At 44.1% G+C, this 121,579-nt stretch overlaps 6 protein-coding genes across 6 annotated transcripts; all 6 read right to left on the bottom strand.

The window, feature by feature from the left end:
- Positions 1–872: 872 nt before the first annotated feature.
- LOC308155627 (tubulin alpha chain-like) lies at positions 873–2,540 on the bottom strand. The gene is made up of 3 exons (XM_080528993.1): positions 2,318–2,540; positions 1,992–2,140; positions 873–1,878 (listed from the first exon to the last, which is right to left on the bottom strand). The coding sequence occupies exons 1-3, from the start codon at positions 2,499–2,501 to the stop codon at positions 901–903; spliced, it is 1,311 nt and encodes a 436-aa protein (XP_080385119.1). The 5' UTR covers positions 2,502–2,540; the 3' UTR covers positions 873–900.
- A 2,780-nt stretch (positions 2,541–5,320) lies between these two features.
- Positions 5,321–6,988, bottom strand: LOC308154717 (tubulin alpha chain-like). The gene is made up of 3 exons (XM_080527901.1): positions 6,766–6,988; positions 6,440–6,588; positions 5,321–6,326 (listed from the first exon to the last, which is right to left on the bottom strand). The coding sequence occupies exons 1-3, from the start codon at positions 6,947–6,949 to the stop codon at positions 5,349–5,351; spliced, it is 1,311 nt and encodes a 436-aa protein (XP_080384027.1). The 5' UTR covers positions 6,950–6,988; the 3' UTR covers positions 5,321–5,348.
- Positions 6,989–40,666: 33,678 nt separating this feature from the next.
- On the bottom strand, positions 40,667–42,334 carry LOC308155199 (tubulin alpha chain-like). Its single transcript, XM_080528458.1, has 3 exons — positions 42,112–42,334; positions 41,786–41,934; positions 40,667–41,672 (listed from the first exon to the last, which is right to left on the bottom strand). The coding sequence occupies exons 1-3, from the start codon at positions 42,293–42,295 to the stop codon at positions 40,695–40,697; spliced, it is 1,311 nt and encodes a 436-aa protein (XP_080384584.1). The 5' UTR covers positions 42,296–42,334; the 3' UTR covers positions 40,667–40,694.
- Positions 42,335–44,745: 2,411 nt separating this feature from the next.
- On the bottom strand, positions 44,746–48,382 carry LOC308155041 (tubulin alpha chain-like). Its single transcript, XM_080528274.1, has 5 exons — positions 48,260–48,382; positions 47,777–47,973; positions 46,191–46,416; positions 45,865–46,013; positions 44,746–45,751 (listed from the first exon to the last, which is right to left on the bottom strand). The coding sequence occupies exons 2-5, from the start codon at positions 47,777–47,779 to the stop codon at positions 44,774–44,776; spliced, it is 1,356 nt and encodes a 451-aa protein (XP_080384400.1). The 5' UTR covers positions 47,780–47,973; positions 48,260–48,382; the 3' UTR covers positions 44,746–44,773.
- A 1,332-nt stretch (positions 48,383–49,714) lies between these two features.
- LOC308156838 (tubulin alpha-4A chain-like) lies at positions 49,715–51,351 on the bottom strand (the record flags this gene model as incomplete). The annotated part of the gene is made up of 3 exons (XM_080530286.1): positions 51,129–51,351; positions 50,803–50,951; positions 49,715–50,689 (listed from the first exon to the last, which is right to left on the bottom strand). Exons 1-3 carry the CDS (start codon positions 51,310–51,312, stop codon positions 49,715–49,717), a joined length of 1,308 nt encoding a protein of 435 aa, XP_080386412.1. The 5' UTR covers positions 51,313–51,351.
- Positions 51,352–53,190: 1,839 nt separating this feature from the next.
- Positions 53,191–101,254, bottom strand: ptpn13 (protein tyrosine phosphatase non-receptor type 13; the record flags this gene model as incomplete). Its single annotated transcript, XM_080528359.1, has 48 exons — positions 53,191–53,859; positions 54,214–54,276; positions 54,414–54,629; positions 54,823–55,160; positions 55,677–55,767; positions 55,967–56,115; positions 56,626–56,723; positions 56,847–56,902; positions 57,351–57,457; positions 57,940–58,026; positions 58,316–58,481; positions 58,905–59,060; positions 59,337–59,398; positions 59,595–59,680; positions 60,071–60,281; positions 61,030–61,201; positions 61,515–61,676; positions 62,084–62,243; positions 62,925–63,364; positions 63,896–63,994; positions 64,216–64,430; positions 65,246–65,429; positions 65,747–65,832; positions 66,102–66,195; positions 67,029–67,172; positions 67,825–68,291; positions 68,491–68,622; positions 69,914–70,021; positions 71,100–71,189; positions 72,789–72,848; positions 73,283–73,386; positions 74,285–74,717; positions 74,909–75,071; positions 76,965–77,147; positions 77,536–77,688; positions 77,931–78,069; positions 78,316–78,466; positions 78,989–79,163; positions 79,579–79,653; positions 80,162–80,381; positions 81,942–82,041; positions 82,360–82,452; positions 89,775–90,428; positions 94,049–94,142; positions 94,940–95,125; positions 95,340–95,405; positions 96,695–96,861; positions 101,140–101,254. 48 exons carry the CDS (start codon positions 101,252–101,254, stop codon positions 53,782–53,784), a joined length of 7,848 nt encoding a protein of 2,615 aa, XP_080384485.1. The 3' UTR covers positions 53,191–53,781.
- Positions 101,255–121,579: the final 20,325 nt, after the last annotated feature.

Here is a 121,579-nt window from a genome sequence, read left to right as displayed (position 1 = left end):
CCTTGTATGTAATATGTACTTTCATGTACCTACTTCTGCAAATCTTCTAATAAAGTTTTCAATCAATCAATCAAACAAGTCCAACTCACTATCCACTAGAGTCGACCACCACTACCCCAGACATAATTTACGCAATTTTCTTCAAGGCCATTACCAATATAACTGCATTGATCTGTGTTTGTCAATCTTTGTGATTTACTTGACAAACTGTTCCACTGTTTTGTTTGCAAGCCCTCAATACAGAGAACCCATCTACTCCCAACTGCTGAACTATGATAAATATAATGAACAAAATCGATCAATCTTTGTTTAAAAAGATATGGTAGTGGCCTAGTACCACGGTCTACAGTGCACACATGCCATGGGTTCGAATGCTAATGTCCTCTTACTTTCCTGTCCGTCACTATATCTGTCCAATAAAATGAAAAACATGAGTCTCAGAAAAAATAAAATAATGTATGTTGCATTTCTAGCACATCTGATGTTCTGCTAGTGAGTTGGTGTTTATTTATTTATTTTATTTTTATTTAGGGTGTTTCCACCCCTTAGTAGCTGCTTTCTGAAAAGGACTTGCCCAGTCTTTCCAAACAAAGAAAGCCATGTCTCAACAAGGTTAGATGCACCCTACTTGCAGTCATGCTAGTCTGGTTGTCATGTCAATACCTCCACCTGTCTTGTGCTACAGTACATGTCATTGTCAATCCCCAAAACCAAGTAGCTACGCAATCTTAATTAAGCGGTGCTTAGCTTTAATTTAAAATAAAAGGCAAACTTGGACAGATGCAACCAAACATTTGTATGCTTTGAATGAATGAACAAACCAATGAAGTGCAAATTATTTTGGATTTATTAAAGGTTTCTACAAGGGGTTGCTGACAAGTATAAAACACTGACACCGGTTTAATATTCTTCCTCCTCATCTTCACGGCCATCATCAGAATCCAGGCCCACCTCCTCATAGTCCTTCTCCAGGGCAGCCATGTCTTCTCTGGCCTCAGAGAACTCCCCCTCCTCCATGCCCTCACCCACATACCAGTGTACGAAGGCCCTCTTGGCATACATCAGGTCGAACTTATGGTCCAGTCTTGCCCAAGCCTCCGCTATGGCGGTGGTGTTGCTCAACATGCACACAGCCCTCTGCACCTTGGCCAGGTCTCCCCCTGGCACCACTGTGGGCGGCTGGTAGTTGATGCCCACCTTGAACCCAGTGGGGCACCAATCCACAAACTGGATGGATCGGCGGTTCTTGATGGCAGCGATGGAGGCATTGACATCCTTGGGCACGACATCACCGCGGTAGAGCAGGCAGCATGCCATGTACTTGCCCCGCCTAGGGTCGCACTTCACCATCTGGTTGTCTGGCTCGAAGCAGGCGTTGGTGATCTCAGGGACAGACAGCTGCTCATGGTAGGCCTTTTCTGCCGAGATGATGGGAGCGTAAGTTACCAAGGGGAAGTGGATACGGGGATAAGGCACCAGGTTAGTCTGGAATTCAGTCAGGTCTACGTTCAGCGCTCCGTCAAAACGCAGGGAGGCGGTGATTGAGGAGACAACCTGGGCGATGAGGCGGTTGAGGTTTCCATAAGATGGTCGGTCCACACCAAGGTGACGCTTGCAGATGTCAAAGATGGCCTCATTGTCCACCATGAAGGAACAGTCAGAGTGCTCCAGGGTGGTGTGGGTGGTCAGGATAGAGTTGTAAGGCTCCACTACTGCTGTGGACACCTGGGGAGCCGGATAGATTGAGAATTCCAGCTTGGACTTCTTCCCAAAGTCCACAGACAGGCGCTCCATTAGCAGAGCAGCGAATCCTGAACCTGTCCCACCGCCAAAGCTGCGGAAGATGAGGAACCCTTGGAGTCCAGTGCACTGGTCAGCCTGAAAACAAGAGTCACACCCAATTCAACATTGAGACTTACTTCCTTGCAGAGATGGCAAAGAAATGGCCAAAGAACATGCATTAGTACCACATCACTTTTGTAGAGCCTTACCATTTTACGTATTCTGTCCAGCACAGGGTCCACAATTTCCTTACCGATGGTGTAATGGCCACGGGCGTAGTTGTTGGCAGCATCCTCCTTGCCATTGATGAGCTGTTCAGGGTGATACAGCTGACGGTAGGGTCCATTCCGGATCTCATCTAGAAAAGCAGTCACATTGAAATATATGCAGAAAATAAATCAAGGCAACTAGTCATTGGAGTACCACACAAGAGAAGTTAGGCTTCACATGCTACAAACACAGACTACATGTAATGCAGTCTCATTTCAGTTCTATGAACCATCTACCAGAGTAGGGCAAGCTTGCACATCCTTACCAATAACTGTAGGCTCCAGATCAATGAAAATAGACCTGGGCACATACTTCCCACTCCCAGTCTCATTGAAGAAAGTTCCAAATGATGAGTCAACCAATGCAACAGCACCCGAGTCTGCCTGGACTGTCCCATCTTTCTGGATACCATGTTCCAGGCAATACAACTCCCAGCATGCATTGCCCATCTGGACACCTGCTTGGCCGATGTGTATGGAGATGCACTCCCTCTGTTAAGAAAAACCCTTAATCTTAGACTTAAGTCAAATCGTTGTCATTCTGTACCAGCTACCATTTATCCACATTGTGTACCAACAAAATTAAGTATGTGATAGGAATGGTGGGGCTCACCATGTCAAACTGAATTAACTGAGTATTCCAAATACTGTGTTAGTGTGCAAGCACTACAACTTCAGAAGTGCTAGAAATGCACCTCACATTTCGAACAAAGATGAATCAGTTCAAGGAGGTACACTTACCATAGTTCAGCAGGAACGTTCTTCTTTTAAATGAATGCTTGATAAACAACACCCTGAAACAAATATGTCACGCAAATCACATGAGGTCAACTACTTTTAAGAGTAATTCAGTTGTGTTAGTGATAGCAGCATGGCCTACTTGCTTGTATTACTCTACAGCACAACACAGACATTCTAGCTTACTCACCTTGAACACAATGCCTTCTGAGTAAATTCTGCTGATTATATAGGGCACTCACCTGCCCTCAATGCTGCAGTAGGCGTGGCATTCATAACCTCAACAATCAAGTGCAGTGGGAGTGGTATTCAATTGAACTTCATTTAAAGGAATAGTGAGTCCAGATGAGTGCTGAGCAAATTGCACATCACTTTGTAGTTACAATTGATTCTCGCTGTGACTCTTTCAATTTATGAAATTGGTTATTCCAAATCCTTTTCTGTATCTCTAAGTAAATGACACTTCACATGCTAAACATATCTCATAGAATAAATCTAATGTATTTCACCACTATAGAGCAAACTTTCACATCACTACCGACAACTGTAGACTCCAGATTAATAGCTCTAACCATATTCAGGATGGAATTTATGGATTTGGGGCTTTGGCTAGCTGGGCTAATAGACAGGAATTGCTAGTAGCCTGGCTATGATGATACTAGCCCAGTTCATGTAGTTGTACAAGCGAGCGTATATAGGTCTATGGGCTGCTTTCACAGACAAGGCTTAAGCTTAGTCCTGGACTAAATCATAATGTCAAATCTCCATTGAAGATGCTTTTTAGTCTAGGATTAAGTTTTCAGCCTTATCAGTGAAACCGGCCCTGATAGGTGAGTGCAAAGCAGAAATAGACCTATATTTGCATTAAAATGGGAAAGAGATTGGGAATAAATCAAGTCAGAGAAAGGCTTAAATTCTTTGGGGGGCAAACCTCTTTTTTGATAATTTATGTAGATACCTACTTATTTATTTCGCTAGTACAGAGTGCAATGTTCCAGGAATGTTTTACAATGTTTAAATTAGGTTGTAACAAAAACAGTGTAACAGGTTTGGCAAATAACAAGTTGATAAAATAACAACACACGTATTATTGCTTTAAAGAGCAAAAGCTATTCCTTTCCCCCCAGTTTTTGGGGAAGATGCTTTACAAGAAGACCACATCACATTTGTTGGGTGTTTGGTGAACTTCAGTGATTTGTACATATTACAATTCTCAACAACCTTAAAAGTCGAACTTCTGCTATGGGGTGGAAGGGCTAGTTGTGGCTACTGGGCTGGCCACTGGCCACAGTGTTCATGATGACATACAGTACATAGCTAGTTGATTGACATGCGGAGTAGACCATTAGCCTCGCTCCTCTGTGGCAGCCGGCAAGCTTAGTTTGGTTGTCAAGGGAACGTTTTTACTCACCTCTCCTGAAAAACAGTCGCCTCGGGGGAGTTTAATTTCCATCCCTGACATACTCATACAAATATTAAATAAAATGATCAAATACAGCAGTAAAAGCATCTGCATAGAAATAGACCCCCACAACAATGTTTGACACTTTTATTTACAAATTGCAAATGATCCTGTATGTAACATTTTAAAACATATCCACAATTTTCAAGAGATGAATATGTACACTTTAATTTCATTGATTACCACTGGCAGTCAGCAATTACGTAAGAATAGATTTACAATGCAAATACTGTCGTCGTATTCTGTCGAGGCAATTTCCAGCATCAAAATAGCTTTAAAATACACATGTATGATTTTGTTCCACATAAAATATGAATTCATTCATCACTTTCATAGTTCTCTCATAATAAAGATTCTATAAAAAGGGAAAACATAGTGTAACAGAGAACAGGCGTTAATTAACAGAGTATACATGGGTTATCTTTGTAGAGGATAGCAATAACACTGTACAGACATTGATAATTATATCAACTTTATTCAAATAACAAACCTACAAAATCAATCAATCTTTGTTTAAAAATATATGGTAGTGGCCTAGTACCACGGTCTACAGTGCACACATGCCATGGGTTCGAATGCTCATGTCCTCTCACTTTCCTGTCAGTCACTATATCTGTCCAATAAAATGAAAAACATGAGTCTCAGAAAAAATAAAATAATGTATGGTGCATTTCTAGCACATCTGATGTTCTGCTAGTGAGTTAGTGTTTTTTATTTTATTTATTTAGGGTGTTTCCACCCCTTAGTAGCTGCTTTCTGCAAAGGACTTGCCCAGTCTTTCCAAACAAAGAAAGCCATGTCTCAACAAGGTTAGATGCACCCTACTTGCAGTCATGCTAGTCTGGTTGTCATGTCAATACCTCCACCTGTCTTGTGCTACAGTACATGTCATTGTCAATCCCCAAAACCAAGTAGCTACACAATCTTAATTAAGCAGTGCTTAGCTTTAATTTAAAATAAAAGGCAAACTTGGACAGATGCAACCAAACATTTGTATGCTTTGAATGAATGAACAAACCAATGAAGTGCAAATTATTTTGGATTTATTAAAGGTTTCTACAAGGGGTTGCTGACAAGTATAAAACACTGACACCGGTTTAATATTCTTCCTCCTCATCTTCACGGCCATCATCAGAATCCAGGCCCACCTCCTCATAGTCCTTCTCCAGGGCAGCCATGTCTTCTCTGGCCTCAGAGAACTCCCCCTCCTCCATGCCCTCACCCACATACCAGTGTACGAAGGCCCTCTTGGCATACATCAGGTCGAACTTATGGTCCAGTCTTGCCCAAGCCTCCGCTATGGCGGTGGTGTTGCTCAACATGCACACAGCCCTCTGCACCTTGGCTAGGTCTCCCCCTGGCACCACTGTGGGCGGCTGGTAGTTGATGCCCACCTTGAACCCAGTGGGGCACCAGTCCACAAACTGGATGGATCGGCGGTTCTTGATGGCAGCGATGGAGGCATTGACATCCTTGGGCACGACATCACCGCGGTAGAGCAGGCAGCATGCCATGTACTTGCCTCGCCTAGGGTCGCACTTCACCATCTGGTTGTCTGGCTCGAAGCAGGCGTTGGTGATCTCAGGGACGGACAGCTGCTCATGGTAGGCCTTTTCTGCCGAGATGATGGGAGCGTAAGTTACCAAGGGGAAGTGGATACGGGGATAAGGCACCAGGTTAGTCTGGAATTCAGTCAGGTCTACGTTCAGCGCTCCGTCAAAACGCAGGGAGGCGGTGATTGAGGAGACAACCTGGGCGATGAGGCGGTTGAGGTTTCCATAAGATGGTCGTTCCACATCAAGGTGACGCTTGCAGATGTCAAAGATGGCCTCATTGTCCACCATGAAGGCACAGTCAGAGTGCTCCAGGGTGGTGTGGGTGGTCAGGATAGAGTTGTAGGGCTCCACTACGGCTGTGGACACCTGGGGAGCCGGATAGATTGAGAATTCCAGCTTGGCCTTCTTCCCAAAGTCCACAGACAGGCGCTCCATTAGCAGAGCAGCGAATCCTGAACCTGTCCCACCGCCAAAGCTGCGGAAGATGAGGAACCCTTGGAGTCCAGTGCACTGGTCAGCCTGAAAACAAGAGTCACACCCAATTCAACATTGAGACTTACTTCCTTGCAGAGATGGCAAAGAAATGGCCAAAGAACATGGATTAGTACCACATCACTTTTGTAGAGCCTTACCATTTTACGTATTCTGTCCAGCACAGGGTCCACAATTTCCTTACCGATGGTGTAATGGCCACGGGCGTAGTTGTTGGCAGCATCCTCCTTGCCATTGATGAGCTGTTCAGGGTGATATAGCTGACGGTAGGGTCCATTCCGGATCTCATCTAGAAAAGCAGTCACATTGAAATATATGCAGAAAATAAATCAAGGCAACTAGTCATTGGAGTACCACACAAGAGAAGTTAGGCTTCACATGCTACAAACACAGACTACATGTAATGCAGTCTCATTTCAGTTCTATGAACCATCTACCAGTGTAGGGCAAGCTTGCACATCCTTACCAATAACTGTAGGCTCCAGATCAATGAAAACAGACCTGGGCACATACTTCCCACTCCCAGTCTCATTGAAGAAAGTTCCAAATGATGAGTCAACCAATGCAACAGCACCCGAGTCTGCCTGAACTGTCCCATCTTTCTGGATACCATGTTCCAGGCAATACAACTCCCAGCATGCATTGCCCATCTGGACACCTGCTTGGCCGATGTGTATGGAGATGCACTCCCTCTGTTAAGAAAAACCCTTAATCTTAGACTTAAGTCAAATCGTTGTCATTCTGTACCAGCTACCATTTATCCACATTGTGTACCAACAAAATTAAGTCTGTGATAGGAATGGTGGGGCTCACCATGTCAAACTGAATTAACTGAGTATTCCAAATACTGTGTTAGTGTGCAAGCACTACAACTTCAGAAGTGCTAGAAATGCACCTTACATTTCGAACAAAGATGAATCAGTTCAAGGAGGTACACTTACCATAGTTCAGCAGGGACGTTCTTCTTTTAAATGAATGCTTGATAAACAATACCCTGAAACAAATATGTCACGCAAATCACATGAGGTCAACTACTTTTAAGAGTAATTCAGTTGTGTTAGTGATAGCAGCATGGCCTACTTGCTTGTATTACTCTACAGCACAACACAGACATTCTAGCTTACTCACCTTGAACACAATGCCTTCTGAGTAAATTCTGCTGATTATATAGGGCACTCACCTGCCCTCAATGCTGCAGTAGGCGTGGCATTCATAACCTCAACAATTAAGTGCAGTGGGAGTGGTATTCAATTGAACTTCATTTAAAGGAATAGTGAGTCCAGATGAGTGCTGAGCAAATTGCACATCACTTTGTAGTTACAATTGATTCTCGCTGTGACTCTTTCAATTTATGAAATTGGTTATTCCAAATCCTTTTCTGTATCTCTAAGTAAATGACACTTCACATGCTAAACATATCTCATAGAATAAATCTAATGTATTTCACCACTATAGAGCAAACTTTCACATCACTACCGACAACTGTAGACTCCAGATTAATAGCTCTAACCATATTCAGGGATGGAATTTATGGATTTGGGGCTTTGGCTAGCTGGGCTAATAGACAGGAATTGCTAGTAGCCTGGCTATGATGATACTAGCCCAGTTCATGTAGTTGTACAAGCGAGCGTATATAGGTCTATGGGCTGCTTTCACAGACAAGGCTTAAGCTTAGTCCTGGACTAAATCATAATGTCAAATCTCCATTGAAGATGCTTTTTAGTCTAGGATTAAGTTTTCAGCCTTATCAGTGAAACCGGCCCTGATAGGTGAGTGCAAAGCAGAAATAGACCTATATTTGCATTAAAATGGGAAAGAGATTGGGAATAAATCAAGTCAGAGAAAGGCTTAAATTCTTTGGGGGGCAAACCTCTTTTTTGATAATTTATGTAGATACCTACTTATTTATTTAGCTAGTACAGAGTGCAATGTTCCAGGAATGTTTTACAATGTTTAAATTAGGTTGTAACAAAAACAGTGTAACAGGTTTGGCAAATAACAAGTTGATAAAATAACAACACACGTATTATTGCTTTAAAGAGCAAAAGCTATTCCTTTCCCCCCAGTTTTTGGGGAAGATGCTTTACAAGAAGACCACATCACATTTGTTGGGTGTTTGGTGAACTTCAGTGATTTGTACATATTACAATTCTCAACAACCTTAAAAGTCGAACTTCTGCTATGATGTCTGACTCATCAGACCCTGGAGTACGGATTCCTAGATGATTTGGGCTATAAGGTCAGGTTTCCAAGCTGATATTCACTCTAAAAGCTGTTGTTTTTTTAGGCGGAGATTGAATTTGAGATTTTTCACAATGTTCTAGCTCTATTTACTCTGACACAGTAACATATATTTGGATTCTGACACTTCTACAGTCACCCCACAGGTATCATTTGATACCAAGATCATTATGAAGGCCCTTGTGATTGTGGAGATATTCTATATTCACTGTGGGCATGTGATTTCGAGCAGAAAACCTGAAAAATAGCATCGATAAGAAAGCAGCCAGCTAGAGGTCCCGCTTCGATACTTGATTTAATTTAATGATTTTATTTTTTTACATTTAACCGAAGCCTTCATGCAAATCGATTTACTATATATATATATATATATATATATATATATATATATATATATATATCTGTCTAAGTGAATCATCTATCCATCAGTAATCATAAGAAAAAATAATCTATGCCAAATCCAGGGTCCAGTTAGAAGAACATAATTTACTACTCAGAAAGGCTTCAAACACCATTGTAATCGTGTCAGTTCTTGTAAATTAGCAGACACCATCATTTTATAGCCTACATACTTTTTTAGATGAGATTTTAGATTAGATTCAGACAACGAAATGCAGTAAAAAGTGTGTCAGAAGAGGGATTTGAACCACCGTCTTAAAATGACGAATTAATACTATGGCAGCGGTCAATACCAATATGCCATCGTGACAATATGACTGTATTTGGCTGCTGCTGATATCACTGCTGCTGCTGGGACAGTACAGGGGGGTAGTAGATGTCTCAGGAGAAACAGTACAGGGGGGTAGTAGATGTCTCAGGAGAAACAGTACAGGGGGGTAGTAGATGTCTCAGGAGGAAATCACAGCCTTATTCCCAATGGGTCTGAGACTGATGGCTGAATCTCAAAAGTCGGTATAAGTTATTTTACCACCCGGTATAAAGCAGGCACTAATCTTGCCCACAGCTCTCTCTCTCTCTCTCTCTCTCTCTCTCTCTCTCTCTCTCTCTCTCTCTCTCTCTCTCTCTCTCTCTCTCTCTTCTGTACTCTCTCTCTTCTGTTCTCTCTCTCTTCTGTTCTCTCTCTCTCTTCTGTTCTCTCTCTCTCTTCTGTTCTCTCTCTCTTCTGTTACCGTGTAGACCTAATGAACTTATTCAGCATAGTCTTGTGTTTCTACTCCCTTCATAGCCAGTGTTATACTTCCCGTAGTGTGACTCTTACCGGGGTTAATAAAATCTATCTATCTGATGTTCATGTGTCACAGTATCCTGGGTGGAAGTGATAGAATCAATCACACTGTCACACAGCTACTTCTTTGAAAGAAAACCATTTATTGCTTTGAGTGAAAAGTACATATTTGTTGTACTTCATACGTAGGTCTGTTGTACTTCATACGTAGGTCGGTTGTAGCAGACCTAGGAGTTGTTGTAGCAGACCTAGGAGTTGTTGTAGCAGACCTAGGAGCTGTTGTAACAGACCTAGGAGTTGTTGTAGCAGACCTAGGAGCTGTTGTAACAGACCTAGGAGCGGTTGTAGCAGACCTAGGAGCTGTTGTAGCAGACCTAGGAGCTGTTGTAGCAGACCTAGGAGCTGTTGTAGCAGACCTAGGAGCTGTTGTAGCAGACCTAGGAGCTGTTGTAGCAGACCTAGGTGCTGTTGTAACAGACCTAGGAGCTGTTGTAGCAGACCTAGGAGCTGTTGTAGCAGACCTAGGAGCTGTTGTAGCAGACCTAGGAGCTGTTGTAGCAGACCTAGGAGCAGTTGTAGCAGACCTCGGAGCTGTTGTAGCAGACCTAGGAGCTGTTGTAGGCGCTGTTGTAGCAGACCGAGGAGCTGTTGTAGCAGACCGAGGAGCTGTTGTAGCAGACCTAGGAGCTGTTGTAGCAGACCGGGGAGCTGTTGTAGCAGACCGAGGAGCTGTTGTAGCAGACCTATTAGGAGCTGTTGTAACAGACCTAGGAGCTGTTGTAGCAGACCGAGGAGCTGTTGTAGCAGACCTATTGGGAGCTGTTGTAACAGACCTAGGAGCTTAGGCTATTTTTGCGACTGGTCACGTTATCTGTACATATGCAAAATATATATGCAAAATATAATATAAACAACCACAACATACATCCTTTGGTGGCATACCTCTGCTGTTTCTACCTGACTGGAGACATTAGTGTACCGGTACATCAACGACTTTAGATAGTGTAGCATAGTTACTCTTGATATTATATGATATTCTATATTAATGACACTCACAACTGTGTCAAATTTATTGAGGTAATGACCAGAAAGTACCCCTTGTTACAACATTGTTACCACATAAATTCATAGTAAATACTGGCTGAACAAAGCTCTATAAAGGGTAACCCAATGGTCTTTCCTAGACACAAAGGTCAGATATAAGACAGTCCTTGTCCAGTTGCACGCATCTTCACATGTCAAGGAAATGTATTCGCCTTCTTGCTGTTACAGTTTTGAGAGACACATTTCAACTACTGTGTAGAGGTTAGTAGAGAGAGTGTATAGGAATCGACTTTTGAGATTCAGCCACATTTTGCGTTTCAAGCAGTGACAGGAAGTGGGAAGGGTCAGACTTCTCACCTCTGAGACAGGTATCTGCTTATCCTTCAGAATGTCAATCTCTCTCAGTATGTTATTGGTGTTGTCTTCCAGAGCTGCATTTATGACAGCAGTAACATCCTGTAGAAAGAGATTGGAGATTTAAAGGAGTGGTTTGTGTGGTTTTGAGACTACACATGAGTGGTTTGTGTACAAGTCTTCGAGTACTACAATAGCTAACTTGCATCTCGAAATCAAGTACCCAGACCACTGAGATAAGATCCCGACATGTCAAGTGAACAGGTCATAATAAACATTTGCTTGAAAATAATTGTATTGAAAATAATAAATAATAAATAATAACAATTTATAAAACAAGAAAAAAATTCAGACAATATATCATATTTATGAAATCTTAATAAACAAATACAGTAGCCTACAGACTCTAAAAGAAAAATTGGCCCCATCAACAGGACTCAGCCCCTTGGTCAGCAGCAGAAAGACCCGTGGTCATCATCTTATATACAGTGCATTGTGCATTGCATTGGTAGTAGATGTCTCAGGAGGGACAGTACAGGGGGGTAGTAGATGTCTCAGGAGAAACAGTACAGGGGGGTAGATGTCTCAGGAGGGACAGTACAGGGGGGTAGTAGATGTCTCAGGAGGGACAGTACAGGGGGGTAGTAGATGTCTCAGGAGAAACAGTACAGGGGGGTAGTAGATGTCTCAGGAGGGACAGTACAGGGGGGTAGTAGATGTCTCAGGAGGAAATCACAGCCTTATTCCCGATGGGTCTGAGACTGATGGCTGAATCTCAAAAGTCGGTATAAGTTATTTTACCACCCGGTATAAAGCAGGCACTAATCTTGCCCACAGCTCTCTCTCTCTCTCTCTCTCTCTCTCTCTCTCTCTCTCTCTCTCTCTCTCTCTCTCTCTCTCTCTCTCTCTCTCTCTCTGTCGAGCTGTCTGTTTTCAAAACAACTCAGAATTGGACTCGACTTGAAGCCTATGGCAGGAAGAGATTTAATTGGCTGACCTCTCAGTCCATCACCATCTGGCGCAACCCTAACAACCTACAACAAGGTTTGCAGCTCTGTCACACTGACATGATCATGTTGATATTTGGCTGCCAAACCTGCTCTCATCTTCTCCACAATCCTAAAAATTGAGACACTCATAAAAAGCATAAAAAATAATCGGTTTTAGGCTATTTTTGCGACTGGTCACGTTATCTGTACATATGCAAAATAAAATATAATATAAACAACCACAACATACATCCTTTGGTGGCATACCTCTGCTGTTTCTACCTGACTGGAGACATTAGAACTCTCTCCCTCAACCACTCAGAGACTCACCCTCACTCCTCACTTTTAAATCCCACCTCAAAACCTACCTGTTCTCCCACGCCTACAGCCTCCCCTACCCCTAGCCATCTCCCCCATCCCTGCCACCCCCGCCCCCCCCCTGGACATGCATACAACCGTTCGTTAACTCTGTGTTCTATGTGCTCATGTTATCTGTTGCTTGTTGTTTCTGTGTTTTCCGTTCTTCCCATATTGTCAGCGTCTTTGAGCCTCGGAAAAGCGCTATATAAATCCAATGAATTATTATTATTATTATTAGTGTACATCAACGACTTTAGATAGTGTAGCATAGTTACTCTTGATATTTATTATATGATATTCTATATTAATGACACTCACAACTGTGTCAAATGTATTGAGGTAATGACCAGAAAGTACCCTTTGTTACAACATTGTTACCACATAAATTCGTAGTAAATACTGGCTGAACAAAGCTCTATAAAGGGTAACCCAATGGTCTTTCCGAGACACAGTGGTCAGATATAAGACAGTCCTTGTCCAGTTGCACGCATCTTCACATGTCAAGGAAATGTATTCGCCTTCTTGCTGTTACAGTTTTGAGAGACACATTTCAACTACTGTGTAGAGGTTAGTAGAGAGAGTGTATAGGAATCGACTTTTGAGATTCAGCCACATTTTGCGTTTCAAGCAGTGACAGGAAGTGGGAAGGGTCAGACTTCTCACCTCTGAGACAGGTATCTGCTTATCCTTCAGAATGTCAATCTCTCTCAGTATGTTATTGGTGTTGTCTTCCAGAGCTGCATTTATGACAGCAGTAACATCCTGTAGAAAGAGATTGGAGATTTAAAGGAGTGGTTTGTGTGGTTTTGAGACTACACATGAGTGGTTTGTGTACAAGTCTTCGAGTACTACAATAGCTAACTTGCATCTCGAAATCAAGTACCCAGACCACTGAGATAAGATCCCGACATGTCAAGTGAACAGGTCATAATAAATATTTGCTTGGACACAACAATAGTTTTTATTTGCCTACTTTCTGTAAAGAGTTACGATTTGACAACAAAGTGGCCGTACCTTTATATGTTGTATGTAACATACAATGAACATTTTATGTGTAGCTCTTTTGACACACCTTTATGGCAGAGAACCAATATATCACACAAATGAAGACAAAAAGTTAAGAGGTAGATGGCAAAGGGAGGAATGTTCTACCCTCATCTATTTTCTCTACCACATGAACCAGGAAAACCTGGAGGGCCCAGCGATACACTACAATTATGCCTTATGCTGTACAAACTTCAGTAATGGTTTAACAGATGCCCTGTGTCACTTAGAAAAATGGCACAAAGCATGGGATGAAGTAGGCGATAGCATATGGCCCCCAAATTAAATTATGTATTTTCTAGGTTCAGCGCAAGCAGTAGGTGCAATTAGCAGCACAGCAGCTGAAACATTAAAGCTGACAGCGGAGCAAGAGAGAGAACTCCAAGTTAGGATTCTCAGTTACTTCAGATTTGTATATAAAGCCTGGTACACACATAAAGGTAATCTGGACGATTTTGGCCCGATTTCTCCCCTTCTGACCAAGGACAGCAAACGCCTGATTATCGGATGGCTCTAAAGATTATCCTACAAGATTATCCTGTTGTGTGAGGTGTGTTAAGAGTAAATTTCTCCTGACAATCTGCTCGGAAAATGGTCGGGCCGACGATCTTAAATATTAAACGTGTTCAATATTTACGATCAAAAGTCCTCTTGTGTGTGGGCAACTCCCGAGTCCCAACAACTCTCGAGCAGGGTTGCCAGATGGGCAGTTTTTTTGGTGGAATTAGCGGTTTTTAGACTGTGGTTAGGCTGGAAAGTGTCAATCCCATCTGGCAACCCTGCTCCCGAGTCCGATTGTGACGTGGATGGAATGTAGCCAATCAAGAAGCGAGCTGACTTCTTTCGAGATTTTCGAGATTTCTGGCTTGAGTGACGAGACTCTACTGTCGTAGGACAGATCTTTATGTATGTTGTGTGCTGTATTGAGAATATCGGAACACACCACACACAATACGATCAAAACTGTTCAATCCATGATTTTTTATCTTCATGTGTGGGGTCTCTCTCAGATAAAAAATCTGTTAAGATTTAGAAAATCTTTATGTGTGTACCAGGCTTTAGGCAAGACCTGATTAACAAAACGAGAAGATTTCTACTACAGATTTCATATTACAGCTGTGTTTAGTGCTATTCAATGCACGATAGACACACTGGCTGGCTGAGGTCTGACTGAGGTCTTAAAACAGCTGTTATTTCATCATTCATTCATTAGGCTACAATTGAATATGCTTTATAGGTTTTAGGTCAAACATGGCCAATAATCACAACATTCTCAATAAAGCTCAAACATTACAAATAATGTATACTGTATACCCCTCCCCCTGGATTTGGATAAATATTACTTGACTTAATTACAACTGTTTCACCTTTCTATAACCAAAACACCAATAACTTAAGATAAGATCAAGCCTACAGACACCAAATGCATTAATGTTAATGTGTTTAATAATCGTGTAGCATAATATTTCTCATACTTTTCCATCTAAGCTGGATCTTCGTACACTCTACATTCTGATAGTTTTTTCTTTATTTTTTTCTTCCCTCGCTCGCCTCACTTTTCTGACAATTAAATCTGTTAAACAATGAATGAAGTTTGCCTTACCGTTTCCTTGGAAGGCAGGGTGACGACAAACGTGCTGGGGTACAAGTACCAAACGCCTGAGAGCCAGAGGGAGAAGGGAGAATCAGAGAATCGAAAATAGGACTGAATACGTTATCAAGTGGTATGCTCCACTATCCTCAACAAATCTGCAACATGCTCCATGCTGTCGGTTGATTGAAACAACACCCAAGCTGCTAGTGACAAAGCTACAATGTCTGTCTCTGAAATTCATGATATTAGCTTGCCATGTTAACTGGTGAAATAAATTATTGGTAGGGATGGGAATCGAGAACTGGTTCCAGTTGAGAACCGGTTTCAAATTGTTCGATCAATCGGAATCGTACGCCTCCAAGGATATCGATTCCTTTTATTGATGCTGTCATATTTTTCTTACAGTTTTGCGTTGCAAAAACTAATGAGTCATGACGTCAAACTCTGTAATAATCACAATACTATAACCGTGATTTATAGAAACTTCTCTTTTAATAACGTCCATGGAAAGAGGGCAATCAGATATGCAAATTGAAATTAAACAACGTGGAAATCTGTTGCTAGCAGCACAATCGCGGGTCTGTAGTTTAAACACATTTTTTATTCATTTGTTTGTCAAGTCTATTTATGTCTTGGAAATGTCTTTAGGATAACCTAACCCTACATGTTAATGATGTGGTAGGTCAGGTGGTCAGAACATATGTACTTCAAAAGGCACTAAAAATCTTTTGTGGAAAATGTACTAATAGGGCCAAAGAGGTCACATCATATATATCACTGTGAATAGCTTGCTGGTGGGCTAGTAACACCACACAAGTAGGACTTATGAATCTAGAATGAAATGGATGTGAAGTGACACTCACCGAAAGTCAAGAGGAGAAGAAGCAGGATGGCCTTCCTCACATCAATGTTGAACAATGCACCAGCTACAGGGAGAGAGAAAAAGGCTAATGTCAACAAACAAACAAGTAATGCTAACAAATGATCTACAGGAGAGAGATAATGCGAATTGTTAAGTATACATTACTTGATTAAACACATGCACGCACGCACGCAAACACACACACACACATGCACAGACACACATACACACACACGACCAACGTGCGCATACACACCGCAACGCAACACATCTCCATACACACCACAACATGCACATGCACACTGCAATAAACACGCACGTACACACACACACACACACACACACACACACACGTACACACACACACGCACACACAAACAATGGGATCAACGTTTGCGGAAGTGTTTGTGAAATGGTTTGCGGAAGCAAGATTTTGTGCTAATTGTAAGATTGTTGGTAAAAACAGACATTGTACATTTGTTTAATTATTATAATTTTTTTAAATATATTTTGGGTGTATTCAGCAATGGCATGTTCAGGTCAGAAAGAGGCATACAAATGAAAAAAGATCCATCCATCTATCCATCCATCCATCCATCCATCCATCCATCATTTACCATAAGAGCAGATCACATCCATTGTGCCCCTCTGTGTTGCTGCCTGAGATAAGGAAGTACAAAAAACTGTGGGCCAATGTCCTGTGTACGAATACTCATACTGCCTACCATTAAGTAGGCATTTTGTGTATGCAGGAATAAGAAAGTTCTGAAAGTATGCACAATTCAGTCTAAACTAATTTAAACTAAATTCAATGTGTCACTGTACTTACCACAGCTGGCAGTGGTAGTCCTGGCACTCTGGGAGCCATCAGAGGAAGAGTCCCCAGAGGTGTCAGTGCTACTCTGGCTTACCTGACTGGAGAGGCCCTCACTGGACGTGTGCAGGCTTGGGGGAGGAATACTCACCCTGGGGGGCACGGCTGGGGCCAGACTCACCCTGGGGGGCACGGCCGGGGCTGGGGCCAGAACAGTAGCAGGTGCTGGGGAAGCTGCCTTATGCGCACCTGTTCTCCTCTTATTGTATCTAAGAGAGAGAGAGAGAGAGAGAGAGAGAGAGAGAGAGAGAGAGAGAGAGAGAGAGAGAGAGAGAGAGAGAGAGAGAGAGAGAGAGAGAGAGAGAGAGGGAGAGAGAGTGGATGGGGGGACAGAGAACATTAGTACACAAGGATTTGCATACCTTGCTAATGCCTCTACATCAAGTGTGACTTGATGGCTTGCCCCTTCCATGTAGTCAAGCAGAATTTTGCACCAAGAGACGACCAAAATTGTTCACTCCCAACTCAATACTTCAAATAAGACAATTCTAGGTGCGTTTTATTTTTATTTTGAAGTAAAGAATGCTGTGTTCGTAAATTTGCTCACAGTGGTTCAACGTCATAGAGCGACCAAGTAATTTGCTTGGACTAGTCATAGGGTCTTGCTCATGTTCTTGGTCTTGAGGGCAAACTTGAAGAGGTTTGACACAAATCAACATTTTGTTTCCACTCACATAATAGCCTTCTCACAATATGCTTTTGATGCAGATGGGTTGGCTGTCAAGCAATGATTCGTTGGTATTACACATGGTTATTTCTCCATTGTGTCAACAGTCCAGATGGAAAGGCATAGTTGTGGCGCCATTAATTGTACTCTTTATCTTAGACAGTTCCAAAAAGGTTTTGTAGGTCTGCACATCCAGTTGTCCTGGTCTTCAACATGAGATGGTTCAGTAGTGACTTTGACATAGTCTAAAAAGATCCAACAGCTTAGTGAGATCCAGACGAAAAACCAAATGGTTCAGACCTCTTTTCCTCCGACATGACTATGACCTTTCTAACTATGGTTAAACACTATATTAATGTGTTTGACTGTTTTATTACGGTTGTAAGTACAATGTAAAACATATTGTCATTACTCCTTTGCCACATTGTAATTACAGCAGTGTAACAACAAGTAATAACAGTATTTGTTACACTGTACTTAGATGTTATAACGTGGTAAATAAACACATGTCAAAACAAACTGTTGTTTTTGAACTAAATCCCAAAGTCAGAATTTGAACCGTGACCTTTGGGTAACACTATATTACAGAGTTTGAATGACTGTGTAATAACTATTGTAAGTGCAATGTAACATGTTATCATTACTCTTTACACTATACTTACAACGGTGTAACCATGAGTAATAATACTATTGTCATTACTCCTTTGCTACACTGTACTTACAGCAGTGTAGCAACAAGTAATAACGGTATTTGTTACACTGTACTTAGATGTTATAACGCGGTAAATAAACACATGTCAAACCAAACTGCTGTTTTTGAACTAAATCCCAAAGTCAGAATTTGACTCGTGACCTTTCTAAGTTGGGGTAACACTATATTACAGTGGTTGAATGACCGTGTACTGTAATTACTATTGTAAGTGCAATGTAACACGTTATCATTACTCTTTTACTACACTATACTTACAACAGTGTAACAATGAGTAATAACAGTTACAGTTTTACAGTTACAGCCAGTGAGTTTACAGTTACAGCCAGTGAGTTTACAGTTACTGTGTTACAGTTACAGCCAGTGAGTTTACAGTTACAGCCAGTGAGTTTACAGTTGCAGTGTTACAGCTACAGCCAGTGAGTTTACAGTTAGTTACAGTTACAGACACTGAGTTTACAGTTACAGTGTAACTGTTACAGTCAGTGAGTTTACATTTACAGTGTTACAGTTACAGCTAGTGAGTTTACAGTTACAGTGTTACAGTTACAGCCATTGAGTTCACAGTTGGTGATACAACTGAAAGCTCAATCCACCTTGTCATTTAAGGCTCATAAAGTATATATACATTATGATGTAGTCTTTAAAGCCTTGTGGAAATGGATAGAAAACATTATTTAAGTGAAATCTGTAAGTATATGCTAATTAGTGGCGGCGACATCATGCGACTCAAAATGTCACATTTTAATTTAATATAAAATATTTCTGTTGGTTTAATTATATGTGTCCTATAATTATATGTGTTCTATACCTCTACCTCAATCAGTTCAGCTGAGAAGATCAGTGAAGATTCTCCCTTCTTATTCATTCAACAGATTACTGTCTCTGCTTCTCCGACTAAAAACATGTGGAAGAAAATGTATTAAATGCCATTCTGGTGCAGACCAGTGAGGAATAATGCCCTTTCATACAGTGCTCCATAGCTCAAAATTGTAATTTTACAGGATAAAATGAATATAATAGAAAAACAAATAGATAAATAAACATTCAAACCAATAGAATAATGACAACATTGATTAGGATATGTTGTAAAACATGTAAAAAAAAAAAAAATACCACATTGATAATTTGCCTAATTAAATAATGTTTATTACTCAGAATAATGGAAATAGCTGCAATTCATGGTCTTGGGTTTGGCTACAAATGATTTAAACTGGACGGAGTCGCCAGACTATCTTTTTTTAACTTACCGAATGAAGACGACTCTGTCTGCGAGCCAGATGTCCAGATTGCCATTGTCCGGCTGTAATTACTTGATATCACAGGGGACTTTCACCAAATCTCACTGTTCCGTTTTAGTTGACCGTCTTAACCATAGGTCTCACCGCTTTCCAGCAGTAAAGTAACTGAGGATTTGTACAATTATTCTATTGTTGTTTTAACGTTCTGTCAAAAAACGTCATAGATCAACTGTTTCCATGGAGCCGCCGTGCTGATGCCGTGCGTAATAATGAGTCACGCGCACCAATTTAGTTGATAAGTTGAAAGTCATGGTGAATTTCCAGCCATTCAAGAGCAATATACAGGAGTAGGAAGTGCCTATATTATTCATTTGTCACCAAATCACCAATCAGCCTACCCATGCACCATTTCTGGTCCTAGCTGAAGAGAATGTCATTACTTTGTTGTCACAACTTTCACATTACCCAGTAAGCACCGAGTCTTACTCTAAAATCACTGCCAGATAAACATTATTTTCCAACAAAACATTTTTTATTATAAAAAAAGTACATATGAATGAATGAATGAATGGTCTTTATTGTCATTAATACAGTACAGGTACCATACAACGACATTTGGGAGGGGGGGCTCCCCTGGTGCTAGGAAGAAAAAAAAATATAGGCCTACTAAAAACAAGAAGGGAAAAGAGCTGGTTTACATAAATAAAGGCTATATACACTATCCACTATACTATACTATACAAATAAAACACTGTGCTGTACTCTATGCTATGCTATAAATATCCTAACATTTCCTATCTCTGAACCTTATGTGCACGAGGGTTGTCACACACAGTATTATTGCACATTCATTTAAAGTGTCATTTGAAATGTTAGTAAATATGCTACGTTACGCTGTCTGCATGTTTCTCCCGCTATCTGAGTCGCAGCACGCACTTGCCTCAAGAAAATTCCGGTGCAGGTTAAGCGGCAGCAAGCAGCTGGAGCTATGCCTGGCAAATGTACATTTCAGGATGTGTGGCTCACTAAAGACATTTACAAGCAATGGATTTTCGGGTGCGCCGTCACCATAATGTAGGGTGCCCAGGGGCGGATTAACGCATAGGCTTACTAGGCTGCAGCCTAGGGCCACCACCACTAGGGGACCACCTAACATTGGATAAAAAAAATAAAAAAAATAAAATAAAATATAATAATAATAAAATAACATATTATTTTCTATCCTGAGGCGGCGAGGCCCCCCTATATTTTCTATCCTGAGGCCCCCCTATATTTTCTATCCGCTTGTTAAGTCTGAAGTTCAAAAGTGACGTTTAGCCATTTCCGTTTTGGAAACCAAACCAAACCAGAAATTCAAAAGTTGCAAAAATGAAGCGGACGCACATGAGTGGGGCCAAAAAACGAAAAGAACTAATGAAAAAAGAACTAAATATAGCAAAGTTGCCCAAGATTTCAACATTTTTTTCTAATAATGCTGCTGCGCCTGAAACGACCAATGTTGTCGAGAGTGAGAGCCACGAAACTGTTAGCTCTGGGTCGGGTGTCGCTAGCACAAGCAGCGCTGAGGCGAACATGGCCATGGGGGGAGAGATGCAGGCTGTCGAGGCTGAGCGCGGAGAAGAGGCACTAACTTTACCAGTACCACCACCAGCTGACAGTGACACTGATACCGAGCAGGACAATCAAGAAGAGGAGGCAACACGTGGACCACCAAGTCCAGACACAAATCCTACCACCACTTACAGCTCGGATCCTGGATTGTGGGATACAGTTGGTGAAGACATGAGAACATATTGGATTAAGATGGGGCCACAATGTTGTCAAAATGAAGATGCTAATGTCGCCGCTTCAGAAACACAGCACAAGCATCAGAAGAGGTATTTTTCAAAAACACTATTTAAAAGAAAAAAGTCAAATGGCGAAACCGTGCCTCGAGAATGGTTAATTTATTCACCTGCAAAAGGAAAAGTATTTTGTTTCGCATGTAAATTATTTGGTGACGGTGCTCATAAATTCAAAACAGGCTACAATGACTGGAAAAACGCAGCAGTGTGTCTGGCTGAGCATGAAGGTTCCGAAAGCCACAGGAAAGCTATGCTTTCCTATGTGATGCGCAGCGCTGCTGCTGGCTGTATTGACTCAGAACTGAAAAAGCAGTTTAACAACGAGTGTGCTTATTGGACAGATGTGTTAAAGCGAGTGGTTGTAGTAGTGAAGTTTCTTGCAGAGCGAGGATTACCATTGAGGGGACACTCTGAAACCTTTGGCCAGCCTGATAATGGGAATTTTATGGGTGTTTTGGAAGCGATCAGTGTGTTTGATCCATTCTTGAAAGCGCACATAGACAAATATGGAAATGCTGGCAAGGGAACCACATCTTACCTCTCATCAACAACATGCTTAGAATTTATTGAATTGATGGGAGAGCATGTCCTAGCTGAGATAATCAGTCAGGTAAAAATAGCAAAGTATTTTTCAATCAGCGTCGACTCTATACCAGATGTTGCACACACAGACCAGCTCACATTCATCATACGATATGTGTCACCAGATGGATGCGTGGAGGAGCGTTTTCTTAAGTTTTTGCCAATTCAGAGTCATTCAGGGGAGTCACTTTCTCAGTCTGTTCTTGGCGTTTTGGAAGAAATGGGCATTGACATCAATAACTGCCGAGGCCAATGTTATGACAATGCAGCCAACATGTCCGGCATTTACAGTGGTTTGCAAGCACGCATTAAGGAGATAAATAATTTGGCCGAGTGGGTACCCTGCGCAGCGCACACACTCAATTTAGTGGGAGTTGCCGGTGTAGATTGTTGCCCTGTGACAAGGGAATTTTTTAATTTTGTACAGACACTTTATAATTTTTGTTCCAAATCCACGGCGCGTTGGCAGATAATAACTGCGGGGCTAAATGTTATTGACAACAAGAGGCTGGAGACATTGAAAAGTTTGTCAGATACTAGATGGTCAGCACATGCGCAAGCAACAAAAGCACTACACCAGAACTATGCCAACATCCTAGAGTCACTGAAGAAGTTGAGCGATGACCCGATCCAAACTGGCGCTACTCGGGATGATGCCACGACACTTTACACAAAGATGGAAAAATTAGAGAACGCCTTTCTGTGTTCTATGTGGAACACCATACTGCAGCGCTTTCACAAAACTAGCGAAGCTCTACAGGCAGTAGAGCTGGATTTATGTAATGCTGTTGATTTAGTCTACTCATTGAGGGATTACGTGGCCAGTCTTCGGGACGATTTTGACAAGTTTGAGAGTGCTGCAAAAAACATGTCCCCGTTGTCCCAATACTACAAAGCAGACACACAGAGGCAGAGAAGACGAACAAAACAGGCAGATGAATCCACTGAACCTGACTGTGAGCGATCAGGCCGAGACAACTTTAAAGTAACGGTTTATATCACTGTCATAGATCGACTCGTCATGGAACTAGAGAGGAGGTATCACTCATACAAAGATATTCAGCAGACATTTGGTTTTTTGAACAATATTCCATCCATCTCCATGCTAGATCTTCGCACAAGAGCGGCTAATCTGCAGAAGAAATATGCAGGTGATCTGGAGGAAGATTTTTTGGAGGAAATCAGACAATTCAGGGAATTCATTAAAGAAAATGAGGACACCTCAGCGAGGTCACTGCTGAAACTTATAAGAGGAAGGAAAATACAGGCAGTGTTTCCCAATGTTGATGTTGCACTCCGACTGTTTATGACTCTGCCTGTAACGAATGCCAGCGGGGAGCGGTCTTTTTCTAAACTGGCACTTGTCAAAAACAAACTAAGATCCACAATGGGCCAAGAGAGGCTAAATCACCTGTGCCTGATGTCAATTGAGTCTGACATTCTGCGCACATTGGATTACACCAGCCTCATTAAGGACTTTGCTGCCAGAAAATCAAGGAAAAAGACCTTCTAAGGGTAGGACCATTTATGATTGTGTTGCCTTAATCTGGGCATCTATCTCTTATTTTGTGGATGTAATTTGGACTGTTGCTGTATTGATTTTGTGTGTGTGTCTCTCTCTCTCTCTCTCTCTCAGACAACAGGAGAGCAACAGAGAGACAGACAGCAGGAGAGGACAGCAACAGAGAGACAGACAACAGGACAGCAACAAAGAGACAGACAACAGGACAGCAACAAAGAGACAGACAACAGGACAGCAACAGAGAGACAGACAACAGGAGAAGAGAGCAAAAGAGAGACAGACAACAGGAGAGGAGAGCAACAGAGAGACAGACAACAGGACAGCAACAGAGAGACAGACAACAGGAGAAGAGAGTAACAGAGAGACAGACAACAGGACAGCAACAGAGAGACAGACAACAGGAGAGGAGAGCAATAGAGACAGAACTGAGGTGAGGTGAGCAACAGAGATAGTTCAGGATGATAACAACCTTTTCAGTGCATTTTTTATTGTTTGCATTATGTTATTAAAGCACAATGTGTTTTATGGTAAAGCATTATGAGTGGTCTGTGTGTGCAGGGTGCTCGTGAGTTGTGTATTTTGGGGAGGGGGAGGCTCGTGTATGAATGAATGAATGAATGAATGGACTTTATTGTCATTGCTACAGTACAGGTACCAAACAACGACATTTAGGAGGGGTGGCTCCCCTGGTGTTAGGAAAGGAAAAAAAAAAAAAAAAAGGGGGGGGGGGGGGGCCTCACACAAAGGAGTAGCCTAGGGCCACTGACCACCTTAATCCGCCACTGAGGGTGCCTGCCCACCCACTGGTAATAGAACGTGCGAAAACGGGCTTCTGCCAGGGTTGCTCGACTTAATCACCATTTAAAAATACATTTTGGGAAGATTTTGTCTTACATGTGTCAACATACATGTCCCATATGTATTATAGTTAATGTTTGTGTTGCTGCGCTCTGTGTAGAGCGCGTTATAGGTGATACAACCATCCAACCTATATTGTAGGCTAGTCTGCAAAGTTTTGCTACGTTTCCGTGCGTACTATGAAATCTAATCCTGCCGGCGCCACTGGATCCTACTATAAGAGCCATTTATGAACAGCACACACACATCTGGCAGAGGTACTGAAGGAGGTAGTGTCAGAATGGAAGTTGGAGAGGCCAGGAAGCACAATTCCAGACACAACAGATAATGCTAGAAATATTGTCAATGAAATCAGTGAAGCTGGACTGGGCCCCCAAATTGGATGTTTGCACACAAAATAAATTTAGCAGCACAAAAAGCAACAGGAATCAACCAGGTGTCCAGGGTGCTAGGCGGTCATAAATGTTGTGTCTTTCTTCCACCATAGCACAACAGCTGCACATATTGCAGAGAAAATACAATGAATATCAATACAAGCTGGCATGTCCTAATTGAATGAATTGATTTAATTGAATTGAATTGAATGGTCTTTATTGTCATTGATATAGTACAGGTACCAAACAACGACATTTGGGAGGGGGGGCTCCCCTGGTGCTAGGAAAAAAAAAAAGAAGGGAAAAGAGCTGGTTTACATAAATAAAGGCTATGTACACTATCCACTATACTATACTATACAAATAAAACACTGTGCTGTACTCTATGCTATGCTATACCTATTCTAACATTTCCTATCTCTGAACCTTATGTACCAGAGGGTTGTCATATTGCACATAGTGTTATTGCACATTCATTTAAAGTGTCGCAGTTTGCAGGTTTGAAATGTACACAGTTGTGTTTCAGTATTACACTTGATTTCAATCTAGTAGCTGCCATCAATTTGTCTAGATTGTCCAGGGCCTAGAACCTAGGTCTTTGCTGTGTTCAGGGCCTGAATGGCCCTGGGGTAGAAGCTGAGCTTCAGTCTGTTTGTCCTTGCGAACATGGTCCTGAACCGCCTGTTCGAGGGCAGCCGAGCAAAGTGTTCGTACCCAGGGTGGGATGGGTCTCTGGAGATCTTGGAGGCCTTCCTGAGGCAGCGTGTGTTGTACAGCTCTTCCAGAGAGGGGAGGGGGGCGCCGGTGATCTTCTGGGCCGATCTCACGGCTCTCTGTAGCGCATTCCTCTCTGCGGCTGTGCAGCTGGAGAACCAGATGCAGATGCAGTAGGTGAGGATGCTCTCCACTGCGCAGCGGTAGAAGGCCACCAGCATCTCCTGTCCGATGTGGTCTTTCCTGAGGACTCTCAGGAAGAAGAGCCGCTGTTGTGCCTTCTTGATGATGGCTGCTGTGTTGTTCTTCCAGGACAGGTCATCCTGTATGTGCACCCCCAGGAATCGGAGGGTTGAGACTCTCTCCACGCTCCCCCCATCGACGAGCAGGGGCTGGACCTCAGATTTTTTCCTCCTGAAGTCCACGATGATTTCCTGGGTCTTTGACTGGTTCAGCAGCAGGTTGTTAACCTTGCACAGCTTGCTCAGCTGCTCTACCTCATCCCTGTACGCCGCCTCGTCCCCCCCCGAGATGCAGCCCACCACGGTGGTGTCGTCTGCAAACTTTACGATGGAGTTGCTGGGGTGGACGGGGGTGAAGTCGTAGGTGTAGAGGTTGTAGAGGATGGGGCTTAGCACGCAGCCCTGGGGGGACCCAGTGCTGAGTCTGAGGGCTGTGGAGGTGTGGGAGCCCACCCGCACTCTCTGGGGGCGGTCAGACAGGAAGTCCTTGATCCATGCACATATAGAGTGTGATAGTCCCAGGTCTAGTAGTTTGGTCACTAGCCTGTCTGGAAGGATGGTGTTGAAGGCAGAGCTGAAGTCCACAAAGAGCAGTCTCGCGTAGCTGTTTCCCCTCTCCAGGTGGGATAGAGTGGAGTGGAGAGTCGTCGCGATGGCGTCCTCTGTGGACCTGTGGGCTCTGTTGGCGAACTGGTATGGATCCAGGTTGGGCGGGAGGCGTGTGACTATGTGGGCCCGGACTAGTTTCTCGAAGCACTTCATGATGATTGGTGTGAGTGCCACCGGGCGGTAGTCGTTTAGGCAGCTCACCGTGCTTTTCTTCGGGACTGGGATGATAGTTGAGGTTTTCAGGCAGGGTGGGATGGTGGCCTGGGATGTTAAAGTTGTTAAAGTTTAAGATGTTAAAGTTGTATTTATACTTTCTACCTTTTTGTACATAAAATAGTGATATGATTGGAACATGTACGTTTTTTTTAAATATTGGTCATTAATTATGTTAATTTATAGAACAGATGATATTTAATGAATATGTTTGTTAGAAAAATGAAATAGTGTACATAATACAGCTGAATATCCACCCCTTCATCTGTCAGTGGAACACTGACTTCCTCAGCAACAGAAGGCAGGATGTCAGGATGGGCCCTCACCTGTCTCAGCCCCGCACAGTTAACACCGGTGCTCCTCAGGGCTGTGTGCTCTCCCCCCTGCTCTACTCCCTGTACACCAACGACTGTACCTCTGTCCCCGTGTTGCCCCCCAGCGATGCCTACAGAGACTTCGCTAATAGGAAAGGATGGCCCAGTTTAGTGCTTCAAGGAGTCGTGGACGATAAATACTGGTAAGTTCTACAAAGATTACATGTCAAATCAAATTCATATCACCCCCCATCATGACACTTTTGGCTTTTGAAAAGAGAACTAATATCAGACACTTTGGATTACAATACAATTTATCTATGTATTCAACTCCGCCTTGTGTAAATCCGATAAGGTAGTAGTATAGAGCCCCCCCCCCCCCCCCCCTGGAGACTGTGGATGAAGGTACGAAGCCATGTTTGAGATCTCTCCACAGATTTTAAATAATATTCAAGTCTTTTTTAAAGCAAGATTCATTTTTATTTGTAACCTTTTACAGCTAGATATTTGATTTTTTGATTTTTACAGTTTCAAACTAATAAAACAAAGAAAGGCCACTCTAACAAGCCGACCAAGCCTATTCTTATTGGCCAATAGAACAGAGTCATCATTTTGGTGCACACATTAAAATAATTCAGAATTCAATAACTCAGTAAGAAAAGACGTTGTTTTACCTTCTCAGAAACGGCATCTGCATTAGCCTGAAAACACAACCTATTATCAGACACAGTACCCAAATCAATCTCAGTTCCCTCAATTCCTGGTCATGTGACTAGAAATGATTGTATATAAGGAGCAGCTGAGTAGAGAGGGGTATTATCTTGCCACTTGAAGGAGTCTGTTTGCTGTATGTTGAGAAGAGCAACACTGAATAACCAGGAGCACAATAAGGTCTACTAGAGTTGTGAGTACTGAGGATTGTTTATTTCTTGCTACTTCTGTAGTAGTGAACTGCTGTTGACCTACACTTACAAAAAAGGTTCCAAAATGGGCTACATGAAGAAACTTCTGTGGAAAGGCTTCCACATGGAACCAAAATAATCCACATGTAGCAATCTCTAAACTACTGTGGCTATCCATGACTCTTGGATGTGATGTCAAATTGACATTTATCCAATAGTTTTAGCAAATGTGTGTTTGAAGCGCATGGGAGGCAGCGTTGTTGAACTTATTATCTCATTTTTACAGCGGAGATTGAAAACAGGTGATTCAATGATGCCACAACAAGCCATGCAATGGGGTCTACTTCTCTACACTTTAGCAGGTAAGTGTCTAGTAACTGCATTTGATCCTAATAAAATGTTGCTGTACCTCATGTCTTCCATCTATCGCCCCTCCACCACTACTGCTGCACCAGTCAGTCCCCCACCACCTTGGTTATGTTCTGTATGCTTTCACTGCCTCTGCAAATAAATCCTGCTGGATGTATAATTGCCTTAAATGTGTAATTTGTTAATTCTAATTTTTTATTGTTTTATTTTGCCTCTTATATTTTGATATTATATTCTGTCTTATACGCACCCTAAATGGAGACCCCCCGTGTGAAAGTAACTCTCACGGTTGTACTTGTATAACTGGAGTGACAAACATCTTGTAAAGCATCATGATATGGACATTTCCACAGGAGTTGTGCTACCACAAGGCCTCCCACTGGAACTGGGTAAGAATACAACATTAAAGACTGTTACTGGCATGTTCAGTTAGATTGTACATTACATAAAGCATGTCTGACTATTGTAACCTTCTGAGATGTGTCTTTTTTTGAATTGTCAACTGACTCAAGAACATTGTGAATGATATCATGCTAGAGCCCCTCTAGGACTTAATGTGGACTCTCAGTGCACATAGGGATCACAATTCATGACTTCTCTTCTGTGTTTCACTCCAGAAAACGTAGCTTTGAAAGGATTGGCTGTTCAGTCATCATCTCGTCATAATGGTGCTGCTGCCAAGGCCATTGATGGGAACAAAAACAAAGACTTTCACAAAGGATCCTGCACCCACTCTCTGGAGGAGGCCAACCCCTGGTGGAGAGTGGACCTGCTGGATGTGTACAACGTCGCTACTGTGACCATCACCAATAGAGGAGACTGCTGTGCTGACAGGCTTAAAGGTGCTGAGATTCGTATTGGTATCTCACTGGTCAACAACAAGAATCCCAGGTGAGTCATGCAGCATTTCCTCCGGCTAAATGCAGAAGACTTCACCTATCTGAAGACATCTTTTGTTCTTATCCGTGCCAGTGCATTTTTATGGGTTTTTTACGTTGTTGAACTGACATTGACCTTTATCCTCTCGGTCTCTCTCAGATGTGCTCACATCCAGGACATCACAGCAGAAAACACCTACACCTTCAACTGTGGCAATCTGTTTGGTCGCTATGTCAGTGTGGTCATCCCTGACAGGACCGAATCCCTTACTCTGTGTGAAGTGGAAGTATTTGGCACTTTGGAAATTCGTCCTCCAGGTAACATTAACTAGATGTTGAGCCATACTCTACTTACAAAAGAAAGAGCAGCAATTATTTCTAAGGTCCTCATACAAAGTGCTTTTTAAAACCAAATATTTTCAGAACAATGGGAATATTTCTCTTATCTGCCAATCGTTTGAAGCATGTTGTGAATGATATCATGCTAGAGTCTCTCTAGGTCTAGGACTTAATGTGGACTCTCAGTGCACAGCTCAGGGGAGGCTGTGGCGCAGGAGGTAGAGCCGCCGTCTAATGATCGCAAGGTTGGTAGATCGGCGGTTCCAGTCCCGGCCGGCCACATGTCGAAGTGTCCTTGGGCAAGACACTGAACCCCAAATTGCTCCCAGTGAGCGGGCCGGCGCCTTGCATGGTAGCTTGCCGACATTGGTGTGTGAATGAGCGGCTGTAGTGAAGCGCTTTGGATAAAGGTGCTATATAAGTGCAGTCCATTTACCATTTAGTGCACATAGGGTTCACAATTCATGATTTCTCTTCTGTTTTTCACTCCAGTGAACGTGGCTTTGAAAGGAGTGGCTGTTCAGTCATCACAGAGTCATCGTGGGTCTCCTCTCAGGGCCATTGATGGGAACAGAAACACAGACTATCGTCAAAAGTCCTGCACCCACACACGGAAGGAGGCCAACCCCTGGTGGAGATTGGACCTGCTGGATGTGTACAACGTCGATACTCTGACCATCACCAATAGAGAAGACTGCTGTGCCGAGAGGCTTAAAGGGGCTGAGATTCGTATTGGTAACTCACTGGACAACAACAATCCCAGGTGACTCATGCAGCATTTCCTCCTGCTAAGTGCAGTAGACTTCAACTATTAGAATATCTTTTGTTCTTATCCATACCAGTGATTTTTTTTTTTCTTTTAAAGGATTGTTGAACTGTTATTGATATTCATCCTGTCTCTCAGATGCGCTGTCATCCCCGATGTCATCCCCGATATCACAGGAGAAAGCGTCTACACCTTCCAGTGTACTGGCATGGAGGGGCGCTATGTCAGTGTGGTCATCCCCGACAAGACAGAGTTCCTTACTCTGTGTGAAGTGGAAGTATTTGGCACTAAATGTTAGTACATGTACTTGTATTCACCAGTTTAACCATCTCCCCCTTCCCATGTGTCCACAGCACTACCTACCTTAATTAGGCCCCTATACTTTCTTCTATTTACCTTTTTTTGTTTCTTTTTATTATTACTACTCGATCTTTTCAGTTTGTAAAGCGTCTTTGAGTGTCTAGAAAAGCGCTATACAAGTCTAATGTGTTCTTATAATTATAAAGAAAGAGCAGCATTTATTAAACCAAATATCTTTGCTACAGTGGGAGTACAGTATGTCTTATCTACATGTTGTGATATGAAGCTAGAGCCACTCTAGGTCTTAACGTGGACTCTCCGTGCACAATTCATGATCTCTCTTCTGTCTTTCACTCCAGTAAACGTGGCGTTTGGAAGAGTGGCTGTTCAGTCATCAACGGCTTTTAGCGCTCCTGCTCTCAGGGCCGTTGATGGGAACACAGACCCACACTTCCACAGAGGATCCTCCTGCACTCACACTCGGTCTGAGGCCAACCCCTGGTGGAGAGTGGACCTGCTGGATGTGTACAGAGTCAGTGCTGTGTCCATCACCAATAGAGGAGACTGCTGTGCTGAGAGGCTTGAAGGGGCTGAGCTTCGTATTGGTAACTCACTGGAGAACAACGGCAACGACAATCCCAGGTGATGCATGCGGCATTTCCCTACCAAGTGCAGAAGACTTCACACTTTCATTTAATTCAACTATTTGAATACATTGTTTGGTCTTATCCATGGCAGTGTATTGTTCATGGATTTGTACATTGTTGAACTGACATATTGATCTTTCTCCTCTGTCTCTCTCAGATGCACTGTCATCTCCCCCATCCCAGCAGAACACACACAGACCTTCCCGTGTAACAACATGGAGGGTCGCTTTGTCAGTGTGATCATCCCTGACAAGACAGGATACCTTACTCTGTGTGAAGTGGAAGTATTTGGCAGTCTTGCAGGTAACACTCCATAAGTTTATGGAAAGTGCCCTCCATAAGTTTATGGAAAGAGGACAGATTGTTGTCTTTTAGTGCCATACTCCAAAAGTTTAGATTTGAAATTAAGCAATTACTTAAGTAAAGGTTCTCAGCGTTGTTTCAATGTTTTATATTTTCACCATATAGATATATGTCCACCCTAGTACAACAAACATAAACTCATTAAACCAGATGCTTGAACATGACAACCTGAAGTACCCCTAAATATATTGTGTTAAATGTGTCCCTTTTTTGTTATTTATTGCAGAGAGTTAGAGAAGAAAGATGAGTTGACGAAGAAGAGGGATGACGTCTACTTGCAATTGTGTCCCTTTCATTAAAATGTGTTGAACTTAAGATGCTTTTGAGTGCTTCCTTGTAAATGGATTATATATTCAAGGCACCAACTGGGACTTCAGATAATGCTGTTCAATAATCATTTCAATTCCTGATATTTATATTTGTCTAATAAAACAATTGCATAATGACTTCAGTTCTGCTGTCTTACCTTATCAAACTTAAAATATACAGTTATTCTATGTCTTTCTTTGCATACAATGTCTGTTAAACTATTGTTGACAACATCTGTCGACAATAAAGTTCAGTACATGTTGTCAACAGGCATTATTGATGGCAATGCATCTGTCAAAGGTCCAATGACTTAAAAGATAATAAGACTGCCATCATAGTCTACTGAACTGCATCTTGTCTCTTTCTCTTAAAAGAAAGTAAAATGGTAAACAAGAGAATCTGATACTATTCAACAAGTTATAGGTGTTATTCATTCTGTTTGAGGGATCCACAGCGTCAGTCCCTTCATCTTGCTGATCGCTGATAAAGGATCTCCTTTACTTTATTTTACCTCTTAGTACAAGTGCTAAAGTTTTGAGCCTCAGACAAGTCATGATATACATAACATTAGAAATGATCACATGCACTTTTCTTTACTGCAGGTCATTTTATATTTTGTCGCTCTGGTGTTGTGCCGTGTGGGAGGATGGGAAGTGTGGTTCAAGCCAGGTCTAAACCCAAACCCCACATTAAGGTTGTGCTGAAGCTGGGAATGAACAACAAAGACCTGGGGGCTATTCCACGTACCGTGATTAAATCTGATCCCGGTTTAAATCAGATCCTGGTGCTAATTTCAGCTTGTGTTCCGTTCCATCAATGTGGCTCAAATAATTTGCTGCTTGGTTGCTATGCAACCAATCCTTCTGAACAAACCTGGTAGCGAGCAGGTTTACAGGCTGGTTTAGGTAATACGTGCGTCAAAAATGTCTCGCAGGCGGAAACGACATCCCGAACGACGGTTCCGTCAAGTGTCTTTTTCCCGTGGCCTGGGGTGGTCCAGTGGTCTAGCACCGCGGTCTACAGTGCACACATATGCCCATGTCGGCATGGGTTCGAATCCAGCCCATGCCCTGCTGACATGCCCTCTCTCCCTTCTTCTCCTCACTTTCCTGTTTGTCTTCACTATATCTGTCTAATACAATGAAAAATAGGAGTGGGACTGCCTCACTCAGGGACATTTTTATTTTATTTTTCCCCCCACTTTTTACGAGATAGATAATTTGATATTTTGAAAGTGTGATCGATGGTTTATTGTGTGATAACTTGATATTTAGAAAGTGTGAGATAAATAAAAAAGGTATGTCTATCAACTTGCATTGCCAATATTGCCACGACTTCACCCCCATCCACCCCAGCAACTACATCGTAAAGTTTGCAGACGACACCACCGTGGTGGGATGTATCTCGGGGGGGGACGAGGCGGCGTACAGGGATGAGGTAGAGCAATTGAGCAAGCTGTGCAAGGTTAACAACCTGCTGCTAAACAAGTCAAAGACCCAGGAATTCATCGTAGACTTCAGGAGGAAAAAGTCCGAGATCCTGCCCCTGCTCATCGACGGAGAGAGCGTGGAGATAGTCTCAACCCTCCGATTCCTGGGACACAACATGCGGGATGACCTGGCCTGGAAGGACAACACTAAAGGCACCATAAAGAGGGCACAACAGCGGCTATACACCCTGAGATGCCTCAGGAAACAACACAACAAGAAGGAGATACTGATGGCCTTCTACCACGGCGCAGTGGAGAGCATCCTCACCTTCGGCATCTCCAACTGGTTCCACAGCTGCACAACAGCGGAGAGAAACGAGCTACAGAGAGTCGTGAGAACAGCACAGAAGATCACCGGCGCCCCCCTCCCCTCTCTGGAGGAGCTAAACAAAACACGCTGTCTCAGGAGGGCCTCCAAGATCTCCAAGGACCCGACCCACCCTGGGCACGAACACTTTGTCAAGCTGCCCTCGAACAGGAGGTACAGGACCCCGGCCGCTAAGACAAACAGACTGAAGAACAGCTTCTACCACAGGGCCGTCAAGGCCCTGAACACAGAAAAGGCCTAAGTTCTGGGCCCAGGACAGTCCGGACGGATTGTATGGCAGCTAGTGCTGAGGCACAAACATGTACATTTTCAAGCCTGCAAACTGTGACACTTTAAAATAATGTGAAAAAATACTTTCTTGTGCAATATGACAACCCTAGTTGACTATCTGTGCAGTATAGTACAGTGGATTGTGTACATAGCCTTTATTGATGTAAACCAGCTCCTTACCTTCTTGTGATTTTATGCATCTATGCTTTTTCTAAAATGTGTTTCTTTTTCCTTTCCTAAACACCAGGGGAGCCTCCCCTCCTAAATTTCGTTGTTTGGTACCTGTACCGTAGCAATGACAAATAAAGTCTATCTATCTATCTATCTATCTATCAATATCACAGTGGTGTGTTTGGCGCAGGGGTTATCTTATCCACGGCCCCACATTTGGGGCTAGAGTCGGGTCTATGTTTAATATAACAGATATAAAGAGCTTACCTTTATCAATAATGTTCATCGATATCGCAAACGATTAATTTGATTCCATTCTAAACGACCATATCGTTTTTTTCCTTGCCCAGTAAATACAGTGCGAGTCAGAAGCCCTTGTTTACAGCCACGTCACATAGCAAAACCGAGCCTGCTTGGTTTCAACCCCCGAATTTCCATATCATTGGTCCTCGAAAGTCATTTTTCCCGCCTCTGCTCGATTCTATTGGCTCTGACGCTTCAAATGAGTGGTCAATCATGAAATTTGACCAATGGGTTTGGGAGAAAATCCAGTGGTTAAACGACGCGTCACGAAGCTGGTGTGAAAAGGAGGCAGTTGCGCAATAGGAGCGCGCAGGGGAGCCCTGCTGGACGGAAACAGTCTAAACAGTTGGATTTGGATGCAATTTATACCAATAGTGATATGTCAATGAAATATAATACATTTTACAGTCTTGATACATGGGAAAGTCTGATACACTGATGTCTGACTCATCAGACCCTGGAGTACGGATTCCTAGATGATTTGGGCTATAAGGTCAGGTTTCCAAGCTGATATTCACTCTAAAAGCTGTTGTTTTTTTAGGCGGAGATTGAATTTGAGATTTTTCACAATGTTCTAGCTCTATTTACTCTGACACAGTAACATATATTTGGATTCTGACACTTCTACAGTCACCCCACAGGTATCATTTGATACCAAGATCATTATGAAGGCCCTTGTGATTGTGGAGATATTCTATATTCACTGTGGGCATGTGATTTCGAGCAGAAAACCTGAAAAATAGCATCGATAAGAAAGCAGCCAGCTAGAGGTCCCGCTTCGATACTTGATTTAATTTAATGATTTTTTTTTTTTACATTTAACCGAAGCCTTCATGCAAATCGATTTACAATATATATATATATATATATCTGTCTAAGTGAATCATCTATCCATCAGTAATCATAAGAAAAAATAATCTATGCCAAATCCAGGGTCCAGTTATAAGAACATAATTTACTACTCAGAAAGGCTTCAAACACCATTGTAATCGTGTCAGTTCTTGTAAATTAGCAGACACCATCATTTTATAGCCTACATACTTTTTTAGATGAGATTTTAGATTAGATTCAGACAACGAAATGCAGTAAAAAGTGTGTCAGAAGAGGGATTTGAACCACCGTCTTAAAATGACGAAATAATACTATGGCAGCGGTCAATACCAATATGCCATCGTGACAATATGACTGTATGTAGCCTGCTGCTGATATCACCACAGTAGTAAATATTAATTTATTAAAATATGAACATATAACAATAACTGGGGCTAGTATGACCTACGCATTTAATCGGTCAGGAGGGACAGTACAGGGGGGTAGTAGATGTCTCAGGAGGGACAGTACAGGGGGGTAGTAGATGTCTCAGGAGGGACAGTACAGGGGGGTAGTAGATGTCTCAGGAGAAACAGTACAGGGGGGTAGATGTCTCAGGAGGGACAGTACAGGGGGGTAGTAGATGTCTCAGGAGGGACAGTACAGGGGGGTAGTAGATGTCTCAGGAGAAACAGTACAGGGGAGTAGTAGATGTCTCAGGAGGGACAGTACAGGGGGGTAGTAGATGTCTCAGGAGGAAATCACAGCCTTATTCCCGATGGGTCTGAGACTGATGGCTGAATCTCAAAAGTCGGTATAAGTTATTTTACCACCCGGTATAAAGCAGGCACTAATCTCTCTCTCTCTCTCTCTCTCTCTCTCTCTCTCTCTCTCTCTCTCTCTCTCTTCTGTACTCCCTCTCTTCTGTTCTCTCTCTCTTCTGTTCTCTCTCTCTCTTCTGTTCTCTCTCTCTCTCTTCTGTTCTCTCTCTCTCTTCTGTTCTCTCTCTCTTCTGTTACCGTGTAGACCTAATGAACTTATTCAGCATAGTCTTGTGTTTCTACTCCCTTCATAGCCAGTGTTATACTTCCCGTAGTCTGACTCTTACCGGGGTTAATAAAATCTATCTATCTGATGTTCATGTGTCACAGTATCCTGGGTGGAAGTGATAGAATCAATCACACTGTCACACAGCTACTTCTTTGAAAGAAAACCATTTATTGCTTTGAGTGGAAAGTACATATTTGTTGTACTTCATACGTAGGTCTGTTGTATTTCATACGTAGGTCGGTTGTAGCAGACCTAGGAGTTGTTGTAGCAGACCTAGGAGCTGTTGTAGCAGACCTAGGAGCTGTTGTAGCAGACCTAGGAGCTGTTGTAGCAGACCTAGGAGCTGTTGTAGCAGACCTAGGAGCTGTTGTAGCAGACCTAGGTGCTGTTGTAACAGACCTAGGAGCTGTTGTAGCAGACCTAGGAGCTGTTGTAGCAGACCTAGGAGCTGTTGTAGCAGACCTAGGAGCTGTTGTAGCAGACCTAGGAGCTGTTGTAGCAGACCTCGGAGCTGTTGTAGCAGACCTAGGAGCTGTTGTAGGCGCTGTTGTAGCAGACAGAGGAGCTGTTGTAGCAGACCGAGGAGCTGTTGTAGCAGACCTAGGAGCTGTTGTAGCAGACCGGGGAGCTGTTGTAGCAGACCGAGGAGCTGTTGTAGCAGACCTATTAGGAGCTGTTGTAACAGACCTAGGAGCTGTTGTAGCAGACCGAGGAGCTGTTGTAGCAGACCTATTGGGAGCTGTTGTAACAGACCTAGGAGCTTAGGCTATTTTTGCGACTGGTCACGTTATCTGTACATATGCAAAATAAAATATAATATAAACAACCACAACATACATCCTTTGGTGGCATACCTCTGCTGTTTCTACCTGACTGGAGACATTAGTGTACATCAACGACTTTAGATAGTGTAGCATAGTTACTCTTGATATTATATGATATTCTATATTAATGACACTCACAACTGTGTCAAATTTATTGAGGTAATGACCAGAAAGTACCCCTTGTTACAACATTGTTACCACATAAATTCGTAGTAAATACTGGCTGAACAAAGCTCTATAAAGGGTAACCCAATGGTCTTTCCTAGACACAGTGGTCAGATATAAGACAGTCCTTGTCCAGTTGCACGCATCTTCACATGTCAAGGAAATGTATTCGCCTTCTTGCTGTTACAGTTTTGAGAGACACATTTCAACTACTGTGTAGAGGTTAGTAGAGAGAGTGTATAGGAATCGACTTTTGAGATTCAGCCACATTTTGCGTTTCAAGCAGTGACAGGAAGTGGGAAGGGTCAGACTTCTCACCTCTGAGACAGGTATCTGCTTATCCTTCAGAATGTCAATCTCTCTCAGTATGTTATTGGTGTTGTCTTCCAGAGCTGCATTTATGACAGCAGTAACATCCTGTAGAAAGAGATTGGAGATTTAAAGGAGTGGTTTGTGTGGTTTTGAGACTACACATGAGTGGTTTGTGTACAAGTCTTTGAGTACTACAATAGCTAACTTGCATCTCGAAATCAAGTACCCAGACCACTGAGATAAGATCCCGACATGTCAAGTGAACAGGTCATAATAAATATTTGCTTGAAAATAATTGTATTGAAAATAATAACTAATAAATAATAACAATTTATAAAACAAGAACAAAATTCAGACAATATATCATATTTATGAAATCTTAATAAACAAATACAGTAGCCTACAGACTCTAAAAGAAAAATTGGCCCCATCAACAGGACTCAGCCCCTTGGTCAGCAGCAGAAAGACCTGTGGTCATCATCTTATATACAGTGCATTGCTCATAGATGGCTATCATGTTATACAGTACATACCAGGGTTTTTCCTGGGTCAGAATGAGGGCTTGGTGGGTGATTTTGTGCGCGCACTACGCGCCCATTTTTTTGGGGAGGGACCCCCAATTGTTGTATTTGTATTGTAAATTGTAATTATTAATAATAATTATTATTATTAATGTACCTGGTTATGTTACAGTAGAGAAACAAAAAACAGTTACCAAAACTGAGTATTTACTAGCTAAGATTGGCAAAAGATTGGCGTGGTGCAACCGAAATTAGTAAACAACTAGTTTGAAACTAACTAGTAACAACTAGGGGTTTAGTAACTACTAAATGCAGTAGTAATGACTTACGCCATATTGGTGCAACCCAGTCCAGTAGGCTACCAGATACGATGTTGTAATGTATGCACATATTTTGCTACCACGGTTGCCAGACGGAATTGACAATGTCCAGCCCAACCGGTCTAAAAGCTGCCGAATCCACCCGTCTAGTGTGACCAAAAGTAGCCCAATCTGGCAACACTGCTTGCTACGTTCTTGCAGCTCGCGTGAACACAAGTTCTTCCATCAGCGCTCGCCTGCCGCTTCGATTGCAGACTCAAGTTAACGCGCGTGCAGAAAGATGCCACGAAACTCATGTCCGGTAGCTTTCTTTCAAGGAATTTCAAAAATAAAAGTCCCGTAAAACAATTGTTATTTCTCGCCGTGAGAAATAGAGATGCGGCGTGAGAGCGTGAGAACTGGTTGAAATGCGTGAGTCTCACGGTGATTGCATGAGACTTGGCAGCTCTGGTCAAAGCATTAGAACGTAGAACGGAAAATCGCACGCGCGCTTTGCGCACGGAAAGCCACCGGCCCCGATTTGGCCTGATTTCTTTTTTCCGACAGGAGATTTTTTTTTGCTTTAATCCCTGTAAATAAGAGGAATGGTGAATATAAATATATGTATAGGGTAAATATGTGTATAGGATATGAACAGAAGTATTATACAGCAATATTATACAGTATTATACATGACTATATGCAGGTAGGCTATGTCTATAAGCTATTTTACAGTTATTTTACAATTCTCACAGCTTTTTTCTGTAGTGTAATCAATGGTTTTAGAGTGCTTTTGTATGCATTCCCCCATATCTCCACACAGTAACTCAAATAATATTTTGGTAAGACAAGACAACAATAAAGAGTATACAACATCCTCTGTTCCAGAATATGTTTTGCCCTACACAATACACTCCTTGATACTTTGGATCTAACGTATCTTATGAGATTTCTAACAGAATTTACTGTCTAATATTACTCCTAGAAATGTGGATTACTCAGGTTGGGGTGTAAGAGGTTAAAGGTGACTCACATAGACTTGGATGTCCTTGGGGGTGCTGTCGATGCGTCCTGTGGGGGAGGTGAAGCGCGGGCAGGTGGTCCAGGGTGACGTGACTGATCAGGACGGGGTGGGACAGGGCGATCACCAAGGAACCCTGCGCCCCATGGAACGCCCAGCACTTACCAGGCTGTAAGACATGGTGACCCTAATGGGAGGTGAGGTTTGGAGAAGGTTACCGGGGTGGAAGGGCTAGTTGTGGCTACTGGGCTGGCCACTGGCCACAGTGTTCATGATGACATACAGTACATAGCTAGTTGATTGACATGCGGAGTAGACCATTAGCCTCGCTCCTCTGTGGCAGCCGGCAAGCTTAGTTTGGTTGTCAAGGGAACGTTTTTACTCACCTCTCCTGAAAAACAGTCGCCTCGGGGGAGTTTAATTTCCATCCCTGACATACTGATACAAATATTAAATAAAATGATCAAATACAGCAGTAAAAGCATCTGCATAGAAATAGACCCCCACAACAATGTTTGACACTTTTATTTACAAATTGCAAATGATCCTTTATGTAACATTTTAAAACATATCCACAATTTTCAAGAGATGAATATGTACACTTTAATTTCATTGATTACCACTGGCAGTCAGCAATTACGTAAGAATAGATTTACAATGCAAATACTGTCGTCGTATTCTGTCGAGGCAATTTCCAGCATCAAAATAGCTTTAAAATACACATGTATGATTTTGTTCCACATAAAATATGAATTCATTCATCACTTTCATAGTTCTCTCATAATAACCAAAGATTCTATAAAAAGGGAAAACATAGTGTAACAGAGAACAGGCGTTAATTAACAGAGTATACATGGGTTATCTTTGTAGAGGATAGCAATAACACTGTACAGACATTGATAATTATATCAACTTTATTCAAATAACAAACCTACAAAATCAATCAATCTTTGTTTAAAAATATATGGTAGTGGCCTAGTACCACGGTCTACAGTGCACACATGCCATGGGTTCGAATGCTCATGTCCTCTCACTTTCCTGTCAGTCACTATATCTGTCCAATAAAATGAAAAAAATAAAATTATGTATGGTGCATTTCTAGCACCTCTGATGTTCTGCTAGTGAGTTAGTGGTTTTTATTTTATTTATTTAGGGTGTTTCCACCCCTTAGTAGCTGCTTTCTGCAAAGGACTTGCCCAGTCTTTCCAAACAAAGAAAGCCATGTCTCAACAAGGTTAGATGCACCCTACTTGCAGTCATGCTAGTCTGGTTGTCATGTCAATACCTCCACCTGTCTTGTGCTACAGTACATGTCATTGTCAATCCCCAAAACCAAGTAGCTACACAATCTTAATTAAGCAGTGCTTAGCTTTAATTTAAAATAAAAGGCAAACTTGGACAGATGCAACCAAACATTTGTATGCTTTGAATGAATGAACAAACCAATGAAGTGCAAATTATTTTGGATTTATTAAAGGTTTCTACAAGGGGTTGCTGACAAGTATAAAACACTGACACCGGTTTAATATTCTTCCTCCTCATCTTCACGGCCATCATCAGAATCCAGGCCCACCTCCTCATAGTCCTTCTCCAGGGCAGCCATGTCTTCTCTGGCCTCAGAGAACTCCCCCTCCTCCATGCCCTCACCCACATACCAGTGTACGAAGGCCCTCTTGGCATACATCAGGTCGAACTTATGGTCCAGTCTTGCCCAAGCCTCCGCTATGGCAGTGGTGTTGCTCAACATGCACACAGCCCTCTGCACCTTGGCTAGGTCTCCCCCTGGCACCACTGTGGGAGGCTGGTAGTTGATGCCCACCTTGAACCCAGTGGGGCACCAGTCCACAAACTGGATGGATCGGCGGTTCTTGATGGCAGCGATGGAGGCATTGACATCCTTGGGCACGACATCACCGCGGTAGAGCAGGCAGCATGCCATGTACTTGCCTCGCCTAGGGTCGCACTTCACCATCTGGTTGTCTGGCTCGAAGCAGGCGTTGGTGATCTCAGGGACGGACAGCTGCTCATGGTAGGCCTTTTCTGCCGAGATGATGGGAGCGTAAGTTACCAAGGGGAAGTGGATACGGGGATAAGGCACCAAGTTAGTCTGGAATTCAGTCAGGTCTACGTTCAGCGCTCCGTCAAAACGCAGGGAGGCGGTGATTGAGGAGACAACCTGGGCGATGAGGCGGTTGAGGTTTCCATAAGATGGTCGTTCCACATCAAGGTGACGCTTGCAGATGTCAAAGATGGCCTCATTGTCCACCATGAAGGCACAGTCAGAGTGCTCCAGGGTGGTGTGGGTGGTCAGGATAGAGTTGTAGGGCTCCACTACGGCTGTGGACACCTGGGGAGCTGGATAGATTGAGAATTCCAGCTTGGCCTTCTTCCCAAAGTCCACAGACAGGCGCTCCATTAGCAGAGCAGCGAATCCTGAACCTGTCCCACCGCCAAAGCTGCGGAAGATGAGGAACCCTTGGAGTCCAGTGCACTGGTCAGCCTGAAAACAAGTGTCACACCCAATTCAACATTGAGACTTACTTCCTTGCAGAGATGGCAAAGAAATGGCCAAAGAACATGGATTAGTACCACATCACTTTTGTAGAGCCTTACCATTTTACGTATTCTGTCCAGCACAGGGTCCACAATTTCCTTACCGATGGTGTAATGGCCACGGGCGTAGTTGTTGGCAGCATCCTCCTTGCCATTGATGAGCTGTTCAGGGTGATATAGCTGACGGTAGGGTCCATTCCGGATCTCATCTAGAAAAGCAGTCACATTGAAATATATGCAGAAAATAAATCAAGGCAACTAGTCATTGGAGTACCACACAAGAGAAGTTAGGCTTCACATGCTACAAACACAGACTACATGTAATGCAGTCTCATTTCAGTTCTATGAACCATCTACCAGTGTAGGGCAAGCTTGCACATCCTTACCAATAACTGTAGGCTCCAGATCAATGAAAACAGACCTGGGCACATACTTCCCACTCCCAGTCTCATTGAAGAAAGTTCCAAATGATGAGTCAACCAATGCAACAGCACCCGAGTCTGCCTGGACTGTCCCATCTTTCTGGATACCATGTTCCAGGCAATACAACTCCCAGCATGCATTGCCCATCTGGACACCTGCTTGGCCGATGTGTATGGAGATGCACTCCCTCTGTTAAGAAAAACCCTTAATCTTAGACTTAAGTCAAATCGTTGTCATTCTGTACCAGCTACCATTTATCCACATTGTGTACCAACAAAATTAAGTCTGTGATAGGAATGGTGGGGCTCACCATGTCAAACTGAATTAACTGAGTATTCCAAATACTGTGTTAGTGTGCAAGCATTACAACTTCAGAAGTGCTAGAAATGCACCTTACATTTCGAACAAAGATGAATCAGTTCAAGGAGGTACACTTACCATAGTTCAGCAGGGACGTTCTTCTTTTAAATGAATGCTTGATAAACAACACCCTGAAACAAATATGTCACGCAAATCACATGAGGTCAACTACTTTTAAGAGTAATTCAGTTGTGTTAGTGATAGCAGCATGGCCTACTTGCTTGTATTACTCTACAGCACAACACAGACATTCTAGCTTACTCACCTTGAACACAATGCCTTCTGAGTAAATTCTGCTGATTATATAGGGCACTCACCTGCCCTCAATGCTGCAGTAGGCGTGGCATTCATAACCTCAACAATCAAGTGCAGTGGGAGTGGTATTCAATTGAACTTCATTTAAAGGAATAGTGAGTCCAGATGAGTGCTGAGCAAATTGCACATCACTTTGTAGTTACAATTGATTCTCGCTGTGACTCTTTCAATTTATGAAATTGGTTATTCCAAATCCTTTTCTGTATCTCTAAGTAAATGACACTTCACATGCTAAACATATCTCATAGAATAAATCTAATGTATTTCACCACTATAGAGCAAACTTTCACATCACTACCGACAACTGTAGACTCCAGATTAATAGCTCTAACCATATTCAGGGACGGAATTTATGGATTTGGGGCTTTGGCTAGCTGGGCTAATAGACAGGAATTGCTAGTAGCCTGGCTATGATGATACTAGCCCAGTTCATGTAGTTGTACAAGCGAGCGTATATAGGTCTATGGGCTGCTTTCACAGACAAGGCTTAAGCTTAGTCCTGGACTAAATCCTACTTTTTGGGCCGGTTTCACAGACAAGGCTTAAGCCTAGTCCTGGACTAAATCACACTTTCAATGTAAAATCTCCATTGAAGATGCTTTTTAGTCTAGGATTACGTTTTCAGCCTTATCAGTGAAACCGGCCCTGATAGGTGAGTGCAAAGCAGAAATAGACCTATATTTGCATTAAAATGGGAAAGAGTTTGGGAATAAATCAAGTCAGAGAAAGGCTCAAATAATTTTGGCAAACCTCTTTTTTGATAATTTATGTAGATACCTACTTATTTATTTCGCTAGTACAGAGTGTAATGTTCCAGGAATGTTTTACAATGTTTAAATTAGGTTGTAACAAAAACAGTGTAACAGGTTTGGCAAATAACAAGTTGATAAAATAACAACACACGTATTATTGCTTTAAAGAGCAAAAGCTATTCCTTTCCCCGCAGTTTTTGGGGAAGATGCTTTACAAGAAGACCACATCACATTTGTTGGGTGTTTGGTGAACTTCAGTGATTTGTACATATTACAATTCTCAACAACCTTAAAAGTCGAACTTCTGCTATGGGGTGGAAGGGCTAGTTGTGGCTACTGGGCTGGCCACTGGCCACAGTGTTCATGATGACATACTGTACATAGCTAGTTGATTGACATGCGGAGTAGACCATTAGCCTCGCTCCTCTGTGGCAGCCGGCAAGCTTAGTTTGGTTGTCAAGGGAACGTTTTTACTCACCTCTCCTGAAAAACAGTCGCCTCGGGGGAGTTTAATTTCCATCTTTGTAGAGGATAGCAATAATACTGTACAGACATTGATAATTATATCAACTATATTCAAATAACAAACCTACAAAATCGATCAATCTTTGTTTAAAAATATATGGTAGTGGCCTAGTACCACGGTCTACAGTGCACACATGCCATGGGTTCGAATGCTCATGTCCTCTCTTACTTTCCTGTCCGTCACTATATCTGTCCAATACAATGAAAAACATGAGTCTCAGAAAAAATAAAATAATGTATGCTGCATTTCTAGCACATCTGATGTTCTGCTAGTGAGTTAGTGTTTTTTATTTTATTGATTTAGGGTGTTTCCACCCCTTAGTAGCCGCTTTCTGCAAAGGACTTGCCCAGTCTTTCCAAACAAAGAAAGCCATGTCTCAACAAGGTTAGATGCACCCTACTTGCAGTCATGTTAGTCTGGTTGTCATGTCAATACCTCCACCTGTCTTGTGCTACAGTACATGTCATTGTCAATCCCCAAAAACAAGTAGCTACACAATCTTAATTAAGCGGTGCTTAGCTTTAATTTAAAATAAAAGGCAAACTTGGATAGATGCAACCAAACATTTGTATGCTTTGAATGAATGAACAAACCAATGAAGTGCAAATTATTTTGGATTTATTAAAGGTTTCTACAAGGGGTTGCTGACAAGTATAAAACACTGACACCGGTTTAATATTCTTCCTCCTCATCTTCACGGCCATCATCAGAATCCAGGCCCACCTCCTCATAGTCCTTCTCCAGGGCAGCCATGTCTTCTCTGGCCTCAGAGAACTCCCCCTCCTCCATGCCCTCACCCACATACCAGTGTACGAAGGCCCTCTTGGCATACATCAGGTCGAACTTATGGTCCAGTCTTGCCCAAGCCTCCGCTATGGCGGTGGTGTTGCTCAACATGCACACAGCCCTCTGCACCTTGGCCAGGTCTCCCCCTGGCACCACTGTGGGCGGCTGGTAGTTGATGCCCACCTTGAACCCAGTGGGGCACCAGTCCACAAACTGGATGGATCGGCGGTTCTTGATGGCAGCGATGGAGGCATTGACATCCTTGGGCACGACATCACCGCGGTAGAGCAGGCAGCATGCCATGTACTTGCCTCGCCTAGGGTCGCACTTCACCATCTGGTTGTCTGGCTCGAAGCAGGCGTTGGTGATCTCAGGGACGGACAGCTGCTCATGGTAGGCCTTTTCTGCCGAGATGATGGGAGCGTAAGTTACCACGGGGAAGTGGATACGGGGATAAGGCACCAGGTTAGTCTGGAATTCAGTCAGGTCTACGTTCAGCGCTCCGTCAAAACGCAGGGAGGCGGTGATTGAGGAGACAACCTGGGCGATGAGGCGGTTGAGGTTTCCATAAGATGGTCGTTCCACATCAAGGTGACGCTTGCAGATGTCAAAGATGGCCTCATTGTCCACCATGAAGGCACAGTCAGAGTGCTCCAGGGTGGTGTGGGTGGTCAGGATAGAGTTGTAGGGCTCCACTACGGCTGTGGACACCTGGGGAGCCGGATAGATTGAGAATTCCAGCTTGGCCTTCTTCCCAAAGTCCACAGACAGGCGCTCCATTAGCAGAGCAGCGAATCCTGAACCTGTCCCACCGCCAAAGCTGCGGAAGATGAGGAACCCTTGGAGTCCAGTGCACTGGTCAGCCTGAAAACAAGAGTCACACCCAATTCAACATTGAGACTTACTTCCTTGCAGAGATGGCAAAGAAATGGCCAAAGAACATGGATTAGTACCACATCACTTTTGTAGAGCCTTACCATTTTACGTATTCTGTCCAGCACAGGGTCCACAATTTCCTTACCGATGGTGTAATGGCCACGGGCGTAGTTGTTGGCAGCATCCTCTTTGCCATTGATGAGCTGTTCAGGGTGATATAGCTGACGGTAGGGTCCATTCCGGATCTCATCTAGAAAAGCAGTCACATTGAAATATATGCAGAAAATAAATCAAGGCAACTAGTCATTGGAGTACCACACAAGATAAGTTAGGCTTCACATGCTACAAACACAGACTACATGTAATGCAGTCTCATTTCAGTTCTATGAACCATCTACCAGTGTAGGGCAAGCTTGCACATCCTTACCAATAACTGTAGGCTCCAGATCAATGAAAACAGACCTGGGCACATACTTCCCACTCCCAGTCTCATTGAAGAAAGTTCCAAATGATGAGTCAACCAATGCAACAGCACCCGAGTCTGCCTGGACTGTCCCATCTTTCTGGATACCATGTTCCAGGCAATACAACTCCCAGCATGCATTGCCCATCTGGACACCTGCTTGGCCGATGTGTATGGAGATGCACTCCCTCTGTTAAGAAAAAACCTTAATCTTAGACTTAAGTCAAATCGTTGTCATTCTGTACCAGCTACCATTTATCCACATTGTGTACCAACAAAATTAAGTCTGTGATAGGAATGGTGGGGCTCACCATGTTTGATTGAAAACTTTATTAGAAGATTTGCAGAAGTAGGTACATGAAAGTACATATTACATACAAGGTCAACTAACAGGATAAAAACCCAAGAAAGCCACTGGCTTATTTCAATTGGGGTCCTTGATTCTCAATTCATCGTTACATAGTGCTGTCCCAAACGACTATTTTTCTAACGATTAATCTAGCGATTATTTTATCGATTATTCGATTAGTCTAACGACTAATTTATCGATAAGTCTAACGATAATTTTTGTACTGTAAAAAAAAAAAAAAAAAAGAACGGATTTGTCTCCACCTCACTGCTATGTTTAGCCAACTTGAATGCCAACATGGCCATTTAGAAGTCTGTCCATCACCACAACACATAGCTAGCTAACGTTACTCTCGCTGCTATGTTATGATTAGCTAAATTGATGCTAACGTAGCATGCGAGCTACGAGCTAGATAACGTACAGTAGGTGCTCGCACCACAATGACAATAGGCTACCGTAGCTAGCCAGCTACATAGCTAACGTTACTAACACCAGAAGACAAGACATACGAACTGTGGTGAGCTACATTGCTTGTGTAACATTAGCTAGTAGCTATCAATTTTTCACTCATACACTTAATTGTCTCGCCTGGTAAAATAAAGGTTTAAAAAAAAAAAAAAAAAAAAAAAATCGCCATTTTGTTTATTTACGACTAACCGACGCATATTACGCTAACCGACGTATTGACGTAGTCGATGACGTCGACGGCGTCGAATAATCGTAACAGCCCTATGTAAGACAGACAAAAAAAACTAGTACTATCTACAAGATAATACAGACAAATAACTATTACTATCTACAAGATAAACATACATCCATCATGGGAAGAACAATACAACAAAACATAAGGTATGTACAGCGGGTAGGACAGGTGGGGACATACACCACCGGTGGGGGCGGGGGACAAAACACAAAGTATGTACAGTGGGTAGTTCGGGTCTTTTAATCTGATTTTTGATTTAGAGGGTCCAGTTACGGATTGCAGCCTCCTGTAAATGTTTTTTGAGAGTGGTTTTGAAGGTGGGCAGTGTTTTGCACTCCTTTAAGATTATAGGAAGGGCGTTCCACATTTTTATGTCAAACTAAATTAACTGAGTATTCCAAATACTGTGTTAGTGTGCAAGCACTACAACTTCAGAAGTGATAGAAATGCACCTTACATTTCGAACAAAGATGAATCAGTTCAAGGAGGTACACTTACCATAGTTCAGCAGGGACGTTCTTCTTTTAAATGAATGCTTGATAAACACTGAAAAATATAGATATAAAACTTGACTGGTGGATAGTCCAAATCACTGTGGGTAGTCCAGTTAGAACTATGATGTCCCTTTATGCGAAGATACAATAACCAGGCCAGGTTACTATCAAAGGTTTTAATGAATGCGTGAACTTGTGGTTCTGCAAAGACAACAGAATGCAACTGTAAGAACATTACACAGACTCCACTGAACATACATATATACACATATACCTATGCCACATGCTATCTACCCTATAACACATATATACATATACATCACAGCACATCAAACATACACCTAGCATACGTACAGCACATGGGCAGCAGTGCGCACGCGCCAGTCATAACACCACACCCCAACCGACAAACATTCAACATCTAATACACATTTATCTACCTCACAGAACTACTCTCAATGCTGAGGAAACACGGAGGATTACTCACTTTATCGTGGACGCACAACTCACGATACATAACAAACTTAACTAAACTCTACTGGGTTAACAAAACTAATAGGTATTCGCAACTTTCTCCGCTCGTGGTGTTGCTCAACCTGCCAGTATTCTTTCTCCGCTCGTACTTCCTGGTCCCGCCCTCTGCTGGCCAGTGATTGGCCGCTTTGACCACTCAGTCCTCCACAGCCTACTGTACATAGCTAGTTGATTGACATGCGGAGTAGACCATTAGCCTCGCTCCTCTGTGGCAGCCGGCAAGCTTAGTTTGGTTGTCAAGGGAACGTTTTTACTCACCTCTCCTGAAAAACAGTCGCCTCGGGGGAGTTTAATTTCCATCCCTGACATACTCATACAAATATTAAATAAAATGATCAAATACAGCAGTAAAAGCATCTGCATAGAAACAGACCCCCATAACAATGTTTGACACTTTTATTTACAAATTGCAAATGATCCTGTATGTAACATTTTAAAACATATCCACAATTTTCAAGAGATGAATATGTACACTTTAATTTAATTGATTACCACTGGCAGTCAGCAATTACGTAAGAATAGATTTACAATGCAAATACTGTCGTCGTATTCTGTCGAGGCAATTTCCAGCATCAAAATAGCTTTAAAATACACATGTATGATTTTGTTCCACATAAAATATGAATTCATTCATCACTTTCATAGTTCTCTCATAATAACCAAAGATTCTATAAAAAGGGAAAACATAGTGTAACAGAGAACAGGCGTTAATTAACAGAGTATACATGGGTTATCTTTGTAGAGGATAGCAATAACACTGTACAGACATTGATAATTATATCAACTATATTCAAATAACAATTCTACAAAATCGATCAATCTTTGTTTAAAAATATATGGTAGTGGCCTAGTACCACGGTCTACAGTGCACACATGCCATGGGTTCGAATGCTCATGTCCTCTCTTACTTTCCTGTCCGTCACTATATCTGTCCAATAAAATGAAAAACATGAGTCTCAGAAAAAATAAAATAATGTATGGTGCATTTCTAGCACATCTGATGTTCTGCTAGTGAGTTAGTGTTTTTTATTTTATTTATTTAGGGTGTTTCCACCCCTTAGTAGCTGCTTTCTGCAAAGGACTTGCCCAGTCTTTCCAAACAAAGCCATGTCTCAACAAGGTTAGATGCACCCTACTTGCAGTCATGCTAGTCTGGTTGTCATGTCAATACCTCCACCTGTCTTGTGCTACGGTACATGTCATTGTCAATCCCCAAAACCAAGTAGCTACACAATCTTAATTAAGCAGTGCTTAGCTTTAATTTAAAATAAAAGGCAAACTTGGACAGATGCAACCAAACATTTGTATGCGTTGAATGAATGAACAAACCAATGAAGTGCAAATTATTTTGGATTTATTAAAGGTTTCTACAAGGGGTTGCTGACAAGTATAAAACACTGACACCGGTTTAATATTCTTCCTCCTCATCTTCACGGCCATCAGAATCCAGGCCCACCTCCTCATAGTCCTTCTCCAGGGCAGCCATGTCTTCTCTGGCCTCAGAGAACTCCCCCTCCTCCATGCCCTCACCCACATACCAGTGTACGAAGGCCCTCTTGGCATACATCAGGTCGAACTTATGGTCCAGTCTTGCCCAAGCCTCCGCTATGGCGGTGGTGTTGCTCAACATGCACACAGCCCTCTGCACCTTGGCCAGGTCTCCCCCTGGCACCACTGTGGGCGGCTGGTAGTTGATGCCCACCTTGAACCCAGTGGGGCACCAGTCCACAAACTGGATGGATCGGCGGTTCTTGATGGCAGCGATGGAGGCATTGACATCCTTGGGCACGACATCACCGCGGTAGAGCAGGCAGCATGCCATGTACTTGCCTCGCCTAGGGTCGCACTTCACCATCTGGTTGTCTGGCTCGAAGCAGGCGTTGGTGATCTCAGGGACGGACAGCTGCTCATGGTAGGCCTTTTCTGCCGAGATGATGGGAGCGTAAGTTACCAAGGGGAAGTGGATACGGGGATAAGGCACCAGGTTAGTCTGGAATTCAGTCAGGTCTACGTTCAGCGCTCCGTCAAAACGCAGGGAGGCGGTGATTGAGGAGACAACCTGGGCGATGAGGCGGTTGAGGTTTCCATAAGATGGTCGTTCCACATCAAGGTGACGCTTGCAGATGTCAAAGATGGCCTCATTGTCCACCATGAAGGCACAGTCAGAGTGCTCCAGGGTGGTGTGGGTGGTCAGGATAGAGTTGTAGGGCTCCACTACGGCTGTGGACACCTGGGGAGCCGGATAGATTGAGAATTCCAGCTTGGCCTTCTTCCCAAAGTCCACAGACAGGCGCTCCATTAGCAGAGCAGCGAATCCTGAACCTGTCCCACCGCCAAAGCTGCGGAAGATGAGGAACCCTTGGAGTCCAGTGCACTGGTCAGCCTGAAAACAAGTGTCACACCCAATTCAACATTGAGACTTACTTCCTTGCAGAGATGGCAAAGAAATGGCCAAAGAACATGGATTAGTACCACATCACTTTTGTAGAGCCTTACCATTTTACGTATTCTGTCCAGCACAGGGTCCACAATTTCCTTACCGATGGTGTAATGGCCACGGGCGTAGTTGTTGGCAGCATCCTCCTTGCCATTGATGAGCTGTTCAGGGTGATATAGCTGATGGTAGGGTCCATTCCGGATCTCATCTAGAAAAGCAGTCACATTGAAATATATGCAGAAAATAAATCAAGGCAACTAGTCATTGGAGTACCACACAAGAGAAGTTAGGCTTCACATGCTACAAACACAGACTACATGTAATGCAGTCTCATTTCAGTTCTATGAACCATCTACCAGTGTAGGGCAAGCTTGCACATCCTTACCAATAACTGTAGGCTCCAGATCAATGAAAACAGACCTGGGCACATACTTCCCACTCCCAGTCTCATTGAAGAAAGTTCCAAATGATGAGTCAACCAATGCAACAGCACCCGAGTCTGCCTGGACTGTCCCATCTTTCTGGATACCATGTTCCAGGCAATACAACTCCCAGCATGCATTGCCCATCTGGACACCTGCTTGGCCGATGTGTATGGAGATGCACTCCCTCTGTTAAGAAAAACCCTTAATCTTAGACTTAAGTCAAATCGTTGTCATTCTGTACCAGCTACCATTTATCCACATTGTGTACCAACAAAATTAAGTCTGTGATAGGAATGGTGGGGCTCACCATGTCAAACTGAATTAACTGAGTATTCCAAATACTGTGTTAGTGTGCAAGCACTACAACTTCAGAAGTGCTAGAAATGCACCTTACATTTCGAACAAAGATGAATCAGTTCAAGGAGGTACACTTACCATAGTTCAGCAGGGACGTTCTTCTTTTAAATGAATGCTTGATAAACAACACCCTGAAACAAATATGTCACGCAAATCACATGAGGTCAACTACTTTTAAGAGTAATTCAGTTGTGTTAGTGATAGCAGCATGGCCTACTTGCTTGTATTACTCTACAGCACAACACAGACATTCTAGCTTACTCACCTTGAACACAATGCCTTCTGAGTAAATTCTGCTGATTATATAGGGCACTCACCTGCCCTCAATGCTGCAGTAGGCGTGGCATTCATAACCTCAACAATCAAGTGCAGTGGGAGTGGTATTCAATTGAACTTCATTTAAAGGAATAGTGAGTCCAGATGAGTGCTGAGCAAATTGCACATCACTTTGTAGTTGATTCTCAATTGATTCTCGCTGTGACTCTTTCAATTTATGAAATTGGTTATTCCAAATCCTTTTCTGTATCTCTAAGTAAATGACACTTCACATGCTAAACATATCTCATAGAATAAATCTAATGTATTTCACCACTATAGAGCAAACTTTCACATCACTACCGACAACTGTAGACTCCAGATTAATAGCTCTAACCATATTCAGGGATGGAATTTATGGATTTGGGGCTTTGGCTAGCTGGGCTAATAGACAGGAATTGCTAGTAGCCTGGCTATGATGATACTAGCCCAGTTCATGTAGTTGTACAAGCGAGCGTATATAGGTCTATGGGCTGCTTTCACAGACAAGGCTTAAGCTTAGTCCTGGACTAAATCACACTTTCAATGTAAAATCTCCATTGAAGATGCTTTTTAGTCTAGGATTAGGCTTAAGCCTTGTCTGTGAAACTGGCCCTAATGTCAAATCTCCATTGAAGATGCTTTTTAGTCTAGGATTAAGTTTTCAGCCTTATCAGTGAAACCGGCCCTGATAGGTGAGTGCAAAGCAGAAATAGACCTATATTTGCATTAAAATGGGAAAGAGATTGGGAATAAATCAAGTCAGAGAAAGGCTTAAAAAAATTTGGCAAACCTTTTTTTATAATTTATGTAGATACCTACTTATTTATTTCGCTAGTACAGAGTGCAATGTTCCAGGAATGTTTTACAATGTTTAAATTAGGTTGTAACAAAAACAGTGTAACAGGTTTGGCAAATAACAAGTTGATAAAATAACAACACACGTATTATTGCTTTAAAGAGCAAAAGCTATTCCTTTCCCCCCAGTTTTTGGGGAAGATGCTTTACAAGACCACATCACATTTGTACATATTACAATTCTCAACAACAACCTTAAAAGTCGAACTTCTGCTATGGGGTGGAAGGGCTAGTTGTGGCTACTGGGCTGGCCACTGGCGACAGTGTTCATGATGACATACAGTACATAGCTAGTTGATTGACATGCGGAGTAGACCATTAGCCTCGCTCCTCTGTGGCAGCCGGCAAGCTTAGTTTGGTTGTCAAGGGAACGTTTTTACTCACCTCTCCTGAAAAACAGTCGCCTCGGGGGAGTTTAATTTCCATCCCTGACATACTCATACAAATATTAAATAAAATGATCAAATACAGCAGTAAAAGCATCTGCATAGAAATAGACCCCACAACAATGTTTGACACTTTTATTTACAAATTGCAAATTATCCTGTATGTAACATTTTAAAACATATCCACAATTTTCAAGAGATGAATATGTACACTTTTATTTCATTGATTACCACTGGCAGTCAGCAATTACGTAAGAATAGATTTACAATGCAAATACTGTCGTCGTATTCTGTCAAGGCAATTTCCAGCATCAAAATAGCTTTAAAATACACATGTATGATTTTGTTCCACATAAAATATGAATTCATTCATCACTTTCATAGTTCTCTCATAATAACCAAAGATTCTATAAAAAAAACATTTGTGTATTCTTATAGATGACAAGACATAAAATCAACTGTTCTTATGTATGCATTAAAAGGGGTAGCAGCCAAAGAGGGAGACCTCAAGCGAACATAAAAACATATACATAGACTCCTTTAAGGATTTACATTCATGGAACAGAATGTTTTTAAGGCAATAATATATGAGCTGGAGCTGTGGATTTGCAACCACTGCTTTCTTGTGTCTTTAAAGGTGCTGTGTGAACTCTCCTCAGTATTTGTTCAGCTCTCACCAACAGGAGGGGGACTGTTGTTTCATGTGAGTTTCAGTTTGCTATCCTGAGATCTTCTCCTCCGCTTGAAGACATCTGAGCACGTATAAGATCACTTGATAGCAGAAAATGTATTGTTCCTGAGTGGGGAAAACATAGTGTAACAGAGAACAGGCGTTAATTAACAGAGTATACATGGGTTATCTTTGTATAGGATATAATAGCAATAACAGGGGTAGTGGTGGTCTAGTGGATAGTGAGTTGGACTTGTGATCGGAAGGTTGTGAGTTCAAATCCCGCCTGAAACCACACCACTACTAGTGTGCCCTTGGGTAAGGCACTTAGCCCTCAGTTACTCCAGGGGGAATGTCCCTGTAATTCGTAATTGTAAGTCGCTTTGGATAAAAGCGTCCGCTAAATGGCAAAATTATTAAAATTATAACACTGTACAGACATTGATAATTGTATCAACTATATTCAAATTACAAACTTACCTCTGTTTGGACCATCCCTTGTCTCTGGAGCCTCATATTGCGTACCACATCTGAAATATCAAACTAAAACAAACAAATAAATGAAAAATAAATGGGTTAGGATTAGGTGAAAATACAATTCTTCAGAAATAGAAAAACAAGATTATATAAGCATTGGACTTTCAGCATGACAAAAGCCATCTTGTTATTTCCATACGTACGTCCGAATCTTTGCTGATAAGCCCCAGTACCACGTCTATGCAAATAAGGGTTCCTGATCGGCCAATGCCTGCACTGCAGTGCGTAATAATGGGTCCCAAATGGTGGATGTGCCTCATATAGGATATGAAGGTTAGCAGCTGTTCTGGCTGGGAAGGTGTACCGTGGTCGGGCCAGCCAGTATAGTTCAAGTGGGTGACCCGCTGGATCTCATCGGTCTAAAGGAGCAAAAAAACAATACACAATACATCTTTACCATCCTCAGCTGAACAGAACACCCTAGAACACCCTACCCTACACAGGATCCATAAGCTTTCAACTTTAATATTACTACTACCGTATATTAGCCAGAAGGCTAATTTGAAATTGTTTTGTCCTTGGTAGTTAAAATTAAAACAAAGAAAATCTCACCTGGGTGTCTTTGACCTCAATAAGGCGGATGACAAAGTTGTCCAGGTGCTGGTCCTTGACCAGGGTGATCTGTAGCCTGTCATCCACCATCTCGGCCGTTTTGGGGGTGTCGGGCCAGTAGCGTTGACATTTCACCTTGCCTCCCTCCACCTCCTGGGTCATCATGGCTATGACGTTAGACTTCTGCTCCCACACCATTTGCCAGAAGTCGCCCAGAGTGGTGGGTAGGGGTCCTTGGCAAGCGATGTACATGAAGCTCTCGTCCTTCACTGCCATGTTGATGAAGTTGGCGTTGATATAGCCGCCGTCTTTACCCAGGACAACTCTAGTGGTATCGACTGGAGAGAGGTGAGGAAATAGAGTAGAAAACGTTATATTGTTTATTTACATAATGTTGTTTGTTTGTTGTTTACATACTGCATTGGGTTACTGTTGAAGACATAGAGAAATAACTATGCATTTGAAATGAGATACAACGGTGTCTCTCAACCGTCTACCAGGCTACTGGAGTTGGAAATCGGGGAGGAGCTAATTGTAATGGAACGGAATGAGGCATGGTATCAAACACACAGGATTCCATGCATTACAATGAATGTCCTCCGATTTCTAACTTCACCAGCCTCCCCTGCATTCAACACTATACCAAGTCCCTCACGTGGACACGGCTCTCCGATGGCCTTTGTCCCATCCCACTTCTGACACCAATGTAGCGAACGGGACCGGGAGTGTAACTCGCCCCATGCGGCAGTCGAACCCCGATCTCCCGCATAACCGCGCTAACCACAACACCAAGAGAGTTAACTCACTTGGTGGAACTGCTAACGGACCTTATACAGGTTATACAGTATACTTACATGGGACAATGTTCTTGTAGCGATTCTTCTTCTTGTTTTCCTTTGTCTGACCAATCAAACAGTCATCCAGAGGTTGCAAATTCTGCAAATTCTGTGGAAAAATCAGAAACCTTTACTGATTTTGCTTTATACAATTTACACTCATTTCATATATTACTTTTACATAATGTATGCGTCAAAATGATCATTTGTAGCCTGACCACATGCTAGCTGATCATAATGTAGGATGTACTATCACATGGCTCTAAACTTGATATGATATGAGTCAAAGTTAGACAGGGACAAAGTACCTCAAACTCCTGCAGAGGGATCTTCTGCTCCAGCAGTCCTCTCAGCATGCGTACCACTGTGTTGAGTTTGGGCCCGGTGTACTGGCCATCCGGTACCACCTTCACCAGGGGCAGGGAGGTCAGCTCCTCCTCGGTGATGATGGGCCCATCTGATGGCAGGGACAGCAGAGAAACACACAGTCTGATTACTATACAGTACCGCCCTATGATCACAGATGAACTCATTTAAGGGTTTGTAGCCAATCAAAGTATTGTTGCTAGGTAAATACCACATAAAACACTCTTGGTGGTGAGTGTTCCGGAATTCTTTGTCAGTTAGTGAGTTAAGCCCAGTCCTAGACTACATCACACGTTGAATAGCGATTCTCCAGTAACTTGTTGGCCTCAGACTATCCCTGTGCATGGCATGTCAAAGTCAGGGTAATTGACTCAATGCACAGTATACTGCATGTCACAGGGGAGGCTGGCGGAGGTAGAAATCGGAGGACGTGCTCATTGTAATGCACGGAATAGAATGAGGTGAAACCTGCGTTTGATACTATTCCCCATTCTGTTCCACGCATTACAATGAGCTCATCCTCCGATTTCTACCTCCACCAGCCTCCCCTGGTATGTAATGACATGTGTAACTGCTAAACTCTGGCTGAAGGCTGGCTCACCCTCAGTGAATTTGGAGTTGATGTTCTCTATGGGCAGGTCATCACTGCCCCACGTGATCTCATCCTCATCCGGCTGCTCGGCACTCATCTGCAGATAGCTGTCAACCACACACCAAGAAACAAAGAAACAGATTTAAACAGATACATTTGAGAACACCCTCGTCTGGGTCTCTAGAAATATTAGATTAATATGAATCTAGAAAACATTCCGTTCTCCTTACCTTTCGTTCAGCGGGTTGTCTACACTTTCCTCTTTCCATTGTGCTTTCCGGGAAGTCTGGAAGACAACCCACACAAGACACCGTACTTAGATCAATTTGTACTATTGGTTTTATAGCATGCACGCAAACTGAGAGCAGTGAATTCCTGGTGGGCTACGGTGTGTGTGCATGTTCTTGCCAAGGACTAACACACTTGCCTCGCTGTCTCTGCCTTGGTCTTGACAGAAGACCACAATTAGTTGATTAGTTAGATCAGGTGTATGTGTGTGTGTGTGTGTGTGTGTGTGTGTGTGTGTGTCATACACAGGATTTGCTCTTGTGTAACTATTCAATTGATTCCATTGTGCCAAGAGGAAGATAAACCAGGTGTACCAGGTACAGTAACAGAAAAAATAAAATAAAATACTGTTGTGAGCCAGGTGTGCGTCTGTGTCCTTCCAAAAACCACACCAACACTCAACGGAATTTGAGTGGGAGATGCCTTAAGACCCATAGTGACTATACCTCGGGGGAGTCTTCTGGTAGAGAGGACCCGTCACAGTCTGTGTCCTCAGACAGCTCTGTGTTCTCTTCTGCCTCTCTCCCCCTCTCCATGGAACCCGTATCGTAGTCTGGGTAGGAAGGGTCAAAAATGTGAGATTGTTCCCCGTGTTCAGCAGCTGCTGTCACATGACACAGGTCCATATGAGAATACCAGCACAGACATTATGAGAACTAACAACTGTGACAGGCATATCAGCCATTCTCTGTGTTGCCATATCACAAGTTTAAAAACCGCCGTAAAAAATATGATGCACTCGTAGTGCAAGTTAAACTTCATTTAATTAAAAAAATAAAGAAGAAAAACAGAGAAAGCAAGAGTCAATGCTCAACATTAGGGCTGGTTGTCCTTCTCAAGAGCGAGGCCATTATTTCCCCCTACAGTGGAGGCAGAAATCAGAGGATGCACGCAATGTAATGCATGGAATGGAATGAGGAATGGTATTAAAAGGTGTGTTTTAAATGAGCCTGTCTTCCGATTTCCACCTCCACGAGCCTCCCTCTGGTCCTATAGACCATAGTGCGAAGGCCAGACGGTGTTGCAGCCAGTTACCTATTGGGGGAATGGCGGGAGGGCTACTGGACTTGTCCTCAGGAGGACTGCCCACTTTAGTCTTCACTCCACTGTCCTCACTGAGGTCTGAAATCACAACGGTCCTATAGGTTAGACTGCAGGAACAGCATAACGACACTGAAACCATACCACAGCATTTAGAAAATGACGGTTAAATTATTGGCCAAAAGTGTGTGTCTATTAATCGAATGTATCTGCATGGGCCCTTTTTACAAAAATGTTTTGTCACAAAGTACAATATAAACATTAGCCCGACTGTAGAGCCCCGGTCGGGGCGCAGAATACTGACTGTGAGACACATCACACAAGGACGATCAGTGTCAGTGTTTTAAGGTGCTGCTCCCTAATACGGTACCTGTGTTGCCGTTGCATTTGTCAGGGTTGATGGGGAGATAAGCCAGGTAGGTGGTGGGGCTTTGGTCAGGCGGCCGGGACACGATGAGGTGCACCAGGCCTTTGGCCTTACGAATAGTGGTGACGGCCTTGGTGTGAGATACTCCGGTCATCAGTTCCTCGTTCACCTGGACGCACGCACACAGACACAGACACACGCACACGTGCACACACACACACAGCTGTAAAACCTCGGCCCTGTGTTCCATTATAAGAGTCATGGTCTAAGAGCACCGTCTAGTGGCCAACATTTGTCATTTCAGGCTTAAACATGCATAACAGTAGAGTCAGCAAGATTGATATCGTCATAAACACTGGGGCAACTTCCTGCTTACGGACATCAATAAAAAGAGGCGTCAAATCTGCCTTGACTTTCATTATAAGCTATTCCAAAATATTAGCCTTCCTTTGTGACATGACCCACATTTAATGGGATTGTCGTTGATGAGTGTTCACAGAAGGTTGCCTCAGTGTTTTCTGCTGACGTCATCTTGCCGAGTCTACTTTCACAAAGCACCTCTCCTCATGATGACTCGGTGGATCAAACTCACTTTGAGTAGTCTGTCTCCCACTTGCAGCCTCCCTGTGGCGTCTGCTACGCCCCCGGGGGTGATGGACTTGACAAAGATGCCTCTCTCTCCTCCGATGACGGAGAAGCCCAGGCCCCCGGAGACCGGCTTCTCCAGCTCCAGCTGAATGATCTCCTCCTGGACGCACAAAAGAGGACTCTTTTTCAACTCCATTCAATACACTTTATTGATCCCCAAGGAACACTTGTTTTTGGGTGTCTGTGGCCAGCGATGTTCTCTACTCTCATCCACATCGTCTCTGAAAAGAGTCATATTCTATTTTTCCGCCCAACCTGATGCATTTGTAAATGTGTTAGTGAAGTACCAACACTCATATAATGGAAAATAATTATTAAGTACTGAATTATCTATATGTAAACAACAACAATAATAACAACAATAGTAATGTGTTACCTCTAAAGGACATAGTGTTGACAAAGCCTCGGCATCTCTGTGATCGCCCCCATGGATATAACCTTCAACAACAACAACAACAACAACAACAACAACAGAGGACAGGCACTGTAACACCACACCCACACACCATGTAAATAACAACACACTGTTCAGAACACAAGTACAAAGTTACAAAAGTTGTTTCTTTACACATAAGAAAGTCCAACACTTAAAAGGGATCAAATCGCTGACTTCTGCTTTTCAAGTGATGCATACCATTCATACTGGTGGAGACTTTAGGGCTGTTGTTGTTGTTAAGAAATGAAACGCTCTTCTGGCCTGGTAAAACAGGCTTTCCATCCCTGTTGCAAAAGACAAGCATAGGATATGTCATCAGCGTCGCCCCAGGATAATTACCTTGTATTTCCCCCAGGGCTTCTTAAGAGAGGGGACATGGTACATGTAGGATTATTGAGTCATTCATTTCTCATCACAGAGTCAAACATACAACATGGTCATTGTCTTCTCTCAATGACATTATGATAATAATAATAATAATAATAATATCTTGGTTTTATATAGCGCCTTGCACAAACCCAAGGACGCTTTATGATCCACTTGACTTGGCTACTTCTGACACTATTCAATTAATCCCATTCATTGTGCAAAGAGCTAAATACAACCAGCGTACCTAATATGTACAGTAACTGAAAGAAGATGTGTGTGTGTGTGTGTGTGTGTGTGTTGCTTACCGAGTAGCCTTGAGCGTGAGGTCCTGGAGGGAAAGTTCCAGCAGCCTGCAGCTCTCGTTGAGGGTCAGGTCTACTGTGGGAGCCCCGTTGATGTAGTGGATGAGGTCCAGCTGCCGAAGACTACCCTCCTCCGACGCCGCCGAGCCGGGCAGGACGTCCTTGACGAAGAGCACCCCGTACACGCTGTCGCTGCCTCCGTCCAGCACCAGACCTACGGAGGACGGACGGACGGACGGACGGACGCACGTACGCACACACACACATACACACACACACAAACCCTCTTACTGAATGCTATTGAGATTATCCATCCCTTCTTTGCTGGTGGTTGTCACATACAGTTGGTTAAGAAGTTAGAAGCTTGTTCCCCATCCACAATAACGTAAGCTAGAAGTAAGGCCAAGCCAGCCGATGGTAAGGCTGACCTTCTGGAGCATGCGGTGCCTAGACAGAGCCAGACAGTGACGACTAGAGCAACGCTGGTCTCACAAACATGGATCTGTAACTCCCTTTCCGACTGCAATCTAACAGGCTCACATCGCTCTGCTGCCCAGAAAACATGAACCCCGCCCATGTGACGTACAGGCTTGGCTTTGTTTTTGATGATGGTTATCTAGGCGGACGCTGATAACGTGAGGCTGACAGAAGTCTCGACACACAACAGCAGGAACGAGAGAGTCTCGCAACGACACTAGAACACGCCTCGTGGCTCCTTCGTGTCACTAAGCCTACGACACAAAACATTTGACTAATCTGAACAAACATTTGACTAATTATGTAGACGTAGGATAATATCTGGATGTCTTGGACAGGATACTGACTGGCAGACTATAACGACTTAGACCTCGTGAGATTACAGTCCCTAGTTCTGCAAAGAGTACTCCCGATTTTTAAATGGTTACTTTGACGATTTAGACTTTTTATGTTTTTTGGGGGACAACTGAGGGCTAGTAAGTTACCCAGGTTTTCTTCTAGGCACTGGAAGGAAATGTCGGCCAGGAGGTGGGCGTCTATGGGGGGCTTGGGGGCCTCCAGGACCCTGCCCACCACCAGGTCCACCACCCTGGGGGCGGCTCGCACCAGGTTGACCACCTCCGTGTGGCCCATGTTGGACACGTCCGTGTTGTTCACCTGCAAGACAGGAGGCTCCACACTTAGAATAAGTGAGCTAGTATAGTAAAGTTACCTTCACACAGGAAAACAGGAATGAGTATTTCCAGAGCTACACAGGAGGTGTGGTATCCAATGCCATCGAGGATTTAGCGCGTGCGGTAGGACCAGCATTTTAACCAAATGTTCAATAAGGGGCGTTACTGTACACACTGCAGGGCTGACCCGAACCATGCTGTGCTGGCTTGTTTATTTATGCATTGTCATCTCCTGCACCGGAGCTCTGTGGTGTGACTGGGTTGAGCTCTGTGGTGTAACCGGGGTAGAAGTGTACCATTATCATCCTATCCCCGGGCCTCAGCCTGCCGTCGCCCTTGGCCGGGTCCTGGATGATGTCATGGATGTAGCAGCCCTGGTCAGGACAGTTTCCTTTGGTCAGGGTAAACCCCAGACTTCCTTTCTCTGACTTGACCAGGGACACTTTCAGCTCCACGTCCTGAGATAGAGACAGAGAGAGTGTGTGTGTGTGTGTGTGTGTGAGAGAGAGAAATAGAGAGAGAGAGGGAGGTGGCACACTGGCATTTGATCTCATGGTCAATAAGGTTTCTTTATCTCAAATAACTAAATAAACACTATACAGGTACGCCTATGGGGAGACATTTTCCCATGAACATTTAAGGCAGCCATCACCTGCAGTGTAATGTGGTTATGACAGCAGAACGAGCGTTGTCCTTGCTTTGACTAATAACACTATACAACTGGCCTGCAGGACTGTAACTGATGGCCTTAATAACTACTATCAGATTGGCACTGACCGCCCAGCAAAATCACCCCATGTGGGCGAGATAAGAGTGCTTTCTGCTTTCAATGGAATTTAATTGAACAGATAGTCTTGGCTCTTACAGGCACAAACTCGTCCATCTCCTGCCCGTTGTCTGGGTGGGTGAGGTTGAGGGGCATCGGCAGAGGGGGTGGCAGGGGGTCCGGACTGGGCGCTTCCGGGGAGGAGAGCTTGGGCTGGGGGGTACACTCCAGCTCTGAGGACAGGGGGGAGGAGGGACACCTGGGGAGACATACAGAAGGACACGGTGACTTTCTCAGCCTGCTGGGCTTTGCTTCTCCATAGACATGCATGCACGCACAAGCACACACAGGCACACACACACAGGCACAGGCACAGGCGCGCACACACACACACAGGCACAGGCGCGCACACACACACACACACACACACACACACACACACACACGCACACACACACACACACACACACGCACACACACACACACACACACACACACACACACACACACAAACACACAAACACACAAACACAAACACAGGCACTCACAGGCACACACACGCACGCTACATCATTGAATGGAAAAACTATGTGGCTTCTCATGGTTCTGGCTAGCGATGTGGATCAGTGCATTTGACACCGAGCAAGAGACAGCTGATGCTTATCACAGACAATAACCTCATAACACCAACACAAGAGTTCCCTGATCTGAACCCATCCAAGAGGAGCCATGAGGTTACAAACCATCAGAGGGCACTATTGAAACAGTTATCGCACGAGAAACTAGGATAAGGATTATGCAGTACACACACACTGAGGCTTTATATTCTACTGTAATAACACACTGTACACATCAAACTGTCACCATCCTGCCAAGCCATCCTGTCATATCCCTCCCCCACCCCCAATGGACCTCCTGTAATGGTACAACCCTCCCTTACCTCTTGCCGAGGTCAGACCGGCACAAGGACAGGTTGGGGGAGTAGTAGGCTGAGCGGATGGTGTCGTCCAGCGGGCCGGAGGGGGTCTGGTACTGGCTGAGGCGGCTCCCTCCTGACCCGGGGGCCAAGTTGTTACTGGGGGTCTGGTAGACGCTGTGCTCCCAGGAATGCCTGCTCTGCTCCAGCTCCAGGGAGGGGCTGAAGGCCTCCTCGACCTCCCCGTCCTCTTCCTCCCCTCCTTCCCCGTCCGTGCTGTCGCTGTAGCTGTCCCTGCGGCTGGGGGACTTGAGCAGAAGTCTCTCCAGGGCTTCCTCCACGGGGCCCAGTCCCAGGCTCCTCTTCTCCTCGCTGCTGCCCGTCGGGGAGGCCGTCTGGGACAGCCTGGGGTCCGCCTGGGGCTGGGGGGGATGGGCCTCCTTACGTGGGGATGCCATGGGAGTCTGTGGAGATGAGAGGTCGTACCAGGATGCACTCAGTAGACATAGTATATGGCGCCTCTCCACTACTGTCCCATACTGTACCGGAACCCGCGCGCCCACTTTGTTTTGCTTTCTATTATGGCGATGTGCTGTGCCTATGCTAGACCGTTCCACAGTCCAGCACGCTTCGGGTTTTGGAGCTCAGCAGTAGAGGACAATAATAGCAAAACTATTACCTGGGCACATCCTGTACTGGCCCGGTCTGGTCAATGGAGAAGCGCCAATACAGTAGTATATTCAGGGCCAAGAGTTTTTCGTAATCATAACAAGCTCTGTACACCATAGTTACTGGTCTTAACTGGGTTTATCCTTGTTAGGTCATGTTAGGTCAATGTTTTGACTACAAAATTAAGCATCCTCATTTATGCATTTTTGGTGAATAAAGTCACCCTAGGCACTCTATAATGTTGACCATTTGGGTGACTTTATTCACTCTTGACACGTAATGTCTTAATGGAGGTTGTGGACAACAGGGGTGTGGGCGAACCTCACCAGAGCGGAGGTGTCCATCTCAGGTAAGACCCCCAGTTCTGGTCTGCAGAGACGCAGAGTCACCTCCTGACCTGTCCCTCGCAGCGCTGAGATCACCTCCTACCAAAGACAAGACAACGCACTATTCAATAACAATGATCTGATGACAGAGGTCATGAAATATGTGAAAATACTTGAAAGTATTTGGAGTGATTCATTCAGCTTGGGAGTTAGTTATTAAGCAGTTTTTCCATTCGCTCCATTTTCAGTATTTGACAAAATGTCTGCAAGGTAGTATTTGAAACAACACCACTGTTGGGACCCATCCAGATGACACATACATGCTGTGAGAGGCCTTTGAGAGGGGTCTGATTGACGCGGAGGATCACGTCGCCCACGTTGATGAGGCCACTCTCAGCGGCGGGTTGCCCGGGGAACAGCTTCTTGACCCGGACCATGCTGGAACCGAAGGGCTCGTCTGGGAGGTTCTCCTCGCGGCTGAAGCTGAAGCCCAGGCCTGACGAGTTCTTCAGCAGACCGACCTCAAACACATTGTCTGGGAAACAAAGACAGACACACACAGTAACATTAGACATCAGAGAAATATGAAATATCAATGGTCAATGAATAACTGCTGATGCTGATGACACCCCAGGGTTCTCCTCAGGATGTTTGTACAACATGACCATCGATTGCATCATCAAACCCTTTTTCTCATTCCCTCATGTAAAAAAAACAATAAGAAAAACAGATAAATTCATTGACCACACCAAGGCAATTTCCTGTATGTGTGAATATACTTGGCAATGAAAAGAATTCTGATTCTAAATATTCACTGAGGAACATCATAAGGCTTTCTCTTTTGCTTTTAACAACGATGATCAAAGATAGTTACTATCATTACTAAAAATATAAATTAATTTGCCTTGAAATGTTAACATAGTGCCACTCTTAAATTCTTTGGGGAGTACCCTGTGACTCATTTGGCCAATGAAAGTGTGTTCTGTATGCGTGCAATCAACAACAGCCAAATGAGCCTTCCTAGCCTCTCTCACTGTGTTGTATCTTTTTTGGGGGGACATTTCTTATTTTACATGTAAAACTATTTCCAACTTAGCGGCTTCTCCTCTATTGTCTCTTTATTAACTCTCCCTTAAGGGCACCAGGACTGTCCACGTAGAGGAGCTCTGAGGGGGTCTTGGTACTGCTTTTTTAGGCCCTGGTCCTAGCATAGATTAGTTTTTCTTATGATGACTGATATCCAGATGATTCACTTACTTAGACAAATGTACTTGTTGTAAGTCGCTTTGGATAAAGGCGTCTACTAAATGCCTAAAATGTAAATGTGTTGTTTTGTACTGTAGCGCTCACCATCAGTGAGGAAGTTGTACTCTGGCTGGACCCGGCTGGGCTCTGGACCCTGGTCTGTCTGATCCTGGTGTTGCTGCTGCTGCTCCTGCGGTTCATTCTGTACTGGAGGGGTGCACTGGGGGGTCAGGGGCGCATGGACGCTGTCCGCAGGCAGCTGGCCCTTCTCCAGCAGCAGGTGGACCATCTGAATGAGGAGGGGACGACGACCTTGTAACCAAGTACCTTGCTCTGAGGTGTTATAGTGCAGTAGAAGGTATATTCATAGATCTGCTCTTAGAGATGCAGGGCATTATGAGACTGGGACATACAGACTAAGGCTTGAAATGCTCCTTAACGGTGACATATGGCAAATAAACCACAGGCTCTTATGTGTGCTGGAAGGTAAGTGTTACTAAAGATGGCCACCATTGCTCAAACAACACAAGCCGTTTCAAACAGAGGAGCAGAGACTTCATCAGGACTTTGAGTTGTTAACTATGCTGTAAGGACAATAAGAGTCACCTGTCCAGTGTCTCTCAGTGTCTCCACTGCCTGCTTGTGAGTAGCTCCTCCCAGACTCTTCCCGTTGACCGCCACCACGCGGTCACCTGGCAATCAATCAACCAATCAATCAATCCAACTTTATTTGTAGCACATTTCATCCATAATTACAATACGATGCACTAAAGACAGCTACTATTGCTAGTCTGACTCTAACATGACCATTAAAATAATAAAAACAAAGTACAAAAAGCTCTTGTCCAAAGTCTCAGTCCAAGTCAGGGTGTGTGTTTTCTAAATCAATATAAAAAAAGACAACATTTCCGAGTGTCAACCTAGCATAAGTGTATTCTTCTGACAGGTGCTGCTAACTGACCCTTCTGGATCCTTCCATCCAATTCCGCAGCTCCTTTGGGAATGATGGCCTTCACATAGACGCCTCCGTGTCTGACGGTGGTATTCAGCCCTCCCTGGGGAGCAAAACACCATGTTAGTCAACCCTACCAACGTAATGGTCGGCCAAAATGTAGAAAGGCTACTATTCTCTAGGGGGGATGGATGTCTGCAACAATTGACTCTTGTTTCTAGGGTTATAGTGCAACTATCAGATGCATACTGGAACAATTGGGTGCTCATCTTTATCTGATTGGAGTGGAGTGTTAACATGAAATTTATTAATTAATGGCAAGATTAAAATGAAAGAGCAATGATTAAAATCTCACAATTATGACAGCAGAAAGGCCTATTATTGCACATTATTCAAAGTCACCATTATTCTATTGAATTTGTCTAAGGGACTGAATCTACCCGATCTAAGTAGCTCAGTATGGTGCCTTATATGCAACAGGGAGCTGTTGTTCCCTTTGCAAGAAAAGCATGCTTTAAAATCACGGAGATGCAAAGGATCAGTCAGAAGGAAATCACACTGGTCACACTCGAGCAAATCAAAGTGGTCAAGCAGCACACGTATAAGCAAGGCGTTAGTAAGAAGACCCCTTACATAAGTTGCTTTGTATGACAGAAGGATCGTCATACAGGCTCAAACTGCTGAGTACTTTACCTACTGTGCCATTACCTACATTTTTTCCTGTGCGTCCTCAATTCAAAATGTCTGAGAAAAATAAAATCAGCATGCAGAGACCTTCTATCCCCCAAATGAAGCACACGAAGCACAGAGCTTCAAAACGCAAAACACTGTAGCTACAGGGCAAACCACAGACACAAAATAACAAACACAAGAGTCATGAGATGAGAGGAGGGGGAAGAAGGATAGGAGAGAAAAAAAACAAGAGAGAGTGAAAACCTTTCCGAACAGTACCGTGACACTTATGCCCAGGCTGCTGTCCTTTTTGGACAGCTCAACGTCAAATAGATCTCCTGGTCGGAGACTATTGACCCCTGGGGCATTACCACTTAATTTTCCCATGATGCAGTGGGGAGATAACTCCTGCAAACAGAGAACATTGCAGGGTAAATGCACTGTTAACATGCTAGGGCATGCATGCAGACAGACGGAGAGGGAGAGAGAGGGAGAGGGGGAGGGAGAGGAGAGAGAGAGGGAGAGGAGAGAGAGAGAGAGAGAGAGAGGGAGAGAAAGAGAGTGAATAGAATTAGTTTTGGGGGGGGGATAACTCCTGCAAACAGAGAACATTGCAGGGTAAATGCACTGTTAACATGCTACGGCATGCATACAGACAGACGGAGAGAGAGAGAGAGTGAGAGAGTGAGAGAGAGGGAGAGAGAGAAAGAAAGAGAGAAATAAAATTCCTTTTTAAAGGAAAACTGCAGCTAGCTGGATGGATAGTGTACAAAAAGATGACATGCAGAGTTCTACTGTCTTGCATTGGCATTCTAAAATGCAGTGAGGCAATTAGATTAAGTCAAGTGAGCGTCAAGCATTTGAGAGGCTGTTAACTGCATGTATATGTATGTTTGTAGTGATGGTGATTTGGGGACACCAATACACACACTGTATGGGACATGTATGGGACTTTAGGGACATAAGATACTGTTTAACACTACTTAGTAAATACTACATAAATAACGTTTCTCTTGAATCTGAGCTTGTAGAGACCTCCATCCACGTTCCCAGGCCCTACCTTTTTGAGCTTTTGATTATCTTGACTACTGGAGTATGTCTCTTCATCCATGTCCGAGTCCCCCCTATCCGAATAATCCGGGTCTTTAGGAACCTCTGGGATCTTGGCTTTCCTGGTTTTGGGTGGCAAGGCTGGAGCAGCAGGGTCAAGGGTCATGGTGGGTGGGTCCGGGTGGTGGACTACGGGCGCGTTGGCAGCAACAGCGCCCTCTGCAGACGGGCTCCGGTGGATGCCGTTGACAGGCGTCTGGGGCACGATGGCTCCGTCTGTCCTGGAGTCCTGGGAGCTGAGGCTGGCGCTGTGCCTGATTGGGGAGGTGGGGGAAGGGGTGGTGGCGATGGGGAGAGGAGGGCTGGGGCTGGCTGCCTGCTCCTCCGAGGAAGACCCATAGTCCAGCTCCTGTCTCTGGTTGGTGAAGATGGAACTGGAGGATTTGCTTTTGTATGGGACGAATCCTGATGGAGTCTCTGTCAGAGAGAAAAAGAAAAACACCGGTTAGAAGATCAGTCCGCCCCTCTTTTAAAGGGATAGTTAAAAATATGGCACGTGACCAATACGGTCAGAACAGAGTTGAGGGTCAATTACATCCTTTGGAATTTTATTGAACCTTTATAGGGAATGTAAAGAAATGAACAATTCCAATCCTTATCCCCCCCCCCACCTTACCTTCGTAGAGTCTTTCTTTGGGCTGAGACACCACCAGTGTGACATCATCCGGAGCGTTGTGGAGGACGCTGATGGCTGCCTTGTGGGGGAGGCCCTCCAGGTTCACGTCGTTCACCGAGATCAGACGGTCCCCTGAGGAGGAACACTCAGACTATCAGCGACACTGCATTCTGCTGTCACCTTGGATGTGTCAATCAATCAGTCAATCAATCAACAAGTACATACTTGGTATCGTTGTCTTTACTGACTGTGCTTTTGTTTTACTTTTTATTTATCTGTCTATCCTCTATTTATCTGTTCTCTCCATAAAATGTAGTGTCATGGAGTACTGAGAAAAGCTCTGTACAAAGTAAATGCATTATTATTCTTTTCATTATTATTATACTTGTACATCATCCCACGTAATGTCAGACTTGCCCCCCTATATAGACTTCTCGGTCTCAGAGAGCTAGCGACGAGGTGTGTACAATAATATGCTTTTGTTTCAGTCCAGAACTACGGTAACTGACTAACACGCCTGTTTTAATTACCCAACTAATCATAGATCTTTAGTCTGGACCTCATTAGCTGAATCAGTGATCATCATATATCACGTGATTGGGACTGAAACTACACATCCCATGAACTCTCTCCAGAGTCACAGTTGGAGACCCTGCTAATCCTCATTGAGCCTCACATCAAATCTATCACTAGAAATGCTTTGTTATCATCTATCTATCTATTTTCTCTGGCAAGCTGATGCAGAAGTGTTAATGCATGCTTTTGTTATTACCCGTTTGGACTATTGTAACGGTCTCCTTTCTGGTCTTCCGAAGAAAGCTATTGGCCAGCTGTAATTAGTCCAAAATGCAGCAGCCAGAGTTTTAACCAAAACAAGCAGAAGAGCTCATATAACTCCTACTTTAGAGACTCTACACTGGCTTCCTGTTAAGTTCAGAATAGATTTCAAGATCCTTCTGCTTGTTTATAAAGCGCTCACTGGCACAGCACCAGAATATTTGAAAGACCTTTTGCTAGCATATCAGCCCAATAGAGCTCTCAGGTCTTCTGACGCTGGTTTTCTCTGTGTACCACATGTACAAAAGAAGAGGTTTGGTGAGGCTGCATTCTTATTTTATGCACCCAAATTGTGGAATGCACTGCCAGTTTACATTAGGGATGCAACCTCAGCAAATAATTTCAAGTCAAGACTAAAAACCCATCTTTTTCATATTGCTTTTTTAAATGACTAAATAATTAAATTATGATTATATAATGATTGGAGCACTTCGAGCTGCAACGTTTGCAGGAAAAGTGCTATACAAATAAAGGTTATTATTATTATTATTATTATTATTATTATTATTATACGGGTCATCCAGTGACAGTATGAGTTCCGGTGTTGCCATGCTAGTGATGTATTATGTTGTTATCAGTCACTGACCAGGCTTCAGGCAGCCGTTGATGTCAGCAGGCCCCCCGGGGGTGATGGAGCTGATGAAAGTGCCCAGATCCATACGGCCAGAGTTCTCACCTCCAACTATCTGAAACCCTGTGCAGACAACACAACGTTATCAACAAGAAAGGAAGGAAGACTGAAATCAACAGAGGCCTGCTTATCATGTGGAGGTATGGCCGAACATATACAGTATAAGAGATTTGAACAAACGTGTTTAGCCTTTTTATCTTTATACTGTAGTGAGAGACAAATATTTTAGATTTTGAATGTGCCACCGTTTCATATAAAAGTGGTGGAATAAATGCTGTTCAACCCCTTCAGACAATGATGGACAGCCTCTCTATCCAATTAGTATAGCCACGCATCTGTGGAGGTGGTAGATGGGTGGTACTAATAACCAGTATATATACATACACATACTGTATATACCCCTTGATTATAGAAAAATATAACATATACATGCCTTGTGTGACCATCTTATCCTATCATAAATCAAAATAAACATTTTTTATTTTTACAAAGACACGAACATAAACAAACAGTGTCTAGCTAGAAAAGTACTATCATTACTATCATCATACAGTAACTATTATGTGGATTTCATGGACTCTTAATCGTTGCAATCTAGAGCACGTCTATGAGTTTGGGGTTACAGACGAATCCCTCAGCTGTATAACAAAAGATAACATGCGACGGCAAGGCTTTTTTCCCTGAAAAAAGAAATCCCAGACTGTGGCTTTAAAACACTTTCCTTGATCTTTTAAAGAGCGGAAAAAGCATCTCCCTTCTATTTTTGAAATTCATTCATCACAACAGAATGTTGTGGAGGGGCATTTGGCAGCAGTGAACGAGGTTGTTTTTGTCTAAGCTAGGCTCTATCTAGAGCTTCTGGCTTGAGTCTGATAACCTCTGTGACTAAACCCAGCCATTTATCAATGTCTATGTGTCAACATGGCTGCTGCTCCCAAGGATCTATTGCTTCCCAATCTGTCATATGTTGTTCTGCACCACGAGATAAACACACACACACACACACAAAGACAAACAGACACACACATGCGCGTGCACGCACGCACAACACACACACACACACACACACACGTATACATGCACAACACACACACACACACACACACACGTACACATGCACAACACACACACACACACTCACCCAGGCCGTACTTCACATCTTTCTTCAGATTGACTGTGGTAATCTCCCTCTCTGGGGATGGCAAGGCGTTCAGTTTCTTTTTCAGAGAATCTGGGCAAGAAGAGAAGGGGGGGGGGGGGTATTTAAAGCCTCCTACACACTGGGCAAATTTGGGCTGTCCCAGACGAAAGATCACCAGTCGTGGCAATATCTGTGGTCGTGGGTCCAAAACGGTGGTCCTACGTCGTACTGTGTGTATGGTTCAAAGATGACTGGTCTTACGACCAAAGATAGCCTGGGACAAATATCTGACAGTGTCAGAAATGTTGGATGATCGTCCGCGAGCGCCTCGCAATGTGAATGCTGCTACGACCTACGTCAACTAACCAACGAATTAAAGATGCAGAATGGAATGACGCAATGATCAGAGCGACAGCACAGGTGCTAAACTCAAATGCAATGTTTATCGCTGCTGCCTGCTGCCATGGGAGCCGGACGTACGCTGATGACGTTTAATGATGACGCTGATGACGCTTCCTTGTAGCCTACCATTCAAGTTCGTGGCTCGTCGCACAGTGTGCATGCATCAACTTGATGGTCGTACCCAAGATTATTAGTTACATGTCGCACAGTGTGGCTCTCAATAAAGTTATAAGATCGCAAAAAATCTCACAGTGTGTAGGAGGCTTAAGAGGTACTTTTACGTACGTACTTTTAAGCGTGTGTGTAAAGCTACAGTATGAGTGTGTGTGTGTGTGTGTAAACTATATTTAACATTTCAGAGTACATTTATTCCCTCCAATCAAAACAGAACAAAAAGGTCGTAAATTAAACTCATAAAAGTTTATAGGCAGTTCCCTGCACTACAAAGAATTGGCTGCTTGTTTTGCGGGCAAACGAGGGGATCTCCGGTTACATAACACTGCGCTAAGCAGCGCATCAATCAGCACGACAAATCACTTATCAGGAAACGCGAAAGCAAAGTGCGATTGGACGGCGTTATCTCTGGTCGGCGACTGAGGCCGATGCATCACACCGGCTCTGCTCACAACTGGAAGAACAGCCTGTATTACATGGTCAGGAGCCTAGCGAATCGGTTTCACGGAGGGATCAAATGGCTTAGGACTTCAGTGTGTCCATATATCACTGTCACTCAGCCCAACAGTGGCCGCTGTTGAAGGCCCGGGGGCTTTTAGCGCCGGTAGCTAATGGGGGACTAACAGGGAGGCTAAGCTAGGATAAAAGGGAGGGGTCATGCGTTTCTGTGCCAAGCACTGAGGCTACTAAACAGAGGAACAGAGGGCAGAATTATGCACACAGCTCGAGCGGCCATGAGACACAGCGTTCCGATTTACGTGACTAGTTTAGAGCAGGCTAGGATTTCCAAAGAGCCAGGGGGAAGAACAGAGGTTTCGTCTCAGTTCTCCACATGAAGTAGTTATATGATGTATATAGGCCTACAGTTAGTTAGTTAGTTAGTTCATTGAACAGGGTGAGGGGTATTCTAGTTAAACACAATTCATAACAAAACCAGAGATGTACCAAAGAGATGTACCAAAGTAAACTTCTAACTTCACAATGGCAGCCCAGATAGAGGGAAGAGAAGAGAGAAGAGAGTGGGAGAGAGAGAGAGAGAGAGAGAGAGAGAGAGAGAGAGAGAGAGAGAGAGAGAGAGAGAGAGAGCGAGAGAGAGAGAGAGAGTCTACCTACCATTGACAGTCAGAGAGGCAGGCGTGGAGGCCAAGCCAGAGCTGCTGTGCATGCTCACTCCTAGGAGAGAAAACAAGGAGAGAGCTCAACAGAAGACACAGACAGCCTGCTTTCTAGACACACATTATGACTAACAAATGAGGAGGAAACAGACTGGATTATCATGAGACACCTCAGAGATGCAGCTACAGAATAACAATAGTTATACTGTATAAGCAGTGTTTGGTTTTGGTGTTTTTTCCTTGACTAATGCAGGACATCAAAGAACAGATGTGCGGGGGGGGATGGGGGGGGAGTAGTTCTGACCTCTGATCTGAAAGTATAGGGAAGAGAGGAGACAGGCCTAACAGGAAAGATGATTGCCAACAAAACTTTCAGCCATACAATGCCTCTGGCAATGTCACGCACGCACGCACGCACACTTCTGACAGACAACAGGACGACAAAAACAGCAGCCCATCCAGAGTGTCACAGCTGGCAGGAGGAGTCCTGACCTACGACGTAAGCGTGGCCACTCTCGTCCATGGAGGAGTCGGATTCCTTCTGGAACCTCTTGAGACTCCAGGCGGGGCTGCTGTGGGCCGCGGAGCCAAAGGCCCTGGGGGGAGGAGGGGAGGAGCAGAGAGAGAGGAAGAGAGGGAGGAAGGGAGGGAGGGGCAAATTACCACCCAGACTGAGCAGAACAAATGCAGAGTGTGTTCTTTTTTTATCCTTCGATCCTTCTTGGGGTGTGGGAGGGGGTATGGGGTACTAGCCTTGAAATTAACAGAGATTTTCAACATGAATGTATCCGAATCCCATCACTAATTAAGAGGTTTTAAATAGTCTTGAGTGTTCCCTCTGAAGTGATGTGTGAAGGATTTTATGCATGCAGAAATGTCTTCCAAAAACACCCCACCCAAATGAGATGAAGGAACTGCCACAAAAACAGGTCAGCACAGTGTCAGCAGCAGTACACGTACGTGTACGCACACACACACACACACACACACACACACACACACACACACACACACACACACACTCTCTAGAGGGCTAATTAAAACCTGGAGGTAGAGAGAAAAAGATCTGGCAGGCAGACAGAGGAGTTCCACAGTAATGAGTCTCTAGTAGGTAACCCCCTAGCCTAAGACTAAGGCCGCAAAACACTGTTATTGAAACAGTTTGGTATTCTACAGAGCACTAAAACTATGACTTGGCAGAGTTTGGTACTGAGGTACTGATTTATAGAGGGAAAGACAGCAGCAGATATGCAGATAATGACTGCCTGCCTTTTGCTACATTTGTTCTAACCTGACCAAACTCAACATACACATTCTAAAACATTTTAGTTTACATTAGCCACCCCCCCGCACCTTCTAACTCAGTTTCAGTGTTCGTTTTATATCAGTGGATAGTTCCCTATAGTTTTCTATATCAGTGGAGATCCACATCTTCTAGTAAAGAGCATATACCAACATCCTGTACGCTGTCTGAGGTGAGCGGTGTCCACTTACGTGTCCTGCTGGAGAGGGACGGAGATGGAGTCTGTATCAGAACTGGCTCTGTGGTGGGAGGCCAGCATCTGTGCCCGCTGGTTCAGCCCCCCACTCTGGGACTGGCTGTAGGGCACCGCGGCCACCGCTGCCCTGTGCTCCGGAGACTCTGGCACCTGGCCCAGGTTGTGGTGGGACCGGCTCATCATCATCCGGGAGTTAGAGTGGTGGGTACCCATGGCGAAGGCCGGGTAGAGGGCCTCGTCTGGAGAATGGAGGCGGCCCGACGGGGCCTTGTTCAGTGCTACTTCTGAGTAGGAGATCCTCTTGAGGAGGTCCGAGTCGGAGCGGGCCGAGGAGCTGGGAGCGAGGCTGATGGAGCTGACGGCACGGCCCATGCTCTCCACCCCTGTTGGGCTAAGGGAGTACTGCAGGCTGCTCAGGGGAGAGTTCTCTGTGGGGAAAACGGGAAAGTTGATAGGGAGTTGTTCTGTAGCGGTGCCTATTTGCTAAATGAACAACAACAGCAACAACAGCAACAACAGCAGCAGCAACAACAACAACAAACAAACAAACAAACAAACAAACAAAAAACTCCACGCTGTTCAAAAAACCTGGGGAGAACCCTGCATTATGTCTCCTTACCGAGGTCCTGCAGCTCCTGGTTGTTCTGGCGGGCCTTCATCTGCAGGTGGAATTTGTGCTGGGCTGAGCAGAGGTGCAGCAGGTACTGACATGTCTTGTTGCTGTCTGTCTGGAACAGGTGTTTGATGCCGTCCGACGTGTTCTGGAGGCAGATTTTCTTTTTCTAAAGGGAGAAGAAGAAGGACTATTCAAGTCGAGTCAGAGAAATACTCCAGAGGCTTTCCTTTTGATCCATTGACTTGAAATGTGGATACGCTGAAATAGACTCAGACTAGGGAAACTATTGTACCATTATACTCCATTCAGACACACTCTTCATTTCTCTCCTTCCTCTCCCTAGACCTTTCTCCTCCAATAAGCTTTGAGAAAGAGGCGAAGAGCGAAGTGAAGAACCAAGGAAAGTTCCGGAATCAATGAAATTCACTCACTCACACAAGTTCAGTGTGTCTGAATGTGTTAGATTACAGGAAATAAGTATTCAACACACAAAAACATTTTTATTCAACATATTTCCATTGCAGCTATTCACATAAAATTTTGACCAGATATTGGTATTAACTCAATAAAACTACAAAGCTAAAGAAATTGCTAACATTCCAATCCATAAATAAAGCTATGTGCAATAAAGTGGAATGAAACAGGAAAATAATGTAACGAACACAGTAAGAGAAAGCACTAAACCAACTTATGCCACTAATGAGTTCTCCTACCTGTGCTAATTAGAATCAGCGGCATGTTGGTATGTAAGTACTTCCAGTCTTTGAAAAAGGATTTCACACCTCTTTCACAAATCATTTGTCACCAAGCTTTCCTGCAAGAAACATCTCATGAAGGGTTGAGGAAAAGAGCTCTCCCAAGTCCTTCGCAACAAGATTGTTGAGCAGCATAGTAATGGCACTGGTTACCGAAGGATTTCTCAACTCCTAAATGTTCCTATAAGCACCATTGAAACCATTATCCGCAAGTGGAAGGAACATCACTCTATGCACAGGAGCGCCTTGGAAGATTTCTCACCGGGCAGTTAGCTAGAAGAGTACCCCGAGAGCCAAGGACCACTCGAGCAGAGCTGCGGGTCAGAAAGACCTGGAAGCAGCGGATACAGTTGTCACAAAGAAAACAATAGGCAATGTACTCCACTGCCACCACGGTCTCCATTCGTAATCACCCTGGAAGTCTCCGTTACTGAAGAAAAGGCATCGGCATGTTGAAGCTCGTTTGAAGTTTGCTACAGAACTTTGGAGAAGCCTGTAGATCACTGGGAGAATGTAGTCTGGTCAGACGAGACAAAAATCGTTTTTTTTTCAGCAACAATACGACAAGCCACGTTTGGAGGAGAAATGGCTTTGCATATGATCCTAAAAATACCATACCTACAAAGAAGTTTGGAGGTGGAAGCATCATGATATGGTAATGTTTCTCTTCACATGGTACTGGTGGAATCCAAATTATCGAAGGGAAGATGAATGGAGTCCTGTACCGGAAATTCTTGAAAATAATCTGTTGCCATCCACCAGAATGATGAGGATGAGATGCGGGTGAATCTTCCAGCAGGACAACGATCCAATACTTCTTTCCTGTGTCATTCCCCTTTATTGCACACATTTTATCCATATATAAACATCTATGGATTGGAGTGTTACAATATCTTTAGCTCTGTAGTTTTATTGAATTAATACCTAAACTAAATTTCATGTGGATAGCTGCAATGGAAATATGTTGAATTTAAAAATGTGCTGAATACTTATTTCACCCACTGTATATGAGTTCACTTAGAGTGAATGGTGGAGAATATCTAGGCAGAGGAATCTCAGAGCTTCTCCTCTGGTTCTTTTTGAGAAACAGGTGAGGAGAGAAGATGTAAGAAGCACCAAGAAGTAGGGGTGGGCATCGACGATCGATAATTGATCGATAAGGATCTTGGTCGATCACAAAATAAAACATTTGTGATCGACCAAATGTTTTATTTTGTGATCGACCAAGATCCTTATCGATCAATTATCGATCGTCGATGCCCACCCCTACCAAGAAGACTTTGATGAGATTCACCCATACTCACTGTGAAGGAGATCTTCTTTGTCTCCCTCCAGGGGAACCTTAGAACTGGGGTGCGGTTTCCATTCAGGACCTCAAAGATGTGCACACCTTTAGAGTAGACCCCCAGCATGATGCCTGTCTGGGACCTCTTCTCGGGGAGGACCCGGTGGAAGTGGACCCCGTACTCTGTCAGCCTCTGGCTCACCTTCAAGGACAAACACAAGATCTAAGACTATGGCTCCAGACAGGGCTTAGCTATAGCCTACACAAACATCTCGTAAGAAACCGTCATGGCAGTCGTCCACAAGCATTGCCAATGGAAACATACAGTGTAGTCAACTGTGTTTTTTCCTACACTGACGTAGGCCTCCAGCAGAGGCTGTTGAAATCAGGAGGATAGGCCCATTGCAACGCATGGTATGGAATAAGGAATGGTATCAAACACGTTCTAACCACTGGCCTACACATGACTCTGTGGCCGACAGCGACAGATAATCACAAACTAAACAAGCATCTGAACAAACAAAGATAATCTGTAGGGAACCCCCCCCATCGTTTCAGATATTGTCTTGGGCTTAGGGCTTGGCTCGTACCTTGAGGAACTCAAACTCTGTTTCCGCCTCTGTGGACCCGTAGTATGTGCTGTGCAGTTTGGGCAGTTCTTCCTTGATGGATGTCTGGTCGATCTTATCCAGCACAGAGACAGGGAGATAGTGCTCTAGTCTGAAGTAGGTCTTTCCATGGAGCTAAAAGAGACAGAGGGATAAGATGGCCTCCATTAAGTACCTGAATGAATAAACAAACCAAACTTCTACACAACACACCTATCCAATAACATCTTAGGTAACAGGAGTGTAGGAAAGAGATGAGAAGAGGAATGGGACTGTGTCCATTTTTATAACAAATATGTATCAAAAAAGTGCACTGTCACGTTTCTGAATGTCTCTGTGGTTCACCTGACTGAGGTGGTGCAGCGGAGGAGGGATACCTTAGCTTGGTAGTCACCGAACTCCGCCTGCAGCGCCAGGGACGCCAACAACATGGCATTCTCCATGTCACAGCGCATCCTCTCCTCCAGTATGTCCTTCCTCAGCTGTAAGTAGTACTGGTGTTTTGTCATTGTGTGCCTGTGTAGAATGGAGAAATTATTAACAACATCTATCGATCACGATCGCTTCTCTGTCACTCTCTCTCTCTCTCTATCTATCCATCTCTCCAACTTTATCTGCCCATCTCACTATCTCTCCATATATCTCTTTGTATCCATTCATCCATCCATTCATCCATCCATCCATCCATCCATCCATCCATCCATCCATCCATCCATCCATAGAGTTGGTAGTTCTACTTTAGCATGAGAGTGAATCTCTTACTGTATGAAGTTGACGTCGTCCAGGAAGAACTTGATGCGTAGGAACAGGTTGAAGTGGACATCAGGCTTCTTCTTCTTAGGCTCCTCCTTCCAGCCCTCTGGAGCCACCTTGGAGAGCTTGGCGTCAAGTTCAACGAAGAAGAACTCGTTATCTGCAGGGGATGGAGAGAGAGAGAGAGAGAGATAACAGAAAGAGCCGTCAAGTCTGCAGCAGATTGACAGAACAGGTGGCACCTTTAATGAACCGTCAGGGGATGTGAATAAACAGCCTTGTTAAAAACCAAAACATCAAGTCACAGCACTTACAGGAACATGAACAGGGAGGCAGACTTAAGTGAGCTGCAGTTCATTCATTACATATCATTTTCAGATGAGATAATACGCCTACCACGTCCCCCAGAGACACCCTAGGCACTGGAAATGACCAGTAGCAACTAAATCTTGAGGAAACTGTGGCAGACATCTTGTTTACTTCTTAGTAGAGCAGAGCTGGGTAGGTGGTGGGAGTACAGTGTGACATTCAGATATCAGGGGAAACGTTAACTAGTGTCTGGACTTTTTGTATGGGTTTGTATAGGGCATCATCAGGGAAGCAGCTGCCAACAATAGCAGCAGAGGCACATGCACACACACACACATGGTCACGGACACACAGACACACACACACACAGTACCTTTAAGGCAGGCCAGGCCAAAGAGGTGGTGCTCCACCAGGCCCACGTGTGCCACCACCATGTCCAGCACGTCCTTACACACAGCCTTGAGGTCCGAGCTCAGCTCCAGCCTCTGGCCATTCAACAGCACAACGCCCACCTTCCTCTGGACCTCTTCCAGCTTCCCCCGCTTGTTCTGGAGAGCGGGAAGAGGGGGGTGACAGAGAGAGAGAGAGAGAGAGAGAGAGAGAGAGAGAGAGAGAGAGAGAGAGAGAGAGAGAGAGGAAGAAGAGGAGGGAGAGAAGAAGGAGGGGAGAAGAAGAGGGAGAGAGGGAGAGAGAGAGAGAGAGAGAGAGAGAGAGAGAGAGGAAGAAGAGGAGGGAGAGAAGAAGGAGGGGAGAAGAAGAGGGAGAGAAGAAGGAGGGGAGAAGAAGAGGGAGAGGGAGAGAGGAAGTGAGAGATCCATTCCATTACTAACCTCACTACACCCCAGTACAGGCCCTGACCAGCCTGCTCCACTAGCCTGGGTGGACAGCTCTCTAATCAGATTCAAAGAAAAGTTCCCTCTACAGTCAGATTAAATTGAACCATTTAAAGCCACGGGGCCTCACCATTATTGAAGCGGGGACACTTAACGGAACACACGGCTCGCTCGTCATCTTCACAAATTCAGGACCAAAGAAATTCTGCAGAAAGAGAAGGAGAAAGATCACAAATGGACGTTTGAAAATGGTTGATCAACAACCGTTGACTTGTGTGTCATCATTTTCCAGTATGAAAACCTATAGGCTACAGCATCTTCAGCGAAAGCATTCGTACAGTCTGTAATGAACAGAGGCAGAGATTATGAACTCACTGCTGTTCTGTTCTATAGCTCCAGACCTGAAAGTGTGTGAGAGGTAGCACAGGGTTCTCCTCAAAGAATGGAAGTGACACTGCGCCCGATGTGAACTTGGCGGCGCCACTAAGGCAAATTAAACCAGATATTTAGTCATGATAAAGAGTAACTATCTTTGATTGCCAACGACATCGTTGTTAAAAAAATAAAACGCAAGAGAAGGAGAAAGTGTTCCGATGTTCCTCAGTGAATTCAGCGCTTTAGCTGTATTACGTGTTATGCATTTTGACGTGAATAAAATAGTCAGGTATTGATAATACAAAATCTTGGGGGGGGGGGAAGAACCCTGTAGAAACCTTAGGTTTCCGGTGCGGTAGTGTGAGTGTGCCGTCCAGGGATTCCCTCAGGTCCAGCATGGAGGCGCGGGGGAGCTCATTTTCGCCGGGCCCGGGGTAGAGGTTGGAACGGGACAGGCGGTTGGCCAGGTGGGCCTGCAGCCTCTGGACCTCCTCCTCCTGCCTCTGCAGCATCAGCTCTGCCCCCACCAACCCCTCGTCGGCTGCCCCCTCGTACAGCCTGTGGCAGACAGACAGACAGACAGACAGACACACACACACACACACACACACACACACACACACACACACACCCACAAGCAAGTACGTATAACCGAGTTGAAAAGGCGATAAACCCTGAAATTCCCTGTACAGCCTGCAGATAACATACAGCACACACATTGAGGTTTTAGGTTCAAGACTCATGTGGCCAACTCTGAGTGCTCACACAGGGACTGTTTGCAACAACTTGACATCGGTCACATCCGCATGCACGCACACACATACGCAAGCGCACACACATACGCAAGTACACATACGCAAGCGCGCACACACACACACACACACACACACACACACACACACGTGTAACCAAGGTGAAAAGGTGATTGTCACTCGTCAAGTTGAAACACCTACATCTACTCCATCAAATTGCAATCTTTTCGGTGGTGTAGCTGGTTTACATTGGAAAGGGGGGGGTCATGTCAATTCAGAGGTTGCAGGTTCAAGACTTGTGAGAAACATGATGGAGAGGTAACCAACTAGGTCACCTGGCTCAGAGCTGAGATTGGCCCTGTAGGCAAAACCGTAACCAAACTGACCCGAGAGACTGTCACACATAATATGCCTTCTCATACAAGCTTCACATTAATGGCACTGTCGTGTAATACTAAATCTTAATCTCAACGGCTTCAAAAGTAATGGTTCAATTATAAGAAAAAGATTTAGAGAGGATTTCTTTGTAATGCTTTTAACTTTAATGTCAAAGCCGATTTGGGCTAGTACTGCAATCAACACTGGCCGTGGAGAAAGGATTGTATTGGGCTACTGAAACCAGGCTGGGCTCCTTCACTCACACACACACAGCCCCTGTGGTGATGCCATTGATTAGCATTGAATGGGGTTTTGACATGAGAATGATCTCAGAGGACAGGCATGAGATGTTACCAGGCAGACCCAGCTGTGGAGAGTGGTGTTGGACAGTCTGCTCCATGACCCTGTGCACCCCCCCCCCACACACACACACACACACACAAACACACACACATACACCAACACCATGCTCCACACAGCCCACACCCAGACTGAGCTTACAGGTCACATACCAACCAGCAGGGAGTGCCGGAGAGCCACAAATAAAACAACATATACCTCACAGGTAACAGCTGCTTTAGGAAGTAAACATGACCTTTAGTTGGTGTAATTGTTTGGGAATGGCAAGGGATTCCAATGGAGGGCGGGGGGAGAAACACTATTTCTAGCATTCTAGCATAAACCTTGGACCTCCAAGAAGACGTTACTCCATGCGGTTGGCTACCCTCCGTGAGGTTGAGTTGTGTGCAATGTGAGTGGCGTGAGAATGAGCTCACCTCAAAATACCTCGTAGCTGAACATTAACAGGTGCTTAACCAGGGTCAGGGGGTATAAGGCCTTGGAGGGAGGAGGGATCCTGAGAGGTCTGTGTTGGGGGGGGGTCTACTACGACCCGCATGAGCAGCCAGGAATGTGTATCTATGTGCGTGTGTGGGAGGGGGCTCGGGTGGAGCTGTTTACGGTCAAGCGAGCTAGCGTAGCGACGTACCTGTGCCTCTGTGCGGTGTTGTGGCTGGCGAGCGACATGGCGTCGTGCTCAGAGAGAGCCACCTGGGAGCTGTACCTTCTCACTTCCTCCGCTTTCTTAACTGTGGGATAAGAGATAAGACCAGAGAGTTCTGTTGGTTCTAGATTACAGCATTACACACACACACACACACACACACACACACAATGACTGGGGGTCACGTGGCTAGAGAGAAACTGAAACCGAGAAAAATGACTCAAGAGTAAAGTCCTACCACTCCCAATGATTAATGGAACAATCTTGATAAGAGATATATTTAGATGATATTCCGTATTTGTGTGTGTGTGTGTGTGTGTGTGTGTGTGTGTGTGTTTGTGTGTAATATGTACTTCTGTATTATGAATGCCCAGTGGTAACTGAGGACGTGTGTAGCCAGTACCTTGTCTGTAGTCTGGGTCTGAGGAGGTGACCGATGGGCTTTCACTGGAGGAGCTGTAGTCACTGTGGTACCTCCGGTGAGTGTGGAGAGGGTCTAGGACACACACAGACAGTCAAACATTTACTGACGCAGCCAAGGAGTGAGGGTGAAACTGACTGACATACACTTTCATGGTCAATATTTGAAGCAAATAGACTTCACTACTACTTGGGTTTGTTTTTGCTTTGTGTGGTATGGGAAAGCTATTCATTTCTTTATTATTCGGCAGTAAACATTCTGTCTTTTCACACATTCGGCCGAATACCGAATGTGCTTTTTTTTCCTATTATTCGGTCGAATACATTCGGTGGTCGAACCTTCGGTGCATCCCTAATTTGAATCTACTGGAACACGGTCCAGACGCGGCAGTCTCTTTCCAACTGCAGGAATTTGAGTCTCCAAATACTTACACTTAATACAAATGAGCATAACCCAAAGCCTGGAGACTAAAGACATACAAATATCTGCCATGGCAGATAAACAAACATGTAAATTCGGCATGAAAAATCCCTATAATCAGACTGAAAGCAGCATAAATAGCTGTTCAAGCCAAACAGCTTATACATTGCCAAGTGTTGTGAATTGCCCTGCCCCTTGGGGCTGTGTGAGAGCTGACTGGTTGGAACCAAATGCATTGGAAACTCTACAGGCCAAGTTTCCCTCTGACTGTTTGACCTCTGCTTCTGGTGACAGACACACAGAGACGGATGGTGGCGGAACATCCAACGTTTGTTTGTCATGTTGGATTGATACCTAGGAAAGATGTCTCTGTGTGTCTGTCATAAGATTTTTGTCATCAGTTTATGTAAACAAACTACAACAAAACCCCACTGTGCGTGTGAAAATACCGCAACCCTTTGCAAGCTATTTTATCTTCCGTATAGCTGACAGAACCAGATCGTCCTGCTAGAAGTATCAGTATGCGCTGCATAGCTCAAGTAAACGACATTCTTAAACGACTACTCACTCTGTTTCAAAGATACATCATCGCACCCCCCCCCACCCCCACCCCTCTCCCTGGTCTCTTAAGAGGGCTGATTTAAAGTCTTTTTTTTTTTTTTTTAAGATAAACTAGTTCACCTGTCACCTAAAATAGCTTTTGACTTCAGTCACTTCCTGTCATTGTGACTCATGATCTCTGTGAGAGTGGCCACACAACGGGCTCGTGTGATCTGTGAAGCAATATTTCCTCGACTGTTTACTACATTTACTATGGTGAGGGAGGGAGGGAGGCAGGCTCGCTCACCCCCCCTAACCCCCCCCCAGAGCCAGACAAATGGACTGCACTTATACAGCACTTTACAACAGCCTCTCATTCACCCATTCACACACGCATTCACACACCAATGGCGGCAAGCTACCATGCAAGGCGCCGGCCGGCTCACTGGGAGCAATTTGGGGTTCAGTGTCTTGCCCAAGGACACTTCGACATGTGGTCAGCTGGGGCTCGAACGGCCGATCTGCCAACCTTGCGATCATTAGACACCATCTCTACCTCCTGCGCCACAGCCGATCTGCCAACCTTGCGATCATTAGACGCCAGCTCTACCTCCTGCGTGCCACAGCCGACAAAATCTTGCTTAACCGTGACTTCATTCTCATAGAAGAGTTGTTGTCATCTGTAGTGTCAGCTGCAACAGATGTTTGCCTGAGTGCATTGTGGCCCTTCTGAAGAGCATCTACCTAGGAGATGTGTTGAACTGCACTCAAGTCGGGGCTGCACTCAAGTCGGGGCTGATTCATCCCGATATCGACTCTGATTACGACACTGATTTCAGCCGGTGAGCACTATCAAGATATGGACATGGTGTTTTTGTTTGATTGGATAAACGGCACATTGAATACACCGAAATCCTCTCTACTTCGTGGAACACTAGTGTAATACATGTTCAGAATTTCTGTGGCCTGGGGTGGTCCAGTGGTCCACAGTGCACACATATGCCCATGTCGGCATGGGTTCGAATCCGACCCATGCCCTGCTGACATGCCCTCTGCTCCGTACTTTCCTGTCTACCTTCACTATCTCTATCCAATAACATGGAAAATATGAGTGGGACTGCCCCACTCAGAAGAAAAATAACCTTTAAAAAATAAATAAAGGATTTCTGCTGAAGTAGTGGGTTGTTGTGACATGATTATAATCAGTATAACGGATATAAAAGGGCTGCTGGAGGAGGGAGAGGAGGAGGGGGATAGGGTTAGAAAACACATGCCATTCCTCATTCCGTTCCATGCATTACAATGAGCCCGTCCTCCGAAAACCATTATACTGATCTACGTCTGTATAACCTTCCACCTCCACCAGCCTCCACTGTCTGAATGTTTCCACCAGCATTTAAAACGGACCAAATACTTCGCTTCCCCCACCAGTCGAGTCTCAGGCCATTGTTAAGAGTGACGCACTAGAGGCAGATGACTCACGAATGGTGGAAACGCTCTACAGATCCTGACTTGAGGCAGGCTAAGGCTGATGCTGGTAGGATCATCACTGTGCCCTGTAGTAACCCAGTATGTAGGAGTCGGTACACGCCTGCAGATGTGCTGGCAAGTCTGGAACTGTCTAGGTGTTTTACAGGGGCTGTCTCTCTCTCTTGATGTCAGGGTTGAAGGGAGTTCGACTCAAAGAGGGATAATTAGCAGTCTTCGGCAGAGTGATGGAGAGATTTATGGCCCACACTGGGTAGACCAGGTTGAGGTTGAGGTTGTGCCATCATTCTGAACACACTGGCCTGATATGTGGTCCCAGTTCTGTGGCAGATCTAATCTGGAGATGGAGAGATATATTGCCCGTATTATATTGGGGCCTACAGCAGGTTGACAAGGGGGCCGTCTTTATGAGTACACTAGCCTGATCTCTGAGGTCAGTTCTGTATGACCAACAGGGGGTGACTCATGGCCATGACCTCTTATAAAACCATTTCAAACAGCTGTTCTATTACTTTTTTTAACCACTTTTTATAACCTTTTAACTCAATTCAGACAAATTAAAATGAATCTGTTTATGTTGGATGAACCTTCTGGCAATGAGCCCCCCCCCCCCCCGCCGCCCCCACCCAACAGCTATGAGGAGGTGCAACAAGGTGTCAAAGCAGACGTGGTGTGTTTTGGGCTGCGGGGGCCGGTCCCAGAGAGTGAATGCTCCCTCTGGAGGCCACTTCCATCTGCAGTCCACACAGGTGCTTCCTGACTGCCTCTCCTCTCACACTGTCTGCTGTCAAGAGAGTCAAGCGGAGAGTAGAAGAGCGCCTCCTTTCTTAGGGAGAGCAGCGGTAAGGGGATCTGGCCCTGGTTTAGCCATCAGTGGGTTAGCCGGTCTGTGGTGGTGTGGGAGGGTGGCAGGCACGGCCAGGAGAGAGGCCATGGAGGGAGGAGGCGTCAGTGGGGTCGGAACACACCCCAAACTAATCTGGAATGAACATTTCAGCATGAGCTCACTTCACTCTCTCCCCACGCCAAAACAGAGAGAGAGAGAGAGAGAGAGGGAGGGAGGGAGGGAGGGAGAGGTGGGGTGAATGTGAGAGAAAGAGAGGGTGGGGGTGAAACAGGGACACAGAGAGAGAGAGAGAGAGAGAGAGAGAGAGAGACAGAGACAGAGAAGGAGAGAGAGAGAGAGAGAGAGAGAGAGAGAGAGAGAGAGAGAGAGAGAGAGAGAGAGAGAGAGAGACAGAGACAGAGACAGAGAGAGAGAGAGAGAATGGCACAGGTACAGGTGGGACAGAATGTTCTCTCCCCCCTCCCTGGGGTGTGTGTTGATGATCATTACTGCCTGGGAAGCAGAAAATGCAAATAGTTTAAAAATTGAGACAAAAGATTAATGAAGCAATTATGAATGGATCCACCCAGATGGATTAGAAGTGCCTTGATTCTGTGTAAACTATTAATCTTCCAAATTAACTTGTATGAGCAGTACCAGGAGGTATACAGACAGAGGTAGGAAGGCTTGAGCTACTGAGAGAAAGAGAGAGAGAGAGAGAGAGAGAGAGAGAGAGAGAGAGATAGTGTGTGTGTGTGTGTGGGGGGGGTGAGAGAGAGAGTAATTTTTGCCCATTATCAGCAGTTGTTTTTCATCTGAGCTTAAATGAGTGTGCATACTGTGCTTTTTATCAACAGCGGGACACCATCCATAATTTACACTCCAACTGCCTTTCGATCAATCAAACGCCACTTCCACTGTGGCTCTGTCAGTTGAAGATCCTGGACCAGCTAAAAAAACAAGCTCTTTGAGAAAAAAAAAAAGGAAAAAAAAGTCCAGACTGAAGCTTTTTCAAACACATTAACCTTCTGCTTGTGTTATACTGTCTTCTGGTTCCCCCTCTTCCTGTGAAAAAAGCATATGCTGCTACTACTACAGGATTTGGGGGTGTTTCAAGCTGAGACGGGACACAACTCTAGACACAAAGATTATTTACAGTCTGGTGGCCCCAGGGAGAAGGAGAAGAAACTCCCACCCAAACATATGCTAAGTGGATAATCATAGCGTGCTTTAATTCAGCATTTCCTCAAACTTTGCTTTACGCAGCAAAAACACATACAAAGAAGCCTTGTGACAACCGAAATGTGTTTAACTCACTAACTGCCAAATCGTTTCAGAACAGTCATCACCTAGAGGGACAAGTGTTTTATGTGGTAGCAACAATACTTTGACTACTTTGGCTACAAAATGAAGCATCACCATTTATGCATTTTTGGTGAATAAAGTCACCCTACACTAGAATGTTTACCATTTAGTCACCCTTGGCACAAAATAAGTTTAACACACACACACGCACTCGCACACGCACACCGTGATATGGTGTAACATATTATTCTGTCCTTTTGATAATTTCAGTATGATTAGCGTAACCAAAACTAGAACATGAAGGTTGTGTCTGCCTCCAATCTTGACCAAGATTACACAAACAGAACAACATTGCATCAGAGGAGACGCCACACTGCAGGGATCAGGACAATCGATGGCCTTGACTGTATATGTTATGTATTGCGTCATGGTGTGTGAGTCAGCTGCAGCCCGTCTCTTCCCTAGAAAGCCCTGTGAGGTAAGCTCACTAGCCCAGGTTCCTCTGTGGCACATATGTGACGACAGCTGGTGAAACCGGGAACAAGTCGGGCAAACAATCAAATTGTTCTGACTTTTATTCAGAAAAATATATTATAGGAAGACCAGTGAGGCTATGGGGCCAGTCACAAGCCTAGAGGCCTTAAACCTAACGAGCGTTTGCCAAACTGCCAGGTAAGAAATGCTGGTGAGAAAACACTGTCTCGGTTGGCTAGGCCTGAATCTGGACATAGCTTGAGCTCGGACCTTTGGCCTCTCGGTGACAAAACACAAAGCTTGCGACAGCTTTTTTTTCAACAAGTCAACAAACCTTTTTCTTTTTTTTCTTCCAATTTTGAAATCTTTACGCCCCTCCCCAACCATAACACTTCCTCAGCACCACTCCCCGGGCCCAGCCTATCCCAGCCCGGAGTCACATGACCCACTGCCAAGCACCGGAAAGTCCAATAACGTTTGGAATTCCCTCATCCGCTACACATGACTCCAATTACAGGGCCCTCAGAGCCGGTAGGAAACTTTGTACTGATTGAAGCACCTTGGCCCTAAAAGAGGGAGGAGTGTGTGTGTGTGTGTGTGTGTGTGTGTGTGTGTGTGTGTGTGTGTGTGAGTGTGTGTGTGTGTGTGTGAGTGTATGTGAGTGAGTGTGTGTGTGTGAGAGTGTGTGTGCGTGTGTGAAGGAGAGTGTGTGTGGAGCGAGCCAGAGCTTAGGCTGCCATGTAAATAGGAGGAAACCTTAGAGCATTAACCACTGCTGTGCCATCACTTTCATGTAAAAAAGAAAAGAATAAAAAGAAAAAAAAGAAAGAAAAAGAAAAGAACAGAGGAAACTCAGCCAAGTAACACAACTATGAGGTTTCCGACAAAACGCTCTGTGCTCAATTACCCCCATTCATAGCGGAATAGGGCTGGGGTTCGAATACAACAATATTTTGGTTCCAGACATCATAAAGTATGCGCACTTCCGGCAAGTTTAATGGCCGCCGACATTCCTTTGCGTCAGCATTGGTCTCTAATATCATCCATTATTTTCTTATCAGGGGTTGAGAGCAGTGAGAAATGAACAGTGCGTTGCTACACACTCACATAGGCAGCTAGGCAGGCAGGCAGGCAGGCAGCGCAATACACTGGGCTCATTCACCATTCTCACTGCTCTGGTGCATTGGAAGGAAGCTCTCCTTTCTTCTCATCACACCCCCATATTAAATAAAAGAAGAAACAGCCTCAGATATAATCAGTAGATGGAGAAGGGGGAGAGAGAGAAGGGAGGGGATGGAAGGAGGGGGGCAGAGCCAGGGAAAAGCCACACTGTCAAGGAAAAGAATGCCTTTTGGTTGGTGGCTCAGTCAACGTTAAAAATAGCTGCCAAAAAGCTGGGAGTTTTTGGAGGAGGAGGAGGTGGAGGAGGAGGAGGAAGAGGAGGAGGCCGGATCGGAAGGTTGGTTGGTTTATTATATGAGGGCTGTTGGTGCATTACTCCTCACTGCTCTGTAGGCCTGGCTGGCTCCAGGTGGCCACCAGACACAGATGAATTAGGAGAGGATGTAAACATTAACGCGCCACATGTGAGTGCACTTCTCAGAATTCAGTAAGCACCTCCAGAGTAGCTTATGGCTCTCGTGGCTACACTGCTGCTGCTGTGTCCAAGCACCATTGTGTCTGTGTGTGGTAAGTGTGTAGTTTGTCCGTGTAGTTTGTGTGTGTGTGTGTGTGTGTGTGTGTGTGTGTGTGTGTGTGTCAGTGTGAGAATGAGAATGAGAAAGAGTGTGTGTGTGTGTGTGTGTATGAGAGAGTGTGTGTGTGTGTGTGTGTGTGTGTGTACATATATATGAGTATGTGTATATGAGAGAGAGAGAGAGAGACTTGGCTATATGTGTGAGAGTTAAAGGGCTAGAATTATCCACGTCTCTAATTAGAAGCAGGCATTTGGAAACCACGGTCACACTGACTCATGCGCTCTGGCAAAACAGAGCCACACCACAGTATTCACTTGAAAACCAGCTTCCCACATAGTATTTACTGATGGACAGCCAGAAACCTCCCTCTCTAGACCAGCCAGTCTTCTCTGTCAGCAGTCACGTCATCTCTCACACATTTTCACCTTTCGAAAACATCGCAGCAGCGGACCTAAACTCCCTCTGGAGTCTTTGTGAGTTAGCCTAGCTAGCGATATATCCCTCATCACATTTGTCTGAATATAGACCCACAAGACGAAGACTTTTGACACTCTTAAATCCAAATGAAGGAGGTCAGGACCTCCACATGTTTGACGTTTAGCATTTACGGCTCCAGCGGGCGTGGGGGGGGCGGGTGGGGGACTCACCGTCCATTGCCTGCCGCAGCACCTCCAGCTTCCGCTGCCTCTCCTTGATGCGGTCGTAGGCAGTGGTGAGTGCCGAGCTCACCGACAGGGCCGAGTGGTGGTGGGCCGCCTTCCTGCCACTCTCCAGCCCCCCAAAGTCCGAGTAGCGGTGGGTGGCGTCCCTGGTGGCGCGCGAGGCCGACTTATGTCTGCTCGCCGAGCGGGTGCTGAGCGCGCTGCTGCCCCGCCTAGCGTCCTCCAGAGCCCCGAAGCGGAGCATGTCCGGGTCGATGCAAGCCAGGTCCACCGACGAGGCCCAGTTCTTCCTGGCTTGGCCAAAGGGGTCTCCCCCCCGGTGGGGCAGGGACCTTCGGTCCAGCTCCACTGGTCTGCCTCTCGGTTGCTGCTGGAGGGGCTGTAAGTGCTGGTGGAGGGGGTGGGGGTGGGGGTGGGCGTAGAGTTCGGCGGAGGACTCGGACCCAGGGTGGTAGTCCGAGGGAGAGTACTGCAGGGCTGTGCCCCCCACCTCCTCTCCTGCTCCTCCTCCTCCGCCTCCTCTCAGCAGGTCCTGGATGGGGAGGGAGCCCATGGAACGACTCAGGCCACGGTTCAGAGACGCCTGGTCCTGGGTACGGGCGCGGTAGCGTTCCAGCACCCGCGGGGCTGCACTCCTCCCTGAGAAAACAGGGACAAAACAGGAACTTCCATCAGCAAACACATCAGTGACTCAGCAGCTTAGGATAAATGCAGTGACTTTACAAATCAAGTTATGACAAGCATCGTCATTTAAACTGGAGTGACTAATCACTAAATAGACCACAGCTGTTCCAGATGGAAATACTGTTACCACACAGACTGTTGATATATTTCATACTGTAGCATATCTACTCCTTTCAATGATGCATCACAAAACATAAAATATAATTCCTTAATGAGTACTTTAAAATAGCCAACAAAATCTGGGAGATAATACATCAATCAGTTGGGATTCATTTCACCGGGGGTGGTAGGGGAATTAGAATTGGTTTTTAATTGGTTAACTGAGGAGTTCAGCACAATGGGGGCCTTCTTGTGGCTAAGTGCTTCTCCAAACTCCCTCTTAGTTCTGCTACTGTCCCACCATGACATGACTATTAGACACGGCAATTGTAGCGCTGTCAGTCCCAGTGAGAGGGAGGGATGCTAGGCTAGGCTAACAGATGGTTTTCCCTTAGCCACACTACAGCCTCAGCGCTGAGGAGACTCTACAGAGGGCCTTTATTCTGGGCCTTGGGAACACTGCAGTATTCTAGAGGCCAAACTCAAAACGCCAGCTACTTCAATCATTGTCAATAAGAGGCATGGTAAATGCATTACGATCGATGACCCAGACAGTTAGCGAACGTCTCATGATCTCGGTACAGCACCAACGCCGCGAGCCAAATACTTGTTGTGTCGGTATCCAGAATTAATGTTCAAAGGAGGAGGAGCCGGGGGGGAAACTAGAATGGGGCGAGGTCTTAGAATCGGCCATTGAGGACGCTTAATCAGGTCAATTTACTGAATAAACCTTTCACAGTGTACGCCGGAGAAGCAGAGAAGATCAGAGACGTCTGCTCCAGACATTAGCAGGGTATTGGAAGATCACCCAACTCGGATGAGGTTCTGGTTTGTTGAATAGTTTCAGATCAAAATACGCTTTTGTATAGCTACTTGTACCATTGCAACATGTTCACTTCAAAACAAGATTGTAACAAACGTCTCCAGAAGATTCCTCCCCGCATACTTGTCTAGGCAGTGCTTTTGCTCTTGTGACTTAGAACTTTGATATCGTCTTTCCAGACGATCTCTACAGACAGACAACAAGACCTTCTGTTTTAGACAGAGAGGGGATAGTGCATGTGTGTGTGTGTGTGTGTGTGTGTGTGTCTGTTTGTGTGTTAGAGAGAGAGAGAGAGAGAGAGAGAGAGAGAGAGAGAGAGAGAGAGAGAGAGAGGAGAGAGCTGAGTGAGAGAGGGGCGAGAGAGTGACAGAGGATACGAGAGAGAGAGAGAGAGAGAGAGAGAGAGAGAGAGAGGGGGGGGGGGGGGGGGGGAGAGGGAGAGGGAGGGTAGGCCTATAAAACACTGCATGTGGTGCTTTAATCTACAAAGCATATGCTCCCCCTCTTTCCAGAGAAAAGGAGAACATCAAAGAGAGAAACTCTTCCAGGAACACAGAGGAGGCAGACTAGGACAAGATTGATGGCAAGAAAAGTGAAAATCGAAACGAGCATTGTTTTGAGAGTTCCTCTCCGTCTTGCAACATGAGAGATATGTTGCCAGAAGTTTATCTACCATTAGTGGTGGGTAAACTTTCCCTCCTCAGACGACTGGAGTTACGCAGTAATAACGACAAACATCAAACAACCCATGAAGCATGAAAACAGCAGTTTCTTACAATCGAAACTCTACCATTGAAAAAAATGTACTCCTTTGAAAAAAAAAGACGAGAGCTTAAGACAAGTGAGTAAGGCTCTTTGCATGTACTTTTCCTCTGGCTGGCCATGACCCCTAAGAAACAAAGCACCCGATACAAGCAGCCAGACCAGCTTAGCTACTCTGAAAAATGTATCTCTAATCAATACCATGCGCCCTGGTTACATAACCAGGATCTCTCTCTCTCTCTCTCTCTCTCTCTCCCTCCCTCCATCTCTCTCTCCCTCTCTCCCTCTCTCCCTCTCTCTCTGGGGAAAGATTTGGTCATATTTTCCAAAAGTAAACCCTGTTCTGGTTTTGCGGTGCGGTGCTCCTCGTCTAGTTTCACTTTCTACTCAGACGATCCAGAGCCAGGGTGTTGTTATTCCCCCTCTCAGGGAGTTGGCAGGAGGAAACGTCAGGGTTGGTTTTCCTCCTGTGTAAAGCATCTTAGTAAATGGACTGCACTTATATAGCGCCTTATTCCAAAGAGCTTTACAATGGCCTCTCATTCACCCATTCACACACACATTCACATTCACACACCAATGGCGGCAATCTACCATGCAAGGCAAGGCTCATTGGGAGCAATTTTGGGGTTCTGTGTCTTGCCCAAGGACACCTTGACACTTGGCCAGCCGGGGATCGAACTGTCGAACCTGCGATCATTAGATGCTGGCTCTACCTCCAGAGCCACAGCCGCCCATCTTAGTAAGAGAGCAGGGCTTCAGAGAGGATGAAGAGGCTACATCTTAAAGTAACACAGAAAGATCCGGGATGTTCATGCCCAGAGGAGCACTTAAAACCTCATTTTACACTACGTGAAGACGTTGGGACAATATAAAGGACTAAGTCTTTGCAGGCATGGAAGCATCGCCTTCAGTCAGTTCCTCAGCTAGACTTCACATACAGTACACTTCCTCTGATTTCTACCTCCGCCAGCCTCCCCTGATACACCACACTTCAAGCACCTTTCATGGCCTACTACAGTTCTCCTCACACGGAACCTCTTTTTGACAGCCAATCAGTCATGATCTCAGCCTTGGCCGCAGTTCAGAACAGTCAGCATTAACGACAATACAGCCCATTAGAAAGAAAGCATCATCAACAAAACAAAAAGTACGCCGTCCAGACTTGTCTAGGCCAGCCTGCCGCCATATGAAATGGCTCTGCGCTTGCCTACCGAGTGCTGAACAGCAGGGGCAGAATTCAGAGGACGGGCTCATTCTAATGTATGGAATGGAATGAGGAATGGTACCATTCCATGCATTACAATGAGCCCGTCCTCCGCTTTCTGCCTCCACTAGCCTCCCTTGGGCCTGGTGCCACTCCCTTACACGGTTGTGGCTGCTGCGGCCTGCCACAGCCAAGTCTGTTTACATGCTGAATCACTTCCTGTCCCAGCACCAGTCACGTGTCTAAGCTACAGGAGATCTAATCAGATCAGCTCCTCAGGTTCATCCACCATGACTGGGGACTCTCCACTATGAAAAACACCTACAAATGGACATCACAACAACACTCCAAATTGCATTTTAAGTTCTTCCAACATCCAATTATTGGTGGTGCTGGGAAACATTAACAAAACAAGTGGTAATGCCATGGAAACACTGTGAGTAAAACTGCTTCGATGCAACTCTGTTTGGGCTTAGTAGGACAATCAACAGGAAAACCTCAGCCCACAGTTCCCAAAGGACATCCGCTCTCGTGCAGCTGATTGGTTAGGACTCTTGACACAGTGGTTGCCCTGAAAGTGGCAAAGTGACAAACAGAGATAGACAGACAGACAGAGGTTTCTCTACTGTTACTTGTAGCCTCTATACAGGAGGTCTAAACACAGAGGAGCTGGTGCTACTGTACCTGAGGGAAGGTTTTTGCCCCGGAGCCTCTCCCGAATCTCCTTGCTCCGTTCCGGAATGGACTCCCTCTCACTCTGGGAGAGCAGACCATCCAGCTGAGAGGGAGAGAGAGAGAGAGAGAGAGAGAGAGAGAGAGAGAGAGAGAGAGAGAGAGAGAGAGAGAGAGAGAGAGAGAGAGAGAGAGAGAGAGAGAGAGAGGGTGGGGGGGAGAGGGGGGTAGAGAAGAGAGAGAAGGAGGGGTTAGAGTAGAGAGAGAGAGAGGGAAGAAGAGAAAGAGAGAGAGAGGGGGGGGGGGGTTTAGAGAAGAGAGAGAGGGAGGGGTTAGAGAAGAGAGAGGAGGGAGTTAGAGAAGAGAGAGAGAGAGAGATAATGGCTCAGGTTGATGCAAAGAGCTTTCTCTTTTAGCTGTAGGCGACAGCATATCTACAATGCTTTGTCTGAAGTATCATAAGCATTGTTGTTGACATTCTTCATTTTGTGACATAAAACACTACATTGTGCTGGGAATGATCATATAATGACTTATTAAGAGGTAGTTTCACCCCTATGGTAGCACTTAGCCAACACAATGCAACGCAGTGTGACATAGATAGAGGATACTGGATCACGTCATACCACTCAAACCCTTTACACCGGCTACCAGGTGTGTGTGTGTGTGTGTGTGTGTGTGTGTGTGTGTGTGTGTGTTTAAGCATGCACTTGCATGCCTGTGTTTGTAAGCACACATGCATATGCATGTGCCTGTGTCTGTGTGTGTGTGTGTGTGTGTGTGTGTGTTTGTTTGTAAGCAGACGGGTATGCCTCTGTGTGTGTGCCTGCGTGTGTGCCTGTGTGTAAGCATACATGCGTTTCGCTGCATGTGTAGGTGTGTGTAGTAAGGGAGCTACCGCACCTGCGAGAGGCTGCCCAGCACCAGGCGGACCAGCTTCCTTATATAGGTGAAGGAGGGCTCACAGTTGGAGCTGCGGATGTGTGCGCTGCAGGCGTCAAGCACGGTGCGCACCGACATGCGACTGAGCGTGGTGTCGTCACACATGTTGAGCAGCATGCTGTTCAGGTGCTCTCCCAGTTTCATGGGCTAACACACACACAGACACAGACACAGACACAGACACAGACACAGACACAGACACAGACACACACAGTTAATGAGGGAGGACAACATAATACCACTAAATAGCATCTGTTAGTGAACTAAAACATGGCTGTTGTATGGACATACTATTATCATTATTTGCATACAGACTTTCAGATGGCTATCAGGAAAGATTTAGCATTGGTTGAAGTTGTACCTGACTTTGAGGAATCTCGTAGTCTGCTCCCCAAAAGAGGGTCATCCCAAGTGAGTACATGTGCATCTATAAATAATGGATACCAAAAAGGATGTTATTACACAAGGTTATCAAAGAAAAGCATCAAGGCATTTCCAAGATTTCAAAACACTAAAGTTGAATGAGACCCTACGCACACATACAGAAATATGAGTGGGCGAGGGACCGTCGTATTTAAGTACTGTATGACTCAGATGAATCTAAAGTATAACCTCATTTAGAAACAGCCAGGTCTCATTTAAATCAAGTACACTTTGTTAGGTACTATAGTTGAGTGGAAACAGAGGAGGAGAAAATAGAACCTCTGACTAATAACAACACGATGACCCTTTGTTCTGTTCAGTAACAGAGCTAAAAGTAGATGATGTGGTACAGTAGTTGTATGTCTCATCTCAAATGTTCTGAGGAAAACACGCTGTCATTTTAATAACCGCTCGGACCATGTGGGCTAAATTCAGTCTGCGTAGGTCCTTCATGCTTAGATCCGAAACATTTTTCCATCTTCCTGCCCTAACAACTCTTAGCAGGCTTTCACCAGAGGAGAAATCACTTCCCCTTGAAAGTTGGGCTTGGTAAAGGAAAGAATAACTTTGGAGATTGCCAAAGAATGCAACGCACGCACACACACACACGCACACACACACACACACACACACACACACACACACACACACACACACACACTTCAATGTCTTTCAGGAACAGCTCTCACCGCAACCTTAAAGAGATATGCTAGCATTTCAAACATTAAGAATGTGAAGTTCACAAACCCCCCCTGTACCACAGTTCTAGTTGTCATCACAGAGCTGACCATAATGTAGCTATTAAAAACTGAATATCATACAAAGCATTTTCATATAATAAGTCATAAACAAACACAGTTAACCACATTCTGATGAGAAGGATACAAAGCTCATTGTGTCCTGAACAAACCCAGCTGGAATGAGAAGGCACTGACTGACTGTGAACTGACTGAAAATGGACTGTGCACAACACTATGTGTTGAGGTATGGGTTTCCTTGCCAGAGAGAAAGGAGCCCATCTTATGACACAGGGCTCGCCTCTTACCCTTGGATACCCTTGGATGGACTTAGATAGGCAGAAAGACAGGGAAATGATGCATTCCATGATCTGGGCTGTGTCATACAATCTGCCTTATTTTGTTTTGTATAGGCTGCACTACGCACGCAAAGACACACACACACACACACACACACACACACACACAGACACACACACACAGACACACACACACACACACACACACGCACACACACACACACACACACAGGCAGACACACACACAGCTACTGTACCTTCTCTATATCAGAGAGTGAGGCCAGAGCAAGGCCCTCCAGGACCTCCGGAGCGGTGAAAGCCCTGAGATCCTGCTGCGTGACGTTCTCGTCTGTGAAGGAGATGCTGCCAGAGGGCATGAGCAGGAGAGACCACGGGGAGATGATGAAGCCCAGGGCCGAGGGATCTGAGGACAGACACAGCACATGTTGGAGCAGAAGACTACGATAACCAGAATGCAACATTGAAAATACTCCGTTCAGTGTGTCAGATGGATTAGCATGAGAGATCACCTCTGCATTAAGCCTGAAACTGACGGATCTGAGGGGATACAGTGTCAATAGACTAAGCTATTACAACAATCTTTATGTATCATCATATATGAGTCCGTAATACTAGAGTTAGAAAAACCACTGAATAAAACTTGCTGGAAAGGAACAATGCCCAAAAGGCATAGACATATATCATCATGTCATATTGACAGTATATCTACCATAGTGACAATCACAAGGCTGATTGATAAGACTAACATCATGAAGGTTACATTTCTTGCTTTGGCTTTTGGACCTTTCGTACACGTTCCTTTCTAATCCGTGCAAGAACGGTTGAAGACCAACAGAAACTGAAAGGAATGTCCCCGCACAAATCGAGTAATTCTCTTTTCCTACAAAGACACACACTGAGGTTTGGGTTACAAGTGAGCGCTTTAAAAAATATACAAAGGAATGTTTGAGCAGCACTGCAACATTCCTTTCTTGCACTGATATTTCACTCCGTGGGGAATATAAGGGGTTATGATGCGCAACACAAAATATACGTTTTCTCGCAGGGCGGAATTCACAAAGTAAATAAATGTTTCCTGTTGAACACTTGCGAGCATCTTGCCAAGATCTCACTGGAAATGGGACCATTTGATGTTATTTAATCCACAAAAGATCTATACCACAATCATATCAAATGTCCACAGTTGGTAACACCCATACTGGATGGTTTTAAATCTAATTCTGAACGAACTGTCCAAAAAGCAATCCAACAAGCCAAATACTGTATACAATGGCCTTGAAGGAGAGACCCTACTGGATGCCTTGTTAGTGCACCCCAGGCTGGCCCATCTGATTAGCTGCTATCTGTGGAGTTGGAACTGAGACAAATTATCAGGCAGAGGGCCAGGAAGTAGCCTAAAACTGCAGTGATAGGCAGAAACTGCTTCTGGCCTGGCCCCTTAGTACTCAAAACATTACTTAGTTAAACAAATCACATCATACTAACATGGCAGCAAACCGCTACTATTGACACATGAAATATGAGCGCCTCAGGGATGGTGGGGTGTTTGGACAGCATGGCTCTTTCACAGCTACAGTGTGGTATCCAGGGGGTGTCTTCCTTGCAGTTTCTCAGAGTGCATTCCTGACTGACAATCCTATGGGGGCTGGTTGTATACAGCCTTTGCTTGAACTTCCTTAAAGTAACACCTGGTTTATCATCACTGCAACAGCTGAGTCTTATCATACAGGAGGACCACGTAATTCACAGTTTCAAGCAAATAATATATCATATTATTAAACTGATCCGTTTGACTGACTAAGAAGGCACAGACCAATTTGTAATTTGAATTTCTGAAAACGGTAGGTGAAAGACCTCCTCTCAATACCAAGGTCTGGAAATCCAGAAGAACTGGTTTTGACATCTGGTTCTCATCGCAAATGCTTAACTCAGCATTCCCAAACCATGCACACGTATTAGGCCCGATTTATTCATCATGGCTGTAACTATATATGGGGAGCAGTCGCTGACAGTGCCAGTCTTTTCTGCTTCCAGTAGTCTCTTCCAATTGCCCCATTTCAGTTATTGCCTTTGTACAAATTGCCAGCTGTTCAAGATCACAACACCTTGAGGTCTTGAGGTCAAATTCAAATGTCTGAATGTGAGGCATTATGACAAGTTTGCAAGGAATTGAAAAATTGTATTAGAGTGCAGAGGACCTTAGAATTACAGAAATGTTTGTATGTTGCGTTGATAAAAGCTCTTAAAATCAAGGTCGTCTATTGTTAAAACTTGAAAGAAACAAAGCTCCTCAAGGACTGCAGCTTGGAGGAGCCCCAAGGCTAGACTTTACGTCACCGGACAGTAGCACTCCTGAATCCTGAGATACATGCCGAACGGGCTGCAACACCCCCCCCCCCTCCCCGGGGGTCAGATAGAGGGCCAATTATACAGAAGCGACACTGACTACTATAGCAGGTCGGAGAGAGGCCATTTGGATCTCTGGTGTGAAAGAAGCTGAGGATTGTCTACTGACCACTCTGACTCAGAACCATCTATTGAAGAAGAAGACATCAAGGGGTCTGATGCATATAGATCAGATCAAGGGGTCTGACCAATCAGTGTTCAAGGAGGCTGGCATCCGCTCAGAGAAGAAGAACCGAAGAGGTCAGGCCTTTTGAACCTCCTCCGTGTGAATAAAGGAAGGCAAGCATTAATAAAGCAGCCTTTGTTTCAGAGCTAGCCTGCAAGCTAGCTAGATAGCTAGAAAACACATCCCCCATATCCTTATGGACACTGGGTTGTTCACCAGCAGTTTGGGATGAGTCAGTCTGGCATGAGGCATGTCCTTGAGCAAATTAATAGGAACTATAAAAGAAAACCTAGGCAACGGCTATACTTATTCAATTAATTCTGCAATAGAGTACCTCAATCACAGACTGGGCATTAGGGCAATGACATCTGCTCTCATTTTGCCTAACACAGAAGACAGCAACTTTTGACAGCAGCTTACACTCACAAACACGATATTGAAACAAGCACAACCAGTCCATATGTGAAATATGAGAGAAGAGTGCAAAGTCCTCTCAGTTAGTCTAAGCACTTTGAATACAAAACCCTGATTACATGTCTTTAGTTCTTGTCCTGAAACATGATGCCCGGAATGACAGTGCTTCTGCCACTCTCGAACTAGATGACAATACACGCAACTAAACAGAGTGACAAGAAATACTTCCACCAGATGATAGTCATGAGGTAGAACAGGGAAAGTGGGTTAGAATCAAGTGGTCATTGGAGGGTGAGGGACGGCAGAGTTGAGGGACAGGAGAGGGGTGAGGGACAGGAGAGGGGTGAGGGACAGGAGAGAGGTGAGGGACAGCAGGGAGGTGAGGGACAGCAGGGAGGTGAGATCCCCGTTTTGCCCAGATGTAAGATGGCAGTGAACCATTCCATCCATTCCGTTGTTAGCAAGGGATTGGGAAATTGTGTCCCCTCCAAAGATTCCCTCCTTCAAGTCAACAAAAAACATCCCTTCAGCATATCCCTTCAGATATCACATAATTCGTTGCAATCATTAAATACAGTTGAACAGCCGTTAAAGTACCCAGACAGGTATGAAACAGCAACCACTAATGGTTGTTCGCTCAAGTAGGGCTCACTCACAGAAATGTCATCAAAACATCACTGAAGGGCACACTCAATAAGAGGGAGCAAGGGAAAAGGATGTGTCAATTTGGAATAGAAAGGAGTTCTGGTCTTCACAAATCATGGAGTGAGTTTGAGGTAGAGGAGAAGATTGGCAGTCACGTAAAAAGAAGGGGAAAATAATTATCTTGTTAATTAGGTGTACTATCCCTTTAAAAGGGTACAAGTATGACACAAGCAGTGCGTGGGTGGTGAAGGAGTGTTTGGGGCCAGGAGGAAAACAAATTAGTCAACCTAGATAGTGAAAAAAAAACACAGGCCCAAATCACAACAGTCAGCAGTGACATTTATCGTGCTGTAGATGAGAAAAGGAGGAACGCCAGGAAGGAGCGGTGTCTAAGGCAGGTTTTATCTCCGCTTTTCTGACCAGACCTGAGAAACTGGGGAAACAGGATGGAACAGCAAGCACAAGGGAGGAAAAGTAAATCACAAGATTCAGCACGTTTTCAATGAAGGGGTGCTTGTTAAAACACATGTGTGTAGAAGCCTGTGCAAGAGTCCATCTTGCAGTTAAACTGCAACCCATAATGCTTGGTAACTAAGGTTGACTTTGTTGACCTTGGGGGGAGGTTGACTGCTTTGTGATGGCTTGTTGCTTGGTTGTCCGGCCACTATCTTCCCTAACGACAGAACAGAGGGGCGGGATTTCCAATTCCCTGCAGATTCTTTACCATTCTCCCTGAAGAACCAAACCCCCCCCCCCCCCCCCGCTCAAAGCCCATGCTTGCACCAATCCAAGTCTTATAAATCCACGAGGTGGAGTGAACTTCCATGGAAGAGGGTAGAGGATCAGAATGTAGACAGACAGTTAATCTCAAAAGCCTTTCCTCAATCTCTCGTGTCTTCTACCCTCAGCCCCTTCTCAAAAAAGCATCACCATGTGTGTTTGAGGTTAGGGAGGACACAAAGAAAGACTTTTGAGATTCGTCCCAGAGAGTGAATGCTCCCAGCAAGGCCGTCCATGTGCCTGTGCATCCTCCCTGGTAGGTTAGGTTACCTCTGCGGAAGAGCTCCTGGAGACTCTCGGCACTCTGGCTGAGAACGGCCCAGACCTCCTCCTCCTGCAGCGGCCCTCCTCGCACCTCCAGAGCTTCTGCCAGAGACACATGCATTGTCCCTGTGGGGAAAAAAACAACCAGTTACAGAAATATAAAAAACACACATTAACAACATCAAGCAGTGAAACAGAAACAATTTCATAAAATTAGAGGGAATACACTCTAATACGTATTGTGTTTCAGTCAATGCAACTTAGTTCTAGGGCAGTTCCGTGGACCAAAATGTGAAATTCATCAGAGCATATCAAATTAGGTGTCAAATGAAAGCTAAGAGTCTATATTTTTGTCATCCATCATAAAAATAGGGATTAGCAAAGGCTTTTGACTTCTGGCCAAACATATGGAAAAGTGACTAGGAAAACATTTTCCAGAAAAAGTATTTAAAGATGTTTAGAAAGACATCAAACCTCAGTTATGTTCAAGTATAAACCCCGGTCAATTGTTAGAAGTAGTCCTTGTGCATATACTGTATTTCTATGGTATGTTAAACCTTTCCGGTTTTCATTTGAAAGTGAAAAACAGAGTCCCAGCATCAGTCTGTTAGATGTTATTAGATGTTCTGTTAGTTCCGTAGAATTGCAATTTCACAATCTTGGGATTACAAAAAAACAAAAAAAACTATAATGAAATGGCAGGAAATCAGAGCAATGCATCACAGCATAACAAATTATCATCAAATTATCTTCCTAAGAAGCACACATGAATCAGCCTTTCATTATCGAACATTCCACGGACAATCCTGTGTTATGAAAGAGTTCTTGAATCTGCCCTGAAATGAATAATGAAATAAAAAAATGTTCAGGAAATTCACTCATACCATAATTTACTAGGGTACGAGGACCTACCTTCTGAATCCTAATGCGGCAGTTACAATGGAATAGTTTCATAATAGAGACATTCTATGTGGGTCTTCATGGCCCTTTCGACCTCCCTTGCGCCGTTTGATTACAGAGTAATCTCAACCAATGAGTCCAATATCGCAGCCCTTTTCTCTGATTAATCCTATTAGCAGAGAAGCAGTGGCCGATCAGAAGCTTGTTCAGTCTTTTCTGAGAAAGAGGCCTGTTGCGTCAGCCCCACTCCCACCTCCAGCGCTGTGCCACCACCGCGTCATGGCAGGCTCTCAGGTTGAGGAGGGAGGACCACAAAAGAGCAGCTACCTAGGCTACTACTAGTATCCTCTGTTTACTGAAGCAGTGGGAGCTCACTTCTGCACTAGCCTGTAGACAAAGGTTGGGGACTTTTTTTTACTTAAAACTTGAGTGATGCCTCCAATAATAAACGACTCCCCAGTTCCCTCCTCGAACATCAGACGGAAAGGCAGAACACTGCATGGTTGTGGAAATTACGCAACTCTCACAGACACATCACTTTCCAATACTGTTGCTACAGTAGCCTAGCCTAAATGGTGTCATTGTGTGAACTGGAAGGAAGCTTCTCCTTAGCCTTCATCAATACCTAACAAATGAACATGTGCCATTAGTACTACTGTCCTGGAGGGCAACCTCAACGACTTCTCGTCATGTCTGATAGCTAGAATAGCGTGCAGGCGTCACAAGCCAGTGGCTGCTTGACACAAATGGATTCACTACCTCAGAGCAGCCACAGCCTCATTGACATTTACAGGACAGCATCACGTTCACATGCATCGGTCTACAGACAAGTCTAAACAAGCTTTGCTTGGGAGCTAGACCTGTCTGAATTCATTTATTGAGCCCCACTGAGCAGGCTGCTTAGTAACATTTTCATACAGTGAGCAGAGAAGGATGATTTTAGAACCTTTTGGACTGCATTCAAACACACTTCTGAAAGTGTCCCGAAAGATATGTTCGGATATCCTACAGTAGTTTTGCTCATGTATGTTTTGATTGAACTAAAGGTTACAGCCAGTTGCATACCCAAAAGAACCCGTCCATGAAAACCTCTCGAATGAAAGAGAAAGGAGGGGTTTGCCTTGCAACGAGACATGTTCATCTTTCTGTCACAAAACCCCAGTGATAAAACCCAGCTGCTGCTCTGCGTTGACAAAGACGTTTAAATCCTAAAAATCCCATCGCGACGTGATGCAAGTGAAGTATAGGAAGCTCGGGGTTTAAAGGATTAAATTTGACTAAGCAAAAACCATCACCACCTAAATAGTTGTGTGTCACATTATTTCAATTGAAATGTGGAGTCAGACACTCTGGGGGGCTGTGCATTGAGATATAACACGGCATGTATCACTTACAGCAGAGGTTTGTTCTAATGCCAGTGTTGTGAGTTTACAATACCACAGAAATCAGAGTTATCAAGACAAATAGCCTAAAACATTTGGTGCGTAAATAAGTTTGGAGTAGCACTGAAATGCTAAAGCATTATAGATGGTTGCAAATATTCCATCCAGCTGACTATGGGCCAGTTTAGCACAACTCCAGACAATTCCTATGGAATAACTATACCTGTCGATGTAGAATATAAAAGATAATCAGTGCCATAATCTATAACGCTTATCAACTTTGTGGGTGCAAATAGAGACAGTTATTCTGATGGGTCACTAATAGGGAAAGCTAATGAATACGCATGTCATACATATTTATGCAGGAATGCAGGTTAAATACTTTGGTCAATGGGGAGGCGAGAAGACCAATGGAAAGTGGGTTACTACCCCATCCGGATCATTAAACATCCCAATGGGTGAATGAGCAGTGTGGGGAAGACCTTGGCCCGATTGTTTTGCACCCCTTGTTATTTCAACAGAGACCTACAGTGGAATGTTTTTATCCCCTGCTGAAGCTGCTATGGAGGCCAGGACCAGCTCCCATTGGTGCATTGTACTGCTCATTATTGAGGGGCTTAGGGGCAGTGGCCCAAAGCAGACAGCCTCCAGCCAGAGAGTCATTTTCTTTTCAAACAGGGGGGACGTTTGTTCCAAGGTATTCCCACACTACGTCGAGGGGCAGAAACATAAACAAAGACTATGGTCAGGTCTTGGACACAGTCACAAGGATTTTTAAGAGAATAATCCTTGAAACGTGATCGTTCTCCTCTACTCTGAGCTTGTGTTTTTCCCCTCTCCTACTTTTTCTCTCGCTGGTTTGAAAACAACTCTCTGAAATGATATTAGCATGAGTGTTTTCAAGAGAGCAAGTTAGAAATGTTGTAATAATAACTGAAAGTTACTGATCTTTATGCATTGGTTCTATGATAAAAGACGCAGCAAGCACATCTTTTATTTCTTTCCACTCCCTTGCCAAAATTTAAATCTCTCAAACTCGGAGTAACCACAGCTCTCGAAGTAGGCCTAATCAAAAGAAAATGCTACCGGCTACAGTTTCCAACAGCATAATTCAAAGATTTGAAAACAAGCTGGTTAATTTCCCCCATACATTTAGATTAAGCTGAGGTTGGAGCTGGTAAAACCATTTGAATAAGAGGGCAGGGCAGCAAGAAAAAAAAATCAACTGTGTATATATGCCAGTTGAGGTGAAAATCTTTCAGAGGACACTCATGCCAGGAAAACTCAGCAACAAACTCGAGGTGAACCTTATTTTCCCAGAATCCTCTGATGCAAGCAATATCTCTCCAAATTCAAAACACACGCAGTTTAGCATGCCAGTCAATCTAGCTGGAACACTCCAAAAAACCTTTCATCAATCATCAAAGACTGATGATTCCTCCACATTTCAGTCTACAGTGAGTGACTGTACTGAAATGCCAAACATTTTAAAATGTAGTAAATCGACTCCTTTAGGATTAGCTCTTTACTTGCATTACTTGCACAAACTTACTTACTTGCACAAACCAAAGATGCACGATCAAAGTGGTTCTCCCAACTAGGCCTATATTGTGTGACTATGAACAGGCTTACTGCTAGCTGTCAAAACATGACATCATAAGAGGGGAACTTGTTTAAGTGATAGATGCATGGAAACGTGTGTACTAGTATTGCCATACACATATCAGTATTCCTACAAATCCACTTCTATGGAGGTAGATGTTTGGCTAGGCAGTCAGCTACAGTACCTAAAACATGTATAGTTTTGAAATGAATAGCGGTGGGGAAAAAAAGTGTTTCACTTTCCGTCAGTGACTCATTGTCATTGAAATGTAGGGGAGGACACAGTGAAGAGCTGGTTTTGTGCTGTTGATGTTTTCATGGAAGGCCAGAGGCAGGTCCATCATTAAGCCCTTGGGTAGTGCTCTGGAGTTGGAGGCTTCAACACTCATTGGTCTTAACCTCATCCGCCCATTGCTGCTAATCACAGGGTTGCCATGGGGACCGTGACATGTAGAGCATGGTTTTACTAAACCAGTATTCACCCTACTGATTTACCCCCCCCCCTCTCTCTTTATGTCAGATACAGAACTCCTACCAACTCCTAGACCAAATGTTTCCCCCCCCCCCCCAAAAGCATCACATAATCATCAGTCACATATAAAACTGAAGGCCCAAAAATAGTTGTGACTTTTCTGGTGCAGCAATATTATATTCTCAACTGGGAGTCAATCTATACGCTTATGTCTTTGGTTGTGTGGATTTGAGGCCTAAATAAAGAGTTGTATAAGTGCTTATTCTGATCCATCTACACATCATTATGCAAATGTCTTTAGAATGTTATATTCAAAACATTATATTAAAAACCTGACACCCACCACTCCTATCATAAGAGAGGGAGGGAGTGAGTAAGTGAGGGATGTAGCTTTAGTTGGGATAAAGGTCAAATCTGGGAAGAATAAATGGGAAGATTTCAATTATGGTTTACTAATGAATATATATATTATTATTTTTTAAAGAATGCTCACGCTTGATTGGAGTACTTGCAATAGAATTCAGACGATCATTTCAACATGGTTACAATAACAACAGAGCTAGGAGTAGAACAGTTCATTAGTCTGCTACTTTAGTGACAGCGAGTTATTTTGTTGCATCCTTCGGCATCTCGTGCTCCAGCATTTGTCCTCGAGCGATACCTTCAGCAACGTTGTTGCGACACATTCCACGCCACACTCAGCGCGAGCCTGCTATACGTTTCCATGTAAAGCGCACCAAATAATCGCGTTTCAAAAGATACATATCAAAGTATTATGCTTTATGAAATATAGGGTGTTTCCGCAGATTCCCAGAAAGTCTTCCACAGAAAATTGTTGGCTTAAGCCCCATGATAACACAACTCCAGCACCATTCCTCTCCCTTTGGTGCTAGGCTGAGTTAGCCGCTCCTTCGTCAGCAGCAAACTTTGAAGCCAAACCTTAGCCTACAACACAAACCATTTAAGTTTCACAGTTTCTCGGAGAGTATAGGCAAAACGAGTCAACTTACCGGGCGAATTATTGCGACTAAAAGAGCTTGAAGAAAAAAATGGTTCGCACCCTTAGATTAGACTACAGAAGCGCAAACGAACGAGAGCGAGCGTCACCCCATCCACGATAGAACATCTTGGAGTTGACCGCGAGCGAGAACAGGCAACAGGTTTACCTCACGAGAGGAGCGCATTCGCACCAAAAAAGGAAAATCCTCTCAAAATCAATAATACGGTTCCGCTAATCCTTGTCATGTAATCATGTGGATACAAAATAATAGGTTTCTGTTTAGAAAATACTTTTAAACAGACAGTGAATGTTCAGTTTGTTCTTCGGGAACCTAGTAACCATTCTCCTTCTCTCCCCTCCCTTTGAAACCCATCTAGCTGAGGCTGACTGGGAGTAACCAGACACCTTACTCCCACTGTTCATTGGCTCTTCGCAGGGGGACCGTCACATAAGCAACTGAGAGGCGTCTCTATAGAAACACACAACTGATAATTTCTTATAATTTATTTTGTATCTATTTCTTTACTTAACGGTTTTTTACGACCATACAGATTTTTTTATATTTTTTTATCTACTCACTAAATTGTTGGTAAAATTGGTAACTTGTTTATATGTGTGTGTGGCTAGATGGACACATCTATGTATGCAGACATGTTTGAGAGGGAGGGGTGGGTGGAGGGCAGGGAGAAAAACAGAAAATATTCATGCCTTTTTCAATGTACATGACATCTATACTGGAATAAAAAATATTATTAAAAAAAGGAAAAAACAGTACTGTTAGGTCTATGATATACATAGATAGATAGGCAGGCCTACTGTCCTCCTGTGTGGTACAGTTGCTGTGATTATCTAAGCTATTGTACTTCTTTGGCCCTCCAGCCTTTGTATATTACTTAGCATCTCTTTTTCAAATGTATTGAAAATATTTAAACGACTGGTACTCACTTGTTTTCTCACTACTATAGAAATAATCAAAATAAGGCTAGACTATTCCATGATTCAAACTCTCTGTCGCCACAGGGACAACGTGGAACACACACACACACACACACACACACACACACACACACACACACACACACACACACACAGACATACACACACACACACACACACACACACACACACACACACACTTAAAAAAAACTCTCTTCCACCCCTATTCCTAGCAGACACCTAATCATGGTGTTCATAGTTATCTTGATACTAGTCCTTTGCTTTTCAGTCTGTAGTTACTGCTAAAAGAATTGGGCCCGCTGTTAACATCTCACCACTTTCATGACTAACAGAAGAAAAATGAAGTCTCACACCACAAATGGTGGGGTTTGGAAGGAAGAAATGGCACATCGGCCCTGTTGTTTTTCTTAAGCCTTGACATTTTTCTCTCAGAAACATAATCCAGAGAAGAGTGTTGGCTATTTTCAAGTAAACCGTGACATGTTTTCGTTTCAATTTCCCCACGATATTAAAAACTGAGGGTGCAACCATTGCCTTGAGGAAGAGCCCTATGGAGGTCAAGCTAACAACGATAGAGCCTATAGTTCTGATATTGTACTATAATTTATTATACAATAATTGAAATACATAATGTATTTAGACTTCCTTTTTTTATCCAACTGTGTATCTGTAAACCAATAATGTGTTATATATTTTTTGTTGTATGCATTTTGTTATATTTGTTGAAATTAAAAAAATAATTTAAAAAAAGAGCCACATTGCAGCAGAATAATTCTCTTCTCTTTATTGCAAAATATATCATAACCACAAGGAATTGAAGCAGACTGTTTGACTCAACATACTGGAAGCTGGATTAGTGGTCTGCCCATAGACCAAGCTCATTATAGCCTAGAGACCAGGGAAGGCTGGTACACGTAGAGGTAGAAATCTGAGGACCGCCTCATTGTAATGCATGGAGCGGAATAAGGAATGGTGTCAAACACACATTATTTGATACCATTCCTGATTCCATTTTATGCATTACAATAAGCCTGTCCTCTGATTTCTACCTCCACCAACCTCTTATAGATAGTCCAGGAAGGGAAGTTGGCTGTGTTGGTCACTTGTCATCTTGGCTTTGTAAATGATCACATCCTGGTCAGTTATGATACATTCACAAATGTAACCCTTCTATTTTCAACATGAAACTTTAAAACTTTAACATTAACCCTGGAAACCTGGAAAATAAAATGCACTCAAATCTTCCCTTGTCCCTTGAAGAGGTTGGCTGAGGTTGAATACAGTCAGTGACAGTAGGGCTATATTCTGTGATGTCTCTCTGCCCAATCTGTCCATAAAAAAAGGAAATTAGATTATCAACAGACTTGTTTTTACACAGCATCTAAAAATAGCATGTGCAGTGTGCCACATCAACTCTTTTGTTGTTTGGGAGTCAGATCCCATCCAGTCAGGAAGTAATTCACCACTGAGTATTTCCTTCCTCAAGGTTTGCGCCCAAGCCACTTGTTTCTAGCTCACTATTTGCCCTCTAGTGGTATTTAAATATCATTGCACACAGATTGTGCATGTTCTGTACCACACAGTAAAGGTTTTTCTCACAAGAATGTGTGATATTATCTCATCTGTCCAATAATGGATACAATAGATGATTAGATTAGTGTGGTAAATGGATAGTTGTGTGTGTGTGTGTGTGTGTGTGTTTGTGTGTGTGTGAGTGTGTGTGTGAGTATGTGTGTGCATGTGGGGCGCATGCGCGCAATCAAGTGTATTGGTTTGTGTGCGTGTGTGTGTGTATGTGTGTGTGTGTGTGTGTGTGTGTGTGTGTGTGTGTGTGTCTGTGTGTGTGGTCATGGTCTGTGGTGCTGAAGTCCTGCTGAGCAATCTGTTTTCATAAAGCACCCCAGAGCAGCCAGATGTAGGAAGGCTTGACACACCCAGGAAATCACAATGATCATGCTCCAAGAAGCACCAAGGCTCAGCACAAGAGTGGTTTAATGTTCAGTGGTGTGCATCATGTAACATGACACATGATTCCACCTGTTATCCTTTTGTGACAATAATGAGACACCATCAGCGTCTATCGTCTGTATAAATGGGCTTATACAGTACATTTTTGGTATTGTTTTATAAATGTGTTTCATTCATGAAATTATTTTCCACATCCTCTGGGTTGCTCTTTACTTGTGTGTTCATCATGGATCCTTTGCTGTTCATCAATTAGAAAGAAAAGCTGTGTGCGTGTGTGTGTGTGTGTGTGTGTGTGTGTGTGTGTGTGTGTGTGTGTGTGTGTGTGTGTGTGTGCGTGTGTGTGTGTGTGTGTGTGTGTGTGTGTGTGTGTGTGTGTGTGTGCGTATGTGTACAAGAGTGAGGCCTACTTACTTACATGGCTCAGAGGCTGGACTCTGCAATCCCTCTGCCCGCCTCTCCCTGCATACTCAGCGGTCATGTGCTCCCTGGGAGGACGGTGCAGGATGATCAGAGACGGTCTTCTCCACACCCCCCCTCCCTTCCAGCGCCAGTGAGCTGCGGGCCCTGACGTCACATGTGCTCCTTTCGGTTGCCATAGCAACCTATTTCCCTAACCCCTTTTCTCTTTTTTTCTCTGCCTCTCCTCTGGTAGGTCCACAATGGTACAGCAGGCAGCAGCATCTTGCAGCAGCACAATGGTTGCAAGACGGTGAGCAGAGCAGGGAGTGATTCAGCATCGCGATCTCGATTATTAAAGCCCTTTTTAGTTTTCCATCGCTGTTTTTCTCTCTCCATCGTCACGTTTGTAGGCTATTCTGCCCGTGCAACGTCATTAAATTAAATGTCTCCCGTCGGAATGTTTTGAACAGGACTGTCACCGTTACTCGGATTGTCGTCAGCTGGCACGGAATGGTAAGAGTCTGTGGGTCTGTGGGTGATGTTGATGCGGGAACCTGCTGAAGGGTGGGGTGATGAATATTGATCGCAACGAAGGTTAATGAAGTCGACTGATATGGCGATGGCACCGTGGGACAGCGGCATTAACAAACCCGTTTTGATAGCCTTATTACTTTGCTTATTTTGGTATATTATGTGGTCTGACTGTGCTGTGGAAACCAGTGATGTCGTTGATTTGATTATCTTGACGGGACAATGTTGTTGTCCACCCCCAGTGCATCCATGTCTTTTTCCATTTCTCGTCGATGCATGGAATTAGGAATTCCAACCTATGGCCATGCAACGAAATGTCATAACACATCTTTTATTTTATTTTATTATTATAGGCCATTCTGATTAATGGTAACCGAAATGGGCCATAGACAGCAACGGCTGTCTATTATTTAGAGTTTATTTGGCAATTTCAGTCTATTTCAAATTTGACCTCAATATCCCTTCAATAGTAGCCTATATAGGCTAATAAACATATTATATGTATCATTGTTATGTTTGATATCAACTTGATTTATAAACCTAGTCTACCATAATGCACTATTATTCCTATAAATTGGCCTTTCTATAGAGCGGAGCGCACTTTCATACGCACCGATGCCTTATAAAATGGATGTACTGTAACTTGGCGATAATGCCTGGCCTGACACAAAAACATTCTCCATCGTGTTGATCTAGGCCTGCAATTAAGAAGTACTAGTCCCAGGCCTGGACTCTAGCCTGTCCATGTGCGGTAGGCCTAGGCCTATTTACCATCCTAATTTAGGATCTCTCCACGTCTAAAACCAGATTCCAATAGGTCTATATGGAGGACTGATAACACGAATTCAATGAATGGACAACAGACTTATAAATGCAACATTAACAATTTCTCTATTGATGACGAAACGTTTAATTGCTTGATAGCAAGAGGAGGACTAGTAGTAATCGTAATGCAGCAAAGCGATTGATTACATTATGTATGATGATTATGACAGTTTACAGAGTAAACCCAACAACACAAATAAAATGAATAATAAAGAATGAAGAACATTACTCAAAAACAAAGTGATTCAAATTTCACTTCACAAATACAACTGTACTGCCGTACCATATTTAATATTTTATGAAATATCAGAAATGAAAGAGAGAACCAAAAAATATATTGTATTCAAGATAATATTACTCTGACAAAAACAGTATTGTATGATATATATCCAATATCCCAACGCCATCACCTCATCATTCTCACCTTCCCTGAGAAACCTGTCTGTGAGAGATGTTCACAAACATTTTTCTTAACATTCGACTCATCACCAATCCATTATTCATAACTCCCAGTTTTTAGGTGCCACTGTAGGCAGCTGTCCTGACTCCTGCCATATGATAGATGATGTCATTTGACTGTTTTGAAGTTGGAAGTGCATGGGAACTTCTTCCTGTGTTGTGTAATATCTTGGGAAAGACACACTCATCAGGTTTAGCATAGGCATACGTCAATATGTCTGTTAAGTGGTTGGAGTGATTGTGGTACAAAGAGAAGCAGGAACGAGAGAACTCACACTGCGCTATGCCAGGGAGCCAGCACAGGCACAGGCCAAAAGGTGTGTTACAGCCTTTGCATTCAAGGCAGAAGAGAGAAAAGAGCTTTTAAAGACTGTGACCTTGTGAGCTGAATTATTGAACACATGCCAGGAAGAGAGTGCTGCAGGGAGAAACTCTACAATTAAACAATGCATTTGTTTAGTGCTCTGCTTGACGTCTGTTATCCTAAGAGATAGACAATTACCAGCAGTAACTTTGTTTAAATAAGCATATTAAAGCTACAAAACAAAAATAATTGAACCCATCTGTTAAGAGATAGCGTATGACGTGTAGATAACATACCTGTAAATCATTGGCATTGATTTTGACGTTGACTAAGTAGCCTATTCTCAAAGGCCATGTTCACCCTCTGATTCGTTCCGTTTTGGTGACTTTGTTTGTTTGTATTGTGGCCTTTGGCATATGAGATAGCAGTGACTTTCATAATCCGATGTTATGTAACAAACGCCAGTGGGTGTGTAAAAAACAAGAGATGATACTGATGGAACTGCAGTCAATCCTGATCAGCAATGAAGTGTTGCAATGTTGCAATAATGGTCATTGGGAACAATACGAAACATTGTTTACAGTTTTATTATTGCAGCAGGTTGCATTATGCATTTGACACCCAGAGAAAACAGAAAAGCAACTATTTTTATTCAAAATGTTGTGAAATTGTTGGGAAAAAGCAATCAAAGGATTGGGCTGTAAACAAGGAATTCAGGTGAAGGTAATCTAGTGTGGTTTAGTGACGTAGCCTAATATCAGAGCTTCCTGTTTTGGATCTCTATGGTATCTCTATGGTAGGTTCTGGGCATCACGGGAGGCTGGCGGAGGTAGAAATTGGAGGACAGGCTCATTGTAATGCATGGAATGGAACATGTTTGATACCATTCCTCATTCCATTCCATGCATTACAATGAGGCTGACCTCTGCTTTCTACCTCCACCAGCCTCCCCTGAGTCTCAGAATTATTAGTCCCAATAGCCTAACAGTTACATCTCTTTGCTTTTAGTTGGATATGACTTAATTACAGATATTGATGTATGACTGACTGGAATACACAAGTCAGCTACAGTATCAGTAGAAAATTGGTTTGTGGGCATATTCGGTAAGCCAATTTTTTTATTAAACCATTATTGTCACAGGCCTCAACTAGAACATATTGTTAAGATGGAGATCAAATGAAATGAATAATAAATAATGGAGAACATTACTCAAAAATAAAGTGATTCAAATTTCACTTCACAAATACAACTGTACTGCCGTACCATATTTAATATTTTATGAAATATCAGAAATGAAAGAGAGAACCAAAACATCTATTGTATTCAAGATAATATTACTCTGACAAAAACAGTATTGTATGATATACATCCCAACGCCATCACCTCATCATTCTCACCTTCCCTGAGAAACCTGTCTGTGAGAGATGTTCACAAACATTTTTCTTAACATTCGACTCATCACCAATCCATTATTCATAACTCCCAGTTTTTAGGTGCCACTGTAGGCGGCTGTCCTGACTCCTGTCCTGCCATATGATAGATGATGTCATTTGTCGTTCATTATGAGGCTGTGGAAGGACTAGGTGCTCATTACCAGGGGATAATTATGCAGCCTGAGAGTAGTGAAGCCTGAGGCCCTTAGCCCAATCGCCCCAACCAAGTATTTCCCCCCCATCTCTCTCTCTCTCTCTCCACTGGGTTGAGTTGGATATCACATCATCAGGGATACTAGTATCCACTGTCACCTGAGTGACATCAGACACAGAGGGCAAACTCTCTCCAGCCCAAACTCACTGAGCCCATATCCAACTCCGACTGAAGGGAATGTTTTTATGCTGTTCGTAGAATCGATTATGGTCAGACATGTTTTGTAGTCGGTAGGCCTAGGCCTAATTATCAACACTTAGCCTCCATCAGATCATAGCACATAGAAGGTTGGTGATATCGGTTACAGGAAGGAAGTTATTAGATTGTTACTAGGATTCAAATGAATGGAACATTTGAGTGTCTTAGCACTGAGAAGGAGAGCCACCATAAGGAGGTTGTCACAAAACCTGCAGTTCACAGTCATTATGAAATTGGTTAGGGAGACACCCCATTGGTGACGTCCAAGATTGTGCATCAGGGGAGGCTGTGGGGGTACAAATTGGACGACAGGCTCATTGTAATGCATGGAATGGAATGAGGAATGCTGTCCAACACGTGTGTTGATATACATGCCATGATACTGTAGACTTTATTGACTGATTGAAGTATAGAGAACATAAAATAAAATAAAAAAGTATATAGAACATAAAAAATGTCCTTTATGGGCATAAATAACATTATTGTGTTATAGGAGAAACATTTAAACACCACTGACAGACAGTTGATTGAGTCTTTAATGTAGGCACTGGGCGGCTCCAAAGCTCTCAGCTAAGGAGCTTTCCAAAGTGTTCTTTTAGAGGAGAATGATTAGCAGCAGAGATATTGGTAGACCATCCATGCATTACAATGAGCCCGTCCTCCGATTTCTACCTCCACCAGACTCCCCTGCTGTGCATGTATAACTTACTACCTAGCCTGTAGCTCCAGCTGGCTGCACAATAACACTTCACGAGGAGTTGCTTTTATTGCCATATTGTAGTAATTACTCCAGTAACTATAACTCCAGATAATTGTTATCAAGAAACAACAAACAAACTCCAGTAACAACATTGCACAGATAGGTTGTTGTTGGGTACTTGAGTATTGCTATGTGCTGCTTGCATTGGAATGATGTTTAGTAAAAAAATTGGCAAAAGTAGAGCAAGGACCTTTGATGCCCATTCTGTATTCTCAACTCCATTAGGCTCCTAATTAACTCCTGAATTTAACATATTTGTCCTTTTTTCATCTTATGCTCGATAGTATTGAATAACCTCTCAGAACTAGGTACAGTACATGCTATATCCAACCCAACACACATCCATACGTATGTGTTTAGAACAAGACAGTTTGAGCCATGAAAGCTTGTCCTATTTACCGATCTGTTTGCCCCTGTTGACAAGCCCAGCAGTATGCCCCAGCCCTTTCAGTTACATAAATGGATTTGGTGTCTGATTTGGTTTTTCATTTGTCCCAGCACCCATCTGACTGAAGTTTAAGCTCTGTGGATCCCGCTGTGGTCTCCTGGATGGTACAGCACATCTGCAAACTCGTTAAGTGTCAAATAGCAACACAGAGGCCATGAACGGATTTGAAATAGAGCATAATCCAAACTGAAAGCTCACATAACAGATCCTGTGCAGCCACATGTATACAACGCCTTTGTGTTTGTTGAAAATGAGCTCCAAATGAAGTTTTGTGCCGGAGGTACCTTTACTCTTCCGAATTTATGAAACAAACCTGGTAATTGCTTTGTTGTAGTCAATGATACAATTGTTGTTGTCCTGTGAGCTCATATGTAAACAAACTGAGGAGATAATAATAATAATAATAATACATTTATTTTATAAGGCGCCTTTCATGGCACTCAAGGTCGAGATGAGAGACCCAAGCTGTTTGTCCTCTTTTGAGGTGCAGTGGAAAGTTGCAGAGAAAGTTGACTGCAGTTTTGGCACAACAGACATCAATACAAGATAATGTTGAACTTAATTTGCATAATGGTTATATTAAAATCAATGACCAATGATGGAATCAGGTAGCCTGTAGCCATGATAATGTAGACTGTATATGAGAATATTGAAATATTGGTCATAGAGAACATTATTGATAAAACAGACCTTTTCTCCACTGGACATTTATGAAAACATTGAAACATCATCAGCTCACAGGAGCTGTCCACACACAGTGTGTGTTCCTTTACAGCAGAGTGATTAGCACCAGAGAGCTAGACCATGGCAGAGGGTTTTATTGGTTCTGCAGCTCTGTTCAGTCAGAGACTCTGTTGCTACCAGGGGAGGCTGGCAGAGGTAGAAATTGGAGGATTGTAATGCATGGAATAGTATCACACACACACACTGAGCCTGTCTACCTGATGTCTACCTCCAACAGCCCCCCACTATTCTAGATCAGTAGAGGGGCTCGGCGTCTGCAGCAGGGGTGTTCAGGCCTGGGCATCCCTGGTATCGTTGGGTCTCAGGCGGTTGAACAGAATACTCTAGGATGAATGAGTCTCCATATCCATCCGTGTTCCAGCTCGCACAAACCGCACTGTCAGCAGGTCTCCATTCCAACATTGCCTTCGTTCACAGTGAGTGAGAAAGATGGGAGAAAGCTGGAAAAGAGAGAGAGAGAGAGATAGGGAGGGGAGTGAGAGGGAGAGAACTGTTGCTAGGTGTTGAGTTGAGTTCTACGGCATGGGCTACTTTCTGATTGCTCTATTTAGATTGATTCTTGCATCATGATGCAGTACCGACGCTTGCTATTTATTGTACCTCTTCAGAGTAATTATGATAAATTGAGACCAAATGAATCAAGGCCTTCATATCATCTGACTTTAATGCTCTGGATTTTTGCATTCAAAATGGTGTCATGCCTTTTTGTGTTTCATAAATAATCGCGGGTCATTTATGTGCCTGTGTGATCTACAGAGGCGGTGTAATTGGTCCCAGTTGGCTCTGTTTGCATGTTTTTGTGCAGCCAGTATAACCAGCTTAATCCTTAAAGGCACTGTCAGTCATTTTAAGTCATTCCAAATAATGTACTTGACATCCTTGATTGTGACAAATATGACCTTTATGAGAGTAGAACAACTGTCACACCTCATCATGTTCAAGTAAATAAGCACCTATTATGCTATCGTTTATGTTTTTGTTGTCATAGGAGACATTGTAAAAAAAAAGATATGTAGCTTCAAATCATGACTTTGATGGTGCTATTTTGGTGCATTTGCTCAATTATTTACATTCGGTTGGTGGCCCAGCATGTAAAAATGACTGACAGTGCCTTTAAAAGCCAGAAGGATTTCGCAAATATGAACATGACATTAACTCCATTAGCTCCAAGTAGAAAGGATATTGCACAAATTGTCATTTAGCTGACGCTTTTATACAAAGTGACTTACATTGCAGTGAGTGCATACATTCTTCAGCGTATAATGATATACTGTTCAGTACCGCAAATATATTGATTGGTCACTTGAACAATCACATATTATGGCATCTCAATCGATACTAGATGCAGTTTGCTTTTAGGAGTTATATAATTGTCAACATAAGATTGAGAATGTGTATGAATGGAAGGTTGAACCTGTCTGCACCATGCAGCAAATCATACACACTCTCCAACAGTGTGTGTGTGTGTGTGTGATGTACAGTACAGTAGCTTGGGTATTGGAGTGCTTTTTCTGGCCGGCAGGCCTGGAGCCTTGTCCCCTGGGCCCCAGACGGAGGAGGAGGCTAGGTCTGCATTGGCCAGGGCTACGCAGGGATGGCTTAGTGCAGCAGGAGCCAGGAGGAGGGCTGCTGAACCAAGCAGTCGCAATGGAACACGGTGGGAGGGGGAGGGGAAAGTCAGGGAGGGAGGGAGGGAGGGAGGAGGGAGGGGGAGGGGAGGGGGGGGGACAAAGGAGAGGCAGGAATGAGGAATTACAGGCTCTCTGCAGTATTGTGGATGGAGGGAGAGTGGGAGCAGGAAGGGAATCACTGACATATTCATGTGACGCTTGTAAGCTGCATCTAGGCTACAGAGCGCCGGATTTGACTAAACAGTGATGATCCGATATCGTTTGCACCTCACGGCTACACGACTCCGCCGAATTCGTGAGCTGAGACGGTGAGGAGGAGACGGTAACGCTGGGAGGGTGTTTCCGTATCGTTTTCGGAGTCGTGTGGTCGGCGATTGGGTGCGTTTTTTGATAACGATGACGCGGACACCCACAAATGTATTGTGGTTTACTTAATACTGTTCAGCACTTGAGGTTACATTCAATGCATGACTTGTGCTGTATAGGCTGAATAAAATTATGAAAGCGGCAAGTAACAAGTGTGTTCTAGGCATTAGGCACATCCAATGCTGTATAAATAAAGTTTGATTGAATGATGTATATGTGCGCATTGCGTTCGACCCAACCAACCTCATCCCTGTACGAGAACGGCCCAGAAGATCACCGGCGCCCCCCTCCCCTCTCTGGAAGAGCTGTACAACACACGCTGCCTCAGGAAGGCCTAAAAGATCTCCAGAGACCCATCCCACCCTGGGTACGAACACTTTGCCCGGCTGCCCTCGAACAGGCGGTACAGGACCATGTTTGCAAGGACAAACAGACTGAAGCTCAGCTTCTACCCCAGGGCCATCCAGGCCCTGAACACAGCAAAGACCTAGGTTCTGGGCCCTGGACAGTCTGGACGGATTGATGGCAGCTGCTGGATTGAAAAAAATCAGGTGTAGTGCTGAGGCACAAATGTGTACATTTCAAGCCTGCAAACTGCGACACTTTAAATGAAGGTGCAATAACACTATGTGCAATATGACAACCCTAGGGTACATAAGGTTGCAGAGAATAGGAAATGTTAGAATAGGTATAGCATAGCATAGAGTACAGCACAGTGTTTTATCTGTACAGTATAGTATAGTGGATAGTGTACATAGCCTTTATTTATGTAAACCAGCTCCTTTCCCTTCTTGTTTTTTTAGTTTTTTTTCTTTCCTAGCACCAGGGGAGCCCCCCCTCCCAAATGTCGTTGTTTGGTACCTGTACTATAGCAATGACAATAAAGACCATTCATTCATTCAGTGCAAGTCTTGTGCTATAAATAGTCTACACTTGATAAACCAGTGCTGTGATATTATTTATCGTCTTAGAAACATCTTAGCAAGAGGCACTTCAACAATTATTAATAAAGTTTATTATGCATCAGCTCTTTTTATACAACCTAAATGTACACAGATGAATAACGTATAGGCCTACATGTCATATCTTGGATGCAGACGTAATGTAAGTGGAGAGGAGATTGGTTGGGAGTTGACAATACTACCAAATGAAAGAAAATGTATGAATTTCTACTATTTTACGGTACAATCAATTATATATGAACCATTTTTCACACGTGTCCCAACTTTCCATGTGGCCAGAGATTCTTTTGTGCGACAATGAGAAAACGCTTGTGTGTGTGGCCAGAGATCGAAATTGCGTTTTGTTGTCGTTTTGTCGTCGTGTAGCCTAGGCCTTAGAGCTTGCCTCGGTGTGGAGCAGGGAGATGACAGGAGAGGGGAGGAGAGGAGACATGCACGGCACAGCTCAAGCCGCTTGTTATTCTGTATACCTGTACTGTCTATGTCATTTGTTGGAGGAATGGTAGACAAGGGAATCTTGTGAAATGTCCACCAATCACACACTGTCCATGTACACCTTAAGGCCCAAAAAAATATCAGAAACATCAGCAGTAAGACATTCAAGAAGAACCCGAGTTGATTTGATATGAACAACAGCATGAAGAAAAGAGCAATGAGCGCACGCACACATGCACGAGCACCAAGATCCCAAGGGATGTTATAAAGATCAGGTCAGATCTGGTTTGTTAATGGTGCCTAGATAGAGTATGCTGCTTCAGCAGACAGCAGGTCATGGTGCAGGAGATGGACATTTGGTCTGGCAGGTTTGAGGACAGCATACAGGTTTGGATGTTGAGGATGGGAGCGGGGAAGCAGCGTCGGGGCAAGGATGTTGATGGCTTTGTGAACCAGGTTTGTTTCTCAGACCCAGAGGATGTTAAACTACCTGGGAACCTGTGTGGGGTTAGATCTTCTTGCTTCTTTCAAGCGACACTTGAAGCAAAACATGAAAAGCAGTGCTGATTTCTACAACCTCGCCAGGTGAAGGCGACGAATGAGGCTTTGCTATCTTTGTGTAGAGTTATCCCAAACACTAAGGAACACATACCAATGACTGATCCATGAATGAATCCGTGACTGATCCATGAATGAATCTGTGACTGATCCATGAATGAATCCGTGACTGATCCATGAATGAATCCGTGACTGATCCATGAATGAATCCATGAATGCTCCATAAACCACCGTACAGCTGTACCATCCTCCCTGAAGGTGCCGCGGAATCAGGAGGGGGTGTAATTGTCTGTCAGAGCCGAGCAGTTGCCAGTGACATTTTCTACCTGTGGAGAATATGCTAAGAGACACATCCCAGTAGTAGAAAATAGGCTGCAGAAGCTTGATAACGGCAGTGTTTATGACTGGGGGTTCTGATTGCTGAGTGATTGACCTCCATCTGTTCCTTACTTTACGCATCAGATGTCTGCCCACGGTTACTGCACCATCACTCATCCCTCATCACCGTGGTTTCATTTCCTGTTTGAGACCTAGGTCATAGAGGATGACCTTATTGAGTGTGTCATCATGAAATGATTGTATATATCTGTGCTGTGTACAGATACAGTAGCATGAAAATATTCACATCAGGGGAGGCTGGCAGAGGTAGAAATCTGAGGACGGGCTCATCGTAATGCATCGAATGGATTGAGGAATTGTGTCAAACACATGCGTTTGGGAACTCTATGGAATCTCTATCGTAGGTGAATCTCTATGGTATGTGGCTATGGTAGGTTCTGGGTATCAAGGAAGGCTAGTAGAGAACAGAGGATGGGCTCATTGTAATGCATGGACCATTCCTCATTCCATTCCATGCATTACAATGAGCCTGAGTGGGTCCTCTGAGGGTTCTACCATCACCAGCCTCCACTGATTCACATACAGATACAATACAGCATCTGCATAATAGATAATAATAGAAGATAATCTAGATAATAATGTTGATAATCTCCTGTTCTATATTTACAAAGATGACTATTTCTTAGTAGGCACACTTCTGTTCTGCACTGGTATGTTGCGTCAAAGTGTCCAGGGGAGCGATGTAACACAACTTCCTGTTCCAACGTTCCCTAGTGGAAATGTAAACGACGCGATAACCAACTCTCTCTCTCCCTCCCTCTCTCTCTCTCTCTCTCTCTCTCTCTCTCTCTCTCTCTCTCTCTCTCTCTCTCTCTCTCTCTCTCTCTCTGTCTCTCTCTCTCTCTCTCCCTCCCTCCCTCTCTCTCTCTCTCTCTCTCTCACTCTCTCTCTCTCTCTGTCTCTCTCTCTCTCTCTCCCTCCCTCCCTCTCTCTCTCTCTCACTCTCTCTGTCTCTCTCTCTCTCTCTCTCTCTCTCTGTCTCTCTCTCTCTCACTCTCTCTCTCTCTTTCTCCCTCTCTCTCAGTACAGAAGCCCTGTACTGGCTAGCTCAGAGAGAGATGAATGACCCTCTCTATTATCAAGGGGCTTCGCCCTATTCAATAACATTAAAAGCTCCTTTATCTTTTTTTGCTTCATTCTCTCTCATTCTTCCACTAACCCTACAATAACAGTTGTACCATCAGTGCCACCCATCTGCACTCTGACTTGCAAATGTGAAATCTGTATGTGTGAGTTTGTTTGCGTATGTGTGTGTGTGTGCTTGTGTGTGTTTGTGTGTGTGTGCTAGTGTGTGTTTGTGTGTGTGTGTGTGAGTGTGTGTGTGTGTGTGCAGGTAGTCGTATACTCAGGGAATCAGTGATACAGTAAAAAGGTACTCCAGATCATCCGGTCAACAGGCTGCAGTATGATACTACAGTAATTACTCTTCACCAGTACTGCGTGTAGAGGAGTAGATGAACCTCAGTTGTAATGGCTTAGCTTGTACCATAAGCATTGC

This window comes from Nansenia antarctica (genome assembly GCF_963989245.1).
Source record: "Nansenia antarctica genome assembly, chromosome: 4".
Lineage (NCBI taxonomy): Eukaryota > Metazoa > Chordata > Actinopteri > Argentiniformes > Microstomatidae > Nansenia > Nansenia antarctica.
This window is presented reverse-complemented; position numbering and strand designations above follow the sequence as displayed.

Excerpts from the sequence above, each read along its gene's own strand:
- LOC308155041 (XM_080528274.1), bottom strand. Across the intron at positions 46,014-46,190 it reads TCTGGAGCCTACAGTTATTG|ATGAGATCCGGAATGGACCC; the intron begins GTAAGGATGTGC and ends CTGCTTTTCTAG. Across the intron at positions 45,752-45,864 it reads TGGACAGAATACGTAAAATG|GCTGACCAGTGCACTGGACT; the intron begins GTAAGGCTCTAC and ends TCTTGTTTTCAG.
- LOC308155627 (XM_080528993.1), bottom strand. The coding sequence starts at position 2,501 with ATGGGCAATGCATGCTGGGAGTTGTATTGCCTGGAACATGGTATCCAG. Across the intron at positions 2,141-2,317 it reads TCTGGAGCCTACAGTTATTG|ATGAGATCCGGAATGGACCC; the intron begins GTAAGGATGTGC and ends CTGCTTTTCTAG. Across the intron at positions 1,879-1,991 it reads TGGACAGAATACGTAAAATG|GCTGACCAGTGCACTGGACT; the intron begins GTAAGGCTCTAC and ends TCTTGTTTTCAG.
- LOC308154717 (XM_080527901.1), bottom strand. The coding sequence starts at position 6,949 with ATGGGCAATGCATGCTGGGAGTTGTATTGCCTGGAACATGGTATCCAG. Across the intron at positions 6,589-6,765 it reads TCTGGAGCCTACAGTTATTG|ATGAGATCCGGAATGGACCC; the intron begins GTAAGGATGTGC and ends CTGCTTTTCTAG. Across the intron at positions 6,327-6,439 it reads TGGACAGAATACGTAAAATG|GCTGACCAGTGCACTGGACT; the intron begins GTAAGGCTCTAC and ends TCTTGTTTTCAG.
- LOC308155199 (XM_080528458.1), bottom strand. The coding sequence starts at position 42,295 with ATGGGCAATGCATGCTGGGAGTTGTATTGCCTGGAACATGGTATCCAG. Across the intron at positions 41,935-42,111 it reads TCTGGAGCCTACAGTTATTG|ATGAGATCCGGAATGGACCC; the intron begins GTAAGGATGTGC and ends CTGCTTTTCTAG. Across the intron at positions 41,673-41,785 it reads TGGACAGAATACGTAAAATG|GCTGACCAGTGCACTGGACT; the intron begins GTAAGGCTCTAC and ends ACTTGTTTTCAG.